At 35.4% G+C, this 144,179-nt stretch overlaps 1 protein-coding gene across 1 annotated transcript; it reads right to left on the bottom strand.

Moving 5' to 3' along the window:
- Positions 1–28,861: 28,861 nt before the first annotated feature.
- PCDH17 (protocadherin 17) lies at positions 28,862–141,819 on the bottom strand. Its single transcript, XM_077158391.1, has 4 exons — positions 136,743–141,819; positions 105,407–105,465; positions 105,100–105,272; positions 28,862–33,556 (listed from the first exon to the last, which is right to left on the bottom strand). Exons 1-4 carry the CDS (start codon positions 139,338–139,340, stop codon positions 32,874–32,876), a joined length of 3,513 nt encoding a protein of 1,170 aa, XP_077014506.1. The 5' UTR covers positions 139,341–141,819; the 3' UTR covers positions 28,862–32,873.
- Positions 141,820–144,179: the final 2,360 nt, after the last annotated feature.

Here is a 144,179-nt window from a genome sequence, read left to right as displayed (position 1 = left end):
TAAGGATATCATTAAATGTGAGTGTTCCATTAACTAAATTAATAATACATGGATGAAACAGAGATTGGAAGTTTTGCTATTCAGTTCAACACATCTTAAATTGTCAAAACAAATTCCAGGGGTTTTGGTTACATTGTAAATCCAGGATTTCTTGACTCAAGTGACCCTTTGTCATTGATTCTAAAGTAAACAGGTCATGGATCAAATCTTTGCTTTGTCACCGGGCCATACTGGGAAGAACTGCTTGTTCTTTAAATCTAAATAGATTAAAAGATTTTTTTCAAAGGAAATTTTAGGTCCTTCCTCCAAATTCTCAGCTAAAATTCCATTAAAATACTTTCTATGCAATTTCTAGCATGAATTAAGTAAGACATGATGGCAGTATTACTTCTTATAATGATATCACTCCATGTGTAATGATAAAAGCAAAAATACAAAGATCAAAGTTTATTTTGCTAAATATTTCTAACATCAATATTGATGACAATATTTTTTTTTCTCATTTTTGAACAGGTTTTTAAAAGTTCAGTTTTGACTTTTTTTCTTCAAACCCTATTGTATTTCCGTTTTATTCAGTCAGTTTGTCTGAGCTGTCTCTGAGCAGACATTCTTGAAAAATTTGAGGTGAAAGGGGAAGCTTAGACACAAAGACTTCAAAAAGACATCAGATGGGCAGGCCACAGTGGCTCAGCCTGCCATGCCAGAGGACCCGGGTTCGATTCCCAGTGCCTGCCCATGTAAAAAAAAAAAAAGACATCAGAGAAATGGGGTGCTGTCAATTAGTGTTGAATCTTGTGGCTTGGGTTTCTCCTTCCCCTTTATACCAGGTTTTATCCCTTGACTTTTGACCCACTTCTCCTTTCCCAATTCTATTTCCTTTTTCCTCACCAGCCTGCCATATTGATCATCAACACATAGTCCCAATCCATTTCTTTTCCCCATTCCTGGCTTTGACAATTCTCACTGTCCCATGTCAAGCCTCTCACCAGCTTTATCTTCTGCCACAGGACACACACACACGCACACACACACACACACACACACACACACACACACCAGTCATCTGTACTGGTTGAAGTTGAAACAAAGGAAATATTGAAAAATGACTACAGAATGGAATGGAATGGAAAAAGTAGGGGGACTTTCCTGCTTGTGGTTCTGATACACAGGCATAATAATCATTTTGCTAATGTTTCAACTTTGTTCCCGTTTCAGCAACTTTACAAAAATGTTAGACTGGATTAAAAACGACAGACGTGAGACCATTTGGATAAATCTCCCATGACAACATTCTTACATCAACTTTGAATTGTTTTAGAGCTAAACATTCAACAATTGTGGTTGAAGGAATACCTCCAATACTCCAGTCAGTTGAGTATTTTATCGTAATTGATGTTTTGTGACTTTAGCCATAGCTTAATATATATGAACTTAAAACAGTCTTTGGCTAGAAAAGAAATTAAGTATGAATAGTTGTATTCATTTTCTTCAGGTAAGCTGAAGAAAAATGGAATAATTTTTCACCTCTATTTGAAGTAGAGCATTGAGAAAACTGTGCACTTGGGATTTTTCCTCTGCCTTATATATTTTTTTCTAACATGATCTTTTAGCCTCAATTATATAATGTGGCAATCTGACTAAGGTAATTCAACTGTTGAAATGTGTAATCTGGAGCTTATTTGTTTTTCTTTCAACAGTTCATGCAATTCTACTTAGGCAATAGAATTACCTTTACCATCTCTTAAATTGTTTGGAATCTCAAACAAAAAAAAAAAAGAAAAAAGAAAAGATTTAAGCACTAATGGTAAAAAGTGGTAAAGAAACCAACAAAAAGCTGAGTAGGTTTAACATATGCCAAAATATAATATTCATTGATCCCATGCAATTCAAGCAGACCACAATTACCTGTTGGGGTTAGAAAAGTTCATGCCAAAAATGACTGATTTCCCTAGAGCCAATCAAAATGATGGAAGCATTGGTGCAAAATCACAGCTGAGCAGGTTTAGTCCTCTCTTCACTAGCTACAGATGGCATGTAATTTAGGAATGCCCATTTGGTGAAATTTACCAGTTCCTCTAGAGATCACGCATATGGGTTTGCATTTAAAAAGCAATTGCACCACGAATAGCTTTTTAAACAACAGATGTAAGTATTGACAGTAAAAGGATGTCCAAAAAAGCAAAGTATGTCCACACAAGAGAAAAGAGAGCTTATGTTATACTTTACAGCACTTTATGTGGCCTTTTAACTTAAAAGGAAGAAGCTCCAAAATAATTATGAAATCAATGTATATAATGCTTGCCAAACCTTCTAAATTAGATATGAGCTGCTATCTTCACACTCCATGACTTTCCGGTATTTTACTTCTTTTCCACCTTCATATATTACAACAGTACACTTAAATCCCCAAAGTGTATAGAAGTACCTTTAGAAGAGAGTGAGAGCTGAGCCAGTCTGAGCTGTCTGCTTTTCACAGCACTGATTATGTTGGCAGTAAGTTCACAATGGATCTGTGAAAAATCCATTGTCTCTTAAAAATTGACTATGTATGCGTGTGTTTAAGTGTATACAAAGGTGGATATTTGTGAGTAGCTAAGTGCACTATTTACTAAAGGATGTTAGCTATATATTGTGAAGCTTCCAATTGCCCCCTACCCTCACCTGTGATTGCTTCTTTTAAAGAAGAAAATTAATGGTGTGAAATTGCCTCACTGGTAAAGTGATAGCAGATTGCAATGACAGCATTGGCCTAATCTAGCAGTAAAATAGGCAATAACATCCTCAGTGAAAACTCATAGAAAGATTTGATCTGGGGAGTGTGCAGGACCAAAGTTTCCCTAGAGAAACACACATATGATTTCCATCCCTGGCAGTTTCATTGTGGCAGTTCCATTGTAGATTTCTCCCTTATAGGGCAAGATATCCTTGTTTTTACAGAAAGAAAAGCCTCTATACCTCACAGTACAATCCCATATGGAAGGGAAAATAATTAAAAGGTTACATTTGGACACAGGCTTTTTAGCACTGACTGTTTTGTGATTGAATACAATACACTGTTACTTTTTTCTCCTATTCTCTGATGCAACCATGCCCTGGAATACCAATAGCTATGCAAATGATGGCATTAACAGGAAGATTCCATTTTTTTCTGGCTGCTTTTGACTAGCATCAGGTGAAAAATTGTGGGGATTGGATTGCTTTTGTTTGGAAGCACGAAGGTAGGCATTTGATGCTATCCCAGGAAGCAAAGGAAAACGAAATTGCTCATACGAAGAGATGAACAGTTTCAGATTAGTACTGAAATATTTATGACAGCATTACGTGGGAGTAGTGAGGATGCAGAATATGGACTGTCCATAAAGTACGAGATTCAAATACGAGAACTCTTGTTATCATGCAACTTCTTCTATATTCAGCATTATTTTATGCTGAACATTTACTTCAAAATTGCCCAAGCTATATTCAATTTGTGTATTAATTTAATTCCATGTTTCCTTACTTCACAGAACAGATTACATTTGAAGTATAAATGCTTGAATATATTACATACATAATCATGAATGCAATTGATTATTGTATTCCCACAGTGTGCTAACTGCTAGTGTGCTACTAAAAAGTTCTGATTTTAGAAATTAACAATTTGAGAAAAAGAAGAGACAAAATAAGCCTTTCCCTTTAGATGCAAAATTACTCATTGTTTTCATTAGATATGGAATAATTCCTCTGTGATTTCCTGCATGAAGTAATGTGCATTAAAGTCAGTTTTGAAGGGAAAGATCGCATACAAAGAGGAAGACAAATGGAAAATTCCAGGTACACAGAAATCTCCAAAACTTAATCTAACAGAAACTAATTGGGTAGAGAGGGATTTCCTTTAAGTGACTTGGGAGGAGGGATGGAGGTGAGAGCTGTAATAGAGTTATTCCAGAATGTTCCATGCATTGCAAGGGATTATTTTGGAGCATTTGAAGAAAAGATTCTTGGTAACTTCTCATTACTCTGGGCGCTGTGGGAAAAGACTGGGAAGTACACACACAGCACTGATTCTTTGCTGCCATTTCCACTCCTCCACCCCATAGAACATACACATAGACCATATGAAGATGATTTCAAGTAAGGAGAGAATTGAGAGACAAAGCCAAAGAATATAGAGGGTGGTACTGAGTGTCCCTTAGAAGATGGCATGTGCCCGCTCACCCAAGGCAGAGGCGAGTGGGAAAGAGGCAGGCATAAGGCAGCTCTCGCGGATACTCTCTGCTCCCTAATGGAGTGCGTTCTCTTTGTGCCTGGGTGTGGCCCGAACTAACAGACCTGGGTGTCCTTTCAGCGGAAATAAGGACACCAAGTGGTACTCGCACATCTGCCCCCAAGGCCACATTCACTGCCAAAACTTAGATGGTTTCCCAAGGAGAAGTGAAGAAAGCATGGAGCCACTATTGACCACATTGATCCAGAAACAACAGGGAAGTAGCAACTGGGTTCACCCTGGATTGGTGGTGGTAGTTTTTTCATTACCAGATGAAATGTCTCCTTATAAAAATTTATTTCAGTGAGGGGGAAAAAAATAAAGTTACATTTTTGCAGGGATGGAGAATTCATTCTTCCTATGTAAATTAATCAGTAAATACGCATTTTGGAAAACAGCTGTGACTCTTGATTACGATTCGGCTATGGATACAAAATTAGTGCACTTAAGACAATTAGTGAACAATGCATGATGGTTTATAATTAGGTATCAAAGTGTGTGATGCAAACCACTAGCACTGTGGTCATCAGGAAAAGAGAGGATATGGGAAGATTGGAGAGGTCACAAGTGGCTTGCTGGAAGTTCTGAAAAGATGACTACATGCTGTATTAAAAGAACATTTAAAGAATATAATGGAAGAGGACAGAAAAAGTAGTGTGCTTAGACTGGAATTGACATGAGGGAAGGGACTGGAAATTCTACTCATCACTGACTTCAGTGCTCACTCCACTCATAGTAGGCACCCAATAAATATTTAATTATTGATTAACACTAAAATAGAACCATTATGAATACCAACAAGAAAGGGATTAATATAGGGTCTCTCGACTTATGTACTAATGACACATTGAGTCATATATTTGTTGTGGGGGAGGGGCTTGCCTGTAAATTGCCAGCTATTTAGCAGTGTGCCTGACCCTACTCAGTAGATGCCAGTAGCGAACTTCCCCAGTTGTGACAATCAAAACTGACATTGCCAAATGTCTCCTGGGGGTAAAATTACCCTCAGCTGAGAACTACTAAATTGGCCTGACAAGAGACTGACAAGGAAGTGAGGAAATGATGAATGATAGGTAGAGTAACTGAAGATATTTTTATAGACACATAGCTACATGTTTTATTTCACCAGTTGAGCAGCTGCTTTGTTTCTTCAATGTGGCACTATTTATTCATTCATGCTTTGGTCCAGACATTGTATTAGGTGCTTTATAGTCATTATTTCAACATCTGAAATAGCCGTTACTATTTTTATTTTGTAGACAATGAATGGCTAAAAGTCACTCAGCTACGATTTGAACCCAAATCTGTCTGACTCAAAAGCCATATTAAACATTGGCTGATCTGCTTTTCTAGAGTTCTATGAGCTTATAGTATAATAAGATACTTAGATAATATAATATATTTATACACACACATATATATGTATATCTGTAGAGGGATAGAGATAGGTAGTTTTGCTCTATGTCCTGTCATAGAATATATTGATAACTTTGAATATGAGATTATTTAGGATGAGACTTATATTTCAGATATTGCCTGTGCCATGTGAATCTTGCCTTATTCAACTTGAATACAGTGTTGACTAATATTTCAATTAGTTTCAGTTTGCTTGTTTTTACACCTCGTAAATATTCATGCTGGCTAAGTTTACAAGGTCAAAGTGGAGATGAAATGATTATTGCAATATCATAAATAGCAAACACACATTCTGGTATTGAAGAAAAGTAACCTGATAAATCCAAACTACTCATATTGGCATTCTACATTCAGTTGTTTTAGATAATGTAACTAGGAACTATTTTGAGGCCAAAATATTATATGATAGAAAAATGTTCATTGATCCTTGGCAAATCTTAATATTTGCTGTACATATATGTCAATGAATGAAAGGGAGAAAAAGTGGAGATTATTTCAAACCCACTTTACAGCCATTGTTAAAGTAACACTTCTCAGGTTCAAATGCAAAAACAAGGAGGTTGTGAGAATGAAATATTCTTAGAAGGGTTCCTGGATGCGCAATCCCGACTCACTCCTGCTATTTCATTCACAACGATGGCTGTGGACTCTGCCAGTTACCTAGAAACCCTTAGTTCTCCTAAGTCAAACAAACTCAGCCTTTAGATACCGAGCGACTGCAGAATCCTTTCTTTATATACGTGACATGATGCGCATTCACATCAGGAGGTAACAAGATGGTTCTGGACCCTGCAGCCCTCCAACTTCAACTTAGAGCACTCTGTTATGCCATCCTTGAGCCCTTAATTGTCCAGCTTCATTCCAATTCTTTGGCAGGAATCTGGCGGAAATCTTTTCCAAACTAAAATAATGCCCTTGTGTGTATCATTCCTTCTTTTTATTCTCCTTTCAGTCTAAAATGTTTGCTATGATACTAGTTTTATATAGCCTGTCCTTCCATAGAGGGAGTAATATAGAGGGATAGAGGGGTTCGAGTAAAATTCTGCAGTTTCGCTGGGTAAATATGAATTCTGACTCCACTACTTACTATCCATATATCCTTGAGCAGGTTGTTTATTCTCTGAGCTTCAGTTTCTTCGTATGTACTTTTTTTTCCCCCTCACGGGCAGGCACCGCGAATCAAAACCGGGTCTCTGGCAGAACAGGCGAGAATTCTGCCTGCTGAGCCATGGTGGTCCGCCCTTTTCATTGTCCTTTTAAGGTAATGATAATAATACCTAACTACATAGTATTATTTTGAAGAAAAAATACCTGAATAGAGATAAAGCAATTGTAGCACTGCTTAGCATATAATAAGCCTTTACTTAAATTTGTATTTCATATTCTACCATGATATTAGAGAAATAGAAGTTTGTAGGGCAAGATGTATAGAAGATAGAAGGTTTGTGAGGGCAAATATTTCAGATTGTAAGATTCCTAGGCTTTAAGCACTTATCTACTCTTTCCATTTCCACACATATATGAATGAAAAACCTTTTCATGAAATTTAAATGCTATGAAAGTTTTATTCAAAAAAGTATTGATTGAGTACCATTTATTCTCAATACACTTTAAACTGTTAAAACCTGTTATTTTTAAATCACTACTTATGTGGTATAAATATGTCTCCTTCGCATTCCTCCAAATTCGTTCAAAACATTTTTTTAGGGAAAGTCATTATTATAGGTATTTTGCCAATTAATGAACTATTTTTATTTACACATTATGTTTTTACTCAACGCAGTCTCCAGAAACTATGTGTGAAACCGAAGTTACCTCCCTTTTTCTCTTTGTATGAAAGTTCCCAAGGTTGTTGGTTTATGTGAAGAAGGAGGATAAGATTTTCTCCTTCATAAATCAGAAACAAGTGGAACTTTCAGGATGGTTGGGAGTTCAGGTACTAAGTTACCATCTCCAAGTCATGGCTTGGATTGTTTGACTAACCGTCTTACTCATCTTCAGGTTTCTTACCACCTATTCTTTCCCCCCTACTTTTAATTTTAAAAATTTTGAAACATCCTGAAAAATTTTAAGAATAGTTTATTAAATACATGTCCCCAGTTCCTGGATTCAGTGATCTATATTTATCATAGTTGGTTAATTATATCTATGTCTGTATCTATATCTCTATCTTTATGTCTATCTATCTCTCCTGTACCTTTTTACCTTTTTAAAAATATTACAGATATCTTAACATTTAAATCATAATACTTCAACATGAAATCCTAAAAATAACTATGCCATCCTGTCATTGTAACATTAAAAAATCAATTATAATTGTCTAAGAACATATTTGACTATTCCTATTTGAAAAACAAAACTTATTTTTGAGCTTTCTGCATGTTTCCAAATCAGAATTCTACCAAATTTCACACATGGTATTTGGTGATTATGTCTCTCTGGTCTCTTAATCCATTATAGGATTTTTAAAAAAATCAGAACATTGAATTTGGAGAAGCCCAGGCCAGTAGCCTTACAGAATATCATTTTTTCCTTATGGCCTCACTGAATCTATTCCTATCTCCCTGAAATTCTATGTAAAGTGAATGCTTGTTCCAAGATTGAGATTTAAATTCAAATAAAAGCTTTATTAAGAATGTATTATAGATAATGCTGTAGTTTTTGTATTGTAAATATCAGGAGCAGCATGATGTCAGATTGTCTCACTATTAGTGATGCCAAGTTTAATCACTCAATTAGTTATGACTACAAGATCTCTCTTCATAAAGAATTTTTTCCCTTTAGAAATAGCAGGTAATATGTGGGATATTTGTCATGTAGGAATAGCCATTGATGATCCTTGAATGAATAAATTATGTCATTGTGGATTATAAAATTATTTATTTCCTATTCTATTATTTCTTCTCAATTTATTTGTTGGCATCCCCCCATAAAGAAATTTTCCCATATTAGCCAGTGTTTTGGTTTGCTAAAGCTGCCATAATGCAATATACCACAAATGGGTTGGCTTTTATAAAGGGAATTTATTAAGTTGCAAGGCCACAAAATGTCAAAAACTAAGGCATCCAGAAAAGATACCTTGACTCAAGAAAGGACTGATAACATTTGGGGTTTCTCTCTCAGCTGGGAGGGCACATGATCATGTCTGCTAGCTTGCTCTCCCCGCTTCTTCAAATGGCTTCCTCTGGAGGCATTTTCTTTTGCATCCCCAAAGGTCTGCACAGGCTCTGAAGTGTCTTCCAAAATTGTTCCCTCTTAAAGGACTCAGGTAAGCAACCCCACCTTGAATGGGTGGAGATACATGTCCATGGAAACCACCTAATCAAAAAGTTCCGCCTACAGTTGGATGGGTCACATTTTCATGGAAACAACTTAATCAAAATGATCCCACCCAACAATATTGAAGCAGGATTAAAGAGCATGGCTTTTGGGGATACACAACAGTTTCAAAGCAGCATGCCTAAGAATAAACTACAGTTACTCTTAAAAAGTAAATACTTCATTCTTTCATTTTAATTTCTAATTTTCAGGGTTGGTATAATAGTTATTCTGCAGCAACTATTTCTTTCCTCCCTTTCATTTACTTTGCTCCAATCTGGTATGTATAGTTTGTTATACTTATCTATCCATTATGGCATCCTGTCCCCAGTTTTGTTGACTACAGAGACATGTAAATTTTTCATCCAAATGCATTTATTGCTTTGCTTTACTATTGTCTTTTTGTGCCTCTTCACAGGAAGAACAGTTTTACTCAATGGCATATTTCTAATCATTTTCTCCATGATTTCTGGTTAAAAATAACCTGAATTCCAACTACACATCCAACCTCTAGGTGAACTATTTCTATATTCTTACCAGGAAATTGTCTCACCAATTCACCCAATCTTTGTGTTCAAAAACCTCTCCTAATTACCCATGTGTGCTGGTTTGAAACTGTTATGTACTGTGGAAAAGCCATGTTCTTTTATTCAATCATGTGGGTACAGACACATTGTGGGTGGGACCTTTTGATTAGATTGTTTCCATGGAGATCTGACCCCACCCTTTCAAGGTGGGTCTTAATTAGTTTGCTGGAGTCCTTAAAAGAGCTCAGAAAGGAGAAAGGAGAACTCAGAGCTGGCACAGAGAGCTGAGAGATGAAACCAAGACATGAATGTTTGGAGATGCTAAGCTAAGAGAATGTGCCCCAAAGAAGCTAAATGAGGAAACACAGACAGGAACCACTTGAAACCAGGAGCCATGAAAGAGGGCAAGCAGATGTTGCCATGTGCCTTTCCATGTGACAGAGGAACCTCAGACACTTCCTTGAGTAAAGGTATCCTCTTGTTGATGCCTTAATTTGGATAATTTCATGGCCTTAGAACTGTAAACCTGTAACCTAATAAATCCCTTCTGTAAAAGCCAACCCATTTCTGGTACATTGCATTCTGGCAGCATTAGCAAACTGAGACACCATGGAATAAAGTACAAACTCATAGCATCTAAGGTCATCCAAGTCTAGCACATTTCAAATATCACATTCTAGTTCATTTTTCCATAATTCCATATTCCAATCATGGTTGTACTTGCCAATATCCAAATAATCAATGAAATATCAGCCATCTGTGTGCCTTTGCTCTAGATGTTCCTTTATCTTACAATTCTTTTCCATTTTCCTACCCATTTATATCTCATGAAGGTCCAGTTTGCATGGTGTATCTTTCTCATGAATGTGCTCCCCTGTTTCCCTGGTGAGATTCACCTAAATAAAACACAATATAGTAAAACCAGGCCTGGGTTAGAAGCCCATATAATCTTAAGCAAGTTTATTATCATATCTGTGCCTCAGCTTTCTCATACTTGAAATTTATTGGTAGAGTAAAAAAAAAAAATGTTTTTAATATAGGACTACTCAATTCAGTGAACCCTGACATAAACTATGAATTCATAGTTAATAATATAATCATAATAATATTTTTCATCAGCCTTAACAAAGGTACCACATTAATGCAAAGTGTTAATGACAGGGAACATTGAGTGTATGAGGGGGAGTGTATGATTATTCTATTTTTTGTGTGATTTTTATGTAAACCTACCTCTCTATTAAATTTTTGTTTTAATTTTCAGAATTGCTATTTGGAGTGATGGGCATGTTTTTGTAAAGGATGGTGATGATGGTGACACAACGTTATGGATGCGGTTAACAGCACTGAGATATATATTTGAATGTGGCTAAAAGGGGAACAATGTTAGGTTATATATATAGTAATGAGGCAGGACAGAATAGGGTCTCAAGGCTGTGGTCCCTGGTCTTCTATTCAGCTACAAAAGAGTTAATGCAGGGCTGCAAAATTCATGGGACAAAAATTAACCCTCAAGCCCCGAAACCTCCCCCAAACCATGGAAACCTCTGCAAATCGTAAAAGTTCGTAAAATCCTAGGCCCAAAGCAAATTCTTAGTTAATTACAAAAAGCATAGGGTCATGAAGATTGCTAAACATCTTCCCAAAGACAAATTTTGGATACATGACAGCAAACCACAGACTGGAGTAGCTATCTCCTCCTAGAACAAAGAAAACAACTGGTGTCTGAAGGTCGCTGTAAGAACCTGCAGAAAGAAAACATCTGGTGCTCAAAGGTTACTATGGAAATCTGCCACCAACAGAATTTCCTACAAAGTGAGCCAAACCCAATCCGCTCAGGGTGTGTCCCTCCCTTGGGCACATCCATATTTAATCTCTTTAACGTGTACTCCCTTTCTCTTTAATAAACTTTACTGCTTGTCCCTACTGGCCCTCTCATTTGTCTAAATTCTTACAGCAGTGAGACGCCTGAACCTGCGACAGGGCTCAACTGTCGCCATTGCCAGCCAGGCACCAGCTACAGTAACAGGATAAAATTTTTTAAAAATATACAGAATTACACCACACAAACAGTGAGCCCTAGATTAAACCATGCACTGTAGTTAATAGTACTTAAAATGCATTACTGACAGTAAAAATTCATTCATTTTAACAAAGGCACCACACCAAGGCAAGGCACTAATAATAGAATGGTATATAGGAATCCTGTAAAGCCACAACTTCTCTAATAAAGAATAGGCATTGATAATAATGTCAAAGTACTTATTCAAAAATTATATAGAATAAATTAAATATTAAAGTATCTGGAACTAAGTATGAGTCTCTTCTTACTTTCCTTAGTAGTTCCATATTCACTTGCTATAACTCTATGGTCCTTTATATTAGTCATCTGTTTATTTTACCACAAGTTCCAGATATTTCTTTAAAGCTTAATAAATATTTAACATTTTGAAGTAACTAGTATAATAAAAGAATATCTTATTAATCAGAAGGACCTTTTAAAAAGCAATCGATCATGCCGGAGACCCGGGTTCGATTCCTGGTGACTGCCCATGCAAAAAAAAAAAAAAAGCAACTAATATATGCCAGATATCATGATGTATGTACACCATAAAATAGACATTATCACAATTAATCTTCACAACAACCTAGGGGAAAATGCACATAATAATACAGATAAAAAACCTGACTCAGATCATGTATATAAGTCGTCCAAGTTCACCCAGTAGCAAGAGTTTGAGATTTCACACATATCCCTCTGATTTAAAAGCCTATATTCTGAATAAATCATCAATAATTATATCTCTTGCATGTGAAATAGAGAATTAGAAAATTTTAGATGAGAATAAAGGAAAGGAGATGAACTTTTTAGAACATATAACATAATGAATCTCAAATATATTTGTTACATTTGTCAGCTTCCAACCCATGTGTTGAACCCAGTGAAATAAATGTATATAGACATTCACATTGTTCAATTTGCATAAATAGTGAAAACTCAGTGTTTTAAAATGAATTCTATAGAAGAGTAACAAATTAAAAATGTGTAGGGCAACGGGAGAGTTATACAATGTTCAAAATATTTTCTCACAAAAAGGATACAAGCCAGCCAATAGCAAAGGTCTTTAAACTTGATAGCATACAAAGATTTGTTAGAAGCCCTCATTGGATGCTACACAATGCAGTAGTTTGGTATAAATATTTTTTTCTAGAAATGTTCCCTTAGGGACGACCAGATCTGTTGTTCAAACACTGCCACCCACATCCATATGTATACTCTTCCCTGCCAATGTTTTTTAGTTAATCATTTGCTTTGTTTTGTTTTGCTTTTGGCCACCACGTAGACCCTAAACAGCCAATAGATACACACACATATACATCATAAATATATACGGCATACATAGCACAACTTCAGAAAAGGTGCTTGCAATCAAAGCGTAACTGGATGGAGAATGCTTGTCATCCTTCAAGACGTTCGTTGCTAGTTACTAAGTTTCTTAGCAATATGAAGTAGGATCTTCTAGAACCTAAATAATTAATACAAATAACACATTGGGAAAACATGCCAAATTATCACTTCCTTTTGAAGGAAATCACTTATTTCCTTGGGAAAAAAATCTGTTTTCTTGGAATAACTGTTTCACTCTAGTGTTAGCACATTGTTTTGGCAGCTTATTAAAACTCAAAGTGGGAATCATACCGATAAGTCTTAAATATCTTCTTTTGCTTTAACACTAGATTGCTGTTAAAACAGAACAAATCATTATACCCATTCATTATTGTTTGACTGTAAGGCTGCTGCAAGCCAAAAATAGTCAACACTTGTGGAATATGTAGTAATTGAGAGCAATAGTAAATAGCATTTTGAGGACTCATCAAGGTGAAAATGAGACACTTCAATGCCACATCATGTTTCCCTTTTAGGAAATTTGCCAAGATGGAGATTTTTTTTTTTTTTTTAAATAAGGCCTAGTCACATTGGCCTTTTTTGGGGGGGGAGATTGTTGCTTCTCAAGTGGAGGATTCTCTGGATGATACTGACTTGTGTTTTTAGCTGAATTATGGATAAGGGCAAAAATTCCATGCATAAAATCAAGTACAATTGCTACAGTGAGTCATGAATTTAATTTCATTGCATATTCTAAATCATCTTCTAATCTAATGATCATTTTTTCTAGAGAAAAACTGTGAAGGACAGAATAAGGGTAAGAGAAAGAATTTGGGCTAAAAAATCTCAGGATAAAATGACCAATGACAGAAATTCCCTTCTATAATTAGTATTTCTCATATTGGGAACCATATGAAAATACTCTGGGATTCTGCAGACATATCCTTGGTGTGACGGGTTGAATCTGTGGTGGACTCCAGAAAAGCCATGTCCATTAATACTCATTCCATATTGCTGGGTGGGAGCATTTTGATTGTTCCCATGGAGATGTGACCCACCCAATTGTGGGTGGTAACTATTGATTAGATTATTTCCATGGTGGTGTGTCTCCACCCACTGAAGGTGGAGTTGCTTACTGAAATCCTTTAAATGAGGAAACATTTTGGAGAGAGTCCCTTTTGTAGATCCACGAGAAAGCCAGCAGATGCCGCCATGTTCGCCATGTGCCCTTCCAGCTGAGAGAGAAACCTTGAATGTTGTAGGCCTTCTTGAACCAAGGTATCTTTCCCTGGAAGCCTTAAATTGGACATTTCTATAGACTTGTTGTAATTGGGACATTTTCTTGGCCTTAGAACTGTAAACTAGCAACTTATTAAATTCTCCTTTTAAAAAGCCATTCTGTTTCTGGTATATTGCCTTCCGGCAGCTAGCAAACCAGAACACTTGGATATCAGAAAATTTTCTACCAGGATTTTTAAGTAAGGCTATCCAGTTTTAAAATACCAGAAAAATTTTGTTAGTACAATTCATATTTACTACCATATTTTTAGTAGTTGAAAGAAGAGAAAAGAAAACAGAATAAATAGGTAAATGAAGTATCCATTCAAATGACATTAAGGCACATGTACTGATGAATGTTTTACAATAAGTGTAAAAAAAAGATATGGTGGGAGTTCATTGTAATATACACAGTTTAGCATTAGCAAAGTGGAATTTTAAAAACACCTGCAGGCAGTCCCTAAATAGAGTAGTATGCCATACTCATATTCATGTTTCAAGTGGCAATTTAGTTTCAGCAAAACACAATCATTCATCATCTTAAATTAATTGCAATTAATTTGAGTACTATTGGATTTGAATCCCTATTTGTATACAATATGTGAATTTCTTTTTCTTTTTCACATGAGAACTATTAATGTAATTCGTGTTTAGGTTTACATTTATTCTTGTACAAAATTCACTTACATAATAATATAAATAATTTGTAATACCTGAAGACTATAAATAAACTTAAGTTCATTTTCCCTTAAGGAATACTTCTTGGATAACATACTTGCCAAGAACCGTTCAATGGGTTGATGATTTTTGACAGCAATCAATTATTCTTGTAAAAAGATTCCTATTAATATAACATTCTAAACAAGTCAGGCATTCAGGCATTGCATATGCTACTTCCATTTTTTAGAATTTCATTGTTTCCACACATCTCTCCACCCACCACTTTCACTGTACAAACTTTTACTTATTCTTTAAAGCAACTTGGTGGTTACTTTCAACAGTGATGTTTTGGATTATCAATTCATACCTGCCTTGGGCACAAAATTAAAGTTGTGAGTTGCATATGAAATTCAACTATAATTTTATGAGATCTCTGAAATAAAAAGAGAAATAGAGTTCTTTAAGTATAGTTTCCTGAGAAAAGCCTAAGCCAAAAGACATGAAAAGACTTGAATTCAAATCCAAGACTTCAATGGCCTTTTGTATATCTCCAAAGAAGATATACAAAATGACCAAAAAGCACATAAGAAGATGTTTAAAATCATTAGCCATTATGGATAAGCAAATCAAAGGCACAATGAGATACCATTTCATACTCAATAGAATGGCTACTATTAAAAAAACAGAAAATTACAAGTGTTGGAGAGCATTCCTTCATTGGTAGGAATGTAAGATGGTGCAGCCACCATGGAGGACAGTTTGGCAGCACCTCTGAAACGTAAGTATAGAATCAGCTTATGACCCAGCACAGCAATCCCACTTTTAGAATATACAGAAAACAATTGAAAGCAGGGACTCACTAATGTCTGCACATTGATGCTCGTAGCAGAATTATTCACATTTTCCAAAACTAAGGAGCAATCCACATGTACATTGACTGATGAATGGACAAACAAAAACGTTGTATATACACACAATGGAATATTATTCAGCCATAAAAAGGAATGAAGTCCTGATTACACATGACAACATGAGTGAACCTTGAAGACATGATTTTGAATGAAATAATTCAGACACAAAAGGACAAATGTTGTGTGATCTCACTAATATGAAATAAATAGACTAAGAAAACTCATAAACTCAGAATCTAGAATATAGGTTACCAGGGGACGAGATTGGGGTAGGAAATAGGGAGTTAAATTGTACAGAGTTTCCATTTTGAAAAAGTTTTGTTAATAGAAGGTAGTGAAAGCAACACAACATTGTGAATGAAATTAACAGCACTGGATTATATATTTGAATGTGGTTAAAAGGGGAAATTTCAGGTTGTGTATATGTTCCTAGTATAAAACAACAACATAAGAGTATACAACACACTCTATAGATCCTATCGTAAATCACAAACTATAGTTGTTAGTGCAATTATTAATATGTTCTGTCATGAATTATAACACATGTACCACATTAAGGTAGTAATAATAGGGTGGTATATGTGAACTCTTTACTTTATACATGACTTTTCTGTAAACCTACAACTTCTCTAACACACAAAAAAAATCCATGGGACTATACAACACAACAGTGATGCCTAAGGTAAAAAAAAAAAAAAAAAAAAAAGCTTAAACCAAGAAACTAAAGGGTAGAAAGAAAAATACCAAAAGAATCCAAACATTCATAAGAAATAGCATATGGGCTTTGTGGTAAAGTCACTTTTACGTTATCAAAGTATTCAGTAGATTTTACTTGTGGATATTGAAATGTATGCAGGTATCTAGCTCTGATTTTGTTTAATGACCCATCCCCAACACCCCTCCCCACCCACCCCCAATTTAAGTACGATGCCTGAATGCTGTTTTTCAAATGACAGCGAGTAAAGCATTGTCAGAACGAAAGGAGACAGTTTAATCTTGGGACTGACCTTTCAGACATATGTTCATAGAGATTTTTATTTCTTAAAGACAAATTAGTCTCAACATACATGACAAAGACTAGTTTTATTGAGTAAAAGTATCCCTAAAAATATGTGTCTCGTTCAATCAAACATATTTTATGTTTTCAGAAGGTTATTTTTATACTCAATATACATCTGTAAAAGTTTTGAAAGCAAATGGTTAAATTACATTTTATTTTTGCATTATATGAAAAATCTTTCATTTAACTTATCATTTTTATTTGAACTCAATCACATATAATTTTATCCAATGATAATCATTACCATGATCTCTACTTGTGAAAATCCTAGAAGTTTAGGTATGCTAAAAATATAATACATTTTCTCTAGGGAATTTTTTTTGATAAGATTGTAAGAGTATTTTACTCTCCTTTAGAGAGTACAATTAATAAGATGTTAGAGTTTGGGGAAAAGTAAAAAATTAAATTGCCTTTTCCAGATTAGATACTGACTTAAAAAAATAATAATGCTGACTTTGTGGAAATTTATCTTAATCTTATGCTATTATTTTATAGTCATTAAAATTGTTTTAATGAGCTTTGAGAGAGAAGAAAACAAAACACTTGCAATTTTTTCCAAGAATTTTCCCTCCCTTAGCATCTTTTCCATTTATTTTAAAATAGTTTTTATTGAATATCAAGAAAACTCACTAAGCTTTTTCCTAGAGCTATTTTTTTAAAGGCTTGAAAGAAAGAATTCTTTTTTTCCTATTAAATGGTGTCTTCCCTAACCCTTTCCCTCCAACTCCACTCTACCCCCTTCTCAATTTTAAACGTCTTTTCAAGTTCTTCTTACATATGCCACCTCATTCGTGATCCCCTTGTAGTTTCCAGGTGCTAGGTTTCATGGGTTGCATATGTTACACAAAGCAGAAATCCCATATAATCAAATGCTTAATGCAGTTCTTTCAGAGGAATACAATTATAAATTTTGAGCATAATCTAAGGAAAGGTCGATTCATAATTTCAAATCAGAAATAATTGTAGCAGTTATAAATGGTTTTTGAAAACTCCCATAAAACCATATGCCTTCATGCCTGTTGATTTGACTTTGGAAAAAAAATCCATAGTTTAGCAACTATTTGAGTTACAAAACAAGACTCACTTACACCAGGTGGTATTGACTGATGTATTTAATAATGTAATAAAGATGCCAACCATGACAGAATTGGTTAGTTTAGAAATAGGGCAAAATGCCATTTCTTCCACAAAGTTGGCCCATAAATAATATTGCTTACAGGGTGAGGAGTCCTGTCAAGAAAATTTATCATATGCAAAATTCATAAGCTCTCAAGTATTTCTTTGGAGTTTGGCAGCACTGGCAGCCTGTAGTGCACTCTCTGTTTATGTAAAGAATAAACAAATCGAATGGAGAGTGAGCTGACTAGTCAGCAATCCACACTGCAATTGGTTAACTGGAAATAGTCCACGCTCTGTATTCACCTTTTAACTAGAATGCTCTACTTTGGAGAGTTCTATATTTCACATTCAGTTTTTACAATCACTCACAAGTTTTTCTGGTCCCCAAATTCAAAGAGATTCTGTTGAAGAGGAAATTAGAGGCTGTGTTTCAGAATTCAGTGAGCCTAGTCCCTACAGAAACTTGGCAAAGCATAGAATCAGTTCTTGGGATGCCAGATTTAGTGGCCCAGAGCCAGATGCTAATTTTGAATGCCTGGCACACATCACTTTGTGTCTCGATTAAGCCATGTCTGTGAGTCCCAGGCAAGCCCAGCAACAGATTTTATGCAACACATGTATTAGCGTTCGAGCATCATAGATTTAATTCTGGCTTTAAACATGTGACAGAAATCACTTCTAAGCTATAAATTACACTTCTTTGAAAACGAAATGGATAGAGAATGTTAATTGACACATTTTTCCCCGTGATTGCTAATTATAAATATTAGCAAAATCAATTTTGGTGAATTCTTACAAAGGCATATTCAAAAAGAAAGAACTAATCATTACCAAAATATAAAAATAAGTGTAAGAATATTATTTTTCCTCCTTCACTGACCTGCCTCTTTACTACACATTAGATATAAATGCATTCATGAAACTGTATTTGTTTGCTAAGCTAATTTGGAAATCTTATAAAAGAATAATAAAAACTATGGAACAAAGAAAATTAAATGTCAGTTTGTAAAACTGGATTAAATAGTTTTATTTGATTATCAATATTTGTGTCTTATTTGAATCATATTGATATTTTATTATGTGGTAGCTTACTAGAATGTTTTCCTCTGTTTTCTGCACTGGAAGATAAAACTTAATTTAGCTTGCAGAAATGCTATTCTTTCTATACACGTACTTGTCCTTATTTGGAAGTCATACATACACACACACACATTTACACATTTTTAAGTGACTAATACAGATTTTTAAAATGGGAATTGGAGCCACTGAGTAATAGAGTGGATTGATGTGCTATCTTAATGTTCTGAATTTAAACTGTGCCAACTTGCTCAGTTTTCAGCCCAGATTAAAAAGACCAGGGAGAATCAAATAGAGCTGGCTCTGAGAATCACAATAAAGCAGGATTCTTGTAAATCTATTGTCTGAGAGCTATACCCAAGAATTTTCTATCTACACTAATAATTTTTTAAAAATTCAACCAAGCCCTGACCTCTTGTTCATAGAAAAAAAAGTCCATTCGTTGAATGATTGATTTCTGTGCTTAAATTCTTTTTTTCTCCATGGCATTTTTTTTTCCCCTTTCTGTGTTCCTTTTTAGGGTGTTTTATGCAACTCTGAGTATTTAGTCACCATTGATACTTAAAAGAGAAAGAAAAGTAAAAGGCAAGGACAAAATTAGAAACTCTTGTTGAATTGTTGGCTTTCATTCCAGACAATCTTCTTCAGAGTCGGAAATAATGCTGCTTTTCTGGGAACGAAGGGGGGCTGTGGAGTGTGGAGATTTCACTGCAAATCATATCGGTTTTTTTTATAACATGCTTGCATCAGCCTAAGGAAACACAAATTGAAGCACAAGAAACTTTTGGAGCCCTGTACAGACATATCTCGTTTCATCCAACATGGGTTTGACTTTGAGTGGTTCTAGTTTAATTGTGGGCGATATGGTCATATATAACGGAGATGAGATTGGGAAGGCCTGACATCTCTTAATTTATTTATTCTCCCAGTATAATGCTAGCCACCTCCTGTTTTTATTATACCAATTTAATGCCAGCCATTTCCTGTTTTCATTAGACCATTGTAATGCTCCCTCCTACTGTTCTCATTAGTGCAGGACTGTGTAATGGCAGCCACCTCATGTTTTCATTTTACCAGAGCTGTGTGGTGCCAGCTGCCACTTGTTTAACGTTACTGAGAGGCATTTGACCATGGGGTCCATACGTTCTACCAGCTCGCCGCAAACAAGGTAAAGGCCTGCAGGATTTCCGTGACATTGTGGTGCTTAAGTGACTTTATTGGTTATTAATGAAAGGAGTATGGTTGATTTTACTGGCTGGGAAATGACAGCACACTAAATAAATCCTTGAACTAAACTGTCGCTATTGTTGTTCTTTTGCTGCATTTTGTTTTAGAATAATTTGCCTGATAAACACCTTCAAAAGATTTTGAAGTTATGTATTGTGGTTATGTGTGGGTGGATTTGTATTGCAGAGAAGAGATTGTTTGTACTATTAGACAACACTCAGTGAGAACTTACTGCTTGTCCAAATGGTTCCAGGAATTTCATGTATTATCTCATTTCTTCCTTAAAGCTGCCTTAGGGTTTAGTTACTCTTATCATTTGCCTTTTACAGATGAGGACACTGAAGCACACAGCAGTTATATAACATACGGACTGGCAAATTTCTTCTGCAAAGGGGAAGACAGTAAATATTTTCAGCTTTCCGGGCCACACAGGTTTGGTCCTAACTGCTCAGTTCTGCCTTTGTCTTCGAAAATAGCCACAGACAATAGGTAAATGAATGGGTGGGGATGGGTTCCAAGAAATCTCTATTTACAGTAACAGGCTGCAGGCTGGATTTGGCCCACAAACTATGGTTTGCCCACTCCTGATACAGCGTCATGCAGTGAGAGAGAGGTGAGCGGGAGCCGTGATTTGAACTGAGCTGTGATTTGAACTGCAGAGCCCATGATTTTAGCTACCGCCCTCTACTTCCCCTCTGTAACTTTTATCAGGAAATGCTCCTCATTCCACTCACTTAGGAGCACTTATTGTGCAATGATTTAAGTTTTCATGCAAAAAAAATGACTGCTGTATTATGTGCTTTTTCCATTTTTTGTATCATTCTTTCTATTTCATGATTTTGTCCCTAATGCTTTCAATTAAGAAGCAGCTAAGAATTGTTTTGCATAATAAACAACAAGAATGTGAGAATTATGATAGAAAAGCCAAGAAGTCTTTACCCATGGATTAGAAAAAAGTCTTTTAAATATATATTTGTCCTAACATTTTCTTTTCTTTATGGAATAAATTTTTTTAAAACTCTGGCACTTAGTCACCCTCAAGTTGCTGTATTATTAGTTCTACCCAATAGGGTAATTGACAGATGTGCATACGTTTGTTGAAATGATGAAAAGCTGTTGAGAATCGTAACCTGTCAGTGTTCCCTGGGAAACAAAGTCCTATCCATCTGTTAGGGCACTCTAAATTACTGTAATGAGTCACCTTTAATGGCAGCTGTGACCCTAGGATTTGAAACTTGAAACAGGGAAAAGAAATTATAATGATGCACGCGCGCTTCAGCAAAAGGGGAAAGTTTCCCCAGATTACACGCTTTTGATCACAGAATGAGGTGAGAAAGCAAAGTCTTATTATATTCAGCTGTGATCTGTAGTTTGAACCTGTCTGAGGCCAATAAAAGTCAGGTAGGTAGGAGGGGTTGTAAAGTTCGGAAGACATTCTAAGTTTGCGTGTCACTTTTCACTTGTCTTTAACATTTCTCGAGATAAATACACCCTCATGATGAACTTAGTTTGGCTTAGCATCACCAGTGGAAGTTACCTGCACTGAACTGCAGCAGTAAGGAGACAGAAAGGAACGAAACAGAGAGCGGGATGCAAAGCAAGGGAATTTTTCACGCCCCTCTCTCAGTTGCCATGTTCAATGCTGCTAAGTGGGGGTGGCTGGTGGGTGAGATGTTGGTAATACACCTTCTGCTCTTCAACTGCTTCTATTTCCTCTCTTGGTTTTGACGTTCTGTCTGAAATAGGGCAGGTGGAGTCATACCAGTTGCTGTGAAATAAGATGCAAATTCCTCAATGCAATTTGACCACCAGGAAGAAAATCTGCTTGAACAGTAGTGGTATATCAGCAATTACATTGCTTTACTTTAATATTGGAAGATGCCAACATAAATAAAAAGCAAGAAGGTATGCATGTTACTGTGGAGGTTGTAGTCTTCACTGGAAGAAGCAGCTCCGAGGTGGAGGCTATGGTTTTCCAATTTCAGCATCCTCTTCTGCCTCTCGAGTGCTTTACAAAGTGTTCTTGGTCTCTTGGTAACGCTGATATTCACTACAGTGTATAGTGGCTTTAATTTTAACACACTAAGTACATATTTAGCCAAATTATACCAAATAAAATCTCAAATGTAGATTGGCTATGTCAATTACTATTTATATTAATTAGCCTGTCAGTGTGCAGACTTTCAACTTTGCCATCGGAGTTCCTGTCACCCTTTTAACACATTACCATTATTATTTTAAAACCAGAGTCATTTCAAGTTCAAATTCATAAATGTGCATTGGAACCACCCACCCTGCATTACAGATGGGTAAAACAGAACATGTGTCAGGAGAAATAAAACTTTTTAAGGAACCGTTTGCACTCACCTTCCCCTCACCTCCTTTAGGAAGGCAATCTGACATCTTTTGGCATCCCATAAAATACTTCAAAAGAACTAAAAATATGTATGGTTGGAAGAGGCCTAAGGGATCAATACAGACATTCATTCCGCAGCATCCGGGCATATTTAGCTGCTGCTTGAACCTTGCCATTCCTGGACCTGTCGCATCTGCACTATTTCACCTTCCTAGTATGTAGCCCCCACAAACTCCTGATCTCATGGTGAAGACAGTTTTCACCCACACATCAAGATCAAGGTCACCTCAGCCTGGGACGTTAGTTGACTAGACCTTGTAGACAGTCCCAGAGGCAGATCCTTTTTCTCTCTTATATCTGGTAAATCAGTTTTTCCTCCCTTTCTTGTGTAATCTGCTTGAGATTCCATCAGAAGAATAAAGAAAACAGCCATCCCAAGCAACACCCTTCCTTTATTCCACGGAGACTTTTCTGATATATATGTTACTGGTTTTGACTCCTGAGACAATACCTGCAGCTGCAAGAAGACACTGCCTCTGCCAATCTCCAAAGCAGAATATGCTCACAGGAGTTGGGGATAAATCCTTTATGTTAAGCAATTTAGAAAAATTTCCAGGAATCCTTTCTAAACTCTGGAAGAACACATGCCAGTGCATTTACTATTCAGTAGCTGTTATCCAAAATTCAATAGTGATGATTCTTCTTTCCTTCTTACATCCTTTAGCTTACATCCTTTCTCTCCAAGACAGGGTTCATCAAGCTTATCATAATTGGCAGTTCAGGACCAATAAATCCTTGTTCTGCTGGCTGTCTTGTATAATGAAATGTTTGGCAGCATCCCTGGCATCAACCTACAGTTGCCAGTAGCAACACCCCTTCCCCCCACCATGACAACCAAAATTGTCTCAAGACAATTCCAAAGGTTTCTGTGAGGCAAATTGACCCCAGCTGAGAACCACTGATCTAAGGTCATTATGCCCTTTTTGAGTGCTTAAATAATCAATGACGATATGCCCCTGTACTGATATTCCCAGATAATTACAGAAGCACTAAGATAGGACACAGTGTCAGCCTGGGAAGTATTTGGACAGTGAATATAGATAGTGCATTTTAAGGAATAGAATTATTATGCCTAATAGAATTCACACAGCAGATTCCAGGAGAGACATGAAGAATGTGGGAATCTCAAAAAGCTGGTTTTTCAGGGAAGGAAATCACCCATGCCTTTGATCTTCACCCTTCTCTTCTGTCTCTTTTTGCCTTTCAAAACTTCAAACATGATGATGGATTTCAAAGGAAGAATTATTTCTGGGAAGTTGGAAACATACACATAAATACTCTGCTGAAGGCTTGAAGCTGAGAATTGCAAGATTCAGCAAAGTTGGCATCGCCTCTAGATAGTTGGACCCAACCCAAGAACAAGGTGCTATTAGGCAGCATCTTATAAAGAATGGATCACCAGGCAGCAGCAAGCTGTCCTAGTGTTATTTTCCTGAATTCACATTCAGCTTGGCAAGACTTCGGCTGAGCTCCCAAAGGTAGTGAACCTAACTCAGGTATCCTCGAGCCTCTCCTTCCTTGAAATAGGCATTCCTGTGGCATCTCCTAAAGCTGGTATTTAGTAAAATCCCCAACTTGATCTAACCCACCTTTCCAACCCTTTCTAACCTTTGAATCAGAACAGAACACATCCTCACTTCATTTAAATGCCTTTGCACATGCTGCCTTTTCTTCCAGAGGCATTTCCTGTAAAGTTCTGCTGCCAAAATCCTGTCCCACCTAAAATGCTCCATTCAGTTGCTGCCTTCTCCAAGAGCTGTTACTGCTTCCCTCCCCATCTCATTTCCTCAATTGAAAATACTCATGCTTTCTCTCTTTTTTAATTGCCTACTGCAACGTGCAATTCTCTAAAAGTAGCAATCAAAAATTGTATTTGTGTAAACATCTTCATTTTCCACTGGATTTTAAATTCTATAGGACAGATACTGCATGTTGTTAATATTTCCATGCCCCACTGTTTCTAAAAATACAACAAATGCTCCATAAATCAATGCTGAATTGAATTGGGATATCACATCCTCAGGAAGGAATGACATCAGAGAAGCCATATTCGATCCATTCATTTATTTCCTCTTCTTCTGGATTATGAACAAAGTGTAAATTTTAGTAGTTGTCCAAAATGAAAGAAACAATGAAGTGTATTTAATAGTTATATTTGAAAGGTATCTTAGAAATAAATGCAGATTAAGAAATCATAAACATATGTGCCAGAGGTAGGGGTTTCCCCTTGCCTTCATTTCACATGATGGTATTTTAAAATGAGGACTTCCTGATATATAGGGATTGGTGATAATATAGTCAGATGATGCACTTTCTATCATATTTTTTCAACCTTTCAATGAAATAGCTAGGCAGTCCTGCATAAACATTTTATCTGATTTCTCATCCTAGCTTATTTATCATTCTGTATACCTCTTGTTACATTTTGTTAAGCAGTTTTCCAATTTTAACACTCCATGTAGGTTACATGTAAAATATTGTTAGTTTTCCTAGAGATTAATAAATGCACTTTGAAAAATTTCCACCTGATGTAATTATTGGGTAAGCTATAATTGCCTCCATTACTCCATGACTTATAAACATGTGCACTTATGAGGGCTATTACAATGGAGAAATAGACAGATGAGAAAGGCCATATAATATCGAGTTGCTATTGACAGAAAATAATGAAATGAACAAAGGTGAAGATAAGAACGCAGTCACATGGAACCCAGTAGATAAAATCTCATAACTATTTATTTAAAACTGTGAAAAAGAGATATAGACAGAAATCTGCTTTTCAAAGGGAATGAATAAAATAAAACTCAAAAATATTATTTAAAAGTGAATTCTAAATTGAGGCCAGTCCTTCAATTGCAGTGGTAAGGGAGAAATAATACCACCGAAATATTATTTAATTCTGCTAAAGACATGGTACTGAGCTATTTGGCAACTCGACAAAAAAAAATGAATGACTATCACCTTTTCTTCATTTGAATTTAGATTTCCAAAACATAAAATAACTAATTAGTTTTAAAGGAATATTAAAATTTATCTCTGGATCTTTTGACAATAAGGATGGGTTTTCTGTAAATAATAGGCAGAGATATTAAGCAAAGTTTTAGTAAGTTAAGTTCAGGCAGAGTTAAACAAACCACTTTTGATGAAACACCTTAAAAATGACTTTGAAGGTAATTGTCATTGCTTCTTTTCATCTGATCATTGAGGAAACCAATGATAGAATATTTTGCCCAACATGGATGAGGCAAATTGAAAATTTGAAAATGTTACTCATCCCTTAGCCAGCATGCCCCCCCCCTTAAATTCCAGAGCCCCTATTTTGTATGTACTACTGGCTTTTGATAATTTTAAGGCTGTCATGACTTTATATATGTATATAAATCCCTATGTATAGATGTAGCGTTTTTAATCTGGGGTTGGTGAAATCATTTCCAAGAAGCTAATTTATAATCCTATTAGTGTAGAATATGTTAAAATTTATGATATAAAGGAATTCAACAAAGTCAACATGATTGTTTCCAGATAATAATATATAAAATTCACCAAAAAGCTTGAATGTCTCACGATAATTCTTTTACAGAGCATACCATCCATATCGCAAAACTTTTTTATAGATAACAGTGAAAATTTGAGACTACACTTGAAACAGATACAATTTCTAAGATGTCTTTTCATTTTCTTGCAGACCACAAGTTCTGCTTTCTGCCTTTCAAATTATTTAATACCAAGTTATCAGCAATTAACATAAAGGCAATGAAAGTATATGATGTGATGGCAAATTTAAAGTGAACAATTGTTTTCATATTTTTTGCAAGTCAGATTTTAAATTCTTGAGATGCAAGATACTAGAAAAGGCAAGTTTGCTGAATTTTCAAAATCAGGAACAAGCACGGAATTTGGACTTTCAGTTCAAGTCTGGGCTTAAGGCTTCTAGCTAGTTGACCTGGGACAAGTCCAGTTGTCTCGCTGAGCTTCAGAATCCTTAAATTTATAATTTCTTCCATATTTGTGAAAGGGCACTGTGATTTGAAAAGTTCTCTACAAGCAAAACTGATCAGAATTGGTTTAGCTTTGTGAAGTTACTCTGTCAGCTGGTCCAGAATGATACTGTAAATCCTTAGGGAAGTAGGAACAGTTTTCGTGCACACAGCACTGAATGACAATTTTAAAACAAAATATAATTATAATCTATATAATGTTAACAAAAAGAATGTTAATAATTTTTAAAATAATTTTCCCCAATATTTGAAAAATAGTATAATCTGACTGAGTTATTTAACTTCAGAACTCTGGAGTATATAAATATAAATTATAATCAAAATTTATTTTTTAAACTTTTATAAATTGTTTATAATGTACATCTAAAACGAGGGTGGCAAGCAAGCAACAAGTTTTTCTTCTAATCAGCAAACACTTAAGTTTATAAGACAAAAGAATGTCTCTCTTGAGTTAATCAGAGATAAGTCAGCTTGGATGATACTCAATTTATAAAAGCTTACAGAAATCTTGCTTCCCTTAATTAATGTTTGTACAGAAAATGCTCATTGCTATTTAAAACAGTTTGACACAAATTAAAAATTAAAAGAAGCTGTCCCCCTTTTTAAGAACACTGAGAACTTAATCCATATTGCAGAATGAGTTACCCAGGGTTATAAGCATCTAAAGTGAACAGAAAATGATATATTTCCTTGGTGAACCATGTGCAACCATCTTCAAAGGCTTGTAATAAAGAGTTTGAAGATGGTCCATTAACTTGCTGATCTATTTCTGTGTGTCATATTGATGGTATAGTGACCTTTAAGAATTCATTCTCTTCATATTTTACAAAGAACTGTTCCCTATTATTGTGAAATAATTTTATCTTGTGTGCATACCTTCTTTAAAAAATCATAATTTGGCAGATTTTAATATTTCATCGACCAAAAGTGAGCCTATAGTGCATGTTCCACTTATGACTTCCTTCTAATTGCAGTATGGCCTATTAGGATTCTTCATTTGAATGGTTCAGTACTCCCCTGATCCTAGTCAGATGGTTCTCAAGCCAAAGGAGACCATGGACAGCTTGCTCTACCTTCACTCTTGAAAGCAGTGAATGGAATAGCAACAAATGTCTTTTGCTATTCTTAAAAGTAAACTTGAAATTATTTTCCTCATGGAAAGGTAGTAGTTTCAAGGTAACACAAGACAAATTTCCATATTTCCGTACACCTTCTTTGGCTTTGAGTGACATCTACGCACAAACAATGATTACTCTGAGCTCGGAATGCAATTGGTTTATCTCTTCTTTATACCTTAGGAGACTTGGATTGTACCTGACAACCAAGTGGTGGTCAACGAGGAAAACAGAACAAGTTAGCAAATAAATGAGCAAAAGCATAAATAAATAATTTAGACATCTCTATAAGTTTATTTCATAAAGGCTTTCTTAAATGAGGGAGTGCAAGCATCCTTTTCAATATAAGTTCTGCTGCTAGAAGAAAAATTAAAAAAAAAATTTCAACAGGAGAATAGTAAGTTGGTTTGGAATTTAGGAGATGTCACACACCATTGAGAGGGGAGAGTAGAAATATGCGATCTGGAGTAACTGGCAAAAACTACTAAGAACCAAATCCAATTAATAAATGGCCATCTGCACTATTTGTCTCTCCCACCAGACTGTGACACAGGCTTCGGTCCTTGTTTATTGTTTTCTCCTGGGGCATAAGCACCCAGGGCAAATGCACTGTAGGAATTCAATAGATGCTTGCGGAATGAGTAGAGAGGTTTAATATTTTTAAATGCCATGATAAACAATGTGTTTATTTGTAAATGCCATTTATGAATATGTACTCTCACCAATCACGTAAAATTATGAAACGACCTTATATACCGACTTTTCTTAAGCCCTTTGGTATCTCACATCAAATAATCTTCAAACCAATTGCATAGATAAAAAAAGCCATGAGTAATATCAGGCTTTGACCCAATGGTAATTTTGCGACTGTCCAATGTTTCTGTTATCTAAAAACATTTAACCCATTTTTGGTGAAACAAAAGCGGCATTAGGGATAAATGATATTTTTTTTTAAGAATGTCATTCTTACTGGCAAAAGGAAAATCAGCAAAAACAGTTATGGACACACAGTTGCTTTCCAAAATAGTTATGATCAGGGTCCCAGAGGAATGTGCTGTGTAACACAACACTTCTGTGTGAACGCATTCAAGGGCAGGCAACACCACCATTAGTCATAGCTTTTTATTCACAGTCCTCATTTTCCAGATAGGTCACATTAAACACAGCCATTAAACAATAGAGTTGCGATAAATCCAAACAATGGATGCTGTTTTTGTTGCTGTTGTCCTTGTCACCAATCGATTGGTGCAGCTAAGAACCTTATGGAGTGATGGGCTGATAAATGGAGTAGCCAACCTGTGAAACACGGGGGCCAGGAAAGTCAGACTTTAGTCACGTCTCACTCAATTATGTTTCAAATCCACACATCTTGATAGCCAAAACTCTCACTTGAATGAATGCTCTGATAAATCCTGTCTGCTGTCAAAAGAACATAATTAGACAAGAAAGGGTGGGCATACAACATACCAGACCTCCGTCTATGTTTTGACCTCAGCAACTTCTACTTCATTAGGCAACAATCAGCTTTTAACCAGGTTCTAATAAAACATACTGCTCTATTACCACATGATATTTTATGGCACCCATTTTTCAAACTGAGCTGTGTCTAGATCCTTTAAAGGGAAGTCATGTTTTACAAGATCTCGGCTAATTTAGGAAGTCAAAACAGGTTAGTTTCCTAACCAGGAATTCAATTAATTTATGGACTAGTGAGGCAATCTCTGTAAATTGCCTGCAATAAGGAAAAGTGTGTCGGATTAAGAAATAAAAGGAAAACGTTCTTTGAAACTGCATGATATGTCTCCTTAATTAGTTGATACTTTGGTAGAGGTACCAGTTACACTGAGTCTCACTGCTTTAACTCTAATGGAAATATTTTTCATCATTAACATTTGGTGAAAAGGTTTTTTGTTGCTGTTATTGATCTTTTTTTAAGTCCATTAGTAAACACTTCTTAGGACTTTGGGTTTCTGACTAAAATTTCCAAAAACTGATTTCTTTTTTGGGTCGTCAACCTCAATTATCTGAGACAAAGTTTTGTTACATTATTCATTTTGAGTGCATGGGTTTCTTTTTTGGGGTGATGGAATTGGGAAAATGTGATTTAAGACAATTTTTCCATATTCTAAATAATGCTGAAACCTCTTCAAATCTCACTATTTGATCATGCATTCACCCACTAGGCCACACTGCTCTCTTAAGGTGTGAGTTTGGCATCTCATAAGGCTCCCTTGGAAGCCAAGCACCAGAGGTCTCTGATAATGGCAGTTGCCAGACAAATGAATAAAAGCAAAATTCCAACACAACTATAAAAGCTTGGGGTCTTGACTGCTGAATTACCACCATCTTGTAAATAAATAATCATGACTAAATACAGATTATATGTTAAATAGCTAAGGCTAGAAAATCACTGGTGACAGAGAGCCTAAAGGTAAATCCCCTCACACATTGGCACAACCAATTCTTAAAATCCTATGTTTTTTTTTTTTTTAATGTCTTCAGACACACATAATAAATTGAACAACTGGTTACTCAGCATTAAGAATGTTTTAAAAATGAATGCTACTCTCTTAGTTGATTTCATTTACATATGCCTTTGATTTTACTGAGTGGCTGTGTAGTAAGAGAGAGGCAACACTTGGTAAGACTAAATGGAAATCAATTTTCTATCAAATTTCAGCTATCAAACTAAACCAAACAGTAGTCTCCTGGCGAAAATAACATCATATAACAGAGACAAAACATTTCAGATACATAAATTGTCCAAAATACAGAGAGTCAATTAGGTTTCGCGTGTACAAGATCCCTTCTTTTTCTAATTTAAACATTTATGAATAATAAAAACCAAGAGTAGAGCTTTGGAAAGGCTGTTTACTAGGAACCAAATACAGTTCTCAGGAGAATAAGGCTGATGGGAGTTGTCCACTCTTTCGTCTCAAAGCAGTTTTGCAAACGAGGTACAGGCTAAAATCTTGATGACATTTGACAGAAATATTTTCAGCTGAATTTTTTGAGGTTTGAATGATTAATCTTAATTCAGTTCAATGTCCGCTTTTGCTTCTGTTTTCAATATACGGATTTTAATGACATTTATGCTGTTTTTACACTGGCTTGGTGGCCAGAAAAGAAGGCACAGAAATCTCCATCAGTTTGCAAATAATGCATTTTTCTGATCCAGTGCACAAACAGCCTTTATTTAACTCAGCACCACATTTTCTAAGGTATGGGCTTGAAACTGTTTGTCGTGAAGCTGTAAAATGCCAAAAATTTTAAATGCTGAAGGAAAATGTCAATCAAGGCATTTTCCCATCTGCTGCGACTTCTGCAAGTGCTAATTTTATTTTTCCCAATTCCTGAAATTTGAGGTTTCCTCGCCTCATATGGAAGTAAGATCCAAACCTGCCAAATGTCACAAGAAAAGGCGTGACCAAATGAAAGAAAATAAGGTACATTGTTCTCGAAAGGCAGCAAGGAAAAGAGGCAGAGTAGCATTGATAAAAGGGAAAAATAATTTTGTTATGACCCAAACCTCTTGAAAACACTACACAATGCAAATAACCAGGGCTGGTACAACATATGCATTAAAGCATTTTTATATTTTTAAAACAGAATGGGAACCTCCATCCTGAGTCACTGAAGATACTTCTGGGAATCAATCAACAGAGTGATATCTACATAAGCAGAAGCTGTGTGTGTTATTAAAAAAAGAATGAGAAAGTTTCAGGTATTGGTACAAATGTAATTGTGATTTAGCACGACTTTAATAAAAGCTTCTACAAGGACTTGCACATAGCCATGACTGATGGATGTACGTTTTGACCTTTCAGTTAGCTCCATCAGCTCAACTCAAACACATTTTGAACAGATTATGTACTGTAGTACTTGGTAGACTATACATTAAACAAGAGACTTTGCTCTGAGGCACTGCTTCCCACAATCCATGGGGAAAAGGAAGCAGAAAAAAACAAAACTCATAGAGTTCGACAGCTACCGAAGGCAACACTTGCCATTTACAATATAAGCCCAAATATTTTTGCAACACAACTATATATTAATTTAATAAAATACACAATATAGCTCTTATACACTCAACAATTTGGCTCATATGCACTGAATCTGCAATAAATCAATAAAAATATGTCATTTGATGTAAACACATTGAATCTTCTTACATTTGCACATTTAAATGGTCATGTGATTTGTGTATGTCTAAGACATTTTCACTTTCCTGAGCTATTTTAGTGTCCACAAATTAATAAAAATATTAATCATGTTAATTTCCTCTGAATGTTACCATTCCTTCTGCAACTACATCTCAGAATTTTTCTATGTCCAGTTTAAAACCTATCCATCATTATTTATATCTTTGTTGGACACTAAAATGCTAAATAGGCATTTTAAACCTTGACATTTTCTTCTCTCTTAATGAAGTGAATTAGCCTATGCATGTGCAGGACAAAATGGACTATATCTCTTTACATTTAACTTTTATACGACATGAGGTGTCTTACAAGATTTTTTTTTTGACTAATGACATGGAATGTTTTCAGTGTTTATATGTGTGGCAGGTAACTTTATACAGAAATGTTTACCACAAATATGTGTTAATGTTTGGTGTAGCTTGGACTACAGCAAGGTCTTTTTGGGACTTTCAGTAGAAGCCTGTGATGACTGCTAGAAATCCACCACAGATCAAAAATTCTGACCCTGCTTTGATTGGGGTTTATAGGTAAACAGTTAAGTCAGCATAAATCACGGAGGACAGTCTTAGAGTGATTAGGAATGCTTCAATTCTCACACTGCATACCTTCCTAATAGATTGTCAAAAGGTAACTTGCCTTCTTATCCTCCTTTTTCTTCTCTCCTCGTTCTTCTCTTTTTTCAATTTTTTTCTTTTCTCTTTAAGCATCATTAACTCTGTCCTAATAAAAGTTTGGTCAAAACAAAACCATTGTTATCACTGAAAAAGAAACAGCAGTGAAAAGAACATACTTGTGGGCACTTCAGATGTTCACTAAAAGCCTTAAAGCAGCATTGGTCTTTCTTCATCCCGGGAGGGGTAATTTTTAAATCAACAGAAGAGACCAGAAAATGCCAATGCCTTTTTGTTTGTTTGTTTTTCACTTTCTCACAGCCACAGGGTCATTTCCTCGGCAGTCCTGCAAAAGCTTATCAATTTCTCTCACCACTTCCTCTGCATCCACCGACTCTCTGCCCAGATCCCTGTTGGGGTGGTCAAGCTGCTCTAGGACAGCTCCCATCTCACTGGAATCCCGGCTGGCTCTGGAATGCACATCCGCAAAGACCCTGGCCATCTGATCAGAGGCCATGAAGGAAGGGTCTCTTGGCTGCTTACTGGGCGACGGATACTGACTGTCAGTGGGTAAGTACTGGCTGCTTGCTTCGGCCAGGGCTCCTGGTTTTGCTTCACAACCTTCCAGAGAGCCTTTCGTTGAGGTGCAAGGCTCAATGCATGCCTTGGTTGGGCTGCTTGATGCTGAGGGAACCTCTTGGAGGAGAGGGCTCAGGGCACGTTTGGCTTTTAAATAAGGTTTAACATTGGCAATGAGAATAGTGTGCTCTCGCTTGTCTTTTCCAAATGTACAAAAAGTCTTTTTCCCAGTGGGATTCACAGTTTCGTAAGTCTCAGTCTCAACATTAGCTTCAACTGTGGGTACAAAGAGATTTGTGCGGTAATCTGCATTTTCAGCCTGATTGGCTGCAGGGAACTGTGGCATCCAACACCTGTCAGAATGACCAAGCACTCGGCATTCATCTGTGCAATTAACACACTCTTCTTGTTCTGCAAAAAGAAGAGAGAAAACAGCAAATCCAATCATTAGGGTTCCCTTTCAGAAATCTACAGAAGCTGTGTCAGCTTTCAGTGGGCTTGCTTGACCTCTGGTCTCTTAATTAAAAAGGAAAACAAAACAATAATTAAAACATTTCAGGATGGTTGCATAAACCTGCTGGTTGAGACAATGGTTTTATTTAAGTCTATTCTCTAGATGTTAACAAATTCCCGTAGCCCCAGAAGAAGCAAAAATCAGCCATTGGAGAATCACTCTCAGCAGACTACAGCAGCACTGTAAACTAATCTCTTAAGGTTATTGGTCAGCTTTTGTTCTGTGGATCCATCCCAGAAACAGTGAACTTCAGAAAGAATAGTTACGATTAATTTCCAAATGGAACAATGGCAAAAACTGGACTGCAAACTTTCATAACAATTCCTATGCTGCCCCGCACCACCTACCCATGTTTTATCCCTATTTTGCTTGCAACAGTTATTTTGGTGACAGTCAAGAAATAAAAGGGTTCCTTTAAAAGCCTGATTTTCCTGCCAAGAATAGCAAATGAATTATCTATCAGAAGATATTATGAATATGCTTGTCAAAAACTGCACATTCCTATTTTATCAGATATGTGTATGGATCATGTAATCAGTTTTCTTCACTTGTGCTTTTTGTTTTGGATGTAAGTAGGTGAAAATGGATTTACTCAACAGATATAGTTCAGAATGAATGACAAATCACAATTTCCTATTTTAAATGATAATACTTTCTATGAGAGTTTCTACTTCTCTCCTTTGCCAAAAGGCATATAGAGATTCTAAATAAAACATTCCTTAATGATCCCTCCTTCAAAATGCTGAACAAGAAAATGTGAGAGAAAATTCTTTCATTATGACAACAGCTGCACACTCCCATCGACCCCAATTTTTTAAACCATAACTTTGAACTATGTCTCTTTCCAGTTGTCTTCTTATACACAAATGCTTGTTTCTTCCTTATGTGTAATTATCCTTTTGCTACCAGGGGATTTTTTTCTTCAGGAGAGGATATTTACAATTTACTTCTAGGTGATGGGAACAGGATTCCCCATGCATTCAGAACCCTTGGGATTGTCTTTTAATTGATGCTAGATGATCCTTACAAATATATAGTGCCTTGTAAAAAAATGTCATGTGAAAGATACTTAAATAGAAAACAGCATATTTAATAGCATTACTATTTGTGTGCAGTTACTTTTCATAGCCATATATAAAATCTGGATTTATTTTAGAACACATAAATATTTCCCTATCCAAAACCCCACAATATGCTTTAGCTTAAAAGGTTTTATGATAAAATAATTTCTTATAAAACCATAGTTTTTTAATTAAAAAAAAGGCATCAGCACGGTGTCTCGGCAGAATAAAAATACTGTGGGATTTCATAGCGTGTATCATTCACACTTGTGAAATGTTAAAGCATTTAGATAGCATGCCTCGATTTTAATTTTGTCATGCTTTAAAGTATATACTTTCCTATGAGTAAATGAAATATGCTAAGTTTATTATGCAATTCAGGCAAGTATATTGAGATGCAGTCACAAACTGAACCATGCAATCCACAGATGAAAATATTATCTACAACTTGCAAGATTGTTAGACAGATGAACACACAGAGCAGGAGCAGCAGAGAAAGCAGTTAAATAAAATTTTCTAGGAAGCCTTCCTGTCTGGAGTTATGCAGTAGTACTAAAATTTTTTTTTAAATGCCAGAAAAGTCAGAAAAGTGTAATATCAGATATCTATTTCCTTACATACTCTGCATGGGAATCATCAATATTATCTCTAACTCTATGTAGATAAGTGTGGAAAACCAATATTTACCATTTATTTCACTCATTTTACCTTTCAAACCAATAGAAAACTTTACTATCTATTTCACTTGGTAATACTTTGCATCCTTTAGAGTTATGATTTTCTAAAACTTCATTTACAACACCATATGCTATTTTTGAAACATGCTAACATAGTTTTATATTCCAATATTGACTGATCTTCCAGCTATTTGGATAGCCTTGCACTGAATGAATTCAATAATAATTTAAGAAAAGAGAAAAGGAGAAAATAATGCAAATGTATAAAAGTTATATAAAACTCGGTCTTGAATTTGTAACCATCAACATAAAATGATTGTTTGCATTTCACTGCTGAAAATCTGCAGCTATGTACCTGACTCCTTTATGTCATATCCTAGGGAACAAATTTTGCATATTGATTATGAAATATTATAATCTTGCAATTAGTCTGTAGCTTTTAAGGTGGCAGTCCACAAACAGTGGAGAAAATCAAATGGATACTGTTGTACAAGCAGCAGAACTATGAACACAAAGTGAACTATCACTGCCAAAAATCAAATGAGAATTCATGAGGGAGTGGAATCATTTTCAAAGTAATGTAAATAAATAGATGAATAGGTAGGTACATAAAGGAGGCAAGTTAATACGCAATGGATATCTAGCTACACAAAACATTAGACAAAATGAAAAAAAGGAACAAAACTAAAAAGAGGGGAGAAGGAAAGCAAAATGAAGGAAAGAAAGGCTGCCACTCAAGTGAAGGTTTAAGAGAAAAAGTTATATTAGGAATAGTTCAGTCAGTTAATTTCTATTTTTTTAAAATTCTCTCAATTAGCTAAGTAAGTATAATAAGAATAATAATTTGGAGTATTTTCTCAATCCCTAGACACTCAAAGATTTCTTCACCTTTAGGAGAATGGAGCCCAGAAAAGATATTAATTATGAGCTATAGAAATGAAAAAGAAACAAATTTTCCAGAAAATTTGCTCTCTAGAGAGCCACTGTTTGCATAGATTAGATATTTGCATCAGAAAACGAGTTCAAAGATCTTGGGCAGAAGAAATCAAAGCAAAAATAACTGGTCCAGGTCTGATTTTTTACCTTAGGAGCAGTTGGAATTACCAAGAAATTATTTACCCTCATTTTTATCTGTTTCTCCATACAGCATGATTATTCTTTTACAAGCTGGATCCCTTGCCAAGAAAGATGGAAACATTAAATGGTACATGGATGAGAGAAACCGATGTAAACACTACTCATATTGCAACAAGAAAACAATTCTGAAGTCTACAGCTGTAATTCTGGGCAGTTCTGCCTATATGGAAAATTTATTGATTTACCCTTGAAAATTGCCCCTTCAGTGGCTACAAAACACCCAATATTATCCCGACCACCTAGGAATAGCTCTGCCTGGACTCGAAAATGATGCATAGCTTGCATATTTTCTGCCCTCTGTATTTAGATGGAAACAGGGTGTGTACATATGCCCATGGATGGCCTTAGTTCAAGTCCAACTGCAAACATAACATGCAAATGTCAGCCTAAAATTCTGGAAGTCTGTTAGGGTGTCAAATAACAAATGCCTTTGTGAATCCTGCTTCAAGTAGATTTCCTCATTCTTCAATTAATCTGAGGATGTATATAATAGTAAAAATTTCAATGACATTTGTATAACAAACCGTTCCAAATGAATTACATAATGTCATTTAAAGCTCATGACAATATTATGAAATGAGCACAATTATCATTATTTTACAGATAGGAAACTGAGGCACAAAGCAATTACGTGGCTTGCGTAAGACCACAAAAATAGTACCCGGAAGCTGGTTTTGAAGCCAGACCAAACACCCCATCACGCTCTGCTAATTCTCAGACAGATAAATAGAAATAACATGTATGGTGATAATGTTTATAGTAGAATGCAGTGTGCCTTAACTTAAAAAAAAAATCCTGTTTATCAAATGCCACCCTATAAAATTGATCTTAAATCCTTTGGGGACTGAGAGAATAAAAATCTATTGATATCGGTTGTCAAAGAAAATCCATCTTTCCCCTCTTCTTCCTTTTACTTAAATAGCCACATTTAATAGCTATCATTAAATAGCCATGATAATTTTATCAAATATTTTCGCCACAATTCCTTATACCTCAGTATAAAGGAAGTCACAATCACTAATGATAGGTCATTAGTACTTGCTAGGGCAAGAAAACATCAAATCTTGGTTATACATGGCTGCAATTTTTCTGAAAGACGCAATGTGGGATACGATGCTTTGCTTTCCAGTGTGAATAACTCGACTGTCCTCTTAAATGTATGTCACAGATATTGGTCTTAGATTCCAATAGCGCATATGTAAAACAAATAAGAGAAACATGGCAAAACACTTGAGTGACTCAAGTGAGGGGAAAATATGCTAAACTAATTATCAGAGGATGGATAATTCTCAAACCCCTGATCTCTGAAGGAATGATCTTCATGCTACCTATGGGGTTAAAATGAATAATTATGATGATAATTAAAAGAAAGCTGATTTGACATTTCTGATTCTTCCCCCATTTTTTTTTCCTTAAATGGAAAAAGCTTGTTTTTTCCTTTCTACTTATAAAAGTAACATTTGTTAAGTGTATAATTTTGTAAAGTATGAGTCCCTGAACTAGCAGGTGACAATCACATAACTTTAAATACTTGTTGAAATTAAGAATAATTTTCTATTCTCATAAAGCTGCAACTGACATTAATAGGCACCGAAAGTATCTAAACACAGTAATCTTAGTTCAATTTTGCATCTTAATTCATATATATTTTTAAAAAAGGTATAGTTACCCAAATAACTACAGCAGTTTCAGTTCAGTTATATAATAAACCATACACACACGAAGCATATTCACATTAAATATTGCTTATTTCTGTATTATATATATACATTATATACATATTATATATTATAATATATAAATACATACAATTTCAGACATCTAAACCTCAGAGGTGATAAAATCAAGTTTTCTTCAGGACACAGTCCAAAACAAGAAATAAAATCTTAAATGCAAGCACAATGCATTCCTGAAAATCACTTACTAATAACAGCTGTAAGAAAAATACAGGTAAATCAAAAATATACACAGGAAAGTTCTATTATGAGGGATATTATAAAGATATATATACACATTTATGTACATATACATATATAAATATTTTGATCTCCTCCTCTGCCCTAAAAAACTTAGGTGGTAAACCTATATTTAGAGCAACGACTTGACTATTTCTGAGTCTATAATGCTATATAATTCTAACTGATTTGGACACAAATCTTCCTAAAACCTGCGTATTCATATTGGCTGATACATCTGAAAGCAACTTTTTCTAAAACTTAGAAAAAGCAGTTTATTAGCTTAGTCTTAGGTATTAGCTAGTCATTTTGTGTCAAAATGTAACTTAAAAGAACTATGTAATTGTTGAATTATTTTAAATAACATCCATGTGAGAAAAAAATATTTAAAAGAACAACAAAATTTTAAGCCCATAAATGACTGAATTTGAGCAATCTTTCACAGAGGTTACCATAATTTGATATTTACAATGTGATTTCAATTGTGTAATGTAGCTATATCATTAGGAGTGCACAGACATTTCAATTATGGGTATAAAATGCTAGGATTGACCATGTACAAGCTTAAAACTTGAAGTCAAAATGCTTATTGAGCTCAGCAAGGATTGGTAAAGATTGAGTAGGTCTCTTGAAATTATTTTGAAAAAGTTAGGGGAAGTTCCTTGAGTGTTATGATTCTGCAGAGTTCATTGTGAGGAATCAGTCCATAAAGTATTATTTTTATTTCAGAGTGAATGTACCTCTTTATTTTATTGTTAGGTAGGAAGCTAACACAAATCAGACATTTAATCTTATTTTCCATGTCTTGGAAGCAATATCCACCACCATGCAAAGAGAAAGACTTGGTAACTAACTTGAAACCACTTAAGGAAATGTTAGAAAACATAAAAGCATTTCTTTAACATAAAAGAATTTCTTTCCCTTAGTTTCAAACTTTTTTTTGCCCGCAAGGTCCACAATATTTGTAAAGCTGTAAACATACAAATAGTTTCCAGCATGAGTTCATATATGCAATCTGATATCTGCCTCTGATTTATTTTTTTTATAAAGAAGAAACAAATATCTGTGCCCTCGAAATTTGAAAACCAAATCCATAAATCAGGCCATCAGTGAGGAAGTGCGGTGGCCATGGAAGAAAGATTTTTGAGAGGGGGTTTTCAGTGCTTTATGACTGTCAACAAAATGGTTTTATTTTCTGCTTTGCGAATAGCTTTAAATAGGAATAATGTTCTATTATTGTGGTGGTTGATACTGTTTCTAGCAGCATCTTAAAATTAGAGTTGTTTCCAAGTAGACAATTCTATAAATGGAAGTCCATTTTTTATTTGTTCTCATTTTTCCTTTTCATCTCTAATTTACCTTCTTTCACCAATGTAGGCTTTCATAACACCTAATTAGCTGTCTGGAAAAGCAAAGAGCAGGCACCCATCTCTATTTATGGCTGGCACAAGTGTTCTGCAGATTAATTCTACAGATCTATGCTATGTGCCTATCGCCGATTTCCACCTGTCAGCAGACCATGTCAAGCCAAGACCTTTGACAGTTCACATGTGTTGTTTTCAACTGCGTGTTTGAGTGGTGTAACAAAAACTTGCTTTCACTGTCTTTTTTTTTCAAAACAGACACACACCATCTTACACAAACACTTCTCTATAGCACAACAAATTGCAATTTATCCAAACATATTTGAACATATTGGAGAAAAAATATCAATACTAAAATAGAAATCTTGCCAGAATACAGTCCAGCAAACCTCTAATAAAATAACTTTTTCTTTCGGAAAGTTGACACAATTTGTGACATCCTGTGAACTGACACTTCCCTAACATAAACAGTTCTTTCTTTTTTCGGTGAGGTTAATTATTATTCACTTATTTCTCTTTCTATCTTATAAACTCTTACATTTGTTATGCTGACAGGGTGAGTCATTCCATATAAATTACACTTTAACAAACTATACTCACACAAATTATTTCCATTTATGACTTCTCTGTCCCATTTACTAGTATATTAGTTAAAAATAAACTTTCTGACTTTCTTCTGACTATGAGAGGAGGGAAATTTTCACTTTCAATATTCTTTCTAGAGACAGTGCTGGAAAGGTAAGTGGTCTCAAAACCGTTTTTTATCATGTATCAGAAAAAAAAGAAAGGGATATTCTAATATTAAAATTTCTATAGCACACAGTTTTTTTTTCTGCTAGTATTCATGTGACTGCCAGGCTTGAATTTAGCACTATTTTAAATATGCTGAGTGTATTCCTAAAGCAGGAAAGGAGAGGAATAGGTAAGGGAAAATGTGACACTGGAGAATCAATCACTATATTTAAGCTAAATGGTCTTTCGCTTGTTGTACCGTATTTCCTGTGATTCTCCTTGTGCGTGTGGATCTATGTTGTTTTACTAATTAAGCAACTGATTTACAGACACTCAGACGTGGGATGTGTTTTTGCATCTTTTGCTTTTTGATGCATGGAAGATATTGTTCTTGTACCAATATGTTCATTTCATAAGGAGGCTTGTTTACAATTTGGCAGTAATATAATGAAGAAAGGATACAATGATAAAACACTAAAATTATTTCTTAATTGGTCAGAAGGAATCAGAATTTAGTAATGTAGTTCACATAATAAAAATACTATGAAAGATACTTATATATTTTCAGCTGGATGCATTGTTTATCTTGCTTCCAGATTTTGCCTCCATTGTGAAATGCCATGCTATCTGCTTTTGCTAGACAGGCAGCACATTCTGGAGAGGAAGTCATTATAATACCATCAAATCTCTAAGCCATGGGAGTTTGAAGCACCAATCCTATAGTCTGAATTTGCATTGCACAATGCCTCTGAATGTATGGCTACGGCTGCATTCAGACGCCAGAAACCACTGGCCTATATCGTATTCAAGTGAATTAAACCACAGCTGGGTATTTGGAGCTGTTTGGAACATTTGCACCTACACTTCAGTGCCACCTGCATACCTTCAGGGATGTGTGTTTGTGATCCTGTAGACATAGTAAAATGCCTACCAAAGTACCAGAAAATTCCACTGTATAGTGACAATACACAGATAATGCTGTGAGATAAAATAAAGCAAAACAAACAAAAAAACTCACAACAAATTGAAATTTATGCTTAAGAACAAAAGCAAAAGAATATGAGAAAATAGAAAAATGAGAATCGAAACCACGCATTGCAAATCTGTGGCATATACACAACTGTGCCCTGGGATTAACATTCAAAATTGAGCTCCCTCTTTGCCCACCCCAATGTTATACTGCAGACACAGTTATCACCTGGGGCAGCTGCAGATGCTTGCAGTGATGGCAATAGCTAAACGGGGACATTGCTTTCCTATCAGGTACCCTGAATAGAACTGGTTCAGAAGCTTGATACTGCACTAATAGAACAAGGTTTGTATTTTTCTTGAGAAAAGAAAGGACTCTGACAGAGCTCCTCAGTGGGGAAAAACTACAACTCGAATGCCCCACCAGCCCTACTCCTGTGGAAGCATTAGATCTATGTGGTTCAGCAGTTACTATAAAGAAGTTAATTTCATCTAAGACCTACATTATGGAAGTTCTTAAGTACAGACATCCTCACTAGAATGTTGTAGGCAGGTTGTTGTGTCAGGTAGGGTTCTAAGGTTAATGAACCTATGTCTATCCAATTTTCCAATTCTCCAATATGTAAGACTACATATGTGTCTTCCTCAGCTAGTCTACACGAATGTCAAGGAACAGAAACACTGAAGAAAAGTGTGGACTGCTATACCATGAAAGACTTCATATAAGTGGCAGTGTTTGACCTGGGATGCAAAAGGTCAGGATTTCAAGAGATGGTGGGGGACAGGGAGAGGGATTAAGAAGGGAAAGATGCAGGAAGCAGGAATGTGCATTTCACAGGGTTAAGAGACCAGTTTTATAGATAGATATAACGTAATATAATATAATATAGATAGATATAAATTGCAATGTCATAAAATAAACAATGTATGGAAAAAACTGGGTCAGGGTTAAAAAGGAATGAAAAAGCTCTGAGTAGTGGATCAAATTTCATGCAGCAGACACTGGAACACTAATACAGGTATTTGAGCAGTTTAATCATCTTTCAGAAGATATTTGAAGTATTTGGATGCTTGATCAGAAGAGTGCTGCATGACACTTATGAACACACAATACTGGAATGAATTAGAAGAGAAGGATCCAAATCGTCATTATTTTTGGAAAAAGATACCTATAGTTTTGTCCCCAACCAAGATAACTCCCCACCAGAGCATGATTCACTGACATCATCATTGTGACCCCTAAACTACTTCTCAACTAAACAGTCTTACTGTATTTTTATTCATCTGGCATTTCATATTATCAGCATAAATTCTGTATTTTGTCATTCTGCATCAACAAAACATTTACTCTTCCTTCATTTACTTTGTCTCTCTCCTCTTTCTCTACTTTTCTATTATTAACCAACTATAACATTGCTAAAGATCATTCATCTAAAAGCTTAAAGGGTTGAAGAAGGAGGGTCTGAAAGAAAGGGGACCCTTACAGAGATCCAAGAGGGAGGTAACAATCTGAAAAGGTAATGGGAATGGCCATAAATAAAGTAGATATTAAATCTCAGAAACTTTTCAAAATTGTAAAATTTTGATACTGGATATCAAGAAGAACATTTAAAGAAGGAAATTCCTGAAAGTTTTCTCCAGAACAGGCATTTTCACTTTGTAGAGTGGTCATTCCATCGTTTTGCCCTTGAATTATATGTCCTTGCACCGTTCCCTAATTCCTATGATTTAAAAAATTTCTGTTTTTCTCACTGAGACCCTGAAACTGCAGAGGATCAGGGACATTGAGGTATATTCTTTAGTGCCTCATTCCTTGAGAACACAGATGACATTTTATATATATTTTTGAATTTGAACAGAATGCTGACATTGATATAAAGGAATATTAAATTGCAAGAAGCATCAAATACTATTGGTAATTTACAATAGGAAAGACCATGCCTTACAAATTACTCCTTTCAGAACCATTCACTTGTGTGAGCTTGTAATGTCAGTTTTCAGACTGATCCCAGGACCTAAACTAAGCTATGCAGCTCTCTATTGCCCTGAGTTACACATTCTCCCAAGAAACATGAGGTCAGTTTCTATTTAAAATTGAGATACCAGTTTAAATAATTAAATTAATACTCCTGGCATATATTCCACTCAAACATGGAGGTCAGGATATTTTCCCTCTGGGAATATCTTAAACCAGTGACACAGTGATAGTTAAATATTCAACTCCTTATAATTTCAAATTATGGAAAACAGTGAGTATTCTGAAAGCTTCCACCTAAGCATGAAAACGCTTTTTTCTTCTCACCCGGGTTTCTTATTTTGTCCTTTCTCCTTCTGCATTGTTCGACCAAAAGCACCAGTTTCTATTTTTACTTTCAAATTTGCTGTGTTTGTATCTTACACTTTATCTGACAGCTATCACCAACATGTGAATTAATTAATGAATCCTGGTAATTTTAGTACCTTGGAAGGGTTAATGCAGCTTCCAAAAGAGCTTGATTTATATGCAGTGAGAAACCTATGCTCTGGCTTGCAGTAGTTAGCAAAAGCTGCTTGGTTTACAAGGACAAATTTAAAATTCTAGCAACTTAATACCATGAATTTCAAACCCAAGACTATTTAAAAATGTTACTATTCTTCATCTTTAGAGAGGATGTTTTCCTTATGCTTTTATTGCTTCTGAAAGCTAACCCCATCTCTGATAATGGCACCGTTTTTTGAGGACATGGATGAATACATCTCCCATTCAAGTCATTCTCCTAGCGAAGTGCTCATCCTGTAAGGGAGGTCAATGGAAACACGCCTATTAAGCCAAACTCTGTGAGACACAAGCAAGATAGTCTCATTAGTGCTTTTTCTCTCACGTCTGCTATCTGATTTTTATTCGGTTGTATATCTACCAGTTCAAACTCTGTTCATCATTTTCTGTTTCTAGCACTCGTTCTTTTTCAATTGCTAGACACATGTAAACAAAGTCAGTGTCAATTTTAGCATTCTCAGAAAACAGAGTTAATGCAGATGCAGCTAATCCTCTCCTGCTTATTCTTGAGTAACCAACCCCTGCCAGTAGGATTTAGGGGTCTCAGAAGACGCATTTTTGTTGTATGCTGTATGCTGTATGGTGGGGGGGGTGTCACCGTCCATTCTTTTTCCATTTGACTATCCTGTTCTTGCAGCACCATGTGCTGATTTTGGGGGGATACGGAGGAGAAGTTCCCCAAGCCAGCAGAAGATGTATTTTTAAGGAATATTTTCATATCTCTATAATTGTAGTGACATTACGGGCACTAAAAGCTAATCATTAAATTAATAGGATCCAGGTCTACAGAGAGATCTAAAATTTCAGTTCTTACCTTAAAATAGATGGACATGACTCAAACAAACAAACGAACGAAAAACCAGATGGGTGCTTTACTGTGATCAGTATTTTAAAGAACATAATACTTTAAAAAAAAAGAAGTAATATGAAAGAGGTTTTCATTTAAGATTTAAGGAGTATGACATATATATGAAAATATAATTTTCCATATGTTATTCCGTTAAAAATGACTGAGATTACAAAAATTAAAAAAAAAAAAAACTAAAGCTAAATATCTTCAATGTACAGACACTCACGTACACATACACACCGCATGTGCACAAATGATACGTATTTTCACCAAAAATACCTCTGTGAAAATGAAATCTTTCTGAGAGAATGATTAAAATTGATAGTGTTCCAAAGGTAACTTTTGAACTCAGTTTGGCCTTGCCCTTACTAACACAACAACTCGTCCTACCACCAAGACTCTGATAGCACCACTATTATTGCTACTATAATTATAGATGGTTAAGAAAAATACAAGGAGTTTAAAATGTTGAACTGTGAGTCCTGCGATCCCAGAAAACAGTCAAGATTAAGAAATCCTCCTACCCTATGGATTCCAGCAAATGGCTCTATGCAAAGAAACCCCCTTTTCCTTATGACTTAGATAAGACTCAGGGATACCCCCACCCCCGCTTGTTTACCTGTGACAAGGCCAGGCACAGACCCTGCAAATTCCCATTCTTTGCCTCATAAATGATTGCTAAGCTGCTTTTTCCCACCGATTTGTCAGAACAAAATACTTGTTCACCAAACTTTAGCTATGCTTCTCTCTCTCCCCAAGTCCCTGAACTCAGTCCACACTCAGGCTGCACTAGCATACAGCTCTCCATAAGGGCCCTCCTAGAGAATAGGCTGCTTCCCGAGGAACAGTCCCTGATCTACTCTCTGACCATCCCCTTTTCATTCCTCTTCTCCATACCTAGTTCTTTCTAGCCTTGTTCATATATAAAAGAAAAACCCATTTTAGCTCACCCTTATAGCAGATATTATGGAAAAAGCCTTCTTCCTGTCACAAGAGCTCTGCCACATGACCCCACTTTATGGGGGTCCCTTTCCTCACTAGCAGTTATTCTTTTAAATAAAATTTCTTCTTTCCAGGTCGAGATTTGTGTTTATTTGATGAGCTGGAAAGGAAAGCCAATTTTAAATAAAACTTTGGAACTACTTCCTTAAAACCTTTCTCTTCTTATTATCTGTGTGGAATGCTGTTAAGTTGATTGGAAGCTGAGATTTTTTTAGCCTGCATGATTGGGTCATTCCAAGAATGAAAATTGAAGCAAAATCAATACACTCAATATCCATGTTCTAGAGTAAATATACAGAAGTGTTTCTTGTAATGGGTTTTACTGGCAATGGCAAGCCATTTCTCTAGTAACTGCTTTAATATTTTGTAATCTTTAAAGGACACCAAAGCAATGAGAAAACTGGGAAAAGAGATCAGGAAACTAACAGAGAGGAAGATAGAAGATAGGACCCTCTGGATTCCCATGCTATGTAATCAAACCGAAGGTCAAAAACCACTGAAAAGGCAATCCCTGGATCATGGCACAGATAAAAATCTCTTTTTAAAGAATATGAATGTAGTTCGACACATAATGCAATATATACTTCAAATGGTGTCTGTAGTGCAGTTTTAAATGCTAACATATCTTAAAGCACACTTATGATTCAGTTGATAATCAATCATACTCAGAATAAAGAAGAGATTATACAAACCCCATGAGTAACAGTAACAGGAAATCAAATATAGATACTGACACATTTTATTTTCAGGAATGTAATCTAAATCTAATTTGTATCGATATTACAGGGACAATTCATTAAAATATTTGTATACCCAGGAATACCTATTTGAGCATTTGCCTTAAAAAAATATGTATGCTTAATACTAGAAATAAGTGATCATTTCTCATAAACTATTTATGAGTAGCTGTCCCTAATTTCCATGGCCATTATTGAAAAAGATTGTGATCTGAACCTATTCAGTTTAGTGCCAAAGCCCTCCATAATTTGGCCTTAATATTCATTTTAATTTCTGTCTCCCATTACTTCCTGAGAATTGATTCTTTCAGATAAAATGGAGTCCTAAATTCCAGCCAGTGTATCCCATGTACCTTCAATTCTGCTTCTTTATTATTCTAATTCCTCACTTTTCAAAAGCTCTCTCTCCCTTTTTATTTTGTTTTCTCTTCCTTTGGATAGTTTTTCAATCCTACAGTTCTCCTCTGCAAAGCTCATTAGGACTACCAATGGTGTTCATTAATTTACTTAAGCATCAGTCAGCAAATATTTAGCAACTATCTGTCCCTGGCTAGGAAATGTACTAAGCACTGGCAGTGCAATTACAAATAAGTCAAAGTTCCCATCTGTGACTTGTTTCCAATCTTATGGTGATCTTTATCATCTTTAAAATTCTCCAAAATTTATTATCTGTATTATGCTTTTGGCATTCAATATTTAGCCCTGTGTTGTGAATGATATTTTATGAATATATATCTTAAATTCGTAAATGTATTTCCAGTGTTGCCCTTTTGTTTTGATTCCTTACCTGTGTTTTATATAAGAATTGACTAATTTAGAAACCTCTTGATTTAAAAAGTCTAAAAACTTTCCATCACAGAGACATAATGATTAAATTTACTTCTATGAAAACACTGGAGAACATTCTAAAAGAGTGAGAAATAATTTTAAAACAGTATGTAGTCATTTACATGTTATACCTCTAGACAAAAGACTAAGTAATTTTCCTATGAAATCCTAGTTCATGAGAAATAATAAAGAGGAAGTTCTTCACCAATAATCACAGTATTGCTAGAGTGGTTTACACTTTCATACACAGCACTGAAATTGTCATTACTGCAAATAAGATGAGGACTATATCGGATGAGCTAATCAATATCCATATTTTTTACAGAGAAAAATAAAAATTAACACAAAAAGATATGGACATGTCTATTGTATCTTGAGATGATTCTATCATAAAAGAAAAGACAAACTTAAATTTTAACAAGTCCAACTTTGCACATTTGCTTTTACAGCAAATCTCTTTGTAATCTCCAGGAAAATAACAGCAATTTCTAACTGAACTCTAAATTTCTTTAGACATGTTATGGTTCCATGGTCCATTAGAGAATATGGATACTTCTGCATATCTAAGGAGAGAACAAACTTGAATATTGAAAAAGCATCACACTTAGCTTTCATTTTTAGGTGACATATTTTAATTCTTCAGGTCCAGATAAATTTGCTCCTTCACTTAAAATCATTTAGTATTAAAATTCAAGCCCAGAGCCCTGCCCCAATCAAGGCTGTGGATAAAGAAGCTTCAGGGCTGTGCCCCCCACAGAAGCTTTGGACAACTAGCAAGAACTGGCAGAAACATCTTTCTCAAATGTCCAGAAAACAGCTAAAGGTTTGCAGAAGCAGGGTGAGCAGTGAATCAAGAAAAATGCTACTTAAAAGTGATAGAGTATCCTGACACCTGGCTGGCTCCTCTCCCATCCCTCTCAGGCTCAGTGTGGAGCCTGCCCATTCTAGCTCTGGAGGGAGCAAAGTATCTTTCATGCACACACCGCGAGCATGTATGTCTGACACCATCTCTCTGTCAGTGGACTGAGAGATTGAACCTGGATAATCGTTGCAAGCTCGTAGTTCCAGAACTTGCCCTGTATATAGAAGACAACTCACAGAGGCCCCTTGGGATGCTTGGGATGGTGCTCAAGAGACAGCTGCCCCAGAGAAGGGATTGCTAGGTATAAGACATACAGTGCCCTAGATGGTGAGGAAAAGTGCTTCCTAAGAAGGACAGAATATTTGCATACATTTAAGTGAAAATCCTTTGGGCCCTGCATGCATGCCAGGAAACAAAGCATGCACAGAAAGGATTAGGGACACCCTATGCTTTGGCTTGGAGCTAGTCTCTAATATCAATGTATGATTAAACCCTGAAGGAGAGCTCACACACAGGACAATCTGCAAAAACTGGAAAAACTGTTTCCTTTTTTTCCCTTCCCCCTTCTCCTTTTTTTGGTATTCATATAAATAAAGCCCTGTCATAACACTAGCTGTGTACAAGCTTACAGAGCAGATGTCTCAGAGCCAAAATTCCAGCAATAGCACATTAAAATATAAAAATGTCCAAGTTTCAGCAAAAGGTTACAAAACATGCAAAGGAAAACAGGAAGTGAAAACCCAAGCAAAGGAGAAAGAAGATTAAAGCATTAGAAACCACGGATGGGGAGGACTAGAACTGATCATGCCAGACAAAGACATACAAAAAAAAAAACAAAGTCCTAAATATGCTCAAGCTGCTAAAGGAAAACATGGACGAAGAAATAAAGGTTATCAGGAAAGCAAGAGATGAACACAAAGAGATGGAAATTATTAAAAGGAACCACATAAAGCTGAAAACTGAGGGAGAATAGGGAATTAATGCATAATGGTATAGGGCATCTGTTTGGAGAGACAGGAAAGTTTTAATAATGGAAGGTGGTGAGGGTATTGCAGCATAGTGAATACGATTAATACCACTAAATGGTATGTGTGGAGTAGTTGAGATGAAAAATTTACATTGTGTATGTGTTCTCACAATTAAAAAGAGCATCTAAAGAGATGATGATTAAATGCCATATATGGTCCTGGATGTGATCTAACAAAGGAGAAGAGACTCAGTAAGTCATTATTGAAACATATGAAAACAATGGAATATAAAGGCAGTTCAGTAGTGGTTCAGTGGTAGAATTCTTGCCTGCCATGCTGGAGACCTGGGTTCAATTCCCAGAGCTTGCCCACGCCAAAAAAAAAAAAAAAAAAAAAAAAGGAATATAAATTTTAAGTTTTATAACAACATTAAATTTCTTGAACTGGTTAACTGCACTTAAGATGGTTATATAAATGAATATATCTTTGGTTTTAGGGAATGTATATGGCATTATTATGTGTTCAAGGAGCATGATGTATACAATCTACACTCAAGTGTACAGAAAATGGAGTGATAGAGAAACAGACAGATGGTTCAATGGATAATTGAAAAGTGAGCGTGACAAAATGTTATAATTAGTGGATGGATCTAGGTAACTGGGGAAGTACAGGTACATTGGAGTTCTCCTTAGAGGTCTGCATTATTTTTATAACTGTCCTGCCAGTTTGAAATTATTTCTAAATAAAAAAAAAATTCATGGTCCACTCAGAAATGGAATGAACTAATTTGATTGTACAAATTTCTAATAAAATATTTTTGATGTTCACTTATTGAATGAAAAAATCATGTATGATCACATTTAGCTATCTACAGTTGTAAATGGGCTAATTGGCTGAAGTTCTAATTGGCTGAAGCTTTCCGTGAAGTAATTTGTACATACCTGGGTTCTTTGGAGGAACAGACTTTGGAAATTGAAATTAAGTAGGAATGAAGAAAGGGACTATCCCTGCAGGAAGAGTTTATTATTTTGTGGAATATGCTCATATTATGCACACAAATAGGTGATAGTTTTGGGACATGGCTTATATGCTAAAGAAACCCCCTAACTGGAGAACTTTAGGGAGACATAGGAAAGAGTCTCATAAGCCATTGTGCAAACAGGAATGCTTTTTAGAGTAAGGTGACCTGTGTTTTGTCTTCAAAAAAAAAAATCATGTATGATCACATTTAGCTATCTACAGTTGTAAATGGGGCACTGTGGTCAATATTATTAGGAAAGAGAAAAATTTCTAGGTATCCTTGACACAAAGAAACTTTCTAGCTAGACTTCTTTTCTTTTGGGTATGTTTGTTTTGTTGTTAAAAGTAAATATATCTTCCCGATGCCTGACCATGCAAAAAAACAAAAACAAAAACAAAAAAGTCAATATATCTTTTCACATAAAATTCCTAACATAAACAATGCATCATGAGACTAAGCATTTACAAAAATGTACATATTCTAATACATACAACTCATTGATGTAATGATTATCCACAAAACATAACAAAATATGTACAAAATATGTTTCTATCTAAACAAAATATGTTTCTATCTAAACTATTTATTTGGAAGCTAATAGAGATTTAAACAAGAAGGAAAATACATGGTTCTTCTGATTATTTTATAACATACACACATAAAAATTATCATATTGCATAAACAAGTATGTTATAATAATGATTAAAGAAATAAATGCAGAAGTAGAAAAGGATTACATTCAGTAAGCTCCAATAATTCAGATCTTCACTGATGAGTTTTATTGTCAATAGAAAACTTTGGCAAGCTTCAACATCTTGATACCTTAAATTTTAAAAATATAAAAATTTTGAAAGGGTAAGATATTTCCAAATAGGTCAGATAGCTATCAACAAAGAAATGCACTTAGAAGCAAGTGTGCATATTTTTATGCATGCACACTCTATTTGCATAACTTTTTTTAAAAAGCAAAAATATCCTTATTCTAGACAGAAATGAATGGAAGACTCTTTCTTTGCCTGAGAGCAAAAATCTTCTGAAACCATTTACTGGTTATAAAAATAAAGGGCTAATCCACCCAACAAGAGCTTCTGGTTTTCCCAGTGCTCCATCAACAACTCCCAGTAGGTTCAGTGTTTCAAATTGATAAACGGTTATGGTTAAGCACAGGTGTGCATGTGCACAGGTGTCAGTGAGCAGCAGATGCACTGAAGTAGAAACAGACATCAGACCAAGAGTGAAAAATCTTTTAGAGCACAGGGACAAATGTAAAGAGATTCACATTCTGAAACCCAAACCATTTTCAGTATAAATGTTACTCTTGAATTTAATTTTTAAATAATTCAACAATAACATACTTTTCCCCACTGAATAAATGATCAATAAATGTGAAATCACAACTATTTGATGGAGACAAGGAAAGATTTTATACAGGTGTGTGTGTGTGTGTGTGTGTGTGTGTGTGTATGTGCGCGTGCATGTGCTATCTGCTTAAAGTATTTGCTTGTACTTTCTCTACAATTTCCATTCATTTCCACACCCCAAAATAATGCAACTTCTTGTCTTTTTCAATAAATACCAATACCAACAAAAATAACAGAGATTCCTAGGTTGCTAAAACATACATGTACATTTTTCAAGCACAGCAACAATTTGGCATAATCATTTCTCCACAGGCTTATGTCCCCCTTAAATAGGTATTAAGCTACCCAGAAACCATTCACATCTCTCCAATGCATTCAAAAGGTCCAAACACTTGGCCTATATACTACCCAGTCATAGAAAAATATAACATAATGAAATAAAATTTTTCACTCAATTAATCTAGGTACCTCAAATGTACTGTGTTTTCCCAGGATTTCTGAATTATATCCAGAGCATACTTTTTAGCATAATATCAAAATAAAAGATAATAAAATATATTATTTTATTTTATAACTATATTTATATTTATATTATATAATATATAATATACATATAAATATAATATTTATATTATTTTATTTTTGAGTATAATATCAAAACTAAAAAATAATAAAATATAATTAAAAAGTTTTGAGTATAATATCAAAATTTATTATTTAGAGGACATTTATTTTTAACTTGACCAGCTATTATAATCAATATGAACTTGGATCTGTCTGTTTTTAGGAATCCATATTAGGGAGATGAGTGGACATTTCAAAAAGTAAGGTGTAAACAGGTATTTCACATGCTTCTACAAATAACATTTGTCTAATGTGAAGAGTGATTGGCTAACCAGAAGAAAGTGGAGTTTGGGCATCCAAGTTTCTCCAGGTGAAAACACAGTTTATCTTCAGGTTGTAACTTGAAGCTCCTTACTTTACACCCGCAATACATTAAAGGGAAATAATCAAATCTCTTTCCTGTTTCCTCCACCTTTCCATACTGTTTTTTTTCTTAGCTTTTCCTAAACTGTGTCCAAAGTGAAATTAATATAAATTGTATATGTTTTATGTTACATAGTTAAGTATTGAGCCACGTAACTCCTCCCAACAAATGACAAATATAGACAATCTTGATATGAAAGAATTATTTCGATTCTCTTTTTCAACCCTTGGCCCTATACTACTTTTCTTAAAATATAAATAGCACCAATGCAGAAATTACAGACTAAATTTTATTTCAAATATATTTGTTCCACATTTAAGATGATTAAATTTGAAAACAAAATGTACTTAAAATATTCTAGTTTCTTACTATACTATTTTCCTTTAAAGTATAAAAGTTCTGCATGGATATGTTTATATTATATGTGCACAGTATTAGGAGTGCCACATCTAACAAAGTAAAATTCCGATCACAGAGAAGGAAGCCAGCAGATGAAGAAAATGCTCACCTGGAGAAGGCAGCTCAACAGACTAAAGTCTGCTTGTACGGTGTGTAGGGTAAGGATAGCAAAGGAAAGCAAAGTCGGGAATGCTTGAAAAATAAAATACTTTTCAGTTAACAAATGGAAAATCCAAAATGGGAAAAAAGGGACCGATTGAATCACAATCAATCTCTCTATTGATTTCAATATTTCTATTAAAATCTCCTAAAAATGATCAATCTCTAAAAGATACAATGGTTGATATTTCCGCAGATGTATAAGACTTTCTCTCATGGGAAAAAAAATAATGTTTTGGGGTATTTCAATTGAGATGAATTGGAAACAATGCAAAGTATATGAATCGCTAGGACAGTGGAAAAAGCATCGTCATAGTGATGATGCATTTGTTTATTATGAATTTAAAGGAATAATTTTCTGCATTTGTTTAAAGGAGATGTAAACAAGCAGGCCATCAAAACTGAAGAGGCAAACAGTCTATTTTATAATACCTGTAGGGATCCAAACTTTTAATAAACATCTTATGACATTTCAGTGTAAGTTACACAATGTATGTTGTCTGGAACTTGAGATAATAGGCTGTTTGCCATTTACCTCTTTACTCAATCACTTAGAAATCTTCCATTTAAAAAAAAAAACATTTTGATTAAAATATCCATGGAATACAAAATTAAGGAAATGCTATTTCCTTAAAAAAAGAAAATGTTTTTCTTTTGTTTTGTATAAACCTCTAACTTAGGTATAGTATGGGTATGTATAATGATGAGTTGCTTAGACTAAACTAAGTTGTTTTTTTCGTTTTTGCTTTGCCTTAATATTGAAGTGTGCAGTGCCTATAAGAAATCGATTGCTGTCTAAAAGTCTTGCAAAAATAATGCCTGCCATTGAGTGAGAATAACTTTATTTTTTAAATCTTCTCATTTTCATATCTTCAACCTGTATTTAACATCTGTTCTTTCCCTGTCCCCTAGAAGATAATTATACAGGATTCCAATGTAAAACAGGTTGCATAGTTAGTAATAGGCAGCTTAAACATTTTTTCGCACTGTTGCCCTACAGATGTTTCTTTCATTTTTTTCTTCCCCCCCCAAACCCCGGCTTCTTGTTTAATTTGTGTGTGTTTCCCTCCTATTCTTAAAGAATACTCCCAGAACAGATGGAAGCACCTGAAAATTAGTCTGCCTCATGCACATGTTTAAATGGTGCTTCTTGTGGTAGTTAATGCTGCAAAAAGAAGACAAAATATAGAGAATATTTGTTTAAGAGAAGAAAAAATAATCTCTAAGTTACCTTGTCACTATGTTCAGTTTAAAATTCTGAACAAACAGTTGTAGTTTTTGGAAAAGATAATTTATAGAAAATTTACAGTCCACAAATTTCATTTATTCTTATTTGTTGCCAGATTCATTTGTCTCTTCTGCATTTGGCACAATTAACTTAAATTTGTAAATGTACCAGCAATTGGACATAGTTCCTATCCACTGACCATTTTATTATATAAAAAGAACTTTATACTCACTTGGTAATAATCCCACCCCAATAGTTGATATCCAACGTATTTTTGATATATTCAAAATATCTCATACCTTTTTAAATTCAAACAAAGTATTGAATTCCTTTATTCTGATAGGACATATCTCACCCAAACTGTAGAGAAAACAACTATAGGCCATCAAAAAAGATACTTCAAAATGTAAAATATCCAGGTCCTATCAAGATGGTTGAATGAGACATTTCAGTGTTTTGTCCTCTCATAGATGCTTTGAACAGCAAGAAAGAACAGGCAGAAACACCTTTCTCAAAGCTCCAGGAAGCAGATGAAGGGATGCAGCAACACAGCTACTGGAGAAACAAGAAAAAGGCTATATAAAAACAGCAGGATCAGGCAGTCAATGGTGGCACAGTGGCAAAGTTCTCGCCTGCCATCGGAGACACGGGTTCAATTCCCGGTGCCCACCCATGCCAAAAAAAAAAGGAACATTAAAAAAAAATTAAAAACACAACCAGTAGGATCTCCTAGTGCCCAGACTGCCCCCTCCCCAGCCCCTTCACAGACTGGGTGCAGAATTGGTCCACAGTCCTTGTGCAAAATGGATCTTTGGTCCCAATTCTAGAGAGAGCAGGGCAACCCTCATGCACATACTGGGGACATGAATGTCTGGCACAATCTGGGGGTGGCCTGAGGGACCCGGGGACCCAGAATTTGCCCAGCATTTAGAAGACAGCTCACCCGGCTCTCTCAGAACACCGCAGGGGAACTGTCAAATTGTGCTGCCTGGAGTAAGGGGTTGGTGGCTGTAGGACATTCAGAGCAATGCCTGGGACCCCAAGTAAACTGTTTCCTAGGAAAGAGGGGAAATTCGGAACCATGTAAATGGGGGAATTCCTAGGGCCTGACACACATGCCCACAGTAAGATGTAGGTGCAGAAAGGGCCCTATGCTTTGGCCTGGAGCCATTCTCTAAACTCATTATAAGGATAAGCCCTGAAAGACAGCCCTCAGACACGTCAGTCTGCAAAAAACATGCAACAGGTGTTTTCATTTTTTGGAGAATGAAAACTTAAGACATTATAAATATTCTGTTTTTTTCTAAATTTACTGGGAAGTATGGAACTACATTTTTCCTTTAAATGGAAAAAATAAAGGCAGAAATATATTTCTTTTAAGAAAGACAATTCTAAAATTTGCCAAAATATGCACATACATTAGCAATAGTTATGTGCATTATTGACAAAGGCATATCTTTTAAGTTAGTTTAGTTTGCACATATGCATACACATTGTTTTTATTTTGAGTTTGATGTCTAAATGTATTAATAGTAAATCATTTTTCTCTAAAACATTCTTACTTCATGAAAGGAAAGATAGGGAGAGAGAAGTGGGAAGAATAAATGCCAAATTTCTTTAAAAAGAAATGGAGTTAAATCTCACAACTGGTCTACAGTAGGAGTACTTCCGAAGGATCTTTAAAATACATTATAACATTATACATTATATATATATGCATTGATATATGTATATAATAGTGTACGTTATTGAGTATTCATGTGATCTTAGCAAGTACGGCATCTAAGAATGGATCCATCAGAGTTATACAATATTCAGCAAAGTGATTGAACCAAAGCGTGTGCAAAAACTGACATATTTGACACAGAAATGCAAGAATATTAGCTTTGGAATATTGTTCACAGTAGAATCTTTTCACCATGTTATTTCACTTTTCTTGAATGGAAAACCAATGATTTCTGTATTGCAGCATATGAAATTACCCATGCTCAAGTCATTCCAAATAATTTCTTCCAAGTACCCTGCCTATAAGTTAGGTTTCAGGGATTCTTGGTAGAAATTTGAGTCACCAAGCTAGACCTTTCAACTGTCAAGTTTTTTTCCTGATACTTGACTATCAATCATCATGTTGATCTGAAAAATGACACACAGTTGGATTTATAAAAACAACTTATATTATTAGAATTGTAATCAAAGAGGAAAGGCAGTCTGATACATTTTTGGTTTTCTACAAAATTTCTGCTGTACACTGGGCTGTTTTAGTTTGCAGATATTGGAATCTGTAATGCTTACTAAAAAGCCATGAAGGCATAATAAGCCATGTAATCATCATTATCCTTGACGATGGCTACAGAGAAGAGGGAAATCATTTAAATCATTTCATTTTGGTGTCAAAACAAAATGGTAAACTGACGGGTACAGACTGGGTTGTGATTAAATTTCAGAGACTATAAATCTTTATGGTTGAATTCTCATTCATTTCAGTCATGAAATCAGAGGAAAGATATCTAAGAGTGTAAAAATATCCAAGTCAGAAATAAATCTTGTCTGGAAATTTCTGTGAATTTAACTCAATAACAACAAAACAACAACGACAATAAAATGGAAAAGATAAGTCAATATTCATATTAAAACAGAGAGCTACTATCACAGGTGGGCTATGCAAGCAAATATATTGAGGCAATATGTGCTCTACCATTACGAACGAGTTGTGTTCTGAAAATGAATGCATTATTCTGACTTTAGGGATTTAAAATGTATTTCACTACATAAAAAAGATATGGTTAAAGAGGTTCTTAGTTTAGTTTACAAAATCTGCTAAATTTATAAAGTGACTGAACTTCAGTACTAAAAATGCTTGCAGAGGCTTTCATTTGAAATTCTAACGGCAGGGAGAACAGAACTAGTTACCTCCTTCCCAGACACAACAGTGATTCTTTGAAAACCCATGAAATAACACACTTTTTTTCCTTCTGTCTCCTTGGCTTTCCACCTCATTTTCCTTCCTCTTAATGCTTTTTAATTACTTCTATTTATTAAAATGTGTTCATTTTCCACATTAGTAAATATCACCTCTAAAGCTTATTACTACTCCCAAAAGTTCTCTCTGCCCAAAAATTACATATAGGCTTTTCCTTCCTGAAGAAAATGTTCTCTAATGCCAAGCAGTTCATATCTGATGTATGTTATGCATGAAAGAAAGGTGATTACTTTATATCCAAATGTACAAACACATGATTTAATAAATCCATATATCTCTCAAAACTCAGAGAAAATACACTTCTTAGCCAAAAAGACAAAGTCTTTAAAAAGCATTTACAAAAACCAGTCAACTCTTTAATCTGGAAAATTTTAATAAAATTAAGCTAAAGAGATAAAAATAAAATCAGGAAGATCACATACATGCACACACATACACAAACACTTTTGCAAAGATAGGGCAGAAAGGTGCATCTCCTGGGAGTCTGCCAACATCCCTAGTTGTGCCTGCTTCTGGTAGCTGCTTCCTCTTGCTCCCTTTTTAAACTCACGATCAGCAGCAGTGGTTCATAAGGTAGCATGGGTGATGAGAGAATGTGGGTGTTTTTTCTGGGTATCAGTTCATTTACAAGTCAGTTTGCTTGACTTGCCACGAACAGCTATGTATTATGCCACTGAGCTCATTCAGAACTTGGATTGTACAAAGAAGGCAACAGGAGAGCAGCCACACCACACTTTGACTCCAGTTACCCATTCTCCTTGGGGAAGTGAACATTTCAACCTTAAGAACCATATTCTTACAAATTTAAATAATATTCGGAAGTTAGAATACTGGGGAAGGGGAAGGATTGAATTTTGTAAAGCCACATAGCTGGATCTCATTAATGTAAATACAGTCTCAATCCTCCCTCTCTCATTTTGTGTGTTCTAAATTAAATTTCTTAATTCCTCTATTCTTTCACTTTCTCATCTGTAAAATGGGGATAGTTATATGGATAATATTTTATGGGTTTGTGGAGATTAAGTGAGTAAATACAATTAAAGAACAGTTCACAAAAAACATTCTGTGAAAACTAAAGCATTATAATGTTAGGACAGTATTGGCAAGTCAAGGAAAAGTACAATAAAATTTGACCACAGACTGTTAATATATGGAGCCTCTTGCAAATGAAAGTTACTCATGTTGAGACTCTTTGTTTTAACAGCACAGAGCAAAAAATACAGGTTTTGTTTTAATACACTCAATATAATATGTGTCATCAGAAATTTAAGCATATAGTGAGTAGCGCACATTCTCTTGTGGATGGTTTTAATTTACAGTTGAAGTAGAAAGGTCATAAATATACTATTGTTTACCTCTAGATAATCTTTGCAATGAATGGATTCACAATTTCAGAGATGTTGATCATCAATCTCTATGGCTTTATAACAAGAAAGAGGATCTAGGATACGCAATCAAAAATAGACATGGTATATTTTCTTGGAGAAAAAAATATAAGATAAATAATTTAAAATATTACTTCTTTATTAAAATACATATTAAAATTATGAACAAGAAAACAAAATTGTGGGTATTTTAAACTACAATATGAGACTCAAGTAGCTCTGGCAGTTGTTGGAGGGACAATTTGTTTGCATTTATTCTCTTGTGATTTTAGAAACCCTTTACTGGACAAAAATCTGAGAAATGCCAGAAACATAAAAGGATTCAATGAGAGCAAACTACAAAATAACAGCAGACTGGGGGTTAGAACACGACTGCATGTCTGATGTCTAACCATATGGGCACTTTTTCCATCTCTCAATGTTGACTTTTCCATTTTACATAATAAAAAGCAGGGAGAGGAAAGATATAAAGGAAACACAGTGAGGGCAAGGTAATTTTAAAAACTATGGAAACAATGCTAATTTTGTCTTTCTTTGGTTTTTAATAAACCAAATTCTGTTTTTAACATTTTTTATAACAATTCTTAATACTTGAAGGAAATAATGAAGAAAGTGTATTTTTAGCTTGCATGTCTACTCATTTTTTTTTGCAAATGGCCTATTGACACACAAATAAATGGTAGAAAACACAAATGTACATCACATTTTACTCTTAAATTAACACTGTACAAAGGGCCTTATTTTCACAATAGGTTCTCAACTTGTTCTGAACTTTTCTTAGAAGGCAGAAATCCATGTATATGATGGACTGTTCACATACAGATGAGGATCCATGTGAATGACTGATCACATAGGAAATGGCAGTTATATTAATAGATTTATGTATTTCAAAGGCAATTGGACATTATTAATACAACTCCAAACAAACAAAAAAGTGTTCACCCCCACAATTCTGCTATCCCTTAAATCAAGCATATCCACCTAAGTGTCTCTCTTACAACTATTGTCCATATGTGTCTTGGTCAGGTTCACATATCAGCTTGGCCAGGTGGTGATACCTGTTTGCCTGGCTGGGCAAGTGCTAACCTGTCTTTTGCTATGAGGCCATTTCATGGAATTAAATCATGATCACATCAGCTACATCCGCAGCTGATTCAATTTGTAATCAGCCAAGGGGAGTGTCTTCTTTAATAAGTGATGCTTATTCTAATCATTGGAAGCATTTTAAGGAGAATTCAGAAAAGACAGGCTCTCTTTCTGCTTTGGCTGGTGAGCCTCTCCTGTGGAGTTCATCCAGACCCTCCATCAGAATCATTGGCTTCACAGCCTGCCCTGCAGATTTTGGACTCTGCATTCCCACAGTTACGTGAGACATTTTTATAAATTTTATATTTACAAATATTTCCTGTTGATTCTGTTTCTCTAGAGAACCCTAACTAATACAGTCACTCTCATAGCAAAGCCAGACAAAGATTCTCCAAGGCTACCTAACTCATTCTATGAAGACAACATCACTTTCATACCAAAGCCAGACAAGGATACTACAGAAAAAGAAAACTACAGACCAATCTCTCTAATTAATATAGATGCAAAAATCCTCAACAAAATTTTTGCAAATTGAATCCAGGAGCACAATAAAAGAATTATACACCATGATCAAGTAGGATTTATCCCAGGTATGCAAGGATGGTTCAACATAAGAAAATCAATTAATGTAATACACCATATCAACAAATCAAAGCAGAAAAAACACATGATCATCTTAATTGATGCAGAGAAGGCATTTGACAAAATTCAACATTCTTGCTTGTTGAAAACACTTCAAAGAATAGGAATAGAAGGGAACTTCCTCAACATGATAAAGGGAATATATGAAAAACCCACAGCTATCATCATCCTCAATGAGGAAAGACTGAAAGCTTTCTCCGTGAGATCAGGAACAAGGCAAGGATGCCCATTGTCACCATTGTTATTCAACATTGTGTTGGAAGTTCTAGCCAAAGCATTTAGATAAGAAAAAGAAATACAAGGCATCCAGATTAGAAAGGAAGAAGTAAAACTCTCATTGTTTGCAGATGATGTGATACTATATGTCAACCCCCGCCCCCTAAAATTCCCAGCAAAACTACTAGAGCTAATAAATGTGTACAACAAAGTGGCAGGTTACAAGACTAACACTCAAAAATCTGTAGTGTTTCTAGACACTAGTAATGAATGATTCAGAGAGAGCAGAGCAGAATGACATAGCCACAAAAAGCAGAGTCCACCAGCCAGCGACCTTTGGAGATGAAGAAGGAAAATGCCTCCCAGGGAGCTTCATGAAACAGGAAGCCAGGAGAAGAATCTATCAGATGATGCCATGTTCACCACATGCCTTTCCAGATGAGAGAGAAACTCTGACTGTGTTCACCATGTGCCCTTTCACTTGAGAGAGAAACCCTGAACTTCATTCACTGGCCTTCATAAACCAAGGTACCTTTCCCTGGATGCCTTTGATTGGACATTTCAATAGACTTGCTTTAATTGGGACATTTTCTCAGCCTTAGAACTGTAAACTGGTATTCTAGTTTGCTAGCTGCAGTAATGCAATATACCAGAAATGGAATGGCTATTAAAAAGGGGAATTTAATGAGTTGCTAGTTTATAGTTCTAAGACCGAGAAAATGTCCTAATTAAAAAAGTCTATAGAAATGTCCAATCAAAGGCATCCACAGAAAAATACCTTGGTTCAAGAAGGCCGATGAAGTTCAGAGTTTCTCTCTCAAGTGAGATGGCACATGGCGAACACGGTGTCATCTGCTAGTGTCTTCTCCTGGCTTCCTGTTTCATGAAGCTCCCTGGGAGGCATCTTCCTTCTTCATCTCCAAAGGTCACTGGCTGGTGGACTCTGCTTCTCATGGCTATGTCGTTCTGCTCTCTCTGAATCTCTCATTCTCCAAAATATTTCCTCTTTCATAGGACACCAATAAACCAATCAAGAACCACCCAAATGGGTGGAGACATGTCATCCCTTATTCCAGTTTAACAACCACTCTTGACTAAATCACATAATCCAGGGAATTGATCCAATTACAGTTTCAAATATACAGTATTGGACAGGGATTGTTCTACATTTACGAAATGGGATTTATATTAAAACATGGCTTTTTTTAGGGGGCATACTTCCTTTCAAACCATCACAACTGGCAACTCATTAAATTCCTCTTTTTAAAAGCCATTCCATTTCCAGTATACTGCATTCTGGCAACTAGCAAACTAGAGCAGTATGCATATACAATCTTTCTGTAGTTTGAACTCCAAAGAAGATGTCATTGTACATGATAATTTACATTTTAGGGATAACAGGAATTTTAGAGATCACCCAATAAAATGTCTTTATTTTTCAGATAAGAAAATTGAGGTTCAGAATAGTTGGTGGCAAAACAAAATTTTCCTCTTGATTCTAAGTCAATTTTTTTCCATGCTAAATGAATCTGTAGATATATTTTTTATGTTGTTTTGTTGTAGTCAAAACAACAAATGGTGGCCAAGTAATGTTCAAAGCAGGACAATGTCTAAAGGCATAGGGGCCATCATTAACAACCATGACTGGACAGGTATAAAAGAGAATTTTCTGAGTAACACATGATATGATTCTTTCCATAAGGCAGATAAAGACCAAGTGTAGCATCCTTGCATTTGTTCTGAAAAAGAAATTTAAAAACAACAACAACAACACAGTTACATTTGCATGAGGTAATCTTATAACAGTTGTTGAAAAAATAATATGAATTTTTAATCTTCTAAATTGGAAAAAATATATATGTATTGAGTACTATAAAAGATGTTTCATCAATGAACATGGACAAATAGGGCAAAATATGTTTATTGCTTTTGTGAGAAACAATAGGCACCACCATGAACAAAAATAAGAAAAAGATGAGAAAGTCTAAATAAAATATTAAGCTAATCAAAAAGCTTTAAACCAAATTAAGACATATAAAGCGCATTAATAAAACATGCCTTGTGAAATATCTAATGGCAGATAAAATAACTAGTGAGAGTAGCATAGAAAAATAAAAGACAGATTAAAAGGCATTAGCACCAGAATGAAAATGCAAGTATGCATAGAGACTGTGAAAATGAATCATACAAAACAGAAGGGAAAAATGTAATGCACAAATTCGATGAGGGGATTCTGGTGGAGTTCGCCTGAGTAATCAAAGAATGGCAGATAGATAATTAAAATTATAAAGATGGCTGAGAAAATAGTTTCTTAAAAAGTTGAGTAATTAATAAAAACTTTTAACTTTTCTTATTTTTGGAAAAAGGAAAAGGGATATGAATTATTTCACACCCACACCAAAAAAACCTTTAAATATATAAATCAATGAAACATAACTAAGTTTACACCTTCTAACTTTTTTTTTTTTTTTTTTTTGCATGGGCAGGTTCGGGAATCAAACCCAGGTCTCCAGCATGGCAGGAGAGAACTCTGACTGCTGAGCCACCATGGCCCACCCCTCCTAACATCTCTGTGACACAACATCAAAGCTACAAGGGAATGCACACATTACAAGAATGCAAGCTGAATCCACTCAGATGCAACCATAGGTAGGGATTTTCTGGGACACTAAAAGATCCCAGCTAAAGTTAATCTAATACATCTTCCATTATCTTTAATAATTCAAATCTGTGCCTTGAGCGAAACAGTTGTCAAAAAGGAGCTGTGTTTACATATAAGTGAATCAAGTAAAGGGAAAAAGATGTCAAGCCTATTCTAATTACATTTTTTCCATTCAAATGTTGACGTGGACGGTTAGCTGGTATTTCATCCTGATTTTGTACATGGTGCCAAAAATCATATTTTTTCTTTTATTGTAAAGATAATGCTAATAACATGAAGATGACTGCTCAGTTGAAGTTTTTACCTCTGAAAAGTCAGCTTTGGTACTGTATGAGGCCATTCCTGATTATCCCTTAACTATATGACCTGAATGAATCAGCATGTGGGGATTTTTTGGAGGGAGAGGTCACATTATTCCAGGATTTCTGTGCAATAGATAAATTGATTTCACTATATAATGTTTATAACTAGAAACTGAAATTGTGAAAAACACCACATGTTGTTACTTGGTGTTTTACTATCACGAGCAAGGATAATTGCTTAAACTACATAAGCTGCATGTTTTCCAGGAAGATTAAAAGGAAGCAGCATGACATTTGAACTGGTTTTACTCCAAAACTATCATGTTGCTCCACATATATATATATGCTCTCTAAGCCTTAGCTCCTTGTTGGTTCTATAAGGAAACTCAGTTTGTTGCCATGACTTTTCAAGAAAGTTGTTTAAGATGGGCATATGAATGAAGAATCTTAAGTTTTTAAAATAAACAAACAAATGGCCTAATTGAAAAATACCTTTTATGTGTGTATATATATGGGTGCAATCAATTCAGGACACTTAAATAGGTCTATGACACCGTAAAATATATCAGGGGAAGGTAAAAATCTTACTACATGAAATGTGGTTGATTTACATTTTTCTGCTTTATCAAAGCTATGGGTGTTCTCTGTCACTGAATTCAGGTGTTTCACTGCTATTTATGGAAAAAACTAAGGAAAATTGGGGGTAACGAAATGTTTAAATATATTTGAATGAATGATAGAGATTCAGAATAGAATTATCACCTATTTGATTTAATAAAATAAAGATAATCTAAACGTCATTTTTTTTTTTTTTGCATGGGCAGGCACCGGGAATTGAACCCGGGTCTCTCGCAGGGCAGGAGAGATTCTGCCATTGAACCACTGTGTTCTGACTCTCTTTTCACCAAAAAGTAGTAACAATTTTTATTTGAGCTGCAAGATGAGAACATTAAACATATAGACTCCATGGTTTATTTCATTATTAATATTCCTTGATCCTTTTTTAAACAACATACTAGAATATTTGATCTTGGCCTCACTTGCATAAAAACAGTCTATAGAATATACAAAAGCAGTCATTCTTACCCAGGCAGTATGATAAGTCAATAGGTGTTCACAGTTCACATTTTGTAGAAAATTATTATAATAAGCCTAAACAGAAGACAGCATGGTAACAGAGCTATTCATGCCAATGTAAAGGACAGGCTTCTTAACGTAATTTTCCCTTAATTTGACCTGGTCATTGCAATTTTTTTCTATATGAGTTATATACAGTGGAGGTTAAAAATATTAAAAAAAATCCAAAAGAATAACTTCAAAGTTGTAATATCACCTCTTCAGGCGAAAAGAAAAAGAAACTCATATTTCTAGCATGGACCATTGTTGCAAAAATCAGTTGAATCATTCTTCTGCAACACTACTAGACTTCACAAAAAAAAAACACATAAATTATGGACCACCTTTCCTCAACCTTTGAAAAAATCAGTGATACCACTGGATGCAAGAATTTCCTAATGATTTCTTCAAATCTACTGACAAATCCAAAAAAATAAATGAACAGTTATCTAAAACAAACCAAGTGGGCAATTATGGGTTTGTTGAGAATGTCAATCAACTGTGGATGTGGGAGGAATTTAACAAGATGAAAGCACCACTGCCAACCTTCATATTTGACTCCTTCCTTCTACTAACACAGATTAAAGCTTTAGCAATTTCACTCCATATAGAAAGAAAAAAGTCTTTTTTGCCTCTTATGTGTTTCAACTTATAATTCCTTTCTAACTCTATTATTAACTGTTAATATTCAAAATATATAAAATCTTGTACCTCTAAAAAAGCAGAACCACTAACTTTCTTCATCCAGGGTAAAGGATAAAAATAAATTCCACTATTAATGCTTTGAAATGTATAATAAATTTTACTGGATATAGTTTATATAAGTTGTAAAGAATTCATCCTAAAAATTTAAAAATAATGAAATTGTTTTCTTCAATTTCTTTGTTTGCCAATAGAATATTTCTGTATTTTCCATTACTAAAGTATTCTATTTGAAGCAGCACTGATGTTTCCTGGCACTATTCTATTTTAGTATTTCTCCATTTGTTCAATATGGTGTTTTTTCTTTAAATATTAGGCCTAAATGCTATTAACATATCACATTATAAATCTACTTTTTTGAAGGCTTATGGGAAGAATTTGCCTATATAAAACTAAAAATGTAAATAATTTTGTACCATTTGCTGTTTTCTTGTTGAATTCTAGAATTAAGATAAGTACATTCATAAACTATTGGAAGTTAAAAAGAATGGGTTTGGAAAGCGAAGGAAATAATTATAAAGAAAATAACTGCCTGTTCCTATTTCTGCTTATGAAGAGCAACTATTTTAAAAATGTCATATACCTACAGAGTTGTACCATTTAAACATTACATAATTTCAGTTGAACTTCATCTCTAAAGAAGATGAGGCAGTTATCAGTTTTAGATTTCAAAAGAGGAATCTGAAACCGAAGTTTTCTGATTCATTGTCTAAGTCCATGTGAAACAAGACACCATGGGTACAGCAGGTTTTAAGTTTGAAAAAAAAAACAACTCCTGAGCTTTAATTGCTTTTTCTGTACCATAGAAATAACAAGTGAACCATAAGTTTTTTTTATCCAGGAGAAGTGACGATATATGTAAAGTGACATAAAATAGAGACTTGGTAAATGGCAGATAGATATTTCATCAAATTCTTCTATGATGCTTAAATTTGGCCCAATTTTCCATTTTAACATTAACTTTACTTCAGAAAAGTTTAGTTGTCTTGTTTTAAATGATCATTGTCAGATAGCTTAAAAATGGATTGATGTTATTTGAAATAAAGGGAGTAAGTACATAATTTCCCCTGAAGACATAATTTACCTTTAGAAATCGATATTTTCTTTCCTTATTTTCCCCCCTCCTGCCCTTCATTCCTCCTTTCCTTCTTCCTTCCCTCCCTATTTATCTGAAATCTCAATGTATGGTTTTTATATTAAAGCCTTAATTTTCACAGCATTTGAAAACTAAGATGTTAGGCAAGACTAAAGATATGAGAGGCAATAATTTACAAACTCAATATGATATTTTCCTTGATTTTAGGAAATTATTTAATTTGTAATGGAAATTATCAATATACATGAAGACATTGTTTTATACCAGGTACTCTACAACAGTGAAAGGTTAACTCAACCTTCTTTCTTTTCTATGTGCTTGATTTGATTTACTTGGAAAGGAAAAACATACTTACAGACCGTGGGAAACTTTTCTAAAAATTCTATTCAATTGGAAAATTGACAGTTCCAGTTACTGGAACAAAAGTGTGTCCTACTTAGCAGGCACACTGAGCAGCAATCAAGAGGTCAACAAAATACAAAGCACTAGAATCCAGTATCTTTCAACTCCTCATCAGGGAATTATCAAAACATCCTGACCCAGTTCTCTGGACACACAAAAGTTGTCATCCTGTTTCAGATCCTTGATTAATATATTCGGGATGATACATCTGGCAATGACTTACATACATAAAACCTGAAAACCAGGAGAAAAGTAGACTGTATTAGAATGGAACAACTATACTACCATATACTCAACTATTTTTTTGATTTGCAACAAAATGAAATAAAGATTTTAAAATAATCGAGTGCTGATCTGATGAGAAAGGGCTTGGTTTCAGGACAGTATTTTAAAACAAGGTAAAATGCACCTTCATATATTATTTTAGAGATTGTTACAAGTGACTGGCATTTTTATTCAGCAGTCATTAAATGTACACAGCCTCCCTTTTGAAGGTTAAACATTTGCTTCTAACTTCTAAATCAGTTAATATTCCCAATGCTTTCTGGACATGCACCTTTCATAGGATAAACTCCTGTATCTCAGGATAGTTCTTTATTCTCATCAAATCCTTTTCATATTCATTATATATGGGATTTTCATAATTGTTTTTTATGGTAAATGCAGAAGGTACTGCTGACATCACTTTACAGAGAAGAAGGTAGTATTACAATGTTGCATATATATTGTGCCCTAAAAAGTGTTGTGCAGAGATAATCTTTGTCCATTGGACATTTTTAACAACCAACAGGTTTGGCTGAGCCAAGCTAGCATATGACTCACGTGCTTGGACCAGTTTACCTACACCTAGTTCTTGACGTCTTGATAACTAAGTCAAAACTCAACATTTGCCACATTAAGTTAGCATTGGTTTCATTTGGCATCTAACTTTATTTGGAAAGAAAATATAAAATTTGACTATGAAATATCCAAGACATGTGTTGCCATGAATTATCCACTAGTCTGATATGCCCTTCCTTATGCAGCTGACCTAAAGAACACTTCACTGAATGCTGCACTACAGTCTCTAAGATTTAAGTATCTAGAAGTTTATAAATCAGTATACTTACAAGTTACTTTGGCTGTGATTGGACTCTAAAGACATAGCTTGACTTTTTATATAGATAGAATACAGAAATGAAATATTCTACAATCTTAACAGTTTGGAAAACTTAAGAAGAGAATCAGAAATTTATATAACTGTGCTTAGTCTTTCCTTACAATATACACACTTCCAAAGGGTGTTAATGGGAGTTCATAAACCGTGAGAAAAATAATATAAAAAGACCTATCTAGTCAAGAAAACTATTATTTGACTAGAGAGAAGTTCTATGCAATAATTTAATCCCTCTCATAAAGGATATTTCTCTGCAGCTGAAAATTTAAAAACAAAGTGACCACCATTGTTGGATTATTGTGTCTCCCAACCATAATCCTCTGAAATATTAAAATCCAAATGAATTTAAGTGATTTTCTTTGCTTGTAAAGCAAAGAAAAGTAAAATATATAGGATACACTTTCACTCTGACCTAGCTATAATTCCACTAATAGGCTGAAATTTTAACAAATAAAATATGAAAGAGGGATGTGAAATTGTTGATACATCTGAATCTAGAAATCTGAGTATTATTTGAGAGAATATATTTTGTTGTAACTCTTTGAAACTGCTTTGAAAGTAAGTGAACATAGCAAATTTAGAAAAAAATTTTACTTCAAAGACTTTTTCAACTTACAAAGAGTTATATTTTAAATGAAAAACTGTTTATCTGTATTCAAGTGTTCATCTTCACCACTTCATTGAACAGTAGTTTCATTGGTATTTGAAAATTGCGGAAATAGATTAAAGTAAAGGAGTACTGACAACATCCACCAAGATGAGGAGTCAGGAACTGTAACTTCCAATTGAAGCTGTCATAAATTTCTTTTTGGCTATGGGAATGCTGAGAAGTTTCAAGTCTCTATTTCTTCAATTGAAGAATCCCTAAAATTTTTACAAGTATATCTATGTATTGATGAGATAGATGGCCAGAAAATATTTTGATTATAGAGCAAGGTCAAATAAATAAAAATGCAAAAGTTTTAACACTTAGATCACCTGACTCTGTCTGTCTATGTTTCTGTTTATCTTTCTCTGTCTGTCTGTCTGTCTGTCTCTCTCTATATATATATATATATGCCACTTTAACATTCTAAGATATTACTTTTTTATATAAATAATTAAAATTACTATCTAGCTGAACTATTACTATCTATTTAGCTGAACTAAATCTGTGGTGGATTTTTATTTCTTTTTTTTCCTGTGGTGCATCTTACCGCATTTTAATTCACAGGTTTTTAAAGTCTTCCTTTAGATGTAAGGTGATCAAATATAAGAATGTTAACCTCAAAATGTATTACAAAAATATGAAAAAAAATGGAAAAATTTAAGTAAACTAATACAAATACAAGTAACTGTTGATAAACTGAGAAGACAGCTAGCTAAAGTAACATTCAGTTGATGGAAATATAGAAATGAAAAATACCAGTATGCTTCCTCTGTATGACTGAGAAATGGAGAATGTATTTCTCCTTAAAATTGCAAACAATTTAGTAATAAGTATGGAACTGTTACTTAAAGTATGAAAATGCTAAATGTCAATGTCTGAATACCAGAAAATAGAGGATGAAAAAAATTGCAGGAGAAATTTTTATCAGCCTGAACCATGAAATATTATCAAGTTGAAATTATCATTCTGAATTTTATCAGCCTTTTAACTTCCTGTTCTCAATGGCATTTATTAAGCCATAAATCACCTTAAATTGGTTTACTAGTATTAAAATTTAATAAGCTCTAGTATCCTTTCAAAATAGGCAACACATAGTCTGATATGCATTCAAATATAAGTTTGAATTTAATTCAGAAATAAAGTACTTACATCATTTGGCATAATATTAATACACTTACTAATTAGGCAAAGGCAAAATATGTAAGAGCAATACACTTTCTCAGTGGTAGCAAGTTAAATTATTCTAGACATGCTGTTTTATCTGTGAATTAAATTTTAAATATTCTTCTTTCTCATGGATTCCTTTGCAACCTACCCATTTCCACTTTTAAATACATGAGGAAGATATGTAAAGCTATTTGTAACACTATAAAGCTCTTAATTGATGCACACAAACACTATAGCTATGAGTAACAAAAATAGCTTACATTTTTAAAAAATCGAAATGCAAATGTTAAAAGCTTTAAAATTAAAAAAAATAATCACAGGGCCAGATATAAGAAGGCTGATTAGGGAGATGCTGGGCTCACTTCTGTCCAGAAAAACAAGGGGCAGATAGAAACTGTCCAGAGCAACTCTTCTGGGGCTCTGGAAAGAAGGGGGAATGCTGTACCACACCCAGGAAAATAAGGGAAGAAGAGCTGGAGAAGCTGAAGGGAGGGAACTTGAGTAACCTCTTCAACATTTGCCCCTGGTATCCATCCACCACTCTCAAGGCAGAAAGTTTTTGGGCAACTGGTTTCTGGTAAGTGGGCAGTTCAGCAGAGGTCCACAATCAAGAAAAGGGCAGGACACAGTCATGCACCTTTCCAGATCTTTATTGGTGAATTCCGACTCATGGCACCTGTGGTTTCAACCCTCCTAGCCAGGTACTGCTATGCCTTTGTCTGGGGCTAACAGCTAATTATGGCCTGCCTTTGAGGGCTGACAAGAATAAGTTGCTGAAGTTCACCATCTTCTGGCAGGTGAGGAAAGCACACCTCTGGGAAAATATCTGAAAAGATTTGGGGTGAAGAGAACCATTTGCTGGGCAGGGCAGGAAAGTGCACCCTTGGGCAGTGGAATTAAAGACTTCTTGGTGTCTTTATCTGACCTTTTCCCCAAAGCCCTCTGGAACTGGTGTGAGCCCACTTCATGGATCATGGCCAGCTCTGATTGGTAATACTGATGAGCTAAGTTTCAAAGAAGAGCATTAACACAAAGCCTTTGTGTTAACAACAACAAAACATCCACAGAAAAGCTTTGACATGAGAGAAAGAATCCTTTCTTCAGAGTAAACAAATCAAGATAATCTGATGCCCAGACATCAGCAAAAAATAACAAGCCATACAAAGAAACAGGAAGCTATGGCCCACTCAGTGAAGCAAATCAAAAAGCTGGAGGAGATATCTGAAACTAGTCAAAGCTGTTCAAACATATCTCCTAAACCAATTCAAGGAGATGGTGAAAAAGATAAAGGATATCAAGAAGGTAGTAGGTGAGAAAAAAAAAATTAAGACAGACAAAGAAAAATAGCATATCTTAGGGTAATGAAAGTCTAAACAGGTGAAATTAAAAATACACTAGAGGCACACAACAGAAGATTTGAAGAGACAGAAGAAAAGATTAGTAAGCTAGAAGATGGGGCATCCAAATTTGAACAGATTAAAGAATAGATAGAGAACAGAATGGGAAAAATTGAGCAGGGTCCAAGAAAGCTATAAGACAACACAAAGCATGCAAACATTCATGTCATGGGTGTCCCAGAAGGAGAAGAGAAGGAAAATGGGGCAGAAAGAATATATGAGGAAATAATAACTGAGAATTTCCCAACTCTTATGAAAAGCATTGATATCCATGTTTAAAAAGTATAACATATCCCACCTAACTAAATCTGAATAGATCTACTCCAAGACACAAAATCAGAATGTCAAATGTCAAAGATAAAGAATTCCAAAAGCAGCAAGAGAAAATGAATTCATTATATATTAGGGATACTCAACAAGGCTAAGAGCCAATTTCTCATCAGATACCATGAAAGTGAGAAAACTGTATATGTTATATTCAAGATACTGAAGGAGAAAAACTGCTAGCTAAGAATTCTGTATCTGGCAAACTGTCTTTCAAAAATGATGGAAAGTTTTAAACACTCACAAATAAACAAAAACTGTGAGCCTTCATTAACAAGAGGCCTGCCTTATAAGAAATCCTACAGGGAGTTCTGTAGAAGGTAAGGAAAAAATAAGAGAGACTTCGATGAGAGTATAGAAATGAAGATTATCAGTAAGGGTAACTAAAAGGGTAAAAACAAGAGACAAAAACAATATAAGATTGTTTTAGTCTGTGAAAACTGCCAGACATGGATTGACTTTGAATAAAAGAGGATTTATTTAGTTAAAAATGTATAGTTCTTCAGAGGAAAGGCAGCCAACTTTCAACTGAGGTTCTTTCTTACATGGGAAGGCAAAGGGTGATCTCTGCTGGCCTTCTCTCCAGGCCTCTGGGTTCCAACAACTTTCCCCAGAGTGATTCCTTTCTGAATCTCCAAAGGTCTGCACTGAGCTGCGAGTGCTGAGATGAGGTATGCTGAACTGCTTGGGCTGTGCTACATTGAGCTCTCTCATTTAAGCATTCAACCAATTAAATCAAACATCATTCATTGCAGCAGGCGCATCTCCTAGCTGACTGCAGATGTAATCAATGACAGATGAGCTCCATATGCCATTAACTTATGGCCACAGCAACAAAACTAGGCACCTTCACTTGGCCAAGTTGACACCTGAACCTAAGTACCACATGTCCATCCCTTGTCAACTTGGTAACTATGCACATTGCCTTAAATGGTATTAAAGTGGCAAAAATTCTCTTCTGGCTCTGGACCTATGAATCCCAAAACAAGTTATCTGGTGCTGACATGCAAAGGAGGGACAGTCACAGGATACATTATGTTCATTTCTATAGGGAGAAATTGTAGGGAACACTGAATCACAAGACTCAGACAGTTCTGAAAACCTGCAGGGCTAACTCCATTGGATTTCAAAGTCTGAAAGTCATGTATCCTTTGGCTTTAGAAAGTGGCAATCCCACCCTTTCCAAGGGCCTATGCAGTGGCCTGCCTCTTTCTGAATCAATCGCAAGGGACATTGAGGAGACCACTTTTTTCTTGGCTCCACCCTCTCCAAGCATCGGAGCCACATCTGGGGTCTCTGCCATTTCCAGGGCACACACTCAACCCCTCGATGTGGTGACATCCAGGCTTTCCCCAACCCCCAAGGAGCATGCTGTACCTTCTCCAAGGCCTGAGGCAGCATGACTCTTCCACTGCAATGAGGTGGGAGGCTCATCCTCTGCCTTCAGGGCAAACTCACCCTCATCATGTGTATGGGTGGGTCCACTCTCCTGGCCCGAGGTTTCTTGGTTTTAGACCCGAGCTTCCATGGTTCTCACTCTGCAAACTCCAATTTGTCCCTTTTGTGACCCCTCTGTTCAGATTGGCAGTGGTTCCATTTCTACCAACTGTCTCTTCAAGCACTCCAGGACTTCTCCATCATTCTCTTCACAGTTCCTCCAAAATCTTCCCCTTAACCATCCAAAAAACTGTTCCAACATGTCTGGAATTTGCAAACTGCAGCAGTACCCCACTTCTGCAGTACCAAATCTGTTTTAGTCTGCCAAAGCTGCCAGAATGCAACACACTAGAGATAGCTGGATTGACTTTTAATAAAAGACGATTTATTTCATCAAAAACATATAGTTCTTCAGAGGAAAGGCAGCTAATTTTCAACTGAGCTTCTTTCTTACAGGGGAAGGCACAGGGCAATTTCTACTGGTCTTCTCTCCAGGCATCTGGGTTCCAACAACTTTCCCCATAGTGATTCTTTTCTGCATCTCCAAAGGTCTGGACTGAGCTGTGAGTGCTGAGATGAGGTATGCTGAGCTGCTTTGGCTGTGCTACCTTGAGCTCTCTAATTTAAGCACCAGCCAATTAAATCAATTATCATTCACTGCAGCAGTCATGCCTCCTAGCCAACTGTAGATGTAATCAGTGACAGATGAGGTTCACATGCCATCAGCTCATGTCTACAGCAACAGAACTAGGCATCTTCACCTGCCCAAGCTGACACCTTAACCTAACTACCACAGATATATAAAAACTGAAGGATAAAATGGTTGAAATAAGTGTGGCCTTTACAGGAATAGCATTGAATGTTAATGGATTAAACTAGCCAATCAAAAGATAGAGATTGGCAGAATTGATTAAAAAATAAGACCCATCTATATGCTTTCCACAAGAGACTAACCTTAGAGTTGAGGACAAAAAGGTTGAAAGCAAAAGTCTGGAAAAAGATATTCTATGTAAACAACCAAAAAAGAGCTAGGGTAGCTATACCAATATCAGACAAAACATACTTAAAAGTAAAAACAGCTAAAAGAGAAAAAAGAAGAACAATATATATTAATAAATGGAGCAATATGCCAAGAAAAAATAACAATCATAATTATATATTGTATCTGTGCTGGTTTGAAAGGATTTATGTACCCTAGAAAAGCCATGTTTTAATCCTAATCCCATTTTGTAAAGGCAGCTGTTTCTTCTCATCTCCATTCAGCACTATAGGTTGAAAATTTGATTGGGTTATCCCCACGGAGATGTGATTCAATCAACTATGGGTCTTAAACTTGGTTAGATGGAGATATGTCTCCACCTATTCTATGTGGGACTTGATTAGTTTACTGGAATCCTGTAAAAGAGAAGGACAGGAGATTCTGAGAGCAGAGAATGACTACAGAACGATGAGAGAACCACAGGGTCCACCAGTCAGCAACCCTCAGATGAAGAAGGAGAACACCCCCCAGGGAGCTTCCTCAAGCAAGGGGCCTTGAGAGGAAACTAGAAGATGTCACCATGTTTGTCATGTGCTCTTCCAGCTGAGAGAGAAATCCTGAACCTCATCAACCTTCTTGAACCAAGGTATCTTTCCCTGGATGCCTTAGACCAGACATTTCTATAGAGTTGCCTTAATCTGGACATTTCCACAGCCTAAAAACTAAACTTGCAACTTATTAAATTCCCATTCTTAAAAGCTATTTTGTTTCTGGTGTATTGCATTCTGGCAGCTAGCAATCTGGAACAGTACCTAACCAGGGCTGTCCCAAATACATGAGGCAAACACTGGAAATACTGAAGGGAGATATAGATGTTGCTAAACAACATTTGGAGATGTCAATATATCACTTTCATCAAGAGATTGAGCATCTAGACAGAGGATCATTAAGGAAACCAAGAACTTGAATAATATGATAAATGAACTAGACTTAATCGACATATACAGAGCATTGTACCCCGAAACAGCAGGATATACATTCTTCTCACATGGCCATAGAAAGTTTACTAGGAGAGACTACATGTTGAGTCGCAAAACAAGTTTCAATAAATTTAAAAAGACTGAAGTTATACAAAGCACATTCTTTGACCATAATGGAACGAAGCTGGAAATGAGAAATTCACAGTATATGGAGATTGAACAACACAATTAAACAATCAGAAGAAATTGCAAGAGAAATCAGTAAATATCACAAGATGAATAAAAATAAGATTACAACTTATCAAAACTTATGGGATCCAGAAAAGACAGTGCTGAGAAGGAATTTTATAGTCCTAAACACCTACATTATAAAAGAAGAGAGAGCTAAAATTAAAACCTGACTGCACACCTGGAGGAACTAGGAACAGAACAGCAAACTACTTCCAAAGTAAGCAGAAGGAAAGGTTAGAGAAGAAATAAATGAAATTGTGAATAAAGAGAACAATAGAGAGAATCAAGAAAACCGGAAGGGTGTTCTTTAAGAAGATCAACAAAATTGACAACTATTAGCTATACCAACAGTGAAAAAAAAGAAGATGCAAATAGATAAAATCAGAAATGAGAGAGGCAACATTTCTACTGACCCTACAGAAATAAAAAAGTCATAAAAGTATATTATGAATAATTGTACAACAACAAACTATAGAACTTAGATGAAATGAACAATTTTCTAGAAACAGAGAACAACCTATACTGCCTCCAGAAGAAACAGAAGAGCTCAACAAACCAATCATAAGTAAATATATTGAATCATTTATTAAAAATCTCCCAGCAAAGAAAAGTCCAGGACTAAATGGCTTCACGGATGAATTCTACTAATCATTTCAAGAAGAATTAATACCAATCCTGTTAAAACTGTTTCCAAAAAATTGAAGAGGGAACACCACCTAACTTACTCTATGAAGCCAATGTCACCCTAATACCAAAACCAGATAAGGATAATACAAGAAAGGAAAAATCACAGACCAATCTCTCTAATAAATAGAGATGCAAAAATCCTGTACAAACCAATCCACAACGGATGGAGGTGGGCTAAGGATACAATTGAGGAATGGAAGGGGGATCTGTAGTATAAAAATACAATGGACTACCAGGTGGTACCAAGAAGGAAAGAAGTTGTGAGACTAGCACATAGGTGAACGAACGGTAAGGACTGTATGTTGAATGAAATGTCAGGAACAAAAAGACAAATATTATCAAGCCTCAATCATATGGACTAATTATAATACAAAAATTCAGTGAACTGAAGTCTAGAGCATGGGTTATCGGCTTGGGTCCTATTGTAAAGGGTCATAGATCGTAAGCTCTTACAGCAGTAACAGATATTCAGGAGTTGTAACTGACTAATAAATTCCAAGATACTGCTGTTTGTATATAACAGTCCCAAGAAACTTTGGGTATTTATGAGATACCTGAAACTCAGAGTTAGAGCTCTGAAGCTATGAAAGGCAGCTGTATCCCATATAGGAACTGTTTAAAAAGTTGAAAAAGTGACCAGACTTTGAGTAGAGATATGAATGAAGCTGATATGTCTAGGACTAAGGTCAATCAGAACCATGGGTAAAGAATGATATCATCTGTATCTTAAAACTTCAACCTTCTGTGACAAAACGGAGAAATATTGTTTGGTGCAAAATTTACATTTTGGGTAGTGAATTTCCTAATTTAACTTCTATGGTCACTTTAGTTGAACCCCATAAGTACAAGTTAGTGTGATGCCCAGCTATATCCCAGAGTAATTTGGGCAGTGAATAAAAAGTATTTGCAGAGTCCCCTTAGGGGACTGGGGAGAAAGGAAGAAATATTCAACTTTCCCATTTGGAGAATTTCTGATATTCTCACAAGGAGTGGAAACAACCAAATCAAATCGATCTTAGGGTTCGCCCCTAAAGAAACTTACTCCTGCAAAGGATAGGCTAAGCTTACTTAAAATAAGGTCTAAGAGTCACCCCCAGAGAACCTTTTTTGTTGCTCAGATATGGGCTCTCTCTCTAAGCTAACTTAGCAGATGAATTCTGCCCTCCACCACTACATGGGACATGACTCCCGGTGGTGTAAATCTCCCTGGCAATGTGCGAAAGAACCCCTGAGTGAGCCAGAGCCGGCGTTAAGGGATTGAGAAAGCCTTCTTGACCAAAATGAGGAAGAGAAGAATGAGACAAAATAAAGTTTCACTGACTGAGATATTTCAAACAGGGTCAAGAGTTTATCCTGAAGCATTATATAGATACCCCTTCTTAGTTTATGGTGTATTGGAGTGGCTGGAGGGAAGTTTTACACAGAAAAGGCATTTTACAAAATCCAGCATCCTTTCCTGATAAAAACACTTCAAAACTATAAATAGAAGGACATTTTCTCAACATGATAAAGGGCATATGAAAACTCACAGTCAACATTGTACTCAGTGGTGAAAGACTGAAAATTTTCTATTGATGTCAGAAACAAGACATGTATGCCTTCTGTCATCAATGTTAATCAACATTGTGCTAGAAGTTCTAGCCAAAACAATTAGGGAAGAAAAATAAATAAAAGGCATCCATATCAAAAAGGAAGAAGTAAAACTTTCACTATTTGCTGAAGATAATATCTTATACCAAGAAAGTTCTGAAAACTCTGCAACAATGCTACAAAATGAGGTCAGCAAAGTGGTGGAACACAAGATTAACAGGCAAAAAATTGGAAGCGTTTCTATAGATTAGTAATGAACAATCTAAGGAGGAAATCAAGAAAAATCCATTTCAATAGCAAGTAAAACAATCAAATATTCAGGAATATAAACAAGATATAAAGGACCTATATTCAGAAAACTACCATTCATTGCTAAAAAAAAAAAAAAAAAATCAAAGACCTAAATAAATGGAAGGACATTCTATGTTCATGGATTGGAGACTAAGTATTGTTAATATGTGAATGCTACCCAAGTTAATTTACAGATTCAAAACAATCCCAATCATAATTCCAACAGCCTACTTTGCAGAGTTGAGAAAACCAATTACCAAATTTATTTGGGAGGGTAAGAGGCCCCAAAGAGTCAAAACATCTTGAAAAAGAAAAATGAAGATGGAGGACTCACACTTCCTGAATTTAAAGCATATCACAAAAATACATGGTAAAAACAACATGATATTGTTATAAAGATAGCATATTGATCAATGGAATTGAACTGAGAGTTCAGAAATAGATCCTCACTTCTATGGTCAATTGATTTTTTACAAGGCTGCTGTGCTGATTTGAAAGTATTATGTATGTCAGAAAAGCTGTATTTTAATCTTAATTCAATCTTGTGGAGGCAGTCATTTCTTTTCATCCTGATTCAATACTGTAGGTTGAAAATTTTTTGTTAGATTATGTTCATGGAGATGTGGTACAGCCAATTGTGGGTGTGGCCTTTTGACTAGGTGGAGATGCGACTCCACCCATTCTAGGGGGATCTTGTTTCATTTACTAGAATCTTTAAAATGGAAAACATTTTTGAGAAACCTCAAAAATGAGAGAAGCCTCAGAGTCAACAGAGAGAGAGCTGACAGAAACTTCAGACCAGAGCTGACACAGATGCTGACATTGGAGAACAGAGATGACAGTGTTTAGAGATATTTGGAGCCTAGAAAAAATCACCATAATATGTTAAAAGTAAGTCAGAACCTGGAGAAAGCCAAGGGAAGCCAAAGATGAAAGCCAGTCCTGAGGATCTCCTATAGGAACAGAGGCTGAAACCACAGAGCCCAGGAGCAAAGGACCAGTTGATGCCAACCACGTGACTATCCAGCTGACAGAGATTTCCTGACCCATCGACTTTCCTTGATTAAGATATCTTTCCCTAGATTCCTTAGTGTGCACATTTCTATAGGCTTAAAACTGTAACCTTGTAACTTATTAAACTCCTCTTTTAAAAAGTCATTTCAGTTCTGGTATATGGTATTCCGGCAGCTTGCAAACCAAAACAGCTGCCAAGTCCACCCAACTGGGACAGAGCAGTCTCCTCAACAAATGGTGCTGGAAGAACTGGATATCCATATCCAAAAGAATGAAAAAGAAAACCTATCTCATAACTTATATAAGAATTAACTCAAAATGGATCAAAGACCTAAATATAAAAGCCAGAACCATAAAATTCTTAGAGAAAATACAGTTAAGCATCTTCAAGGTCTTGTGGTAGGAGGTGGTTTCTTAGACCTTACACCCAAAGCATTAACAATAAATAAATAAATAAATAAATAAATAGATAATAAATAAATAGGACTTTCTCTAAATGGAATACTTTCGCATTTCAAAGGACTTTGTCAAGAGGGTAAAAATGCAGCCTCCTCAATGCAAGAAAATATTTGGAAAACACATATCCAATAAGCATGTAATATCCAGGCTACACAAAGAGATCTTAAAACTCAACGATAAAGAGACAGACAACCCAATTAAAACATGGGAAAAGACAAGAATAGACATTTTTCCAAATGGCTAAAAAACACAAGTAAATATGCCCACCATCACCAGCTACTAGGGAAATGGAAGTCAATGAGATATCATTCCACACCTTCTCCAATGGCCACTATTACAAAAATAAAAACTGCATGTGTTGGAGAAGATGTAACGAAATAGGAATGCTTATTCACATTGTGGAAATGAAGGATGGTATAGCTGCTGCAGAAGACAGTTTTGCAGATCCTTAGGAAGCTAAGTATAGAACTGCCACGTGATCTGACCATCCCACTACTAGGTTTATGTGCAGAAGAATTGAAAGCAGGGACACAAACAAACTTTTGCACACTGTTGTTCATAGCAGCATTATTCACCTTGCCAAAAGATAGAAACAACCCAGTTGTCCATCAGTTGATGAATGGAAAAAACAAAATATAGTATATACATACAATGGAATATTATTTAGTGGAAAGAAGAAATGAAGTCATAGTGCATGTGACTACATGGATGAACCTTGAGGTCATCATACTGAGCGAAATAAATCAGACACAAAAGAACAAATGTTGCATGACCTCACTAATATGAACTAATATGAACTCAATAATGTGAACTAAATACAACTAGCAAAGTCACAGTGTTAAGATCTAAACATAGGTCACCACAAGTTAAAATGAGGACAGAGAATGGGGAGGTGATGCTTAATTTGTGTAGACCATGTAATAGGGTTGACTGTAAATGTTTGGAAAAGGATAGAAATGGTGGTAGCACATTATAGTGGGTGTAATTAACAGCACTGATAGTTGGGTACAATTGTAGTTGAAAGGGAAAGTTTAGGATCACATATGCTACTAGAAGTTAAGTCAGAGGACTGCATAACGTGGTGAACCCTCTTGTAGGTGAAAATGTTCTAAAATTGATTGTTGTGATTAATGCACAGCTTTATAAATATACTGTATTTTTAACTTTACACATTAGATGTACAAATTAGATGTGCGCATTAGATGTATTGTAAGGGATGTGGATTTATCTCAATAAAACTGCTTCAATAATCATAATCACAGTTTCTTTTTACCTACTTTCACAATCTGGTCTGATTCTATTTCCTCTTATTTCCAACTATCATTCTTAAAAAAGTCACCATCGTCATCACAGGGGTATGAAATAAAACAGTACTTATTTCTACCCACTTTTTATCTCTCCATTGTACTATTGTCTAAGTTTACTGCATAATCACTGTTTATCCTATTATTTTTTTAAAAGTCCCTATATATTAGGGTAACCACATGTTCATATTTGTCCTTGAAAATCTGTCTGTCCTAGTGAAATTATTCAAAGTTCTCCTTTCACCCTCAAAAAATGAGCCATTTTGAATAACAGATTATGTGGACATCCTGCTAAATGCCCTCATTAAATGCTGTAAAACAGTAAGGAATTAAGGAGTGAATGGAGTTGTTTTAAAACAAATGCATTTTGTTTCACATTCTTTCTCTATATCTCTCTCTGTTTTTCAGTAATTTTAAAATTTTGGCTGAAATAACTAAATATGTTTTCATAATTCATTTTTTAATTTTTGGGAACACTTTCCACTATTAAATGGATAGTCAATGAAGAACTAGTAATTTATTTTATTTCCAAAGAGCAAGAGCAGTTCAAAAGGAATGTATGCTGCAGACATTTTTCAGAGGCTATAATTTTTAGCTCAAATGCACGTATCTAAAATGCCTGCAAAATGATTCTGCCAAAATGTTGATGCTGCATTTAAAAATCACAAGGGATACTATTTTCAAAGGTTATATAGTTCTGCTGTCAAAGGAAGGGCATACAGAATAGCTAGTTAGAGTAATGCAATTAGTGAACATGCTGCGGTTAGATTATTTTGAAAATTGTACCTGGTAAAAGGTAAAGTTCACATGATTTATATCACAAATAAATAATAATATAAACGGTTGTCTTTAGTGCTGAGGCATTGCAGCAATTTTTTTCTATCCATGAGAATTTCAGTTATATTAGTCACAGCTACGAACTAAAATCATTATTTCCCCTACTAAAATTTCATTATTTTGTTCATTTTCCCCTTTCCCATTTTGTATCAATTGCATAATATGATAAAACAAGGCATAACCTTCATAAGTATTATAGTAACAATTTCAGTTTTTTAAACTGCTATACCTAAAAACTGAACTCCCTTGCACATCATTAAATGAGCTCTTTACATTTTAATTAGATAAAGAACCTTTTAACATAATCCTCTAAACTCCTTATTATATTAAAATGATATTACAGTAATTCTTAAGACTAAACTATGAAACATTTTTCCCAAATAGCACCAACAATATAATCAAAACCCAGCATGATGAATACAGTTGTTACTAAACTGAAAATTGAAATAATAACTTTCATATGTGATATCTGAAACTTAAATATAAAAATCCAATTACTTTTTTTTCTTGAAAATATTTTCTTTTTAGTCACTGGGTTAATTTTTGTTGTGAAAATTTGAGAGAAGCCTGATAATTTCTTTTAAATATCAAGAGCCTTAAAAATATTCAGATCCTTTGGAACAGTAATTGTTCTTCTAGGATCACATCTTAAGGAAACAATAAAAAAAATGTTATTTTAAGAGTAATCTTCAACAGCATATTATTTATAAAAGTAATCATAGCATTTCATATGTAAGTAAATGGCTCGCTCTCCCCACAAATAGAGGCATACTTCAATAAAATATTGTTCAACCAGTTTTGAGTATTGGTATGATCTAAGACTAATGCTTTGGAAGAAATGTAGGGATAAGGTATTTGCCCAAGATACGATGCTCTGTGTTAAGAATAGGACACAAGTTATGTATTTGGAATACATAATGCATATATTAAAATGTACAAAAAAGACACCTATTAAGGAAATATTACAAAAATGTTGTCTCCAGGCAAATTTGATTTGTGCTCATTTCATTATCTTTGGCTATGAGGTCCTACAGTATCCATCTACCACTTTCCCCCTTCCCTAATTAGACATCTCCTTCTGCTTTAACCTCAACCTTCACTGATGCCAGCCATTCTGGACTCCATTATGCTACTTCAATCTGCCAGACAAATGGAGACTTTGTACCGAATTATGTTGACTAGAATGGCATATTCCCCGCAAGGATTTCTCTGTCTTCCATTTCTAAAACGTGATGGATACACAGTAGATTCTCAGTACAAATGCATTAAATGAATGAACCTATTGCTCAGTATAATTTTTAATTACTAATATCCTCATCATCGTTAGCAGGATCAACAGCATTGCTGAAAATTTGGGGGACAGCACGAATGAATTTCCTCTCTCATGAGTTCTCAGTTATTGATATTATCTATGTAGAATTAGTCATGACCTCTTTTAAACTGAGAAAGCAATAGGCGGAATTCTAGTAGAGGCTGCCAAATCAGTTACAGGATAAAATGCTTTTCAGTTTCTATATATCTACATAAATATGTGGCATTATGAGGTGGAAAAGCATATTAGAGATGATCTAGTTTGGTCCTCTCATTTACAGATAAGGCATTGAAGACATAGACAAGTTAAGATCTTAACCAAAGATATAGATATGGAACTGTTTTACTACTGAGTAAGAACTATTAATTAAGCCTACTAACTTCTGATCTAGTATTCATTATAGCAATATGGAAAGTTTCCAGTCTTCTGTGCTATTGATATGTTAAAGTACCCTAATATAATACCTAGCATTTCTGCAAATGCCCACATGACCTTAGCTGGCACTTGATGTCAGTAGGCAGTTGAAAAAAAAATTTTTAACTCAAATTAAGGAGAAAGATCAGCTTCAACTAAAATGATCATTAACCTTGCTTTTTTTCCTGAAAAACAGAAATTTAAAAGTAGTCGTAAGTGTTAAATAGTATAAAATGCAAATATTACATATACTTGCTATGTATACAAACACAACTTACCCCATAGAATTTTAAAATGCCCATAAATGTAGTAAGTATTCGAAAGGGAGAAGCCTATTGTTCTAAAAATTTCAGAAAAAATGGGAGAGGTAGGTGTGTGGGGGAGATGAGGACATATTGTTGGATTAAGATCTTTAACACAGAAAAAATTTCTCAAAACGTTTGATCCCATTGCACAATGAGTAAACTAAATGAGCAGTCTCTTCACACATTTTACCCTGATTCAATACTCCACATGATTACAACCGTCCTGAAAATATTGCACCTGACAGGGGAAAACAATCTACCATGATCCAGGACTTCACTCCCCTAAGGGGGCTCCTTCCGCAGCTTTCACCTTGGACAATAGTGACATTGGGATATAATGAGGACCCTTCTTCTTAGGAGAGCTCATGATACCCTTCTGTTGTCTGGACAAAACTTCCACATGCCTTAAAGGGACTGATGATCAAATTGGTCATCAAACTAATTTCTCTTTACTATAAGCTACACTTTACTGAAATCAAAAGGCAGGCACTCAGCAGGCCAAACAATGTGGAGTTGTTGTGTGTGTGTGTGTTTTTTTTTTCTTTCAGAGAACGACTTCATAGCTACTCTTTTGAGGATGCAATTTTTTATTTATTTTTCTAGTGAAGAGCTGGCTTCTTTAACATGGCTGTAAAGAGCCAGTCAAGCTACGAAATGCAAATTTAAATCCAACTGATTGTGTTTAATCTAATAGTTCCTTCTAATGTGAACACGATAAATTCTCCACAAAAACATCTGAGAAGGCTCCATTGACATCAAGGGACTTTTAAAGAACTGGGGATAAGTTTCTGTTCTCTCTTGTAAGTCATTGCCTGTATTCTGTGGCTCATTTTCAAATTTGATAATTCCAACTATTTCTTTGTCTTTTAAAGTTTCAGAAGTAATTTATTTTCTACGTGTGAACTATGAAACATAAAACTCTTTAATGATCAAAAGTAGTAACATAAATGGGAATAAAATAAAAGTTAACTACCTAAAACTTTATTTTAACTAAATTATTTGGAATTGTAACAAGTGCCATTTTTAGACTTCTTTTATAGCCATTAATTAAATATTCTGAATATATATTAGAAATTACTGATTAAATGATAGTTGGGCAGCTGGAAATTTTCCCTTTATTCCTAACTCTTAGCTTATGTATATGTCTCACTATGCACTTGTGAGAAAATGTTAATATTTCAAATAAGAATACAATCATAATAAAAAGATTTGCAAAACAGGCCACAAATGACAATCTAGGTTCAACAATTTCAAACATTCCTAATCACACTGTCAGCAACTTTAAACTCCAAGTCTAAAATTACATTTTATTTTCCTATTTCAAACTCTGTTTACTGTGTCATCATAAATCTCTGAATCACCTATACTTTGTTTCCACTTTGGACTTCATGTCCAATTAATTGCCAAAAACTGCTAATTATTTATTTTAAACTATCCTAAATCTTTATCGTTCTTTCTATTCACACTGACCGTAACAAGAATTCTGATCTTTATCACTTTGTATGTGGATTATTGAATCTGATTAGTCTCCTCGATGAGATCTTTTCTTCTTACAATTCGTCTGTGCAGGCAAAGAGAAAGTTTTCTTAAATAGTTGCTTTATGGATATTACGCTTTTTCCTGCACATTTTTAATGGCTTCCTACTGATCACTAAAAACATGCAAATTCCTAGGTTAATATCTAAGGTTCAGTATAATTTGCTTCCTTCAATTTCTTTCCCCTAAAATTAGTTAGAAATTTTTAAGTAAGCCTTTTGTTTATTTAAATCACAAAGATATTACAGAGTTCCCATATGCCCCCAAATCAGTTTCCTCTACCATTAAGATAGTCATTATTTATATTTTTCAGACGATCTGTGTTCATCATCAATTACTTTAAAAAGAAATAGATTTTTATTATATTAGAATAGTAGCACAGCACTTTTGTCACAATTAATGTATCAATATTGATATATTACCATAAACTGAAGTCTTTAATTTATTCATATTTCTTTAGATTTTATCTAATGTTCTTTTTTTTTTGTTCCAGGTGCCCATTCAGGATACCTCTCTTCAATTTTTTCATCTTTATAGGGAATAAAATTTCACTCTATATGCTCTTCCATGCAGATAGTATGAAATTTCACTTTACCTATTTTTCAATTTGCATAATCATCTCATTCCTTCATTAATTTTCACATTTTAGAACTAATTTGCATATTTTTAAAAGTATGTCCCACTACCACAGTTTCAAAATAGATATTTTTCCAAGATTTTTGTAGAACAAAAAAGTCTACTGGGATAAATAAAGCTCCAAAAATCAGGGACTATGTCTGTTTGTGCATCATTTAGTTCTTTAATGCCTTAAACAGGGTCTGACCTAAATAATTCTTTAATCACTTAATACAAACTCATATTTGGGAAGATAAAAGAGAATTATATCACTGTGAATCATCACTAATGGTTTATACTTCAGAACAATTATTACTAGATAGATTTTTACCTCGTACAATATTTTCTTAATAGATATTACATATTCAGAGCATAATCATAATCTTAAGGGGATACATAATAACTAAATGAACAAACTATTTTTAGTAGCCCTCAAATAAATTAGAAGCAAAGTATGTATAACAGACTAATTAATATCTATTTTATCTATTCATATTTGAAGATTTTAATAAAGACATATGGCAGCACACAATTAACACAATTTGAATTTCAGTATTTTATTGAATCAAAGAAAAATAAAAATCTTTATTTTTAAAGTAATTCATGAAGAAGACAGATACTATGAAAAATATAAATGGTTGTACTGCATTATTGAAAGTGGAGTTGAGGGTGGGCCACGGTGGCTCAGCAGGTAAGAATGCTTGCCTGCCATGCCCGAAGACCCGGGTTCGATTCCCGGTGCCTGCCCACGTAAAAAAATAAATAAATAAAATAAAATAAAAAAGAAAGTGAAGTTGAGTATATTACATTATTGAACTGATAGCAATAAGCAATTGTTTATAAGTAATCAATAATGATAGTCTGTCAACTCGCATATTGATGGTATTAACAAATGTATTGAGAAAGTGTTCAAATGCATTGATATGTAAATAATAAATATACTGAAATGAATGTACATATTTGTGTTCACAATACCACAGTTCTAAAATTAATTAAACAAAATTCTTAACTATATTCATAAAAATATAATATTCAAATCTAAAGCAAATAATTTGTCCTCTGACTTTCAAAAAGCTGTTTGTTTCATTCAACATTCAAATTTTTAAAAGTGATTCTTAATAAATTATTGTCATGTGGACCCAGAAATAATTAGCTTGACAAACAATGGGTTTTGAATACTCTTTTGGTAATAAATCTATGGGAAAATACATTATCATATATGTTTTATTATATATTTTGTAATTTCAAGGACAAGTCCCTCATAAACTGGTATAATGTTCAGGCACAATTACAATTAGTCAAAAAGTTAATGATATTCTGGTGGATATGGCCTAAGTATAATTAAAAAGTTTAAAAACTATTTCCCATTCAAACCTTGGAGATAAATACATGTGTACCCATGAACTCATATACATACATGTGTGAGTATAAAGCAGAAAAAAAGTTTAATAATGAGAGGCACAGAAAGTCAAAGTTATAGCTTATAAAATCTATTTTAGTAGGAGATTTATTTCCAAACTCTTTTGGGGGGTTTTATGTAGCCTAATTTTAAATATATCAGCATTTTACAGAAAGAAAGACTGAACAGAAACATAACATTGGTATCCTCAGCTAAATGCAAGGAAGAAATCTAGAAAATTCTGATCTCAAGAGAGTTGTTCCTTTAATCTTTAGTATTTTTTATATATGTTCCCCTTAAAGCATAAATTCAAGGGGACAGATCTCAGATAATCTCTTCTGTTCTGAAGTCTTTCCTGATATTCTTTCTCTTAGTTTCACCATATTATTCCTAGTGACAAATCTTTCATTTTCATTATGTTTATCATATCTCTATTGCTGTAGATGGATTTACCTAACTTGATGTTTTTTTTAAAATCAGTACACATATATGGCCAACTGTACCAGTATTTCACAAATAATTACACTAGTTTTTCGGTATTCAGATCTAATTGTTTTATTGCAAATATGGTTTCTTGGATCCAATATTATGAAGGACCACTTCAAAGCTCTGTGAATTCTTTACCTGCTTCACCTCAGGTTCCATACTGCATTTACTCACAGAATAAACTTTCATTTTGCTAATTTGTCTCCTGTGTTTCATAGTGTCAATTAGACTACTTTTTTTTTCTCAAATATGTCAGTTTATCCACTTACCCTCATTTATATTTATATGCTTTTAGAGTACAATATTAGTTCAAATACTTAATAGCTAGCCTAAATTTATCCATCTTTCCCCTGGAAATCACATTGTATTTTTTCAGGAATTATGTATTTCAAATAAATTATAGTCTTTGCATTGTCTCATTTCTCTTTATGCCCATCCTACTGTATCACTTGCTTTCTCTGTATGTGGCTTAAGCCAGTCAATGATATTCAGTGGTCCAACAACATTGTTACAACCTGATGGAAATTCTTAATACTGAAAGATTTGACAACACACTCATAAATCCTATCAAGATATGAAGGCCTTTTATCTTCAAATGTCTTCATCTCCATGACTTCCTCTTTATTTTCACTATCAGCTAACCTAGTTAGAACATCATACTTTCTCACCTAGACTACTGCCACTGTGAGATAATGAAAAATAGCCTAAAATTGGAACCAGACAACCTAGGCTAAAATTTTGCCTTAGACATTCAAGAGGCTGGTGACCTAAGATTGGTCATTTTCTTTATGCAAAATAGAAATGACAATGCTTATCACAAAATTGCTGAAAATTGCCTGTGTGTCAAATGGGATAATTCAGGGCCATGTGCTGAATTCAGTTCCTTGAAGTGACTGAATGTTTCTTGGACTTGTTTCTAAATACAACTGAACTGGCTTCACTAAAGGTTAATTCATTATCCTATCATCTACCATATCAAAATCTTAAAATTTGCCTATTGATTTAAGTAGTCTACAATCTTCTCCTTAACCTGGAGTTTGAATTAACTCTTCTTTTCTTTTTAACCTCTCAGTGAGTATAACTGTAAAATAAGAGTAGCATCTCCTTGCTACACAGAATTTGCAGCCTACTGGGGGAGACAGGTTAGCTAAAGAAAGGTTCCAGGCCTAGAAGTCTCTTTCTTGAAGAAGAAAAGAAAGTGAAAGGAGACCCCCATGCCTAATATATAGTGTGCTTTCAGAAGAGAGACATAAGACAAGGCTTGGTAAACCAGAGTTAAATATTTGATTTTTTTTTCAAGTACTCTAGAAGCTACTGGAGTTTTAGTTGGAGCAGTTAAATGATCTGATTTACACCTTTTTTTCCTAATGTGTAGTGATTAGACTACAAAACGGCAAGATTGGAAGCAAGGAATTCACCTGGGAGGGTGTTTGGCAAGAAAGACTAGCAGCCTGGGTAGGACCGTTAAATTGGAGGTAAATGAACTGAAGACATTTCAAGTAGAATTGGGTTGCATTAAAAACAGGAATTAACGAGTGATGTTGGGATGAGGAAAAGAAAGGGATTATTCGGGGCTCCTTTGTTTCTGGCTGGAGTGACAATGTAGATGGTGTACCATTTATGGGGACTGGAAAGGGGGGGTGGTTGGGAATGGGTTTGGGTAGAAATGGAGTGAAATGAAGATAAAAATGAGTTAAATAGATTTAATCAAGGTTTTCTTGTTCCACTTTATTTCATCATCTACCTGAACTGTGAAATGTCTTAAGAATACAGACAGGTCATAGTCTTGCATATTTTAGATCCTCAGTAAGGTAGAATTAGTTATCTAACAGTTCTAAATGTAGCACTGAGGCTACAGCTTAATTAATTCAGCATTTAAAACTCCAAATTGAGTTTTCTTATTGCTCAAAAGTATCAGAAGTACAATTTTGGCAATCTGAAGAAGCAATGGAGAGACAGGAAATACATTTAGAATTTTTCCAGCATGTGTTATTTTTACCAGTGATTACATAGCTAGCCTTCATATATGGAGGTTATTTGTAGCAGTATGTGGAAATTAAATTATTTTTCTAATGGCACTAGTGTGCTGATATGGAGATTTTTTTGGTTTCTGTCCATTTTCAGGAACACTGACTACATTTAACCATAGATCTGAAGCAATGCAACAAAGGTTTTAATATGAGTAAATTCAACTAATCTATATAAGGACCAAAAAGTAAGATATGAGTTGTAGCACTGGTGCTAAGCAAAACAAGTCAAAATATAAAAATGATAATAAGAATAACAACAATAATAAGTATAAATAATCAGATGGGTAGGTATATAAATCAGATTTTATATACACATATATTTGAAACATTTCAAATATTTCTTTATAATTATATTTATTCAAAGCTTCAAGAGAGATTATTTAAACAGTGGTGTTTGCTTGCTTGTTTATTTTTGTTTCTAAGCAGGAATATTATTCTGTATTGGTTTTCCCACAGTTTCACTGAGCTTTCTGACAATCCAAGATCACTGTTCACTCAAATAATGAAAAAAATTTAAAACAAAAAATCCTTCATAAAGCTTACATATAGCCACACAGAATAATATTCAACTCTACTTTCAAAATAATATAGCGCATTCACAACTCAGAAATTAGTAAAACTGCCTTGCAAACTCTCCTTTGTGCATTATTCTGGAGACTGTAAAGAAGCAAAAAGAGTCAGGAAAGAGCACAGATATGGCATTAGGCAGATAACTTACTGCACTGCTAAGTGTATCAACATGGGCAGGCTATTTCAGTTCTCAGACGTTCATGTTTTCTGTCTATTAAAGGAGGTAATTGCAATATCATCAGCTCACCATAAGAAATGATCAGTTTGGTCATTTGGCTCATTTTTTTTTCTGAACCTGTCCTAGTCTATCATTAATTATCAGTCTAAAACCAAAATTTGATAAGGTGACCCGTTCAAAATAAGGTTTTAATTGCCTACAGAATCAGATTCAGACTCAGTATGGAAATCAAGGGATTTCGTAATCTGACTTCATCCTATTTGGGGAGTCCCAAATTGCTCTCCGTTATAACTGTTCCAGCAAAAGTGCTGCAGTAAAAATATTTCTACTTAGGGCGGGCCAGGTGGCTCAGTAGGCAGAGTTCTTGCCTGCCATGCCAGAGGCCTGGGTTCAGTTCCCGGTGCCTGCCCATGTTAAAAAAAAAAAAAAGATATATATATATATATATATATATATATATATATATATATATATATATATATAGACATATATATTTCTATTTATTTACCATCCTTGAGTTATACTACTATGACCTTTCACATATCTGAGTCTTTGATGATCTGCCAGTTTTAAATAACTTCTTCACCATATGTCTGGCAGTTCTCCTGCATTTTCCATATCGTATTAAAAGCTGATCTAATTTGTGACATTTTTCTATTCCTTCCCTACTCTTTAGCAGAATTAATTCTATTTGTATATAAATCATAATACTTACCTAATGGAATTATAGCTAGATGTATAGAATGTTGTCATCCTCAAGTCTACACAACTCGAAGGTAAAGGATATTATATACATGGATGTTGAAATAATATTTACTGAATTCAATTATTCATGTATTAATTAACAGTAATGAGATCTGTCCTTGTGCAAAGAACCACAATGTAACCCTAGGAATAAATTGAAAAAATTCCCAGTTTTGATTTACTTATGATTTAATCTATTATCTACTGCTTTCCAAAGTGTGAAATAATGCTTTCGTACTTCACAAAGGCATTTTTTATTGTTTTCTAAGATTTTCCTGCCATACATTAAATACCTTAAATGCTGTTAGCTTGTAGAGGTAAAAGGTCAGAGATCTATATAAATTATATTATGGAATAAACAAAGTAATTAAAATTAAGGGGGAAATGGCTCAGGACAATAGGAAAACAAAAACAATTTCATCCTTTAATATAAATTTTCACAACCTCAAGGAAAAAATATCTAGGGCTGGCAAATCAATTTCCATGAAATATATATTTTGTTTCAAAAATAAACACTGTATAAGGGATTGGGGTATATTTGTTGTTGTTCTGCAAATCTTAAAAGAGCTACTCAAAATCAACTTATGCAGAAATTAAACATTTAAATGTGCCAAGATTTTACATTTTAGCTGTCCAAAGTAATATTTATCATATCAAAACAGGGGTGATAGACTACTTTTTCTGCCTTCTTTCTAAAGAAAGACTCCCAACTGCTCACTTCTACTATGATTTAATAAGAAACTGGATTAAAGAATTTCTCTTGTGCTAGGCAGTATTTTTTCATTATATTGCTACTTGAATCATCATACAGGATACATAGTCATTACGAATTTAAAGAAGCAAAAGCCCAACATGTAAATTAATACAAGTCTACAATTCTTTAACCATAATTTTGCTACTCATTTGGTGGTAAAAACTGACTTGAACTGACATGGACTATTTTTATTCTTTATTTATCCCATTTCATGTGGATATTTAGACTCTACTTTGGAAATTTTAATGTGAATACTGCTGTTATAAATACCACTGGGGATGTTATATACTATGTGGTATACGCACCATATCACCTTTCTAAGATCTGTAAAAGTCTTAATTCTTGAAAACCTCTGGATCTAAGAATTGTGGAACTATATATCATGAAACCAACTCTGAAAAATTCATGAGAGCTCTGAGACAGAAATTGCAGGAGGCTCTAATTTGCATATGCTAATACATTCAGTTTGATATATTACAGGTTCCTATTTCTTGTTTTTTGTTAATTATAAAAATGAAATAATGACCACATCTGTTTTTAACAGATGTGAACCTCAAGGTAGAATATCTACTAATTTCAAGCTTTTCACAAATCTAAGTGTTGTTGGTAACATATAAGCGCTTATGTGAAATAATTAGATGGATAACTTTGCCTTGCGCTTTACAGAGAGAATTGGAGCCATCTATTAGGAGTTCCTTACAATTATTTTCCCCTTACCTGCACATTGCTCTTCATCTTTCCAAATTTATATCTCATTTCTTTCTTTTGCAGAAAAAAATAGTTTTTACCTTAAGGCTAGTCTCCCCATTGTGTGCCTGAGAATACCCACTCTCTAACCAATCTTCAATTAGCCCTACTCATTGGATCATTTGCCTTGGTTTTTTGATAGGGTCAGTTACTTTGAACTGTTAAAGCATTTTCCAGACATACTATCAGCTTTTTTAAGTTCCTGGGTTTCTCTCGCCTCATTCTTTTCCTTCCATTATTTTCCAGTCTCCTTGAAATAACAGATAACTTGATTCCTCCACTTCCTGCTAATACGTCCATGGTTTATCCTTCTGTATTCTTTTCAATTTTTCATCATTTTATCATAATTTCTCTGCTAGAAGTCCAAAGAGATCTCTCAGCTGTCAGATCGCATAGCCTTTCCCCACACCTCATTTTCTTGGATCTTTCTAGATGATGAATCAGCATTGTTTATTTTTGTCTAACTTTGACTACTTTTACACCAGGACTTGCTCTTCTGTCTCTTCATGACTGGCCACTCATCTCCTGTTTTCATATCTCTCCTTCCTCTCTGTACACTTCAAACTATTTATTGTTCCCTAAACACAGTATACACTTTCCAAATCCTATGACTGTGTTTATGCTGTTGATCACCTTTGTTCTAGCTCTCCAAGTGAAAACCCTTTTCACCCCTAAGTCCCAGCTCAAATTTCATCTCTTGTATCAAGTCTTTAGTGAACAATTCACTGTACTTTGTCCCCTTTATATCTAAACGATAGTACATTAATTTCTGCATTTTATTATATTTGCTTTAGTGTATGTTTTATTTCTGTTATTAGACATCCTTGAAAATAGATTCATTAATCTTGAAAGGGTTCATTTAAGAACAGCACTTTCATTGGAAAGGAAGCCCTTTATCAGCAGGAGTATTTGCTTTGCCTGCTACTCACATTTGGAACAATACTTGGCACATACCAGAAACTCAGTAAGTATTTGCTGAATAAATATTCAAATAACACCTAAAATGTGTAATAGTAGCTATACAAAGAGTTAGTGAATTGCATTACAAATTCAGAATATATTATTCCAAGTGAATAATATAGTGACCTTCAAAATAGTGACCTCAGGCAAATATATTTCACTTATGCCAGATCACATGGTTGGGACTGTCCTAATTTGTGAGCTATAAAATAATACCAATTCAGTAACATTTTTTTATAAACAAAAATAGCACTATCCAGCCTTCTTAATGTAGTCTTTTAACTTGACTCTAAGTTATATGTGGTGGAAAATTCTAGGCTTCCATCTAGTAATTCATCTAGAGTGTCACTAGATTTTGGAGTACCACAGAACATACTGAATATTTTTCTTGCCAGGTTGAACTGTTCTTAAACTCTTCCTCTTCCCAGCTTCTAAATGTGTGTTGCAAGGTTCTGTCCTGGACCCTATTCTTTTCTCTCAATATTCCCTCTCACCAATTTACTTAGAATTAAGCATTATCTTATGCCTCTTATGCCCATGATTTTCAGATATATACCTCCTGAGTGTTTCTCTGCTTGCCGATCTGTAATTTCCAGCTGCTTCTTCTGCTATTTCCATATGTGTGCCTCAGACATTACTAATTAACGTGTTTAATCCAAACTCTTCTTTTTACTGGTCAAATATTTTCCCTGCAATGACATCACCTTGCCTTCACAATTTTGGTAAATTGAAACATTGTCTATTCAATTACTCAAGTCACAATCATTAACACATCAACTTTTATCCTACCTCTTTCTGAATGTTTTCCCAAAGATCTGGTTAACTGAATTCTTTTGGTAGCATCTCTGAATGGTAAAGTTTCAAACAATCCACTATATGAAGCCGATTTCAGTATTTAAGTGATCACTGGTCATTTAGAAGAAATGATAATGGTTTCAAACATTTACATAGTAATTTAATACATGTGGTATATATTACATTAGAAAAACTTCTAGGCATTAAATAACTCAAGTAATATTAGATTTATTTGGGCATTAAATCACTTTTCTTTTAGAAACCTTTAGCAAAATATCCATTTCAAATGAAATAATGGAGCAATTCATTATAATTATAAAAGTAGTGGCATATACGCAAACAGGTCTTTAATCTTTCACTTATCTCTATTTCTGCTACCATTCAGTCTTCTGGGCCTCATATTTCTTTACCTTAGACTATTGCCCCGCTTCCTAGCTATATTCCTATCTCCCCCAGGCATTGCCATCAAAACCATCATGCAAAATGAAAGCCTGAACTGTTACCCTCTGAGCACCTCCTTGGCTCTCTATCAGCTGCAAGATAAAGTCTGACTGCCCTAATGTGGTATTCCTGGCATCCCATTGCTGGACTTCTCCCACCTCTCCACTCTCATAGCTGCTCTAGTCTCACACTTCACTACTCATCCATACTAACAGCACTCACCATACATTTTTTCATGGTATCTGTGTTTCTTAGAGTGCCTTGTCATCTTCCTTCCTCCACCCTCATTCTCTCAAGTGAGCTAAACATTTTCTGAAGAGTCAGAGCAGATGTCTTCTCTTCCAGGAATTTTCTTTGACCTCTCTCCCCCACATCGCCCAGTCAAGGCTGCGATTTCATTTTCAGGACTCCATCTATACTCAGAACATCTCTTACTGCAGTGACCTCACAGTTTATAAGTCAAACTCACTTCCTACAGTGGAAGCTATTTGAGGACCTAGTCTGCATCTTACCTCACCTTTGTATCCATAAAACATGAATCTCTCATCTGGAATCAACATTCCTTAATCCACTAAGGAGAGTATCAAGGACCAGTAATTAGGAGAAATGTAGGTAGGGTGGCCAACTTGAACAAATACTTAGATACTAGTGACTGATGATTAACAACACGGTAATGTTGATGTCTACATCTGGAAGGAGACAATTTATTTACCTCTTGGAATTTTTATACAATATATCTCAAAGAATCAAAAATCAAGCTCACCGGCATGACTGTTTACATGTTCAGATTCACAAAGAAAAGAATGGTGCTGTCAAATATCTGAAGAGACTTTGAAGTCTCTATTGTGTGTTACAGAAATGGTGCAGCAGTATGGAAATAGCTCTTGAATGGAAGCCTAAAAATCTCTGAATTACTCCTCCTTCTGCTAACATAATGACTCCAGGAAAGTCACTTAAACTTTAAGTTTCTTACCTATAAATTGTAAGAGTTATACTCCAAGGTTTCTTCTTACCCTAATGTTCTTTAATCCTATGGCTTTCAAAAGAACAGAGAATCTCCAATATTAGAATGTGGTATCAAAACTGTGGGAGAGATTTTTATAACTATTAAATTAACACTACTTTCTTACAATTATTAACAGATGAATAATTATTCCAGATTTTCAGAGTTTGCGGGTACACTCCTAATTTCATTAAAATGTACTTAATATTAGTGTAAGACTTTATTATAAAAATGAAGACAGATAATATTATCATTATAAAAAGTTGCAAAAGGTAAAATCTTCTTGTTAGCTGTGTGGAGATATTTGAGACATAAAATAATTATAAAACTAGAGAGGATGTCCTGCTCTCAAAATGTTTCTTTAAAGTTTAAGAAATACAGGTGGTGCAACGGTGGCTCAGTGACAGAATTCTCACCTGCCATGCCAGTTACCTGGGTTTGATTCCCGGAGCCTAGCCCATGCCAAAAAAAAAAAAAAAAAAAAGGTTGGGAAATGCATCCCATGTTCCTTAATTGGAATGTTTAAGCGAAAATCATTGCTATGCTTGCTTAAAAAAAAAAGGGATTCTCCAAATAACATTGGGTCTATAGTAAATCATCTGACACTTGTCAGGAGTCTTTACATTAGCAACAAATGTGAGGGTGATAAAACTTCTCTCTATTTTCATGATCCAGCTGCTGGATTCTAGAAGCAGATGTTTGGCAGCAAAGGAAAAAAAACTGTCATTGAAACTTTTAAAGTTAGGTGAATCACAAGATAGTTGGAAAGTTTGGTAACCTAAAATAAACTGAAGCTGCTCACAGTTTGGGGTATTTTATCCAGCAAAATGTAAAGCCACATGAATTCTGAGTCTTACAGAGTAGCACAGGACAATGGACATATTTACACTGGTGTGCTACTAGATAAATGTAGTCCAATAAAATCTTATAAATAATACAAAGCCCTGTTAAATGATACAATTCCAAAATATCACCTATGTGAATTTTAAAGCAACAATGCCTTTTAATTTTTTTAAATGATGTTTTTTTTTTTGGCATTAAATATTCAACAATTACTATCCCTCATTTATGGCAGTAATTTTCCCTTTCTTTGCTAAGACAAATCCAGTATTAATAAGTTTATAATAACATTTGTTTAAAAAATTATTTTCAGAGATTTCCAGAAGGTGGCTGAGTAAACAGGGAGGTAGTCATCTTTACACACTTGCTTATGTGGAAGTGGATTCGCTGTTAACTGATATGGGAAGGTTTGGAAGAAGAGAATACTTGACTGGAAAAGCCAGATGACAATGACACAAAGCAGAGTAGAAAATAGAATGGGAGCTTCAGAGAGAATAAATTCAATAACCTCCTCCCGAAATCTTGAATATGTCATTCTAAATGCTCACCTTCAGTTGTGGGTAAGACCCTCAACTTCTCTTCTTCCATTCCCCTACTACAGCTTTCTTAAATAGTTTTTCTGTGGTAAAATATATATGGTGGAAACCTTCTTGACTGTTGCCTTTCCAAACATAGTTAAAAATACAGTGTAATTTCAGTCACTGTACAGTGGTATGTGGAGGGAGATATTTAAATGATTGGTGCTCCAAAGCTTTCACCCAAACTGAAATCATATAATAAATGCTGCAGTCCTTTAAACTGGAGTAAGCCTGTTTAAGAGAATGAAAGAACAAAATGAAATCCACCAACTTTAGTTTCTTTTGTTTTCTAGGATATGCTCTGGGAAATGTCACCAGCAAACCTGGGTTATTTGGTACTTCTATTATTCTCACCTCTTATGAATTTCATTTTATTTTTCAATCAGAGTTTCCACTGTGAAATGTTTTGAATGCAAACTAGAACCTAGCAAGTCAGATTCTTCTAGAAGTAGAAAAAGCCCAAGGAAGTTACAAAATTGAATTGAAAAACAATTACAAGGCAATAAGTAAAACGAGAAATTAGAAAAAATTCAAATGAAGCAACTCCGGTGGAGCAGAAAAGTCCTGAAATCCAGTCACAGGGGAGGGACTGTAAATTGGGCAGCCAGCGGAAGTGTCAGATGTGGGCTCCTCCCATCACTCGGACACAGAATGACAGATTTACAACGCTCCACTCTATTCCACTAGCTCCAGGCTTCAAGAACATGGTTTTAGTCAACTATAAAGCTATAAGAAAACTTCCTTGGGAAACATCCTGGGGAAATTGAGAACACTTGGTATCAGTGAGGATCTCAGAGAAAATGTTGGCCAGCATATATAAACACTGTACATTCGTCATATGGAAGCAATCGAGACTGCAAAATTTTAGGGCACTCTTATAAAATGCTTTTAAGAAGAAAAAGGTATTAGTAACAAAATAATCTACATGGCTTGTAGTGTTTACAAATGAACAGGTATAGTACTTCCTGAAGGAAGTTAAAAGGTGATTATTTTTTGAGGCAAAAGAAGTAAGCTAGCTTTAACAATTCTACCGGAGTTGTATTTTGTATAAAACTTTGTGACTGGGTGGTGTGATGGTAGCTCAGCAGGCAGAGTTCTTGCCTGCCATGCGGAAGACTTGTGTTCAATTCCAGGTGCCTACCCATGCCAAAAAAATAAATAAACCTTTGTGACTCTTTGTTATAAAAATGACGTTATATATTTATATTAGCTCTTGTTATAAATCATGTTTTTCTCTATCTAAAGTGTAAAATTAGCAAAATAAGATCAGATGCATTCTGGCCAATTTTCTCTAAAAGAAGATTAGATAGAAATATGTATTTATATTTTATTGAATAATGAGCTTTATGATACTGTACAAATTCCAAAGCATTTGCATTATTTTATCTGCCTACGAATCTATCTATCCATCTATTTGATGAAGGATAAAGGGAGTATGCAGAATATGTCATTAATTGACTAATTGAGAAACAGGTCACAAAAAGATGGAATCAAATTGAACGAAGTTAAGTATGTTATTTGAGAATTTGGCTTTTATCATAGTAAGAGAAACTAAAATAATCCCTTTCTTCTAAAGGGCTTAAGGAAGTAAAATCCTTAAAAGTGTTACCAAGGAGACTTATTTCAGGAATAGTCCTTTACATCACACCTTCAATTAGCTCTTGAATACTTTCAAATATTTTTGCTAAAATAATAGACAATGCATACTAATACTATGTATCTAGGATGATTATACTGGAAAAATAAACTATTAGAAGCAGAATAAATGGGACAATTTTAATTGCCAAAAAAAGGGAGAGAAAAAAGTAACATGTGAGATAATAAAGTTAAATTTCATAAAAATCCTAAGTTACTTCCAAAAGATAAAAAGTTCGATTGAAAATGTGAAAATTGTCTTGGGAATTGACTTTCATTTTGTAATTAAGTACATATTTCAATATGGAAATATAACACTATTTTTAAAATGAGAAATTTTAAATTAAAAAGGAGTTAAATGAAATAATACAAAATGTGAAATATAATATGCTAATAATTATGTTTTTAAGACAAATCTACATAAGACACTGCTACAAATTTTTGTTAAGAGAAGAAACCGGTAAAGAGGCTTCTTTTTATGTAGCTCTTAAATTCTTTCTCCTAAAAAATTGATTTTATTTGTGGGAGACTTTTAAAGTGATAGCTGGAAAATACGTTTATTAAAAACTCCTTTACTTAAGCAGTTCTGGATCTTCTAATAACCTAGCTGAGCTGGTTTTCTATTAATCCAATCTTAGTAGTCTACTCTTTGTGTTTCCTTTCCAGAAGGACATTTACCAGACCTTCTCAGTTCTGCTAAAGGCATAAGACATTTTAATGCAAATCAGACAGAATAGTGTCAACAGCGACCTGTGACCCAGGGAATCTGTGAATTCCTCCTTAAATGACAAAAAGTTTAATATTCCTGTGTGGGTCAGCTAAGAAAAAATCACGAAGACCCTGCTTGTACCTCAGTATCTAAATATAAACTGTGGCTGATGAATCCCTGACACGGAAACAGGAGGTGCTTAAAACAGCACAAGACGGAGAAATGCGCCTGTGCTCTCCTCACAAATTCAACATCGTTGCTGCCCCGACAAGAATGAATCATGCAGCCATCGCTTAGTCTTTGACACTGCCTTCTTCCCTTTACCCATAAAAACCCTAACTCACATCCTCACTTTGAACTGGTTTTAGGAAGATGCTCCCCAGGTTCTTGCTCGTGCAGTCGCAATCAAGTTACCTTCTCTCTAAGAGACACATTTCTCCTTTGTATCACGGGATCAGGCACGCTCTTCTATTGCAAAAAGCCCTGCTTGTGCTATCAATTTGGCAACTCTACCTGAACTGTTGAATTGATCTGAGCTCATAAATGCGGATTCAGTGGGTTTGATCCCCACTATTCATGATCCCAGATTTCCGGTTCTCCTATTGATTTTGAATCTTTTTTTTTTTTTTTTTTTTTTTGCCTTTATATTAGGTAACCTGTTGATTCTGAGGAGTTCCTGTCTTGATATTTTATCTTCGTGATTTCCGTTGGTGTTGCTTAGCCATCAGAAACTCTAAGGATGTACCAGCTTAAATAATTAGTCTAAATTTAGAGAGAAGCCCCTTAAGAAAAAAAAAATGATTTTCTATTGTAATGCTACCTAGCCAGAGTATGAATTAGACAATGGTGAAGAGTGGCCTAAGAATGGGACTTTAAATTTCAACACTATCCTGCAATGAGATTTGTTTTCTAAAAGAAATCACAAATAAGATGAAGTGTCTTAGATTTAAGCATTTTTAGAATTATATAATAATCATGAAACTTTGAAGAAGTGCAAACTACAAACCAGCACAAAGTCCCTTTAACAACCTTGTTAGTCCAGTAAATGAAACTATGGTTGTCAAAGGATATTTTAGGGGAGAATTAATTGAATTAGGAAAGATTTCTCCCCCTGGTAAACAAGAAGCAGATGCTTTAGCCCCTGTCTGTCTACTATGTCCCATACCTGCTGAGGACCCCCTTATGATTATATAAAAAGAGTGAGCAAGGAGAAACAACCACAGGGTGGTAAGAACCTCTCTCAAATATTCTGATTTAATAATGCTATATAAGGTTGTGAAGCTTGTTCCTGGATTTGACCTCATTCAGTACCCTAAGAAGAGGGCATATGCATAAGGTTAATATACCCTTAAAAGCTTTAACAAAACTTTAGAAACAAAATAGTTTCATGGATTTCAAAATTCAAATAAAATTAAATCATTGGGTTTTATTTTTTGCATTTTTTTTTTATGCAGGAGAGAACCCTGCCATTGCGCCACAATCGCTCACCCTATCATTGTGTGTTTTTTAAGGAAAATGTAATACTTACATGTGCCATAAATTCTTATTAAAAGATTGCATATTACTGTTTCAAAAGGGTATTAATTAAGGTATTTTAAGTAGTTAGCATTATTCTGACAAGTTTGATTTTGATGGCAATTGTATGTTATAAGATATGTGCTTGACAACAGTTTTCAGAATTATTGTGGTAAGTATGTAAGACATAAAGGATGTGTTCTTATTAAAAAGAGAGAGTAGTTTTGTCCTAAAATAACATGACTAGTTGTTACAGAATGAGAATTAAGAAAATGTAGGACAAAATGTGACTAGATACAGAAAGTTGTAGAATGTTCACAGAAAAAGAAAGTACAAATTTTTTTAAAGATTTAATATCAAATAATATACTGATACAAAACTAAAATGTGTTTATTGTCTGTTAAAATGACAGTTTTCTTGGAATATTGATATGTTTTAGTAAGAGGTTATAAAATGTTTTTTAATCTGATAATCAATGTAAAAGGCAGAAAGTCTGTGTTTTATCAGAATAACTTCTTGTACTTTGTATTACTTTATCATGTTCCTAGTTGTTTAAGAAAACCATTCTTCTCACTGTTAAAAGAGCTAAGTCTTTTCCTTAGATTTAGTTAAATAGGGGAACAAATATCGTTTCAAACCTGACAACTTTAACATTTTGCTTTCTCAAGGTCAACTACAAGTCAAGCGTCATCTTCAAAAAAGAAAGGGTGGGAGACTTTAAAGGAGAAATAAAGAAAATATATAAATTACGTTCTACCTGTCAACTAATATAACCCTAGTAAAAACGTGAAGAAGAAATTGAACCTCTATTTTGACTGAGTCGCTTGCATGTTTAAGTCACCTTCTGATTGACAGACATGTTTTTCCCCTGTAGCGCTGGATTGGGCGGCCCTTCTACTGGAAAAAGCTGTGCTTACAATATCAAAAGGTACTAAAATTTGGGATTGAATACTTGAAATCTAACATGAGAATTATCATTTTTCATCTATAAAGTGAGAATTCTTTATATGTATGAAATGAATTAATAGCGATATTGCCTCTCACAATCTTTTTCAAATAGATCAACACAATAGATGGACCAAGACAATGGCTGATTGCTCCTTCAACATATTAAAGTTATTTCAGAATGAGCTGTTCATTACGTGAATAAGATAAAGCATCACTTAGGAGAGCAGGCACTGGAGGCATATTATTTTCATTCTCATGTTGACTTTGGTACTTACTAGCTGCATAACATTGAGAAAGTTATTTAACATCTAAAAGGTGAATAAAAGTACGTGCCACTCTAAGAATGCTATTAAAACTAGGATGAGATTTAGGTACTGAGCAAAGTACAAGTTCTAGTTCACTAAATGCATAGGAGCTACTGTGATTCTCTCCCCTTTGTTTCACATAGATTAATTTAGGTTTTAACATACTCTGAGGAATGGCCCAAAATGGTTATTTGAGCAAATTCTTCTATTTGGAGACAAAATTGTGTAGAAGGTCACAGATATTGACCTTAAGCCTATGATTACTCTAACCTGCTAAACAGGCTAATAAATTTCCCATAAACTCAGTTTTCATATATGTAGAAGAAAATTATTTTATGAGTTGCTTTCCAGTTTAACAACTAACTTTAGAAAAAAAGATAATACAGTTTATAGAAGTTAACATTATGCCAGTTCCAATCTTCTGAATCCAGGTATGTGTGTAGGTAAGTAGAAAGATAAGGAGATAATGGAAAAAAAAATAGATAATGAGAGAGATTTTTTGATGGAGAGAGGAAGAAAGAGGGAAATCTCCCACCTCTATAAGTGCATGTGGTTTCTTAAAAGCAGGATCCAATTTAAATTTATTTTTGATATTCCTGCAGAATCTAACTTTTCCTTCCATTTGGAAGGAAATATATAAACTTAATATATGTTTATTAAATGAATGAATGAATCAATCAAATCAATCACTCCACTACTCAATCACTGAAATGTTACTTTAGCTCATCTTTATAAATCATGTTTTTAAAAAGGAATTTAGTCTCTCTCCTAAATAATTCATATGTTACTAGTTGTGGACTCCAGATTTATAATAATTTCCCCATATTTATTCATGAGGATATGTGGAAGTTATTTATTTTACAGGAGAAATTTCTACTGGCATTCTCATTCTTGGATTAGATAAGCGATTATTTCACCAGTACTGTTAATTAACATATATGCTAACTTTGGGCTTCTTTTAAGAACAATAGTCATCTTTCTAAAACATTATTTTTCCATATAAATTGCATTTTTAGTCATAAATAAAACCATTGACTTTTTTTCTAGTGATCTTTGCTCACTATCATCAAATATTTTGCTTAGTTATGAATGGAAAGAGTTAATGTGAAGAGCAAGGGATTTTTTCTTATTAATAAAGTTCTTCATGAAGACATGATGATAAATATAAACTCTTTAATTACTCCATGTCGTTTTACAAGTAGAAGCCAATGACTTATCTATAAATCCTTTTACATATCATACACAAAGATTGAGCAACCTCACATTGGTAAATATATTAGTATTTTCTTACATCACATAACTACAATCCATCAAGAACACTTAAGTCACTTCAAGTAGATATTCATATTTGCAGGAACTGTGAATATTAGGTAAGTATTCAAATTGCCCAGTAAAAATAATTTTTTAAACTGTAATGCATTTTATATAGCAAGTTGTGATGGTAAAAGGTCAGGAAACATATCATCTTTCTGACACTTTTTACTTTAAAAAACAAAGTTTTTTGTGAGGATCAACCTAAAAAAAATCCAGTATAATTATATTCAGTATAGAAATATAATACATGTATGTAATATTTAGGTAGCTACTATGTGTATATATGTATATTTCTGAACTGAATATAATTATGTTTGTATGTGTGCATGCATTGAAATTTCAATATGGTTGGAAAAATAAGATTTATATTTGCTGATGTTTATATTATAAAACAGACTGCACTACTTCTAAGCAAAATCTACTTTTCTATAAATCATCAGTCAATAAAGGACTTAAAAGCTATATGTTTACATATTCTAAATATAGTTGCTAATTCCAAAACACTGAAATAATAAATATTAAATATGCGGAAATACAGTTAATATTTTGAAGACCTATATATTAACTAATATAAGTAAAACATATATAACTATGAAATCCAATATATACAACAATGCTTTTCCAATTTTACAATAGGACCTAAAAAAACTGATTCATATTCCCCAAGGCTGACACATAAGAGTAGCTTTATTCTTTCTGGGTGAATCATTAGCAAATTCTGATTTTGTTTGAAATAAAAGAAAACATCAGAATCGATAAAATTGAACTGGAGATAGAGAAAATATGCGTATTTTTTTCAAAGTATTTCTATGCCATCTTTGTCAGGGTAAGCAAGTTCATATTTATTTGTGTCCATGATGACTTAGATATATATCCAAAGAAGGAGCTAAAACTCCAGCATGGCGATTTCACCCTCTTTAAACCTCAAACCTTAACTACAAATTGGCCAACACTTCTTAGTAATATAAAATTCCAAACACGTTTTCATTTCATTTAAGTGCTGAATTAACTAATCATAATAATGTAAATTAATATTTAATATATGCATATCTAGCTAAAAGAGTCCGTATTTTCCTTTTACGGCAAAGCCCAAAACAGGACAAGTTAGGAATTGTACACGAAGGTAAGAATAATCTGGTGACTTTGGTCAATTGTTCATTCAAGAAGATTAAAGTTTAATAACCATATCTTTCCTCTTTCCTGTTTACTTTGGTGATATAGAATAGTTGCTTTTTTCTCTAGGACAGGCTGGAGATTTGCAGTTTCTTCCAATCTATTATCAATGGTTCCTTCCACCATGATAAACAGCGACTCGAGTACTGATGGGTTTATAACGATTGCTTAAGCTTTACACTTTGTGAACATTGGAAGACTTCACTCACCTTGTTCAAGTGGCTGGCTTCTAGTTGAAGTCGTTTTCATCTTGAGTGCCTCCCTGACAGACATGTCACAGCAGGAGCCTTTGTTAGTGTCTTGGTCGCTGTCAGCCTGATCGCTGTCCCCGTGCCCACTGTCTCTCAGGCTGGCTCTTTCTGGGTCCTTAAACGTGGAGCTACTGAAATACATATAAAGACAAAGAAGAGAAAGTGTTGTCTCTACTAGGCGTAAGCTGAAGTGTAGCCTCTTGCAAAGCAATTTTGACACGAATGCAAATGGGGAAGCTTGAGAAAGTTATTTAATAGGCCTTACCTTTGAACAAACTGCTGCCTGCTGCCCATGTAATTGGGCTCTGCGGGAAAATTGTCTGTCTGTGAAAGAGAAGGAAAAAAATACGTATAGTTGTACACTGGACAAATCTCCCGCCGAGCAACAAGATTTCCTAGTGGAAAAATGATTAATAATTCGAAAACTCCCTTAATCTTCAGATTTGTACATTTTAATTAACTTGGAAATTGCTGACATGTAATTATGTACTCAGAACAATTAAATGATTCCGGTCCACAAATTACCTGTTAAAAGTAAACAATGAGCCTGTCATAACTGGCATTCTCTGTTAGTACCGGGATGGATAACACTGTGTTGTTTCATTACATAGATATCAAGATTGAATGTTTGTGGGAGGAGTGGGGAAATGACCTAAATTTCTCCATATGAAAAGTGTGAATTATTTAATAATACTCATTTTTAAACATAATTACATCACCTGCTGGGATTCAATCCCCTTCTTGATGACATATAATTTAAAATCATCTACTCAATGAAGAGATATAGGCCCTTCCCTTCAAATTTTGCCAGTAACAAATGCAAGCACGGCACATAGGGTTGAACTCATCTCTATAACTCATTCTCATCCCGATCCCAACTATAGAAATTGTATCCACACAACGCAATGAAAATGGGTGTTTCTTCCTGAATATTAAAAACAAAGCAAAATAAGAAATAAGAAAAAAATAAGCTACTTAAAACATTGGGAGTAAAAATATTGAGAAGGCAGACTTGATTTTAAGGTTGTTTTTACTGCTTCCAAACTGATGTGGAACGCTGCCAAAAAGAACTGAATTCTCCTTGTATCATGAAACAGAGTCTTTTGGGAGAAAGAGACTGGATCTTTCATAGATCTCCCTATACTGTACATTCATACCCATTACTCCTTCTTGCAGCTGACTCAGTGACAAAGCTTCTCCTGTTTTCTGTATCACTTCATATCACACCATTATGCTCTAAAGCAGCTATGGGTTTGTACAAGATCATCCAGCATACAAGTTATTGGTAACACAGGGGGCGTGCAATCCATGAAGCAGAGGGTCCAAGGTAAGGCTTAATGTAGTGCAATATGTGTTTTTTTCTGAAAAATAATGAGACCAATTTAAAATAGCAATTCCCCCCTTTTCCTTCTCATATAATAATTTATAATTATTTATCTTCATGGACTATCACAAAAAAAATGTTAAGAATAAAAGCTATTATTAAGCTTCATTATCTGTTATAAATTTGGGGGGGAGGAAAAATCCTTACAAATTTCTCAATCTGTAATCTCTTCTTTGTCCAGGTGTCCTTTATCAAACTACATGCAAAGAGGAAAGCGAATATTAAAATTCTTTTGGATTCATTTCTCAATCCTAAACCTCTTTCACTCAGAGTCAGTGTAGCAGTTTTCACTAAGATGCTGGACTGGTTTCTAGTTTCAAAGGTGCACCTTAATTTTTAGATCCATAATGGCAAACGATCAACTTTTAAGGACATGCTGTATCTTCAGGTTAAAAAAAAAAAAAAGAGTGGTAACAAAAAAGAAGGGACAAAAATATTATCAAAAGTATCTTGCTAATTATTCAAAATACAGTTACTTAGAAATTCCACATTTTAACTTTTAAATGAAAACTAGTTTGTCCTTTGGAATTGGTCAAAAACTTTTATCCAATACATTCCTGTTGTCAGTGAAAAGCATCAGCGTTTTAAGACACTGCAATAAGATAGAATCGTAGGTATTAGGGATATAGTATAATATAAAGTGAAAGTGGAAACTTTCATAAGAAAATAAAAGCACGATTACAAACCGCCTTATGGTTTTAATGGCTTTAATTAAGGGAGGTCTCATAAGATGTGGATCCCTATTCAATTAGATATAGAGAGACAAACTGGGAAACCTTCTTTTCCCTTTACTAATAGGAACAGTATATAAAAATGTCTGCATACTACTAAATTTCTAAACAGTTCTAAAAAAGTAAGATACTTTAAGAAACAAAATACATTTTCCCATTGAATTAACAGCTAAATTTGCATACCTGCACATATTTATGTACTTACGTAGCAAAGTGTTTTCTGAATACTGGGCAGCAGGGTTGCTACCAAGTTTTGTTTTGGTGTTTGGTTTTTTTTTGTTTGTTTTTGTTTGTTTTTTTTCATGAAGACAAAAAAAACAAGAGGAAGGAAGAAACAAATTTTGGAAGCATAAAAAAAGAGGAAACACAAAAGTAGAGTAGAAAGAGGGAAGAGAGTGAGAAAGGGAAAGAAAGAAGGAGGGAGAGTGAAATAAAGAGTATGGGGAGGAGAAAACAGTGGGCAGGTAGGTTTTAAAAAAAAGAATTTCTAGAATTTCACAAAGTACAATTTCAAGATTTCACAACTGAACCTACCGATAGTAGAGTATCAGATATTTTAATAATATCTGCACTCATTCATTAAACTAGAAAGGAATGTGAGAGTCTATGTGTGTGTGTGTGTGTGTATAATTACCATAATGAAATAGCCACTTAGCTTTTAACAAACATATAACTAATTCACTATAAAACACACAGTGGTTCTAAAATAGGAAGTAGCGTTTTCATTATCTAGGCTCCTAGGGTGTCTGAAAACTCATTTAAAATAATCTGAATATAAAATATCCACATTTGCATAGGAAAGTTAAGAAAAAAAGCCAGGTGTATCATATATCATCATTTAATTTAGAATAGGAGAGATTTCAATTTTCTACCACTGTGCCCTAAAAATCAGGTTTTAACTTTTAAAGCTTAACTTTTAGGTTTTGGAAGAAAATAAACTTGAGATTAGACACTTGTAGCTTTTTTTAGGGTTCAGCAGAGTAATTAAAGATGAATATTAATAACTTTTGAAAATTTCATCCTCTTCCATAAAACCTAATCACTAGAATGTTTTCCTCTCAAACTCAACTTGGAAGCTGTGACTTTTAACTATTGTTTTAAAACATTTATCATTTTAAAATGCGTAATCTGATGTGTGGCTAGTTGCATAAAATTCTCAAGTAGATGCTTTACAACTTGAATGGTACAATAATCTTTTTAATCTATTCAAACTCAGGAACAAAATAAATGGAAGCTTTTTTAGAAGTGATTATTTGCTCACAAACACAAAAAAAGATCTGATCTAACTTACAAAACTAAATGTGCCCTCCTATTTTTTTCCATTTTGCTTGTTGTTATTTTGTTTGTCTGAAACAATTAAAATATAGGCTTTCTTTCCCTTCCTTTGGCAGAAAGCACAAACAAATGAATAACAAGTGAGCAAATACCCTTTAGCCTGCAAAATGGTTTCTTCAATTATTTGCCTTTGTGTATTTCTCTTCCAGAACTCAGAAAATTGTATAAACTTATAAATGATAATTGAACTCTGAAGTTTTATCAGCAATACTGAATTTAATATTCCTGAGATATGCCATCTTCTCCAATTTGGTCAGCTTAGTAGGATTCTGTTAAGCAAATTCGTAATTTAAAAAACCAATATCTCTGAGAAGGGTTAAAAAAGAGCCCCTAGTGAAACTGAAACATGGCTGAAAGTGAGAAAGCACTTTAATAGAACAAGATTAATTTGATAAGGTCACTTACATATCCCTTAAGAAGTTGAACTGAAAGTGAATGACAAAAGAAGAAAAATGGGCTTTTTTTAAAAAGTAAAAAAATAAAATAATGAATTAAAAATATATTAAGCATTTGACAAAATCCAACATCTTTTCATGATAAAAATTCTCAGCAAACTAGGACTAGAAGAGAACTTTCTCCACCATATAAAAGAACATCTATCAAAAAAACTTTGATGAAAGACTGCAAGTTTCCCCCCAAGATCAAAACCAAGCAAAGATGTACACTAATCACTTTATTCAACATTAATGAATTATTAATGAATTCAATAAGGCAAGAAAAATAAAAGGAATACAGGTTGGAAAGGAAGAAAAACTGTCCCTGTTCACAAATAACACAATTATTCAAGCAGAAAATACCAACGAATCAAAACAAACAAAAACAAACCAATCAAACAAAACTTCCTGAAACTAATAAATGAATGCAGCAATGTTGCTACACTCAAGATGATCACGCAAAAATCAATAATATTTCTGTATTCTAGTAAAGAACTTTTGGAAACCAAAATTTCAAAACCGATACCATTTATAATAGGCCCCCCCCAAATCAAATATTTAGTTATAAATTTTAAAAAATGTACAGACAGGACCAAAATACTGAACATGGCAAAAAATTGATGAAGTAAATCAAAGATGACCCTGAAAAAGGAGACACATATTGTTTATGCATTAAAGATGCAACATAATGAAGATGTAAATGTTTCCCAACTGATCTATAATTTATTGTGATTCCAATAAATCCCCAGCAAGATTTTGAGCAGGTATAAATAAGATGCCTCTAAAATGTATATGGAGAATCAAAGGAACTGAAATATCCAAATCAATCTGTAAGAGAAAAATAAAGGAGGAATCATAATTCTCCATTTTAAGACTTACTATAAAACTATAGTAATAAACCTAGTGCAGTACTGTCAAATGAACAGACACATATTAATAAAACAGAAGAGAATGTCCAGAATTAGACCCAAGGAAGTACGGCCAATCCATTTTAGAAAAGTTGAAAAAGCAATAGAATAGAAAGGAATCTCAAGCTACCCCTTATATTTTATACAAAAAATAAATAAATAATTCAAAATGACCTAAATGTAAAACTGCATTAAAATCTCAAGAAAATCGTTGTATCCTGGGATTAGGCAGAGTTTTTAGATATGATCTACAAAAGAAAAAGAAAAAAAATGAATTAAGAGTGCTTGCTCTGTGAAAGATACTGATTTTTTTTTAAATGAGCAAGTCACCAGTTGCTAGAAAATATTTCTAATACTGTATGCCGAATGTATAAAGAACACTCAAAATCACACAGTAAGAAAAACAAAAACCCAGTTAAAAAAAGAACAGAAGACTTGCACAGACACATAACCGTATAAGATATACTGATAGCAAATATGCACATTAAGAGATATTCTATGTAATTAATAATTGGGAAAAGGCAAAATAAATTATGATGAAATGGCACAGCATACATATTAGAATGGTTAAAATAAAAAAAATACAGGTAACAGCAAATACAAATGAGAATGCAAATCAACTAGAATTCTTTTATGGAAAATGTAAAACATTGCAACCACTCTGGAAAACTTCATGGCAACTTCTCATAAAGTTAAACAAACATATACCATTCCTAGGTATTTACCACAAGGACGTGAAAACCTGTGCACAACTACAAACATCTAGGGATGTCTTTACTCAAACTGGAATCAACCGAAATGACTTTCAACAGGTGAACAGATGAACAAACTGTGGTACATATACACAATGAAACACTACTCAGAAAAAAAAAAAAAAAAAAGGAAAGAAAGAGGGAGGGAGGAAAGAAAGGAGGCAGGGAAGAAAGGAAGGAGGAAGGGAGAGAGAAAGAAAGAAGAGAGAAAGAAAGATAAAAGAAACTATCGATGCAACGACATGGATGAATCTTAGAATTATGCAGAGTGAAAGAAGCCAGTGTCAAAAATTACATACTAAATATTCCATGTACAGGACATTCTGAAAAAAGGAAACTATTATGGCAGAGAGCAGATCAGTAGTTGCCACGGGTTAACAAAGGGATAGAAAGAGGAAGATTTGGGAGTGCTGGAATTGTTCAGTATCCTGATTCTGGTGGTGGTTAATAATGTTATACTATAAAAATTCAGAGAACTCACCTTAAAAATGCCAATGCTACTATATAATAATTTAAAAAAAAGAAATATCAAAAAGCATAAGAGATAATAAGCCTCTCATATATGCTGAGGATTCTACTTCTTATTGAGAAGAATTTAAACTACAAATCTTTTATTAAATATTCTCAATAAAGAGTGCTTCTAAACTTAATATTTGAAAATTATGCCGAGCCAACTTTATAAAGCCTACGAAAGAAGCCCATATTCATTTGGACAGACTACAAATGGATTTGGGATATAAAGATCTATTTAACCACACAAGCAGACTCAAGCAACCACTCTGTAAGACAGTCGCCTAACATATGAATTATTTAGCTAAACTTGCATTTCTTTCAAAGATTTTTTTGTTTGCAGCTCCCATTTATACAGCAATAAAGTAAATACTTTAAAGAAAGATTTCAGCCTGCATTTATTGAAAGGTGTAGCTTCTTCTTTCAAGACAAACACCAAACATGGCCATATTATGGTGAACTGGGATCCATCTTCAGAAATGATGAGTCTTCAAACTTAGAAAATACCTCCTAAAATTGATTCCATATTTGGAGGTAATTTAATAGAGCATATTTTCGTAAGGACTCAAAGGACATGTAATGCAAAATGACTAGCATCTAGTACCGAAGCTCATACAAAATATTGTCAAAATAAGTTTACAACTTTGTAAAGTTGGGATAATACTATCTACAATATGTGCCTATTATGCTTTATATTAAATAATGTTTGAAAGCTTAGTTATATAATGTTATTTCCATTATGACTTTTTAATTTTTAAAATCTTATATGCAGCACTGTAATGATCATGAAATAATGATAACTAGGTGAAAGTCTGGTAAATTCCAAAACAGTACTTGGATTTTTATAAAATGAATCACATGTGGGATGAGAAAAATAAGACCTCATCATTTTGAATCTCATGTCAAATAAATCCATGGGAGAAAATATCTACGTAGAATGACTGGGTTGGGAATACTGGGCGTAGGGGATTATAAACTGCTGACAATCTGGGGTCCTCTTGCCTTTTTTCTGTCCAACTTCTTTACCAAGAAGGGACCTTTGGAAAAGAGGCCACTATTCAGCCCAATAGGTAAATCTTTTTATTCCACAAACATACCGTTGGGCCATACCATAAATAGTACAACAAAAAGTCAGCACTCAACAGTGTAAAATTCACAGTTATCTGTGATCCAGTCAGGAATTAGGCATGCAATGAATCAGGAAAATATTACCCATACCTAGAAGAAAATTTGATCAATAGAAACAGACCCATGGATGAGCGAGATGGTGGATTTAGCAGACAAGAATCTTAAAAATCAATTAGACATATTATAAGTATGCCCAGAGATGTAAAGTTATGACCCTGAGACTGAAAGCCTCCTTAGGTTTTTTTTTTTACTAGATCCTTCCATTGTCTTGCCTTAATCTTGGCCTATAATGGATATAAAAAAGATCCAAGTGGAATGAAACTTCTCAAAATGACAAACAATATTTGAAATAACAAATATGCTTAATGGTGGATGTATGGATAGTTCAGTGGAAGGATGTTCAGCACGTTTGATTCCTGGCCAGGCCACCCCCCACCCCATCCCCACGCTGCCCTACCCAAAAGAAAAAAAAAATGCCGAAAGAGAATGACAGCAATCAGACAGTGAAGAAGAAAGGATTCTGTACATTGCACTAGATTCTAGGAGGCTACACTTCAATAATTGTAATTGTTAATAAGTATAATTAAAATCAGTCAGTAAATAACACTAAAGCTTTATATGTTTGTGTCAATATTATTTTTGTAAATTTGTAAGATACAGAAAGGTAAAGACAGGGCGGTGCAATGGTGGCTCAGTGGCAGAATTCTTGCCTGCCATGTCAGAGACCCAGGTTCAATTCCTGGAGCCTGCCCATGCCAAAAACAAAGGTAAAGACAGCCTTGTCGTGTGCAAAAAGAATTCTCCCATTGGTTGCAATACAAATATGGAGGAGTTTTTAATTCTTTAGGTATTGAACTAGAATAGGAATTATTAAGGAAAATGAAGGCATGTCTTCACTTCTTTGAATTCATCATTACAGACCAGTTCACTTCTCACAAACTAAATTGGGGTTAAGTGTGAAGTGAATAGAGCAGTGTTTCTTAAAAATGAAAAAGGTTGTAGATATAGTGTTAAATCATAATATTACAAGTTCAGTTATATTTAGATATACAGGGTTTTCCTAATCTGGGGGTAGGGAAATAGAAATTTGAAAATTCGCTGTGAATTAGAGACACAAGTTTGATTGCATACGTTGATATCACTTGGTTGAAAACAAAACACAACCAGCTGAACTTTTTCCCTTAATTCAAAGGCACTGCTTTTCACAATAACAAGCATTCTCTTTGCAGCAGGCTGAGCACAAGAGAGTGTTAAGAGGTGAATAATTCATTTTAAGTCTTTTCTTACCGACACTGCTTCTGATAGTTTTGCCTTCAACAGAATATATGGTGTGTTTTTTTTTTTCCTACAATGCTGAAATAGGCAACAGCATTTTAAGCCACCACTTATAAAGTTATCTGACAGCCCCTACGGCTTTGGAATTTTTAAAGTACATGAAGTACGGCAATAACTGTATTTATCAGTGATTTTCAAAATAATACATTTTAGACAAGTGTAGTGTGGTCAACATTCATGCTTTATTACTAAAGGTATAATGAAAACATGAGATATGAGAAATTCTTACCACATTTAGCAAAAACCAGCATCCCTTTCATTTAAAAGTGTGAGGGCAATCACAGCTACATCACGTAAGCAAGAATTTAATTCTACTTCTCAAACAGAATGGCGTGGGTAATTTTTAGGGCTGTACATTTTTGTATAAAAGCATCTTGCAAACGTTAACTCCTTTATATAACACTGATAATTTGACAATGACTTATGTGTCAGTTATTTGTTATGGAATCGATGAATCTTGAAGATAATAACCTTTGACAAGAATGAAGAAAATTGAAATAATCGAAAGTGAAGATGTGTGTTATTTGCTATCTATAAAAGCACAAAAAAGAAGAGAATGCTAAACAGTCTCTTTAAATATTTGCTGACTCTGGCATCCAGGGGACCACTGAGATACTACTGAATGCTGGATGTGCTTTCTCCATGGCAGTACAACAGCATTATTTCATGAAATGAAGTCTTGGGAAAGACATCAGAACTCACTAAATGGTTGTTAACTCTAACTTCATACAATTCAGCCATTCTCTCTATCTCAGTCCTGTCCATATTCACTCTACCCTTTTTATTTCAGTGTAGAAGGGATGGGGAGAACATAGATTGAGGTGAGAGAAGAGGGATGATTATAGAAGTTCTGTGCTTTTTGCATTCTCTCAGCCAGTTTTTTAGTCTCAAGAGACTCTTCTCTGCTTTCTTGCTTCCATGCGCTTTTCTCATTTCTATGAAGAATAGCAGTAGGGTTTTCCACTAGAAGGAATATCTAAAACTGGATTCTCTGCAATTGGGCTCCCAGGAATTAGAAACTCAAAACTATATGTGGCCAGTGAAAAAAAATCATTACAATTCTGAAATGACTGTTTCTGGTAGTTTCGACATATGAAGAGAAAGAGAGAAGGAAGAAAGATAAATTGCTGACATATTATTTTACTTACTGTCACTCTGAATACCGAGTCCTCTGAATAATACATTTCTTTAAAATTTTATTTTATTAGCTTTAAGGAACTTGCTAGTAAGCAAAGGAAAATTTTGACAAATTGTATTATTTAGGATTAAAAGTAATCCCTCGTCTAATTCACTTAGCTACTATGGACACGGTTTGGAACCATACTGCACTTAATCTAAATGTATGTAGAGAACGTCACTGTGTACATTCCGTGTGGGAAATTTCAAGTACTCTCTCCTGTATTAGGATCTACTAAGCAGCATTACTGAGGCTTATAATTCGTTCACTCTTAACTGCCTTAGTGGAATTATTGTCCACATTTATTTTTTAAAAAACAAAAACTAGCTAAGTGATTTTCAGAATGTTGCTTATCATATGTCCAATTCACAGCAGAAAAACCACATTTGCCAGAGACTCCAGCACCGGTGGATTTCCAGGCTGCTCTATGAGATAATGGAGAACCATAATGAACCACCCCAGTATTTTTGGAAATGCGTTAATGTACAATTAATGCAAATTACCTTCAAAATATTGTTTTAAATGATCGTTTCATACCAAGCGAAAGCAGTTCTACTATCACCCTTAATAACCAGGTGGCTCTTTGAAAGAACCTGCACCCTTACCTCTCTACACTTCATGTTAAATTATTTCATTGTGCTCTGCATCATATTTCACTCAAATAAATCGGAGTTTTCCTCTGGCTAATAACATGAAAAGGTAATAATAGCCATTCACTTTCAAATATTCTAATGCGTGCAGTGTACTTAGCCAGAAGATTACTTATCATCTTTACCGTCCCATAAATTTTAAAAATAGGCACTTTGACTGTTCACTTTCCAAAGTGCCACAGATATTTAAGGCATTACATCAAATCTCTCACTATGTAAAATTCACGAGCAAACAATAACCAATTTAAAAAATGAACCAAACTATATGTCCATTATCCATTTCATCCATTTTTTCTTGATAATTAAAATGAAAACATTATGAATATAATGATATTGTTAAGTACAATTCCTCAAAATGTTAAATTACTAATAAGAGAATAAAAACAATTATTATTTAGATAATGGGTTTCCATTTTTCAAATGAAAATACAAATCGAGATCAGTTTTCTTCCTGTTTTGTGTTTTTTTTTTTATCAGCCTTTCTAATAAGTCATCACCTCTAAGGGTGCATTCCAGCTTTTAATGGGGCAAGCGAAAAGAGGGAATCCAAACCAAAATGGAACAATTTTTCCTTCCTTTAAGTCTGGATAAATATAGAGAATCATTTGTTGTTTATAAATATAAGCATCCAAACAGGCAAGCAGCGAATTGACCAACATACTTTACAATAATTAGCAAATATTTGGGGGGAATTTTTAAGTCCCCAAACTTTGAGACAAACTTTCTTTAAAAGATAATATACTAACGTTCTCAAAAGAGAAAAAAAAGACAAAGAATATAAAAATTTGAAGTTACAAAAGAATTGATCCATTGGATTTTGATTTCTAACTGCTAACCAAAATATGAGAATAAAATAGTAATTATGAGAATAAAATAGTAATTATGAGAATAAAATTATTTTGTAGGAGATAAGATACAAGGATTTTAGAAGGCTTGTCTCCAGAAATAACTATGGCAAAGGAAAAGGTATGCTCCAATCTGAAGAAAAATTAATTATTAATCAGATATATGAGTATTAGATTACTAGAATATTTATCATTTTCTCTGTGAAATACAAGAATAAGTATCACATTTAAAATGTATGATTCAATAGAAGTAGTCTATTTTAGGTGGGTTCTCATATCTGAAGTTAAAATAAAGCAAAGAGTCTTTTTCAATGCTAACATATTTTTAATTAAACATTAGCACAAAATGAAATGAAATATCTTTACTCTTTATCAGACTGTCACTTAATATCTAATTCAAACATCTCCAGTTCTTTCTGTGCTTGAAGAGTTTAATTCTAAGAATATTTCTCCTCTAGTAAAAGAAGCAATTTTATGGAATAATGATTATTTCATGAGACAATAGGGTTACAATCTTCCATACCTAGTTTTGAAAGAACAGACAATCATTTTAATCTTGTTAGAAAGTGCTTATAATCTACAAGGTACAATTATTTATACACACAAATGAAAAAAAATAAGAAATATCATTAACAGTTAATAATGCCTTAAAACAGGGGTCAGTAAACCCCAACCCAAGGCCTGCTGCCTGCTTTTGAAAATAAAGATCTATTAGCCATTCACCTATTCCTCAGCTGCTTTTGTGCTTCAGTAGCAGAGCTGAATAGCTGTAACAGAGATTGTTATTTACTAACTGAACTTTAACCTAAAAAGTTGCTGACTTCTGGCTTAGAAAGATTCAGTTATTAAATATATAATTCAAATTTTTATTCTATTTAGTCCTGTACATAAAATATAAGCTTTTTTTTTAACATATGGACCATGCTTAAAAAGGTAATTCCTTATAAAAAGCACAAGTCATCTTCATCTTCTGTAGGAAACACATTTCCTTCACAGGATGCACTTCATTTGAAACATGCCAAATTGAAAAAGTGTTCATATTTTTTAAAGTGGATTTCAATGTTAGGTGATTCATAGCATGTTTATGCTCAATTTCAAACTACTTAAAACTGTGGAACCTCTCAGTACCATTATGGGAACACCTGAAAACAAAACTGACTTACATATCTAGAGTTTCATGGAGTGTATACAAATTCCTCTAGAGTGTACTTAGGATGATGAGAGAATCCTATTCTTTCCCACAGAAACATCCTTCTTCAGTTTTTGGTTTACTTCAAAGAGCCACTTTTGTCCTCCTCATGCTTATGCTTCCTCATCTATTTCGCAGGGTATTCTCCTTATTGTATTGTAACACTTCAAAAAGTGTTATTTCCTTTCACCTTCACCTCTTGGGCCATTTAATTATTTCTATTTTATGGATAGGGAAACCGAGGCCTGTGGAACTGATAAGAGGCCAGCTCAAGGTCCCCAAATGAGTAAGTAATGTTGCCTAAGTTTCTTTTGACTCAAAATCTTGCATTCATTCAAATGAAAAATCTGCAAGTTTTTCATTCACTTTGGTTTCATGTGCTTTGTGTTTTCTATTATAGTCTATTTATCATCATTACAATTGCTTTGCAGTTTTATTGTTCTGTCCTAATAATGTTTGTTAATCAATGCTCCTTACAGAGTTTTAATACCAGGTCAGGGCCATTTGAATGGCTTTGCTCCTGTAATAATTCAATTCTGAATTAGATTGAGCACAAGTAGAGGCAAAAGGCAACGGGGTCTACCGGGCAATTTTGATGAGAATAAAATAATCAAAGCCAATTTTATGATTAAATTTGAGAATATTGACAATTCCAGAGCCTCGAGAATTTGAGAACATTTCCATTCTATAAGGCCACACTAGAGGACCTCTTGAAACTACTGCTGTTCTCCCATCTGGAGGACCTGTGGCCATAGGTTGGACACTGGCTCCCAGAGGCTTTTTGATGTTTAATATATAGAGGCCTTGAAGAACCTTCCTTTAAACTAACCTTTGGTCTAGGAACCAAGCTATAGTACTTTCAGGCAAGTAATTATTCATACTATAAGATGTTCTCATGCCCTATCAACACTTCAATATAATAAATGCTTATCAATCATCAGAACCCAAGTGGTATAGAAGCAGGAACCTTAAACTCTGGTCAGATGCCATTAGTTCTCTATTCTATGGGAAAAATTTTGTGTTTCAGAGCTTTCTCATGTAAAAAGAAGTGCAAAAGAAATCAAATGCTATCAAATGTTTCATACCTGTAAATTTCTAGTATTCATTATCCTACAACAGTTCTTTCATCAAATCTTCTCTTCAGTTTCTACCTGGTATGAACTTGACTTCAAACCTGAGTTTCTTTTATGAACAGCACAGTCCTTCTAAAAGATTTAATAACATCTTTCCGCTTCAGAGTTTTTGGTATGTTAAGGGTTTAAGGTATCTGGAAACCAATTATTATAAGATATTCTACAAAAAGTTAATCAAGTTTTTGAACTGCCTATTCAAAATGAAAGTGACAAATGTTCGGATAGGTCAAAGTGGTAATTGTAATAAAATGAATTAGCATTCTAGTAAAATTCCTTTTTAGAAATCTAAATAAGTATTCTGGAACAAAATTCTACTCTCACATAATTACTAGCATTTAAGCCAACTAAATTTTTTTTAACAGAGAATATATTTGCATATCAATACCCTAAATCATGTTGCAGAATGTTTTATGTCATTTTCTCTAAACAACAATAATAATGATATGTGTCAATGTTTATTCAGCATTTAGTATTGATTATGTTACTTATACGCATTAGAACATTTCGTCTTTAATCCTTACCATGGACATAAGAGTTACAAAAATTATTTCTAGTCTGAGAAAACAGGCAAGACATGAAACTTAAGCAATTTTCCCTGGACTAAAGATACATTTTTAAAACTAGGAATTTTGGAAATAAGAATATCAGTGTAAATGAGCTAAATATTTATCAGTGAATGACTGATTAAAGGAATTTTAATATATTCATTACTTTGTCCAGAATCCTAACATTGTTAGTGTGAAACTACATTTATTGACATGGAGCGGCATCCATGAGTTTTTCGTATAACTGTAACTAAAGAACAGCTAACATATGTTTTGTATACACCATGTGAGAGTGTGTTCCTGCACGTGTGTGTGACAGGTGGAAAGATGCACAGGTTCAGAATCATTTTTTTAAAACCCTTAATTCCCAGTGTGTTTTGCAGTCCTTAGCTTTCTCATATTTTAGAAGGATACTTTGCTGCATATATCACATACTACTCCTCCCAGCAAGGACCAGTGCATCACCTCAAAATTAAACATTAATATTTCTGCAGTGAAAAAATGTGAATATTGATAGACACAATAAACAGACTATCAGGTCTGAGTCTTTCAGATTTTGAAACTGGAGAGAAAGGATTGTACTATAAGTAAAAACAACTTTCTCTAGTTTCAATCCACAAGTACAAGTAAAAAGTAGAGATTTTTACTAGTCACTGTTTTAGGTGCGGGCTTTTTACTGGAATTTTGCAGTGAGCAAATATTCCTTTTAAAATTAATAAAACAATAGGCATTTAATGTTGAAAAACTTAAAAATGAAGGAAATTCAGATTCCAATAAGATACTGGAAAAGAACTTGAAATTCCTTTAATTTAAAGCATGGACTTTTTGCATATCAGGATTTTATAGTTGCTGCCGTTATTTTTCTATCTGTTAAAAATCAAATGGAGAGGAGTAACTGGCAATGCCTTCAAATGTAGCAGATGCTTCCCTGGAGGTTGACTACAAATTTCCAGTTCAGCAATGGAGGAGTTGAAACCCAAAATTCACGAAACTACCAGTTCTCGAATCTCAAATACACAGGTCTATGGTACAATGCCTCAGAGGAGTAGTTTCAACTTTGGAATACATGCATGAACTAAAAAAATCAAGGGTCCAAAAATCTCATATATTTAGATCTCAACTGTGTTTGAAGAACACTTATTTACAGATTACTTTATTCTATGGTTTTTTAATGATGTCAGTTTCTTATTGGTACGTAAGAGACATTTTTGTATAAATGCAAAACACAAAGTAAATAATTTCCCCCAAAAGAAATGTAAAAGCAAGAGCTGTTGTATTCTCCGGGGAAATCAGGTTGTCATATATACTATGAAAAATAGGATTTTCCCTTCTCTGAAGGCTCATGAGTTTATTCAAGTAGAGTCAGGTAACTTATAAAAACTGTGTACTTAATATAAAAGACAAAATAAAAAGCTTAGCCTCCTCTAATTTGATTTAAGATTCTTGAAAGAAAAAGATTTTTCTTGAGAAAACAAAATATCACAAACATGAAATGGTGCACTCAGTAACATGGTGCATAAATCACTCAAATTGAAAGCATAACAATAAGCTCTCCATCTATTATTGCAATAAATAAGAATAATGAACATCATGACACTACATTACTCTGTATTGCCGCTATTCATTTAAAAAAACACGAAAGAGTTCATCCAAAATAATTTCACATGTCAACTGACAGTAAGCCTTGCAGTTGAGATGATGCTGAAAGGAAAATTTGTAAAGAGCAGATGCATGGTTTTATGTGACATATCAAGATTATGATAGATCTGAACAGTAACTACTTCACACCAAAATGGTAGTAACATAGTATCCAAAATATTTACATCAGTCACCCATGCTGCGTGTTTTCTCATATTATAGTCGGTAAAAAACACATTAATAAGCTTTAGAGAAAGCCTCCCTGTCAATTAAGCCCTTGGATGGATTCTCCTTTTTCAGTTTCTCTGTTGATTTAGTATACTAGATTATATTAACAGTATTTGCTTGTAAATAAGGGAGAACTCAATCCCATTAATGGAGATATGCTGCCAAAATAATCAGTGCCACACTTAACGAGTTCCCAAGTATTTGGAAAAGCTGTGAAATGGGATTATAAGGTTAAGCTGTGTACATCTGGCTTATTGCTGTATAAATATTTCAGAAATTTGATCTCATAGGCTGAAGAAACACCTGTCTAATCATGACTCTTTTCCCAGTTACATGAACTTTAGTTAGCAGAGCAGTACACAAATGCTGACAAGAAATCATGATCAATTTACATAATGCACTTCTTATGATAGGCATATAATTTCATCATACATCAACCAACTGAGTGGAGACATACGAAATTATATTATAGAAAGGTACTGTGATATCATACTTATGTTGGGGAAAGGGATTGGGAGGGGGCCAAAACTTTAAAACTTCAGATAACCCCCTAACATACAAAATAATTGCACTGTCTTTTTTTATATCATGGTATGTAGTTTAGTATAATTGGATGCTGTAAGTATAATTTTAGTGTAATATGGACCCAGAGGATAATTAATGAAAGGTAGCAATTCATGTATAAAATAACAGTAAAAAGTTCAGTAGTCCCTCTAGTTAATATAAACCTTAATGAAGTTGAACATTAGTTGCTTTTAACCAGATCTAGGATTAAATAACCACATTTACTCTTTCAGTCAAATATACAACAGTCCATTAAACCTGATTTCTCAAAAATTTTGTTCAAAAATGTGATTGGATTAAAAATGTGTTCAGTATGGCTCTTATCAAATTAACTTCATATGTGTAACTTAAAACATGGATTTTGAAACTGTGCTACAAAATGGCAGTTAAAGGTCAATGAATCAAATTTCCAATTATACTTACTGGGAGCAGATGGGTGCAATGAAACCTAATGATTGAATTTTAAATGCTTTCATGGACCTTTTATCTGTTTCCCAACATGTTGATTCTACCTAAATGCTCTAATAAGATAATAGGTTTATTACAATTAACCAACTGAAATGATCGCTCCACTTTCCAATTATTCGTATCATATTACCTACAGCTATGAAATCAGAGATCCTTGCCTTCTCCCTTCTCCAGTCCGCTTTCATCCCCATTCCACACTTCAACCAAACCAGGACCCAAGCTAGGACTGAAACTATACCATTAAATTAGAAATATTTCTTTGGAGGTCTGACTTCTGTAGTAAATAAGTATTTAATATAAATACCAAATTCTAATTTTAAATGAAAATGATTTTAAGGAATTTGTGGACTAAGTTTAATTATTTCAGATATCTTCATTTATCTTACGAACTTTGTATACTGGTCTATCCTCAGACCTGCTTATGTGTAATCATAAAAAAGTGTACCAGAAGGGTAGGAAAACTGACCTCTCTATTTTCAGGTATGGCAATATCTCTAAAGAGAACATTCTTTTGTCCAAAGGACAAAAAAGGGAACCATGTGGAGAGGTTTATTTTATTGTTTTTATATGAAAAAATAACAATCAACTCTTAATGTATATATACTAAAGTCCAGATTAAAGGAAATCCAAGAAGTTTTATTAAAATGAATAAACAAAGTTTGTTGTCTAGTAAATTAATTTTAAACATGCTAAACCTAGGACTTTTCAATTCAACCCATCTCAAATCCACGCTACCCCTCTGTTCTAGTTTGCTAGCTGCCAGAATACAATACACCAGAGATGGATTGGCTTTCAATAAAAGGGGATTTATTAAGTTAATGTATAATTCTTCAGAGGAAAGGCAGCTAACTATCAACCAAGGTTCTTTCTTATTTGGGAAGGCACATGGCGATCACTGCTGGCCTTTTCTTCAGGCCTCTGGGTTCCAACGACTTTTACTGGGTGATTCCTTTCTGCATCTCCAAAGGCCTGGGCTGAGTTGCGAGTGCTGAGATGAGGTACGTGCTGTGCTGCTTGGGCTGTGCAAGCTCTCTCTAAAATGAGAGAGCTGTTTGAGCTGTCTCATTTAAGCACCAGCCAATTAAACAAACATCATTCATTGCAGCAGGCACACCTTCTAGCCGACTGCAGATGTAATCAGCAACAGACGAGGTTCACGTACCATTGGCTCATGTCCACAGCAATAGAACAAGTCACCTTCACCTAGTCAAGTTGTCTCCTGAACCTAACTACCACATTCCACCCCTTGTCAACTTGGTAACTACATGCATCACCTTAAACAATATTAAAGTGCAAAAAATTCTGTTCTGCCTGTGGACCTATGAATCTCAAAACAAGTTATCTGGTGCCAATGTGCAAAGGAGGAGCAGGTTTTCATTTCCATAGGGAGAAACTGGAAGGAACACGGGAATCATAAGATCCAAACAGTTCTGAAAACCTGCAGGTCAAACACCACTGGATTTCAAAGTCTGAAAGTCATTTATACTTCAGCTTTAGAAAGTGGCAGACCCACCCTTTCCAAGGGCCTATGCAGTGGGCCACCTCTTTCTGAATCAACCTCGGAGGACATTGAGGAGACCACCTTTTTCTCAGCTCCACTCTCTCCACCCTCAGGGCCACACCTAGGCTCTCTGCCATTTCTGGGGCAGATGCTCAACCCCTCCATGTGGTGGCAACTAGGCTCTCCCCAGTCCCCAAGGACTGTGTTGTATCTTTTCCAAGGCCTGAGGCGGCACAACTCTTCCACTGCAACAAGGTGGGAGACTCATCCTCTCCATGTATATGGGTGGGTCCACTCTCCTGGCCGAGGTTTCTTGGCTTCAGATCTGAGCTTCCATGGTTCTCATGCTGCAAACTCCAATTTGTCCCTTTTGTGTCCCCCTTTGTCCAGATTGGCAGTGGGTCTGTTTACGCCAACAGTCTCTTCAAGCACTCCAGGACTTCTCCATCATTCTCTTCTCAGTTCCTCCAAAATCTTCCCCTTATCCTCCCAAAAAACCATTCCAACATATCTGGTATTTGCAAGCTGTAGCTGCACCCCACTTCACAGGTACCAAATCTGTTCTAGCTTGCTAGGTGCCAGGATGCAACACAGCAGAGACAGACTGACTTTCAGTGAAAGGGTATTTAATAAGTTAATATATAGTTCTTCAGAGGAAAGGCAGCTAACTATCAACTGAGGTTCTTTCTTACCTGGGCAGCCACATGGCGATTTCTGCTGACCTTCTCTTCAGGCCTCCGGATTCCAACAACTTTCTCCAGGGTGATTTCTTTCTGCATCTCCAAAGGCCTGAGCTGAACTGCCAGGTCTGAACTGCGAGGTCTGAGATGAGGTATGCTGAGCTGCTTGGGCTGTGCTACATTGAGCTTTCTCATTTAAGCACCAACTAATTAAATCAAACATCATTTATTGCACGGGCACGTCTTCTAGCTTACTGCAGATGTATTCAGCAACAGATGACGTTCACGTGCCATTGGCTCATGTCCACAGCAATAGAACTAGGCAACTTCACCTAGCCAAGTTGACACCTGAACCTAACTACCACACCCTCTATATGTCCACCGTGTAAAATCAACTCTATGAATCCCAACTCCAAATGTACATATAGTTAAACTTTATTCTGGGAGTAAATAACACTATGACTTCATAATCATATATTTCCAAACTTTTCCTTAATATTTACATTGGATATAAATATGCAAATTTCTTAAGGTAATGCTGTAGAAAGGATAATTTCTGATGGGATGTCACAAAAAAGTGGCCAGATGGCAAGGAGGAGAAGAAAAGAATTAAGACAAGTCAGTGTCAGATGGAAATCATGACTCCTTTCCTTTTGTTTCAATCGAAATGATGTGTTTTAGCTGATACTATTGAAATCTTTAAGCTAGCTTTCTGCAGTTTTTAAACAAATGATGTATATGCTCAGATTATATGGTTTTATGTGAAAACCGACATAAATGCTTAAATAATGATGTATTTGCCAAACAATCCCATTTCTGCCAACATCATTTGGAAGTCACATTTCTGGTAGATATCTCAGTTGTATTCTTTAGAAGAAAGCATGTGTGATAGTCCAGAAAAAAGTAATGCACTCAGAGAAATGAGGAGTAAAATGCAGACAGATTATGGAATATTACAGGCCTAGAATCTGATCAGCTATATCAGAGCATCCCTGCTTCTGGCACAGAAGCTTCCTCAGTAACATGAAACTAAGACCTATCCTGGCATGCCATCTCATTTGAGTAGCACCGATTGCTGGTGCGCCTCATTTCCCAGAATGCTAAAGATTTCAGGTTAAGTTTACAGGTGGACTTGAACTATACTGCTGAGAAAAATGAACATATAAATGTCACCACAGAGAACCTGGTTATGGACTAATCTTATGCAATATTCTGCACTATAGTCTTTCAGAAAGTCTTTCTATTGCCTATAATTGCTAATTGATAATAATGCTAAACTTTTAAAATCTACATTTATATGTCCCTTTCTACTATCTTTTTTTTCTTTTTTTAGTTTCCTAGCTACTCTGCCTAATGGGGATAATTAAACTTTTAATATGGTTTGAAAACTCATTTTACTTTGAAACCTTTTTTCTGTGAAACCTCTTTATTGTTTGATATGGCATTTCCAATTAAAATTTAGAATTCAGATGTATAGTAATTAAGCCACAGAGTAGGATTAAAGTAACATAAAATTTCAGTTAATTGTTTTTGAAATTATTTTGTTATTTATTAATTGAATTAATGCTACTAAGGATTGAATAACTTTGCAGGTTGTTGACATATTTTAAATTACAATACAGAAATGGGCAACATATTGTTTCCGTGAACGTTTAGCTTGTATTTTCTCAATACTTGTATGACAATTTCATTACCACAACACATCAGAAATTTTGAGAAAAAATCATAAATTCAGATATTGTTAGCAGTATGTTTGATAATTGCCAAAGACAATTTTCTGTCCCCATTATCATATGACAAATAATAGGTACCAAAGCGATAAAATCATAAAATTATATATCAATAAATAAAAAGAGAAGCATTAAAAAATAACCATTTTTTGTTCATCAATAACCTCATTTCTGTTTTAAAATATTTTTTAAAAACATGGCAACTAAATATCTTCGATACTATACAAACTGTACCAAGAAATAGGGAAAAAGATAAAAGACATCATGCTACAACCAACTTTATTTTCTTTTCTCTTGCATACTCTCTCTAATATATAGTGTGGATATATATACATATATATATACATATCAAATACTGTGAAAGTTTGATGCTCATAATTGTCAACTTGATTCCGTACTCTCTCTATTAATTTGTAATGTTATCAATAATACTTTATAGAAATTTTCATTGTAGTTATTTAAAAAGTGACAAATATAAATGAAAACTATCAAACTATGCCACTCAGTAAATTATTTAAGAGTAGGGCATTATTTCATCATGTTTACACAAATAAATATACCAGATTTTTGGTCCCAGCATTCTTCACCTTTGGATTCAAGCTCCAATACATAGCGGTGATGATGGGAAATTACTTAACTATTGGGGGGGGGGGGTGGGATCTCACTTTTTTCACACACACAAAAATAGATAAACTGAAAAACAAAACAAAAAATTGATAAACTGTAAAAAGCCTACTAAGTAGCAGACAATGTGCTAGGTTCTCTCTGCTACAGTGACAAACAAGATGGATGTGGTCCCTGTCATAAAATATTCTGCTGTCTCGAATGCTTTGAGATATAATCACTTAACCTTATACCAAGAGAAAGTCACAGCACTGATTCAGAGGTTTAAAACTGTTCAGAGTTAATATCATTCATTGTTTTCTGTGTAGATCAATTTGATCTTTATTAAGAACAGAGTTTACATGCCACAATCAAAAGAAGGAATGGATAGCAATTGATGGGGTGTTAAATCACCTGTAAGCCATCCAGTCTTAATATCTAGCTCTTTAAAATCCTTAACTATCCTGTAGGATGACACCATGCTTTTCTCTTTACCTGGTAGTCTAAATCCTGCTTTCTCAACATTTCCAAATGGCCAGGCTGCCATTTGCTTCAAATCTAACCAGGCACCAGAGGAGAACAATGGAAAATACTATCAACTCATTTGCTGAGATGTTAAAGTGTCAACTTTTCACCTGGGGCAAAATGTAATGGCTGATTTGTGGTTCTTTATTTCTAGAGATTTACTATGGAAACACAGACATAACCTTTAACCAGAGCAAACAAAGCTACTCTAATAAGCAGGCGACACCAAACCTAAAAATGCAGGAGGAACAGAATGATCCTGGCAGGAATTAATCTGCCATTTTCACACATCTGCCCAAGGGAGGTATTGTAATTACAAAAATTTACTCCAAGACTGCTGAGACTCATAGTAATTATGTTTCATTTTTTTTAATAGAAATAGCCACAGGTGGTAACAAATTGGGTTTTGAGATGGGGAACTGGGCATGCATTCTAACCCAAATTGCTATGTAATAGTCTTGATTCTAAAATGTTCTGGAAAGTCTGTTGCTCAAAATCAGAAAAAAATAATTCTTCTTAAATGCATTCCTTGTCCTTTTTAGTTTCTCTCCACGTAGGCTTATTGCTTCATGTGTTGCTATTGGCATTTCTGATGACAGAATACGTTTTTGCCCATAAACCTCACAAATTCCCATGCAGAGGGCTCGCTTACTATTTCCTGTCATCTAAAGATAAATAGTAGCTTTTCTAGAAGATCAAGATCTGGCAACTTAGTTAATAATGACTAAATGCATCTGTCAACACTAAAAGTGCAAGGTCATGGTGTAGTTGTTGTTTTTTTAAATCTATTCATTGATATCAAAATATGCTGTTTTTCATATATGTCTGCCCCTAATACTCTTGTATCATGCAGTAGCAACATTTTTCTAAAAGTACAAATACAGCCGATGAATACCATACCAAATAAAAGTCAGTATTTATCTCCAAACTTCTTCTTCAATCAGACATTTCTGATTTAATCAACCAAGATCAAAATCAGAGATGAGACACTGGTGTAAAACAAAAATTAACATACGAAGAGGTAATATAAACCTTAAAATAATAATAGTAATAAAACAATTAAGTGCCTTGCCTTGAAACAATATGAAGGCAGATTTGCGTGTAATTCTTAATTCCACATCAGTGAAAATGAAAATAAAGATAGATGTTTGGTTTTTCTTTTATTTTGCATGACATGCAAATCAGTTGATGTTTGGGATATACTATTTTGAAATAATTACAAAACTGCAAAAGCAGAATAGAAAGCAAGAATTTTGTCTCCAAGAAGACATTGCTGTATAGTTCACCAGAATTTAAACGGTATCCTGTTTTTTGCTGGCTGAACTATAGAAATTAAAATAAATTATGTTCAGGTTAATTGGTCAGTTTGTATGACGAATATTTATGTGCAATTGTATCATCAAGCAATTGTCATATTTGAGTTGTAAATGACCACTTTTTGAAGCTAAATAAATGATAACATTTATTCTTTTTTGATAAGACTTTAAACATATTCTTCTTCAAACATCCTAATTTCTTATTGTAGACTTATCTACTGAAATGATGAGATCAGAAAAAGTCACATACTGGCTGCTTTACAATTGTGTTTAGATTATCCTTCTCATGATAATTAAAGACGGATTGCTTTTATAAATTTCAATTCTGCATATGCAATTGCTCTGATGTTGTAAAAGAACAACAAAAGCTATCTAATATTCAGCCATAAAATAATCTCAGCATACTCTGTATGCTGTACCATACTGGTACCATGCTTAGAAAAGGAACGTTATCTAAGGGTGAAAAGTATAGTTTTATGCAAGTGTTTGCACTGCACATCAATTCAATTTAAGAATTTACCAATCATCAATGATCTAATATTGGGTATTAAGAATAAAAAAGATATCTTGACCCTCATAACCATATCTGCTCACATTAAAACACCTGTTGCATTGCTGTTTTATAAAAGTAAGCTATCGGAATTTAGGCTATATCCTAATTTTCATATACATATATTTCCATTCGATTTTTATTGAATTGGAAGATGTGAAAATTCCATGTGTAGGCATAATCAATAGTTGCTTAGCAATGACTAATAAGAATTCAAGTGAAAAAGTATAATTCATGTGTTGTTTTTTAATTACATATATATGTACTTTAAATAGCACCTGAAAAAGCTGAGGAAAATATATCCAAACTTCCATAGTCGTTAGAAAGAAATTATGTGGCTGTTTAAAGTAGTCACATTTTAAGTTAAATCTGTTATTTTAAAATACGCATGCTTTAAGGAAAGCATTGGGACCTTTCAAAATATAAAGTCATCATCTACAGCATGTCTTAATATAGTTTACAAACATGCACCCAGTGGTTTTTAAAAACAGTATAGATCTACAAAACAATTACACTTGTAGAACTTTGAAAAGTTGAAATTGATTTGTATTGCTCTAGTGTCAGACTCTACAAAGGACGCTTTTGGCTGATGAAGAGAATAAACAAGATATTGTCCTTTAAATGGTCCTTTTAATGTGTTCCACTAACCAAAAATCACGCAAAAACATTACAAGTTTAAAAATATTAAATATTATTCCGACAGAGTGCATTCCAGAGCTAAACTGAGGCTTACAAGATAATATTTATTTTAACTTGCCCATTTTTATTCCAACATAAATATGCTTCATGGCTATTTTAGTGAATAGAAACATAAGGAAAATAAGGTAATATAGGTCTCTAAATTTTTCAAAATGACAAATAAAATACATTTCTAAGACCATTAAATCATTTTAATATATTCCCTTTCTCTAATCAGACCAAAGCCTATTTATGTAGATTAGTTAATCTAAAGTCTCATTTATACAACCTGTATTTATCCTTTGATCACAAAGCTTGTTAACTTAAATGGTCTTTTATTGTTATGATTCGTTTTCCCATAATTATGCCATTTAACTGCCCTATTTTTTGAATAAATATATGCAAACGCGCCAATCATATTCAGCACTGTTATGCTGGACGCTCAGTGAACTGTAAGAGCCATTTCACTACAATAAGGCTGCCTGGAATAGATCCAGGGCAAGAGCTACAAATACCAGTAATCAGAATGTCACTAAGACCAGAACAGACAAATAGAAGTGTGTCACGTGTATAGCAATAGATTCTCTCAAACACTGTCTGAAACCAATTTTACGTGTCTATCACAGGCAGAACTTGGCACATCTGAGTGAAAGATAACCACCCACACAGCCACAATTTTGCATCTGTGCTTTGTTACGGGTTTTTTTGTTTTTTGTTTTACCTTAAAAATACTGAACTTGTACTTTTGTATTAGCAGAGGAAGCACAAGTACACTTCTGCTTAGTTGGAGCAGGAAATGTTGAAGTCATTAAGGACTCTAAGATAATTTATTTCAGTAGACCAAAGGACAATATATTGCTGTCAAAGATAGTGGTGAAAGCTATGACTAACTGTAAAATACTGTATGGCAATGGAAGAAATTCTTGTCAACGTCCCCTTTACTAAAATAGATTGACAACAGATTACTATAGGTCTGATGAACTTTAAATATGTTTTGTAAGTGGGTGACAGAAGTCACAGTAGCTTTCAAAATGATGATAAAATGAACTTTATGTTATTTCTGTATCAAATATACAGTCATTGTATCGAAAGAATTCAATACCAAAAAAAAAAAATTCAACCTCCCAAATGGCTTTACTAAAATATGACTTGAAGATAAGGCCCTATGGGATTTATTAAACAGAAGTATTACCAAGGGGAATATATTCTGAAGCAATGACTAATATCATAATTAGCAGATGCATTTGTAAGAATTCACCCACTATTGAGTATATTGCAAGACTCGTCAGCATGAGGGAGTTAAAGTTTTACTTCCTAACTGGCATGAGCCCAGTTCTAGTGGCTTCTTCCTCCTCCTGTTTTTGTTGTTTCATCATCAGTCTCACAGTTTCTACAGTCACAGTGCCTCCAGCTATCCAAAAGGGTCAGAACCTGTGATGAGACTTATTTTTTCTCTTAACCTACATGAGCTCCAATCTACTGTCCACTGAAAGACAGTTGTTCCTTAGCTCCTTTTCTCTAGGATGACTTAATTTACCTTAGAAACTTCAAAATGTTTGAAGCTTTAAACCAATAAAAGCCTCAAGTTTAAACATATTCTCAAAGAAAATAAAGATTTGCATTCATCCTTAAAAAGAGGAGAAATGCATTTGAACTGAAAAGTATATATAGGAGCTAATATTTGTGCTTGACAGATTATAAGCAGCATATGGAAAATATGAAGACATTTATACATATATACACGTACTTTAATTTTGCCAGAAAAAAATTTATTTTTGACATTTCTGTAAATATAGGCAGAGCTGACCTTTATTATAATAACACATATAAACTTATTTATCTCAAAAATATAGGATATCACCATCGTTTACCTTTCATTTTATAGATATATTTCTATTGCATTATATTACACAAGCAGTACTAACAGTAAAAAGTTGGAAAACTGACAATGGAAGTAAAACATGATAAATTATATTTTACTTTAAACTGTGTTAACTATTTATCTGAAGGGTATTGTTCTCCTTAAGTAAGGATATTTCTTAGTCCTTTAAAAGAGATAACTGGATTATTATGTAGGAATAATTAGGTTACCTGGCCTCCTACATAATGGCACATCCTATATAAAGGTGCATCAATAAACTTTAAAAACAAAGTTAAAATATGAATTATCTAATCAACTTTATAGAAAAAACATTCCAGAAAATTTGTACTCTTTGTGTGGCTTAAACAGTCTAGTCAAAGGCGACAAATAATATTTTAGAACATGTAAATTGCTTTCTTGACTTAAAACAATATCTTCAAGCAGTTGAGATAACAATTTTAGGGTATTTATTTCTATATTCTGGAGTCTTTTACTAATTACACAAAACTTTAAATAATGTGAATAAGTCAAGAATAGAACTTCAAAATCTTAGGTGTAAACTTGTATATAATACTATTTTATGACAACAAAGAGCTCATTAAATAAAATGAAAAATAGTTTCTCACTACTTTTTTAAAAATGATAATTTCTCACCTCAGTGTAAGGATGTTAAAGTATTACCTAGCTGGCATTTTTGAATTCTTAATGATAACTAAAAGCTAATGGATAAAAAGTTATTACTGCATGGATAGTTACTATTATTATTGCTACTGTAATTAACTATAAAATTCTCTAGATTCTCACTCATGCAATTAAAAATTTTTACTTTTGTATTTTCATTTGTTGTGTAGAGAAATGCATACAGATATGTTGGAGTGAAGATTTTTGTAGGTAAGAATAAAAGTAAGAAAGTAAGTATATAAGAAGAAGAATGACGATAATTTGGGTGTTAACTTCTTCTCCAGAGAAACTCATAGCACCCTAATGGCTGATTATTTTCTATATTAGGCTTATTTACTTACTCCGTACTACTTTAAACACATGTTATAACAGAAATATATACACATTTTTTGCTGATTGTGTGTGCATGTTAATTTAAAGCAGAAATTCATACTTTTATCTTTTAAAAAAAAAAACTTTAAGAAAAAAATACCACCAGACAAAATATTCCCAGAGGCACTGCAAGCAAAGGAACAGTCTCTTCTATCCAGTCTAGTACACCGTATAAATAGAGATGTGCACATAATATATGGAAACAAACATAAGCAGCTAACCAGACTTTCCCAGTTTACAAATAAATTTGCAGCAAACTAGTTTCAAAATTATAGATGAAGAAAGCTTCAGAAACTGTGTTTGTTATGGAAAAAATTAACATGCTAGAGTGTGAATTTTTAAGATCATGACCTTGGGAACTCATTTGCCTGAGTCGCTAAAGACAAGCACTTTTGTATTAGAGAAGTGGGAATAAAGGCAGACAGAGGAAAATGTTGCTATTAAAAGACAGACGTTTTCTGCTACCTTTTTTACTTGCAAATATTGAGTTTATTTCTTACATTATAATACCTTAGTCCCCTAGGCCTCAATTTCATTTTTATCTATTTGAATTGACTCTACGTATTTGCCATGTGCTTATTTTCCTTTTACTGAAAAGGCCATGTATATATATATATACATGGATATATGTGTCAAAAGGATGTTCTCTTCTTAGCATAAGGACTCTAAAGTCAGTCCTAATGTGAATCTTTTTTAATTGAACTGTTAAACACTGTAAGAATGTATTCTGTTTTAAAAAAATTATTTCAGTAGGTCTTCCTCAGCTGATTCAGTGTGCTTTCTTTCACGAGAGCATATTAAAATGACATAGTGGAATGACAAAAAATCTGAAGACACAGATGTTTAAACAAAACTGAAAATTCTCCCACTCATCAATGAGAAACCCCTAGACCTCCTCCCTCTTCTCAGAATGAGTTTTGCTGAAAACACCTGTTGAAAACTTACCCTGACACTTAACAAATAATTGCTGATAAAATTAGGACATAGATTCCTGAGAATTAGTAATGGTTTCTATTTTATTTTCCATTCTTATATTAACATATGAGACAATCCACATGAAAACTGCTCCTAAGAGTAATTCACTTATAAATTTATATAACAATCTATTTGCCTTATCTACCACAAAATATGTGCTCATATTCTTCAAAATCAGTTTTCTAGCTCTAAAATGAATAAAATATTTAATTACAATTGTGCTATATTATCATTTACCCTATTATGGATATTTTAATCACAAGTCTATTGTTTAAATACTTTAGAGCTGACTTTAACTTCTCTGAGGAACTTGAAAAAAATCTAAAATAAAATCTTTTCTCACAAACCACTGGATACACCAAATGAGGTTGTTCTGCATTCATATATTCAATAAAAATGCCCTTGTGCACCCATTAAGAACCTACACACCTTAACCTTAGCATTTTAGATCCTGTGAAGTATACAAAATTCTGATACCTAAACAAATCTCAACTTGTACTGTAACAGGAGCTTATAAAAATCAGGCAGTTACTAAATTTCTCATCATTACTCTGTAATCAGTGTATCTCAGAATAATAATGAAATTATTTCCCCTCAATCTACAGAAATATATTGTGTACCTTCTAAGCATCTCATAAGATACTGGAAAATGAAAATGAACCAGAACTTAGTCAAAGCCCACTCTGTTGATTGAAACTCTCCCTTCAGAAATACATGTGCGATCAACAACACATGTTCTCAGTGACTATGTTAAATGCACACACTAACAAATGCATTCCAAACATTAATCTGGGGTACCTGAAGGCTTTAATCTAAGCACATCTTACCAACATAAAGGATCTGTACCTTGCTAGTAAAAAATAAACCAAACAAAGAGAGTCGCTTTAATTAATTTACTCTGTTCTTCACAATAGGTATGGAGAGAAACCTGACACATTTAAAAGGAAATGAACATATTAGAAAATTTACAAAACATCCCTTATAAGATTTGGGAATCTCAATGGGAACAAAAGCCTGTTTTTACAAGATATATCCAGGGCAGAAGCAACATAGGAAATTGAGCCACTTGGGGGAAAAATTAGGAACTTAAACCCAAAACTCATTTCGTATCATTATGACAGGGATTCAGATTTTAGAAGAAAGAGAATGGCAAAGTTCTGCTTAAATGAATAAGGAATTATATATATCATTTTCTTTGGCTTCAGGTGTAGTGCAAATGAAAGGACTCATCATCACCACCATCCTTCGAGTAATCACCAGCTTCCAGGATAGCATGGTGTAAATACAGTACAGGCATCCTTTTCCCTCAAAACTCAGACTTCAATACAAGGCTGCTCCTGACTAGCCTGACAAATGATAAGGCTTACTGAGAATTCTACTGCATCAACTTTATTGTTACTGAAACCTAAATAAGAATTCAGCTCATGGCACTTGAAGCAGAATATTAAGCATTAATCTTCCACTACATCTTTGCAATAGTCAAAGACAAAAATATAAGGTAGGCACATAACGTATGTATTTTTAAATGGCTGCAATTGATGTCTGTAAATACATATTTTAACATATCTCCTTCAAAAGAGATACTGATTATCATAAATTCCAATTTTACACGTCACAGAAATGCTTTCATCGAAACCACAAATTTTTCTTTGTGTGTGTTTAGGGGAGGAATTTCTTCTCTGAATAGTGCTCAAAAAATCACGATTACTAGCATACAGTAAACTGCAAAATAGTGAGTGTAACCATTGGGATTTAACACTACAATTGATACTTAAGTATTCACTGGCATCAAATACAGCTCTATTTTACAAGGACATTATACTATTATAAGAAAATATGGCTGGTTGATTTTAAAGATTTGCTACACTGATCAAGTGTTAGAAAAGATAAGATTATAGGAATTTTACTACTCCATTTTAACAGTAAAAACTTTACGGAGTCAAGTGTCATTAAAAGGTATTTGCTTTTCAAAGCATGAAATCGTGAGCAAATTACAAATTATTTTCATTTGCCCCAAACTAATCTTCCTCCCAAAGTGTCACTTTTAGTTAAGCTCAATTTTGAATTTCAAGTACTGCGCATCCAGAGTAATTTGTAGCAACACACTTTCCTAATAAGCAAGAATTAACTTTTTGTGTGTGACACAACTCACTAATGGATAAAGAAACTAGACAATGACTGGGCACAGAATCGATGTCTATGCCAGATCAGTGATTAAATTTTTATCATATATTAACAACTTCGAATAATGCTCTCTAATATATATTAAAATATCACGTAGATACACTGAAAACACACAGTATGCAAACTAAATGCACCTGGGATTCTTTTCGGCATAGCAAATGTCTTGAGTACAACTCTGTCTCATATTTTCAAAAGGACAAAATGATTCTCTGAGTTTTCTAGTATACGCTGTTCACACCTCAGTGGCTCCAAGAAGTAGATCAGGAAAGCCACAGGGCAAAACAAATTCAAACTTTTCACAGATAGCTACTAGTTATTACCCAGAGCCTGCGTTTTTTCAAACTTTTAAAACAGTTTCAGAGTTTGTCATTTCAAGCACTTAAACTACACTAATGAATATTGTTTCAGGTGAAGAATAAATGGGGTTCAAATCCTTTCATACACCTTATAAATATAAGACGGACTTTGTGTGTGTATATGAAAACTTAGTTCAAATTGATTCAGGCTCTGGAAATCTGGTTGCTAGTCTGTGCTTCTAGAAGGCAGCTTTTAATAAAAGAGCATAACTTTCTCGCATTTTTAGCATTCATATTTCTTTTTCAAATGGGACTAAACTTTTTTTTTTAAAAGAGCCAACTAAAATGAAAAGAATCCTTTGTTATGGAATGAAATGTGGACCATAAATGCAAGAAACTATGAACACCAAAGACTGCCAACACTTTTTAAACCAACAAAAAGAAACTTGAAAAAGGCAATGGAAGCACAACATTTCCATCTTGTAGATTTTAGACTATTTACATGGGGGGGGGGCAGGAGTATGTATAGAATAACTTTTACACGCAGTGTCAAAGTGTGAATCATTTTTCATTAAAAAAAAGGGGGTTCCCTTTTCACTGCACCTGACAGTGCGGCTTGTCCTGTGCCAAAGGTTTCAGGACAGCTCCAAAACCAGCACTAAAGTGAGGTCCCAGTTAGGCTAAAAGTCTCCTACCTGAATTATGGACATCCGAGTGGCAGGGGTCTCGCTCGCATTAGTCCCTTGTCCGGTGAAGCTGGCGTGGCAGCCCGCGTGCCCCTGAGGGACAGTTAGGTTGTTGGAGGCCGGTTTGAGATACATCACCTCGGACCGGGGAGAGCTGAGGGGCAGGCGGGTCTGGTAGTCAAAGTACATGGGGGAGGTGGCCAGGGAGGGGCTGCTCACCACGTTCATGACGTTCATGGCGTTCCTCTCCTCCACCTCGCTCTGCACCAGCATGATATCATTTTTGTTGATCTTCTTCTTCTTGCCCTTGCCCCCGCCCAGCTGCGGGTGGCTGTACTCCGCGATGCGGCAGTTGTAGGTGCGGATCTCCTTGTTCTCGCGCTTGCACTTGACCGCGATGGTGATCATGGCCGCTAGGAGGATGATGGAGATGGTGCTGAGAGTCACGATGAGCGGCAGCGACATGTCCCAGTGGTGCTGCTCGCCGTTCACCCGGGGCACGCCCTCGGGCAGGGACCCGCTCACCGAGCGGATGATGAGCTTGGCCACCGCCGACAGGGTGGGCTTGCCGTGGTCGGTCACTTTCACCACCAGCTCCACCACGGGCGTCACGTCCTCCCAGAAGGGGTTCAGCGTGCGGATCTCGCCGCTGGACGGGTCGATCTCGAACAGGTGGTCGTCGTTGCCGTCCACGATCTCGTAGGTGAGGCGCCCGCTCTCGCCGAAGTCGCTGTCGAGGGCGCGCACGGTGCTCACCAGGTAGCCCAGGCCGGCGTTGCGCGGCACCTGCAGCTCCGCGGTGTCGTTCTGCAGCGTGGGCAGCACGATCACCGGCGCGTTGTCGTTCACGTCTAGCACTGTCACCCTCACGGTGGCGTTGCTCTCCAGGTGCGCGGGAGCCCCCGAGTCCTTAGCAAGCACCTTGAACTCAAAAGCCTTGGTCTGCTCGTAGTTGAAGGAGCGTAGGGCGTAGATGGCCCCATTGGTGGGGTTCACGGACACGTAGGTGTAGATGGACACGTCGCCGATGTGCGAGGGCAGGATGGAGTAGGACACCGTGCCGTTCTGGCCCAAGTCGGGATCCTGGGCGAGCACCGAGCCCAGGTACTCCCCGGGGATGTTGTTCTCGTGTACCTGCAGCACGTAGAGCCCCTTGGTGAAACGAGGTGGGTTGTCATTCTCGTCCAGGATCTTGACGGCGAACGACTTGGTGGAGTTGAGGGGGGGCGAGCCCCCGTCCCGCGCCACGATCGTCACGTTGTACTCGTCCTGGCTCTCGCGGTCCAGCGGGCGGTCAGTCACCACCGTGTAGAAGTTGTCATAGTTCTCCTCGAGCTTGAAGGGCACCGAACCCCCGGGCCCGCCCAGGCCGCCGCCGCCGCCCGGCCCTCCTCCGCCCAGGACGCGGCACTGAAGCTGCGCGTTCTTGCCCGAGTCGCGGTCGGTGACCCGCACGAGGGCGATGACGGTGCCGGGCGGGGCGGCTTCGCTCAGCGCCCCCTGGCGCACCGACACGAAACCGATGGACGGCGCGTTGTCGTTGCGGTCCACCAGCTTGACCGTGACCTTGCAGTGAGCCGGGATGGGGTTGGGCCCCAGGTCTCGCGCCTGCACGTCGATCTCCAGCATCCCGTTCTCCTCATAGTCCAGGTTACCCTTGACTCGGATTAGGCCGGTCTTGGGGTCGATGGAGAAGAGCTCCCGCACGCGGTCGGGCACGTAGCTGCTGAAGGAGTAGAGCACTTCGCCATTGGGGCCCTCGTCGGCATCGGTGGCGTTCAGATCGATGACCACGGTGCCCAGGGGGGCGTTCTCGGGCAGCTCCACCAGGTAGGACGGCGCCTCGAAGACAGGGCTGTTGTCGTTGGAGTCGATCACCTTCACGTTGATCTGCACCGTGGCGGAGCGCTGCGGTTCCCCGCCGTCCAGGGCTGTCAGCACCAGCGTGTGGTGGTTCTGCTGCTCGCGGTCCAGCGCCTTCTGGACCACCAGCTCCGGGAACTTGGTGCCGTCGCCGCGGGACTTGACGTCCAGAGCGAAGAGGCCGTGGTCGTCGCGTGTGAGCAGGTAGGTGCGGAGCCCATTCTCGCCGGCGTCGGGATCGTGCGCGCTGGTGAGCGGAAAGCGGGTGCCGGGCGCCGCGTTCTCTGAGATGTCCATCTCGATCTGGTCCGAGGGGAAGGAAGGCGCGTTGTCGTTGATGTCCTGGATCTCCACCTTGATCATGCAGATCTCCTTCTCGTTGGCGAACACCTCGAGGGACAGCTGGCACTTGGCATTGTGGCGGCACAGGGACTCGCGGTCGATCCGCTGTTTGGTGTAGAGGAGCCCGCTGTCGGCGTCCACGTCCAGTAGGTGCGGCGCCGAGTTCTCCAGCACCCGGTAGCTGCCGGACTTGCTGCGCCCGCCGCCGCCGCCGCCGCCGCTGCCGCCGCCGCCGCCGCCGCCGCGCTCCGCGGGCTGAAGCCCGGGCTGCAGCCGAGCATCCTTGCCGATGTTACCGATCACCGTGCCGGCGCCTTGCTCCTCCGGCACCGAATAGTTCAGGTTTTTAAGCGTCAGGGCAGGGGCCCAGAGGAGGAAGCAGCAACAGATGGAAAGGTACATCCCAGACCGGTGGAGTGGGATCAGAAGCAGCCGGACTGGAGGGACGAGCGGGTGGGTGCGCGCCAGTCTGGGGCCCCGGCGCAGTGTGCGCGCGCGCCGCGAGCCTGCGGGTCCTCTGTTCCCTCCGCGCCCCAGTTGCTGCACCCCGCAAGCTCTCCTTATTCCGCTCAAGTTCCCCGAACCTGTTGATCTACAGCATCCGCACCCGGAGAGAAGCAGCGGCGGAGAGGAACTGCAGAGGCGCGGGGCGAGCCCGGGCGCCCTGCCGCGGGGCCCGAGCCGGGGGCTGTGTCTCTCCCCCTGGGACTTCGGGCGGCGCAAACTTGAGCTGGGAGGCCGGCGCCGGGAGGGAAATCGCGCCTGGGATGGATGAGGACGAGCTGAAGGATCCGGCAGGTTTTTCTTGCTCCTGCTAGGGTGCTGGAAATCCTCTCCCGTCCGCAGCCTCCGGGAGACTCTTCACATCGGGTGGGGGAGGGAGCGGGAGGTGTGTCTCCAGCCAGAAGAGAAAGTGAAATCCTTACTTGTTACTCGGCTCCCGAGATAAAATTGATGGGGATGAGGAGATACGAAGACAGAGTCACTGATAAATTTTGAAGCTTCCGCGACGCCCTGTGAAATGTCTGCTCGGCGGCGCGGGCTGGTCTGTTTTCAGGCAGTGTTTTGCTGCATTTAAAGATCTAATCTGGCATTGCTGGCAGAGGCAGCGGCGGCGGCGGGCTGCATCTCCCAGCCAAGGATTTTTTTTTCTCTCTCTCTCCTTTCTGACCAGCCAAAGGGAGGGGAGGAAATGCAGCTCAAAGAACTAGTGTCCCGATTTGTAGTTTCCTCCCTCCACCAGGCTCCTCCCTCTCTTCCTCGGAAAAGGCTGTCCCCCGAAATCTAGAAAGCCACAGTCTAATCGGCGTTTGCAGTGAGTCTATTTGAAGAGGGGAAAAATCGACATCTATATCTATCTATAGGTCTCCGCCTCTTTTCGTAAAACACACACACACACACACAAACTGATTTCTCTACGCCAAGGCGGTAGCCGCCGCTACCATCCCATCCTCTCTCCGCCAGCAAGGACTTCTCTCGATGCAGTTTAATTCCAGTTTGCTTTTCTTCCCAGGCGAAAGGAAATCAACAGGCAACTCATGGTTGGACGTGCAGATTGGAAGGGGGAGGGCGAGGCAGAATAAAAAGAAGGGGGAGCCACCCTCCCAGTCCTAGCACACACACTCCCCTGTCTCTCACTAGAAGGGAAACAGTCTCTGCATTCACAGGGCTGGGCTGTCAAGTGCTTCTCTTTTCTTTCTATTCAGCATCCTCTTCCAATGGCCCTGTCTCCCAGTCCTCTTCATCTAGAAAGAAAAACCTTGGCGAAGAAGAAAAGTGGTGAATATATGAAGTGAATATAGTGCGGTCTTTTTTTTTTTTAATTCTTTCGACGTCTTTTATTTTTTTAATTTATTAGTATTTTTTTATGATAGTAGGAGGAGTGGACTGGATGAAAGAAGCCCACATCCAGGTTTGGCGTGATGCATTCTGCAGTCTCGCTCTCACACGGTCTCTCCGGGTATCTCGGGGAGGGCGGGGGTGCGGGGGTGCGGGGGTGAGTTGGCGCGGCGGCCGCGGTCCAGCCAGGGGCGCCCACACCCGGGAGCGACCTCCGGAGGGACGCTAGGCACAGGTCTCACTACACATCATTTCGGGGTCTCCGGGCGCCTTGGCGTACGGGAATGACACATCCAGAAATGCAGGTGTTCTAATCCGCCGGATGAGTCAGAAGCAGCGGAACGAATCGCATTCACTCTCGCCTCATGGTGCTCCCTTCACAGACATTAGTTGCGGCTTCTTCCTAACGCTTCCTGACTCACTCAATAGAAAGAAAAACCGGATTCATGTTTTGGAGAAAAAAGCAAAAGCGAGAGAAACGGAGGGAGGGCGGGACACAAAGGTGAGGCTGAATCCAGCACTTTTACTCTACCTCTTTCTGCCGGAGTCCGAGGCTCTGGAAAACAAGGCGTCTGTTTTGCTGGCTGTATTTATTTATTTGTAATATTTTATCTTGGTTAGGTGTGAGGCACCCCCAAATCTTTCAGAGTCTCGGATAAAGAAAAAAAAAATCAGGTTTCCAGTGACTGTCCACAGCTTAGTCCCGAGTCACAGTTCACAGTTATCCTCTCAATGTTCTCTATTCAAAAAGTCCAGCCCTGATGTGCATAGTTAATTGTGCAGTCTTTTTGTTTTTTTGTTTTTTCCTCCTTTTTTTGCTGTCACGGGTGGTCTCTTTGAATCTGCTGTCTGTCTCGATCAGCCCACAGCCTGAGAAAGACGTGCCAATTTCAAAGCAAATAAATCCAGCTCCGCAAGCACAGCATTGGAGGAAAGGAAAGGTGAAAATTCAATTCAACAGTTGGAGTAGCGTCTCTCCAGCCGCCTTCCGCGGCTGCCGCAGCCGCGGGGTTTACCGTCTCTGCTCTCTCCCCAGCGCCTCTCGCTGACTGTCTCTATTCACCTCACGCCGCCGCTTAAACATTGATACTGATTCCCTGCCAGCCAATCCGCGCGAGGAGCAAGGCCCTGCCTCCTTGGCCCGCGCCCAATGGGAGGTGGAGAAAAGACTGGCGGGGCGGGGCCAGGAAACCCAGCGCTTCAGAATCATTGATTAGATCAGTTAGACGAGAGGAGCCGGGCTGGCCAAGCCCAGCGCTCCGCGACCGCTGCAGCGCTCCGGGCCTCGCCGCAGGGTCTCCCGGGCCCTTAACTACACAGAGAAGCCCTTCCACAGTCTTCCCTTGGAAGAGGGAGAATTTGGGAGAAAAAAAAAAGTTTGACAGCGATTTAATTTCTTATGTCCGACAGACACACAGGATATGGAAACGCAGTGTGCTTGCAAAATTAGATAGCCGCATGGGTTTCTGCGCACACACACACACACAGAAACACACTACAAAAATACATACACACGCGCGCGCACGCCGTCAGCGCACATGCACGGGGCGCCAAGGGAAGCACAGATCGCCCGGCTCCTCGTGGACCCGTCTTAATGAGGTGCAGAGAGATGTGTGAGTCTGTGTGCGTGTTTCTGCGGGGCGTGATGTGTATTTCGGTGAGTGTATGTGTGTGAGTGCACTGGTGCGAGGGCACGCGCGCGCATGCTTCTGCCCGCGCTGGTGCAAACACGCCGCGAGCAACGGCAATCAATATGTAACTTTCATCCTAGGAGAAAAATCAGCTGTCCCCAGGCACCCATGCAAGGAAAGTCACTTGCTTATGAAAATGTTTCAGAAGAAAAGTAGAAGCCCAGGGAAAGGGAGGCCGTTTTTCCCGAGAGGAAAAGCTTTTTCTCTTTTAAGGAGAAATGCCCTCTGTCAATACAAGCGTGTAGCTTCTTAAAACTAAGATCTGACTAAATGGCAATTCAGGGATCTATCCATTTCGCTCACCCACATCTTAGGCCGGATTTAGGCTAAAGCAGACACCCACAAAAAGGAATAATTTTAGTGTTTTGTTCCACCTTATTCTTGTTATTAAAGTACCACATGGCAGTGAGGTTTTTATTTCTTTAAGGCCAAATAGCTATTGTTAACCACATTTTGCCAAAGATCCTACGTATGCACAGATGCTGAGCCATAAAATGTGAACGGGAGACCAGTGGGGAATTCCAAATATCAAAATAATGCAGAAGAGATTTTACACACATACACACACACACACATTTCTGCATCTGTTAAGAGTCTCTCTTTTGTAAGTAAGAAAAGACACACGCAAAGCCTCCTGATTCATCTACTTCTCTCACTTCAGTTCCTAATCTCAGATATTCCTTATTCAAACATCTGTAAACCAAGACTGATTTGCTAGTGATCCAGCAATTCTGGGAAAGAGTTAAGAACAAAAAGAAAATTGAAGCATTGAAATAGAAAGGTGAGTGTTTTGATTGCTAGAGTATTGATTGCAATTCATAAATACTAAAGTTAAGTTGCCATTTATAAATTGTGAATGACTTATGTACAAGTCTATAACATGAATCATTCAGTATTCAAAGAAAATCAAATCCAGACCAATTACAAGAAAGTTCTGAAGATTGTTGTTGGGATGATTGCTTAAAAATTCAGGTAAAGGAGTCATTTATTCACAGAGGATTCAATGAGATAACCTAAGGTCTGAATGTGCAGTCCAATCAGGATCCAAAATTCACTAATCCCTTAAGAGATTCTCTTTAACAGTTAGAAAATGAAAAAGGAGCTCTTCACAGTCAGACTTAACAATCCTAAAATGTCTTAGTGCTTCCTAAGTAGTTAGACTGTCATGCATATACTAATCCTGTTGCTAACCAGGGGAGCTATAGCTTTGTAGAAATCTGGGTTGCTTTGCTGCATAACCGCCTAACCCTGCTGCCTAGTGAAACCTCAGCTTTATATCTCCATGGAGTTAGTATCTCTGTCCCAAGACGTGTACCTTGGAAGCGGTGGATGTGAAGCTTTTAAAACAACAATTAGCAAATAAACAGTAGTGATTATACAGTCATTGGTTAGCTATTATTATTATGATATGACAACTCTATGGGGTTTATGCATTACGTTCAAATTCAAGGAAAGTCATGAAATATACTTGCTTGAAGTGATAAGGCACAAGCAAAACTGAAAATATTCTAAGGAAAAGGTACAGTGGGATATTAATAAGCCTTAATGAGATGTGCTCTTATGCAAAGGAGATGGGATGAGAAATGCAGTATGTCTGAGAAGAGACCCAGTGCTATAAAAATACATGTTCATAGACGTAAAGATGCCCCTCACCCCTTGGAGCAATTGTGTCACACTTCCCCCTAGTGTATGAAAAAGGAACTACCACGCT

This window comes from Tamandua tetradactyla, chromosome 4 (genome assembly GCF_023851605.1).
Source record: "Tamandua tetradactyla isolate mTamTet1 chromosome 4, mTamTet1.pri, whole genome shotgun sequence".
Taxonomy (NCBI): Eukaryota; Metazoa; Chordata; class Mammalia; order Pilosa; family Myrmecophagidae; genus Tamandua; species Tamandua tetradactyla.
The sequence above is the reverse complement of the archived record's forward strand: the minus strand, read 5'-3'. Positions and strand labels throughout refer to the sequence as shown.

Coding starts and splice junctions, on each gene's coding strand:
- PCDH17 (XM_077158391.1), bottom strand. CDS start 139,340: ATGTACCTTTCCATCTGTTGCTGCTTCCTCCTCTGGGCCCCTGCCCTG. Junction 105,273..105,406: donor AGGCAGCAGTTTGTTCAAAG/GTAAGGCCTATT, acceptor TATGTATTTCAG/TAGCTCCACGTTTAAGGACC. Junction 33,557..105,099: donor AAGCCAGCCACTTGAACAAG/GTGAGTGAAGTC, acceptor TTCTTTTTGCAG/AACAAGAAGAGTGTGTTAAT.